General features: G+C 39.2%; 4 protein-coding genes across 11 annotated transcripts; 2 read left to right on the top strand and 2 right to left on the bottom strand.

Annotated features, from left to right (window-relative positions):
* The first annotated feature begins 12,666 nt into the window (after window positions 1-12,666).
* HEXB (hexosaminidase subunit beta) lies at window positions 12,667-29,812 on the top strand. 2 transcript variants are annotated; one of them, XM_021531805.2, is made up of 14 exons: window positions 12,667-12,990; window positions 13,083-13,240; window positions 16,524-16,589; window positions 17,330-17,376; window positions 17,582-17,692; window positions 20,222-20,323; window positions 21,823-21,952; window positions 22,614-22,794; window positions 23,805-23,891; window positions 24,445-24,517; window positions 25,187-25,361; window positions 26,127-26,217; window positions 26,434-26,538; window positions 29,628-29,812. In XM_021531805.2, exons 1-14 carry the CDS (start codon window positions 12,698-12,700, stop codon window positions 29,689-29,691), a joined length of 1,683 nt encoding a protein of 560 aa, XP_021387480.2. In that variant the 5' UTR covers window positions 12,667-12,697; the 3' UTR covers window positions 29,692-29,812. The 2 variants fall into 2 exon arrangements, with proteins under 2 accessions (XP_021387480.2, XP_021387481.1); XM_021531806.3 differs by lacking the exon at window positions 13,083-13,240 and having other exon boundaries at window positions 12,956-12,990.
* A 139-nt stretch (window positions 29,813-29,951) lies between these two features.
* Window positions 29,952-49,494, bottom strand: GFM2 (GTP dependent ribosome recycling factor mitochondrial 2). 2 transcript variants are annotated; one of them, XM_077790142.1, is made up of 22 exons: window positions 49,397-49,494; window positions 48,323-48,414; window positions 47,933-48,022; window positions 47,305-47,389; window positions 46,249-46,294; window positions 45,192-45,289; window positions 44,041-44,166; window positions 43,547-43,635; window positions 40,404-40,492; window positions 40,098-40,158; window positions 39,819-40,004; window positions 37,938-38,018; window positions 37,076-37,224; window positions 36,427-36,567; window positions 36,247-36,346; window positions 35,529-35,718; window positions 34,239-34,315; window positions 33,605-33,743; window positions 33,302-33,487; window positions 31,743-31,858; window positions 31,317-31,499; window positions 29,952-30,864 (listed from the first exon to the last, which is right to left on the bottom strand). In XM_077790142.1, exons 3-22 carry the CDS (start codon window positions 48,005-48,007, stop codon window positions 30,736-30,738), a joined length of 2,346 nt encoding a protein of 781 aa, XP_077646268.1. In that variant the 5' UTR covers window positions 48,008-48,022; window positions 48,323-48,414; window positions 49,397-49,494; the 3' UTR covers window positions 29,952-30,735. The 2 variants fall into 2 exon arrangements, with proteins under 2 accessions (XP_077646268.1, XP_021387479.2); XM_021531804.3 differs by lacking the exon at window positions 49,397-49,494 and adding an exon at window positions 48,693-48,901.
* Window positions 49,396-55,203, top strand: NSA2 (NSA2 ribosome biogenesis factor). Its single transcript, XM_021531807.3, has 6 exons — window positions 49,396-49,580; window positions 49,989-50,176; window positions 51,644-51,794; window positions 52,133-52,312; window positions 53,353-53,545; window positions 54,935-55,203. Exons 1-6 carry the CDS (start codon window positions 49,578-49,580, stop codon window positions 55,000-55,002), a joined length of 783 nt encoding a protein of 260 aa, XP_021387482.1. The 5' UTR covers window positions 49,396-49,577; the 3' UTR covers window positions 55,003-55,203.
* Window positions 55,204-61,460: 6,257 nt separating this feature from the next.
* Window positions 61,461-98,823, bottom strand: FAM169A (family with sequence similarity 169 member A). 6 transcript variants are annotated; one of them, XM_021531810.3, is made up of 13 exons: window positions 98,683-98,823; window positions 84,052-84,189; window positions 82,541-82,640; window positions 80,845-80,930; window positions 79,367-79,538; window positions 77,351-77,530; window positions 75,800-75,928; window positions 71,291-71,397; window positions 68,952-69,006; window positions 68,467-68,605; window positions 65,696-65,861; window positions 64,547-64,753; window positions 61,461-63,968 (listed from the first exon to the last, which is right to left on the bottom strand). In XM_021531810.3, exons 1-13 carry the CDS (start codon window positions 98,812-98,814, stop codon window positions 63,435-63,437), a joined length of 2,145 nt encoding a protein of 714 aa, XP_021387485.2. In that variant the 5' UTR covers window positions 98,815-98,823; the 3' UTR covers window positions 61,461-63,434. The 6 variants fall into 6 exon arrangements, with proteins under 6 accessions (XP_021387485.2, XP_021387484.2, XP_021387487.2 ...); XM_021531809.3 differs by having other exon boundaries at window positions 71,291-71,400; window positions 98,683-98,821; XM_021531812.3 differs by having other exon boundaries at window positions 71,309-71,397; window positions 98,683-98,821.
* Between the last annotated feature and the right edge of the window lie 20,049 nt (window positions 98,824-118,872).

Genomic DNA, 118,872 nt, shown 5'->3' with positions numbered 1-118,872 from the left:
ATTAGGTATGTCAGCATCTTTCATGCCCTTCAGTAGTAGATCACCTACCTGATTCACCACCAGGTCTCTGATTTCCCTGGTAGTCTTTTTGCTGCAATAAAACTGCAGAAGCCCTTCTTGTTGCACTTCACATGCCTTGTATGTTTCAATACCAGCGAAACTTCGGTATTGCTAATTTCATCTTTGCATGCCCACATGGTGTTTCTAGTCTTGGTAGCATATCCCATCTTCTGCTTTTCATAAATTCCTTTCTTGTGTTTGAGCTCAGCCACATGGTCTCTGTTTGACCACACTGGTTTCTTGTGGTGCCCACTGTATGTCTTAAATATTGGGGTGATATCAGTGGCCAATTGCAAAGACTGAGTCAAAGTAAGTTGTGTCTACAGGAATGGACAAATTTCAAAAAAAAATTGCTCCAATTTGGACTGTGGAGCATTCTAATATTTTCACTTAGAATTATTTTTTCCTGGTGAAACCACTTCATTTCCCTTATATTTGAACTATACATTAGGCCGAGACATGCTAACCCTCTCTGTCAGGGCTTTAGACTATGAATAAATCCATATGTGACAGTTTATTTGTTACTGTAATGACATGAATACTGGATCTGAATGTCAGACCTTTTTCTCTACAACACAGTTTTCTTTTGCCTTCATCCATCTTGTTACTGAATAAAGCATGTATAGCCATTCTGTTCATCACAGACTCAAAAGTGGAAAATGAGATACAAATCCAGTGAGAATTCTAAAAAGCAGGAGCTTAATGTTGAACCTGAATTCAAAGATGCCTGACTGGAGGGACAGATGGAGAATATACACCAAAAAGTAATCAAAGGGAATCCTGTGTCTCCTGAAGCCTAAAATTATAGGGATTTAGAAGAACTATAAAAAAAGAAGAGCTGAAGAAGTTGAGAAAGGAAATGGTTCAAGAATGAATAAGAATTTCAGCAGAGCCAGGGCTGAGTCAAGGAAGAATCCTGGCAGTGCTGTAGGGATTGGGAAAGGTCAGTGACACACAAGCAAATTGTAAGGAGGATAGAAGGTTTAGAAATCATGTCAGACTCAGGGATGGTTTTGAGATCTCTTGTCTTCACTACAGCAGAAGATAATTAAGCAAATTATTGCAATAGTTGCAGTCCTCTCACAAAGTTTAAAAAAAAACAAAACATATTTCACAGCTGCCAAACCAGCACTCCTACAGACTTTTGCTCCCTTTCAATAAAAGTTAATGGAAGTAGGGATGCACTAGTGGTGTTCTGGTACTGACACCTGTCAATGCTGACCTTAATGCTCTTGCTTTTAAACAACCTGTAACATATTTGGAAATACACATGTAGGGGATTTATTTGAGGAGATTTTGTGAAGTAAAAAGAAGGAAAAAATAAACCAAAACTAGGGAAACTGTAAGAGATTAACATTGACAGCTCTTGTACAGATAAAAAACATGTTAAAAAGGCATGGAACAGAGGATTATAGGAAATGCAGAATATCATGTAAACAAAGCTCCATGTACTCAACAGAAATGGCAATGGTAAATGAAACAAAGTTTGAAGTACCATTTTGGAAAAGAAGTAATATTTCAGAGTGAAAATAGTAAAACCTTAGACAAGGAAAAGGTGTAGAGGAGAGAAGAGCTCAGTGACCTGCTTTTCAGAGTTGTTTGGAAATTAACAATGGCAAAAGCAAGGTGGGCATGATTCAGTGGAATCCCTTTTCCACTTGATAGGAGTTCAGTTCACCTTACTTGAAAATGTCAAGCAAGACTGTAAAAATGGAGACTTTCCAGGTGGCTTTTATGCAAAGCTGTTGTCCTAATGAGAAAATGTGAAAGGCTGAAGAACAATAATTTCATAGACCAGCAACTCTAACAGAACACAGTCCTAGAGAAGAAATAAACAACTCTTAGATCAAAGGTTTCATAGATCACCTTCACTGGAGGAATAAGTAGATATTTATTAGTTGTTTTTTCTTTTCCTTTTTTTTTTTTGAAGCCAGCTCACAATAAGTATACAGTTTAATGTCAACTTAAATTACATCTGCAGTTTTCTGACAGATTCATTTGCTTTTTGAGGTTTATGTCTAACACACTGACAGTTTCTAATCAATAGGAGACAATTCCCTTTGAGAGTTATTAAAATATACCTTGCATTTAAATGCAATAAAAAGCATGACTGAACATGCCTCTGTTCCTCATAACACATGAATACCACATCTGGCCCATAAAAAACATGCATTATACAAAGGTTGTACAAATGCCAGATACATATTATTACATGGAACTGTTTTATCCATCTAGCCTAATTTCCAGATGTTTTATTACTTGTAGACAAGAGTATTGTCAAAACTGTTGTTGGAAGTCCATTTATTTCAAGAGGGCAAGGGACAGGGATAGCAAGTTAAGCTACAGGAAATGTTTGTGATACAGTTAATGGCAAATCATGTGACTGAATCATCAGTGCTATCATGTTTTAAGGAAATGCACTTAAAAATTCAATTTCAGACTAAGATTTCATTTGACTGCATTTTAAATATGCACTTACTTATTCTTCCAGCAGTAAATGGCACATAATTGTAGGTAATATTTACAAAAAACAGAGCAAGCAACTAATGAAAATTAAATGGAAACTATTAGTACAAAAATTATTGCTGGTAACTGTAACCATATCCAACAACATATCAAGCAGTTAGCTAAAAATTCTAAAGACACTGAAAACTAATGTCCTTTAATTCCTCCAATTTGGAATTGGGCTTGTTTGAGTCCCTCACAAAAGCCAGATTTCTAGTGCAATAATTAAAGTATGGGGTAGAGAAGGGGATGAAAAGGCATGAAGGTGAGCACATAAAGGAAAAGTGCAGACACTATGTCATTAAAATGGTGCTTCACCAAGATGTCTGAAGAGACAGGACACAGAGGACTTTAAGCACAGCAAAGCTGAAATGCAGAATTGTAAGAATGCCACTAAAAAAGAGGCACTAAACAGAGGGGTTGGGCAGTAACCACTAGTTTCCTTGTAATGAAAGTACATTTTATTAAATGCAGGGTTTTGTTTAATGAAATACAAGATATACAGAGATGTGAATGTTACCAAGTGAAAACACACATTTTTAGAATAATTGATGTATAAGCGTGACACTTCTGATTTTATCCTTGAAAACAAACAAAAAAGCAACAATCTTGGCATGACTACAGCAAATATACTTCACAATCCTATTCAAAATAGTATCATAACATGATCTTCTAACTTCTGTTTCTAAAAAAGTAACATTAATCCCAGGGTCTTTTCTGTCCTGTAATATTTCCTATACTGGCACTGAAAACCTGAAAGTTCCTCTGCTCAATTAGTTGTGAGTCCTGTTTCAAATTACATATTACTACTCACATCATGCCTTCTTTTTTTGTAAGTCCTAAGCAGGAGCACAGCCATTTAAAAAAAACACCCAGACATTTCAGGTGAAGGGAGGCAGACCTAATAGGGTCTCAGAGAAACCTGGAGGCTACAGTCTAGGGTTGGCTTCATAATTAATGATTAATTTCTTTACCTCTCTTCAAATTTACTAAACATCAATATTTAAAAGAGGGTTATACTATATCCACTAAAAACATAAAAAACCCAAGTTTTTGAAATACATAATGGCGGGGAGGGTATAATTAATTTCAGTCCTATGAATACCCTGACCCTGTAACTTGTATTTTCCTGAAATCCAACAAAGACTACAAAAATGTCCCAAGGTTTTAGACAGTACTCAAAAGATGGGAAAACATTCATCATTCCACCCATGAAAAATATGATGCTTGATCCACCATCACTGATAATTCCTCAGAAGTTGAGCTAAGATGATGTTCAATAATTTACCCTACTTCTCAAGTTAAGACCTGTCCTGCTGCAGCCATCAGTATTCTTCTCTAAAGACAGATCCAATGACTTTATGATTGGTTAGCATTTCAGCAGGTCCCCTAAACCAGTCAGAAAACTCAGGGCTTAGTGTACTGCCAACTACAAGACAAGGACATTTAGAATTACAGATCGAGTATCACAGCACATCAGATTATCCTTGGCAAACACAAAGCTGGCTATTCACTTGCCTTGCTGTGAATAGCCAGCTGAATGGGTTTTCAGTGTGGTTTCACACCAAAGCCAGAAGACTCCTTACATCCTATGTCTAAAGGTTTGTGTATAATAATTCAGATAGCTGTGACAAGACTAATGAGGTAATTAATATTTCTTATTGTATGCATAAGTCTAATTGCCATTGCATTTCTCTTAAAAACTCTTTGTTCTTTTATTGTAAACAGAAACAATCTGGACCAAGAGAATACCTGATATTTCCTGTACAATGGAATTGTACAAGAAATTTCTTGTACAATTCTTGTAGTCTGTCAAGGAAGACAGAGTACACAGAAATATTCTGTGTATGAACACCAGCAAGAAGAGAGAAACAATGCACTTGTGCAATACTGGAAGGCAAATAACTGATACATTCCCTGCAATGTTTCTGAGTTGGAAACATAAATTAATTATTCCGTTTTGGATCCCACAAAGAAGACCTGGTTAAATCAATCTTGAGACTCTGTATGACTCCTGCTATTGAAAATAAAAACTACTCAGACTATCTGCACTGCTAAATATTCTGACACCTCTAGGGATCAAACCTGTTACTTAGAATATGTCTATAATGTATCCAACAGAATGAAATTAAAATGGACTAATTACAGCAGTATAAATAAATAACAAAAAAATTTCAAAACAAGCAGCTTGTTACACATATCACAAGACTTACACATTTATGCTCAGTTGTTTTTTTTTTCACCAAAGCTAAGAACATAAAGATAATAAATACTACTAGTACTGTTTATGTTAGGAGGTCTCCAAACAGTTTGCAAAGGAGACAATGCTCCTAAATGTAACATGGTTGCCAAAACCACACTAACTAAGTCAGAGACAGAACAATCACAAGCTAAATTAGAACAGATGCAACTTATATGGCAGGTAGAACTGGCCTCATCCTCACCCTTTAGAGTAATGCATTCACCTGTGTTCTACTATCAGTTTTTATTGAAAGCATCTGCAAGCTCTCACTGCAACACTATTGGCCAGGAGAAAAACAAGTGTTGTTAAAAAACAAACCAGTATTCTCAAAGTGTTCCTCTCTGGAGATTATTTAATATAGTGTTACCTATATTACTGTCTAAAACATAGGGTATTCCTTTCACAGTTCTCATGAAATCCAAGGAAAAAGGGATATACATATATCTTTGATTTTCTGGTTTAGAAAATGCATCTGCCTTGTATGTACTCTGGGTCCTGTTTACATACATGCTGTAATCCTAACACATGTTCTTGTTTCATTTTATAAGGACCAGTGGAAGAGTTTGTGTGCACTGTCTTCTTTACTGTTCCATAAAGCATGACTCTTCTGTAATCAAAGTTTATGTTAAAAATTAAATGAGCCTAAGGAGGATAATTTCTATCTCCTTCCTCCATATTCTCCCATCCATGACATCTGCATCAAGAATAGTGTACTTGACACTCCAAAAAAAAAAAAAAGGGTTGGATTATTTTCTTCTTAACAGATTGCATGCAGCTTTCTGCTCTTGGGGATCATAATACTGTATGAAAATAATAATAAAAAAATCAGTAACAAGTTGCCAGCAGTGAATAATACACCAGATCTAGTTTAGCTATATACTAGTTCACACTAATGGTCAGCAACACTATCTGACCTTTTGGACGTAAAAATCCCAAATCAGAGGATGATAGAATAGTTTGGGCTGGAAGGGGCCTCAAAGATCATCTAATTCCACCCTCTGTGTCACAGGCAGGGACGCCTACAACTAGACCAGGTTGTCCAGAGCTTCATCCAACCTGGTCTTGAACACTTCCAGGGATGCAGCATCCACAACTTGTCCAGACAACCTGTTCTAGTGTCTCAGCATCCTTATAGCGAAGGATTTATTCCTAATCTAAATTTAGCCTCTGTCATCTTATAGCTATTCCCTCTTGTCCAATCACTACATGCCCTTGTAAAAAGTTCCTCTCTATATCTCTTGTTGGCCCCCTTTATGTACTGGATGGTGTTCTAAGGTCTCCCAAGAGCTTTCTCTTTTTCCAGGCTAAACAACTCCAGCTGTCTCAGTTTGTCTTCATAGGAGAGGTGTTCCTGCCTTGTCCATCATCTCCATGGCCCTCATCTGGACTAACTCCAACAAGGCCATGCCTTTTTTATGCTAGAGGTCCCAGTGCTTCAGGTGGGGTCTCAGCAGAGAAGAGGGGCAGATCCCCTCCCTGGCCCTGCTGCCCACCCTGCTCTCAACACCAAGCTCAAACACCCTCTGGATGAAACGCCACAGCCTCTCCAGTGAGTTTATTTCAGTGCTGCACTGAAGAAGTTACCAACCAGCCTGTGCTGATGCATAAGGCACTGAAATTAATGAGATTTCTGTTTGTCCAATCCTTAAGTTTCTTGAAGTCACTCTGAAGTTGTACCTGCAGGCATGTCGCCCTTTCAGACTAAATTGTACTGTCCATAAGCTGGATATTTCATCACAGCAGACCAATGGGTTTCCATTTGAAAACACTGTGTTTGTTTAGTGGGGACTTAGTTTTCAGAGTAAAGTTAGGAGAAAAAGATTAAAACTTTTCCAAGGTCACAACAGTTTAATTAATACTAAATTTAACATTTTCAGTGACAGCAAGGAAGGAAGCAGAAACAAAACAAGATCTGCTCAGATCCTGAGAAATAATAATTCTATTTCTTGCCTCTCTAAACATAGCTGATTTAGCTCTTTTTTTGCCACTGAAAAGTTCTTCAAGTGTCCCTAAAGATGGGACAGACTTCTACCCCTGTACACTGGGGTTCCTATTTTCCTGTAATCTATAATCACTATATTTGAATGTTAAATACACAGAATACTAATAGTCATTAAGTAGGCATCTGATTTTCATGGATTTCTTCAGTGACAAAATGCAGTAATGTTTATTTTGCCATATAAGCACAGCATGGAGAAACTCAGCAAAAAAAATATGCACATGGAATCCTGGGGTGGTTTGTAATCAGCTAAGATGTACAGACGAGACTAACTGTTCTCGCCATCAGGCCTGCAGTCACACTTCCAGGGTGAATTCCCAGGAATGAGACCCCGGCGCAGTGAGAGCATAGCTCCACCTGCTGGTGAACACGTGGCTTCAGAAGGGAGGAAAGATTTTCTCATCTTTCCCTATAATAGTTAGATATCAATCAACCAATCAATCAATCAATAAAACCTCTCTGTTCTCTTTGATTATTAAAGAAAGCTCCAAAAAGCGTTCTGCACCTCAGATATTGTGTCGACACTCCTAATGTTCCGTTTTAAAAGAAAAAAAAAACAAAACACCCAAAAAACCTGAGTGTATATTGGAGAGAGGCAGAGTGGTTTTCAGGTAGTCTGTACCTTCCAAGTACCTCAGCAAATGGGGAAAGAAAGAGCATGATGAGGCCAGGAACTTGGGATAAAAAGGGGGCTGTGTCCCCCAACAATTTGAGAGATCCCAGGGGAATGCCCCATGGCTTCTCCCTTTATATAAAATTCTATAAAGTGAATAAAGTTACTGGACTCCTTTGTTTCCTTTCTGTTTCATAAATCTCTGTTGTTGTGAAGTTTTCCACACACTTCTAATTCAGAACAGCTCTACTATGTCCTACTTGATAAACTGTGTCTGCAGTGATGACCAAAGCACCTTGAGATATCAGCAATTAATGAACAGGCACAAATCATTACTCAAAGCAGGTTGTACAAAAGGTTTACTCAACCTTCTTCTCCCTCTGATATCTCATAGCAATTGTTAGAGACCAAAGAATCAATGCTGACGAAACCAAAGACCCCAGAGCAATCTATTTGTGAGCAGCATATCTCTGTCAGAATAGGAGGCTCTGCAAGTCTGAAATCCCCAACCCCAGAGGCAGCACTGCTCTAGACCTCACTTCCACAGAATTCCCAGACAGCTGTGAAACAAAAAAGACAAATCAACAAAATACCATGTGGAGTTTTATAGCCACCCAGTAGCCTAGAACCTTTCTGCATCTGGCATACATTAGCACTTTCTCCCAGCATGTTTTTCACACTTTCTAGGTGCTTAGGCATTGAAGCCACAGATCAAACCCAATACCAGAATCATTCAGATTTCTTTCTATCCAAACAATATAACAAATACTAAAAGTAATCAGAGAGTAGCACACAATGAGGCTGGCAGCCTAAACCTCAGTTCCCTTTAAAAAAAAGATAATTGTGTGTATTATATATATTAAAAATGTGTGTGTATTATATATACTGTGTCCACAGTTTGCTGATTCACCTACTTACACTAATCATGCATCTGGCATGTGCATCCATTCACAAACTGTCCTTGCTATTGTTTGAAATATTTATAGCCTGTGAGTTTCCTTGAAGTTACATCATTGAAACATCCTGTTTTCATTAGTTCTTATCCCTAATTATGTATGTCAACATCAATACCAACATTCCCAGCGTGTAGGTCACAGACAGCTCATGTATTATCTTCCATTTGGAAATTCTCTTCAGTCAACAAACATACTTAAAGTCAGACAATTCTAAACCCATCATTTAAGCACTCATTGGTCACACAAAGGATCTTCATGCTGTCAGGGTTTCCAGCCTTCTAGATGTAATTAGAACATATATTTGGAAAAATGTGGACATACCATAACTATACAGAAAACTGTTTGCAAGCTATGTTAGGAACTTACAGTGCAGCAAGTGACTCCCTGCTAGAAGTTTATTACATTTCCAAATGCAGCCCCCAATAGTTTATTTCATTTCCAAACTGCAGAATCTTCACAATCTTTCCCTATAAAAAATTGTCAGCAGCTATATGTAATATGAAATTATCCTACTTTTTCAGTCACAACACCCCTTTGTAGGCAAGACCTTCATCTGAGGTACCTATGTTATGTACCTAGCAAGTAATCAACTGCATGGAAAGATTCCGTCTCATCTGCAAAAGATATGTACTAGTCATATGTTCCACTATTCATATAGTGGAACAACAGAACTTACTACAACCATGGTACAAAACAATTACTTGTGATCTGTCAGTTTCAGGTAACTTAAGAATTTAGCTTAGCTTGGCCATGAAGCTAATAAAATATCACCTAGTTTCCAAATAATGGGGAAGTCATACTTTTCACTATCAGTGGCTAATGTCTTTTAAAATTGAATGGATGAACTTTTAACATAGTCCAAAAATTTCTTTGTGAGAACACTGATGTGCAATTCTTAGTCAGGTCTCAATTCACACCCTAGTCTACTGGGTAGTAACATTCCCATATGTTGCACAGACTACAGTGGCCATAAAATAGTGCTCAGTGGTAGTAAGTCACTATTTCCTCTATGCTGCCCTGTTATTTCTCAAATAAGAAATCAACAGCAAAGACTACATTTCTTTAGTGCAGTCAACAACAGAAACTATATGGGACACTTCTTGGCACACCAGGAAACACTGCTGAGAGATCTCCTAGCTCTTTGTAGGAGCAGAATTCTGCTGTAGCCACAGAATAACTGCAAGAACTGAGCTACACAAATGGAAGACTTTCCTCCCGTAAAAGTTATTGGTGTGCAGCCTAATTCCACCATTTCATTTAGCAAGGTGAACTTTTAAGATTCCTAATGTCCAAAACTGCCTGCCTTTTTTTTTTTTTTTTTTAATTCCTATTTAACACAGGAATGTGTTTGACAGAATCTATACAATGCTGTTGAAGGAGTCAAGCTCAGCTACATTTACCATTATTTTTTTACTGTAGCAATTTTCTTCCCCTTTTCAGAAAGGATCAGTCTGCAACTAAATGGCACATAGTTTTTACCTTGGGAAATGGAAAACACATCTCTGGTAGAACCAGGGAATTAAAGTTCATTATCGGAATAACTCACATTTGCACTTTCCAGTTTTTCCACAAAAATACAAAATAGTACTTTCTTTAGTAGTCATTCAACGGGTATGCATAACCTATAAAACCATGTGAGTCTTTACAAGCCTAGATAAGAGCATACATTTCCATTCTAACATAGTTTACAATATAGGCAAAACATCAACAATAAAGAAAGATCAAAATCCATTCCTCTCAGAAGCACAACTTCAAACTTACAGAACAGGCTAAGAATAAAGTAGGGTAGATTTTCACATTCAAGATTTTGAGTTGATACTGGAGCACTTTTTTCTTTTTTTCTTTTTTAAGAGCATGAAGCACACTGATGTCTTCACTGATTGTGCACAATGCTGGAAACAACTACAGTCCTAGCTCTGCAGTTTCATAGTTGTGCTGTGTTTGGTGGAAATCCCACTGAAATCACCTGGCACCTGAAGAGAACAACTACAGCCTGCAGTCCAATACTCTTCAACTCTATGCATCCTGTTTATCCTCTACTGTGAGCTTAGAAACAGTCCTGAGATGCAACATAAAGCTGGGTTATGTCATAGCACTTCAAACCTAAATGTCTGAAAATGCCAATGCAGACTTAGATTGTGGTAACCGCTACAGCAAGGTTTCCTCAGAAAATGAGGATAGCATGTTTATGTCTGAGTACTCCACCCAGTAATTGTTAAATCCCAGAGGCCAAGATACCAAGTTCTTAGAATTTTGTCCAGTATACCAGTGGGTATAAGAAACTATATTCACGGACTTACACAAGGAAAGACTACCTGATCTTTTTATTTGTCATCAGAAAACCTACCCAGAGAAGATAAAAAAGCAAAATTCATTTAATTATTATTTTGTGCACAGAATAAGTACTTTAAAGTGTGACTATAATAAATTATTACATGAATATTTATTAGATGACTAATGAATAGGTGCACTTTATTGGTATAAAACAGCCTTGCTCTGCAGAAGATATAGCCACTGAAAACAACTGAAAGAAAAAATTCTCAGTGTGTCTGAGAATTCCCTTAGCAGTGGCCAGGCTGGTAAACCCTTTACAGTAAACAAAAGATTTAGTTCAATATGTTACACACGGTGTCCCCTGCAACTGCAGCTAAATATCCTTACCTTCTCCTTCCCTTTACTGACCAAAATATGTCAAAGAAAACTATGAAATAACCCATAATTCTGAAGTATGTCTAAAAAGATGAACAGAGGTAGGCAGCAGGAACAGTTGAATCTACACAGTTGAGGACACAATCACACCAGGCAAAGGAAAGATATATAAGGCATATTTAACAGGCAACTGGAAACCTCTGCCACAGCTTGAAGAGTCGAGTGTTACAACTGGTGTCTTTGAGAGTACCAGAAAAGACAGCACTGTCATTTCCATGTGTCTCCTGGCATACAGGGGCAGGAGGGTAGGCTTGTAGGTGTCATGTCCTGTTGTGCCTCTTTGAAATCACCTAATAAAGAATTCCTTTTTCTTATAGCTTTACAAGATAGATTCTGCTATGGATAGCCTGCATCAAACACTTTCCATTAAGCCTTTGCACTCCACTTGCATGGTTGGGGACAGCAAATGGCAAAACTAGCATGTTTGTGATCCATCCCCTGAGGATGGCTGACCAGCTCCTCAGTTACTCTGCAGTAGCAGACTGCAGGTGTCAGCTCCCCCATCATTGCTGTGAGTTTAACTGGTGCATCAGCTAAAGCAACAATGATGACACTTCAGTGTTTGCATTAAGCATTCAATTAGAAGTGGCACGAAGCCTGAATTCCTCCCCACTGTCTTGAAATGCTTGATTAGCCTCCTTCACAAACAGAACAACTTCCCCAAGTTTGCATTGAGATTGGCCAAAACACTGGGCTTCTTTGGTTAAAGGCTAAAACACTTCACTGCAACTCAGACTCCTGCTTATTCACCATATAGCTTGTAACACATGCTGTAGAAAGCCTGTGAAAAAGTAGTTTCTGCTGAGACTGAAATTGTTTTGTAGCAGTATAAGAAATGCAGAACCTGTGTGTCATAAAAGTGTGACCTGCATCACACCCTTTCCATACAGAAATTAAGCTGGCCCTGCCACACTCTTATTCTGTGGAGCAGTGCCATGTGCAGGACCTCATGGTGCTGGCTGAGGCTGATGGAAAGTCATGGAATATGCTGAGCTGGAAGGGACCCATCAGGGTCATTGAAGTCCAACTCGCAGCTGTGAACAGGAAAGTCCCATGAATCACACCATGTGCCTGACAGCATTGTTCAAATGCCTCTTGAAATCTGTCAGGCTGGTGCTATGACCACCTCCCTGGGGAGCCTGTTCCACTGCTCAGCCACCCTCTGTGTGAAAAACCTTTTCCTGATAATAACGCGAACATCCCGTAACTCTGCTGCATACTGTTACCTCACATCCTGTCACTAGTTACCCGAGTGAAAAGATACGGACCTGCTCCTCTTCCCCCTCACGAGGATGTTGAAAACCACAATGAAGTCTCCCCTCAGCCTCCTCGAGGCTGAACCGACCAAGTGACCTCAGCCGGTCTTAATACATCTTCTCATCCAGACCCTTCACCATCCTCGTGGCTCTCCTCTGGACGCTAATAATGTTTTTTTACGCGATCGAACCCCTCAGGGGGGCTCGAAGGTCGCAACCACAGTCCCCGTAGCGGCGCAGCGCCCCGGGGCGGGGCCGTGGGCGGCCCGCGGCTCCCGGCCCGCCTCCCTGACCCGGCCGGAGGCGGGCCCGGGCTGCCCCGCGGGTGAGCGGGCGGGCTGCGGCAGCTGCCGCGCTATGGGCAGAGCCATGGGGCTGGCTGGGCTGCTCCTGGGGCTCGTCGCGGTCCCTGCCGTGCTGGTGAGCACCAGCCTCCGCCGCGGCGCGCCCCGGGCCGAGGCCGAGCCGGAGCCGTCCGGCTGGGAGCTGGCGGCGGACGCCCTCCCCGAGGACTCGCTGTGGCCGCTGCCGCAGCGGGTCCGCACGTCCCCTCGCCGGCTGCAGCTGGCGCCCAGCCGCTTCCAGCTGGTGCACGGCGCCGGCTCCTCGGCGGGGCCGGGCTGCGGGCTGCTGCAGGACGCCTTCCGCAGGTGAGCGGCGGCGGGCCCGGGGCGCTGCAGCGGCCGCCCGGAGACGGGCGCAGCCGCCTCAGGGCCCCGCCGGCGCCTCTGCTTCCCCGCAGGTACTACGAGTACATGTTCGGGCACTCCCGCTGGCGGGCGTGGGGCCGCGGACCGCTGGCTGCCCGAGCGGAGCCCGAGCTGCTGCAGCTGCAGGTGGTGATCGAGGCGGGGGACCCCGGCTGTGACGGGCACCCGCGGCTCGCCTCCAGCGAGGCCTGTGAGTACCGCCCGGCCGCCTCCTCCGGGCGCCGCTGCGCGCTCGCTTTCCCATCACGCGCACAAGTCTGCGGGGGTGCGCGTGGCTTTCTTAAGGAACTGGGAAGCAAGGGCTCTCGGAGGCCCACGAAAACATTTCACAGCAGTGGCGACCAGGAGATAATTCTTGCTCTGGATACTCTGGGAAATCTCAGCCACAGTGAATCATGAAGCTCGTCATGTGTTGCTTGTGATTTTTGCAGTTCAGCTGTCATACAGATCGCTCACCTGCTACTGTGTTTTCTAGACGATAGCATTAGGAATCGGAGAGACCATAGTGTGCAGTAGCCAGTTACCTTGGTGAGATCTGTGCCTAGTCAGGAGATTATCCCTTTCAGTACAGGGTATTGAGTGAAGGCTGTCACTGCTTACCATTTCCTAAGAAATTACTGCATTTACATTGAAGCTACTTACACTGAGATATGTACATGGTATTTCCTGCTTTTCCAGGAAAACCAGAAAGTGTTGGTTGAACTATAAATCCTGTAGTCCTATAAATCTACTTCCTTTCTGTCTGTAAATACAAGAAAGGATTTTAAAACATGATGTTTATATTGGACTTATTTTTCTATGTGTCTTTAGTTCTGTGCCTAAAGTCCAGAGTGGAGAAATACTCTAAAGTACTAATCACCAGAAAATTTCCTTAACAGAAATAAGATTGAGCAATAATATTGCTTTTCGTCTGGGCAGGCTAACACAAAAATCAACATATTAAGTTATTAAGTTAATCTAGACATGTTTTGAGATAATCTTCTGTTATTTTGTATCTAGGATACAGATCCTTAGGAGAAAGCTCCTTTTAATCTCAAGACATACATCTGCAGCAGGATTAATTCCACTTGACTTGTGACAGAATGTACTGATATTAAATTTACTCAATCCTTTTTGGGGTGTACAGCCAAAGAGTTTGATTTTTATATGCAAGGTTATAATACATTTCAGTGCAAATGAAATACAGCAGCAAAAATGCTAATGTTCTTGACATTGTCAAGTTATAGTTGCCAGTCAGGTTATAGTGCTGCTTTATTATTATTTGAACTTTTGAGCTTGTGTGTGAACTTAAGATTTTAATCAAAGCTGGTTCTTGTCTTATGTCATGGAGTCTGTCAGACCATGTGATTTTTAGGTTGCATTCTTTAGAGCAGGCAGTTTTTTCCTTCTGCATTAAGAAATAAGTTTTCTGTTACAAATAGCATGTTTTCTTCATGTAATAAGTTGTGCATTCCAGGCTTCAGCAAGTTTTAATTTTTCTGCTTTTTAATGGGCTATCTTATTAAGGGCTGTTACTGGTGACCTGCTGGTTTGGGTGGTCTGGCTCATTAATAAAGATAGTATGGACCAGTCAGTGACTATCCTGTGGCAAGAGTATTGGATATGTAATCAAAGTACAGGTTATCTGCCCTCCTGCTTGCTGAGTTCTTAACTGTTTGTGTAAAATATTTCAAGTAGCTTATTATAAAATTTTCAAGGTTCATTTAAAGGGTTCAGAAAAAAAAAAAAAACCAAATAAACCTGCTGTTTAAATAAATCCTTGACAATTTATCACATTTTCCCTTCAGTTTACCTGTGGAGATTGCAGTAGTCTTTTAAATTTTCTTTCTTACTCCAAACACCAAACACCCAATATGTGTAATCGGTTCTTAGGTTAACATGAACTCTTGAGGTACTTTCTGCACGTCACTAAATAGCTTTTCTCTGGTAGTTTAGATAAATGTTTGAACTGTGTAAATTGTAGCCAACCATTCTTTCATGCTGACACAGATCACGTAAGTCTTTGTACAGTAATTCAACCTTTTGATTTTCTTCTCTGCTGTTTCAGATGTGCGTTATTGCTTTGATGTTTGAATAATATAAATCTATAACTATAGTATATTTTTATGCATATATATGTATGTGATTTAAAAATACTTAAAATATATTTGTTTCTTCTCTAAAAATTACTGAATCACCTTAAATTCAAAACCAAAATTATTTTAGCTTTTTTTTTCACTAGTACTTTGTACTGTACTCCAGTACTCAACTTAGGGGAGGATTGATACGGATTCCTTCAGGTACCATTCTTCATTTTACTTATTTCATCTTACTGCCTCCATGCTGGTGCTCAGGTCAAGAGCGTGACCTGGCATCCTGTAGGTGCATAAGGAACAGCATCACCATCTGGGCAAGGGAAGGGATTGTCCTGCTCTGCTCTGCACTGGGGTGACCTCACCTTGAGTGCTGGGGGCAGTTCTGGGTGCCACAGTGTGAGTGAGATACAAAACTATTGGAGAGTGTCCGAAGTAGGGCCACGAGGATGGTGAGGGACCTTGAGAGGAATCCTTAGGAGGAGCAGCTGAGGTCACTTACTCTGTTCAGCCCGGAGGAGACTGAGGGGAGCCCTCACTGTGGTCTTCAGCGTCCTCACAAGGGAGGCGAAGGGGCAGGTCCTGATCTCTTCACCCTCATGACCAGTGACAGGACTTGAGGTAACAGCACCAAGCTGAGTCAGGGGAGGTTTAGGTTGGTATGAGGGAAAAGGTTCTTCAGCTAGGCTGTGGCTGGGCACTGGAACAGGTTCCCCAGGGAAGTGATCACAGCAGCAGCCTGACAGAGCTCAAGAGGCATTTGAACAATGCTTTGAGGCACATGGTGTGATTCTTGTGGGTGTCCTGTGCAGGGCCAGAAGTTGGACTTGATGATCCTGATGCATCCCTTCCAACTCAGCATATCTGTGATTCTGTATTTTGATTAGTATTTTTTTTTTTTTTTTGTAGTAAGACCTTAATAGTAAGCACCTGACCATATTAGATGACAACTTATATCTCTAAAATATATGTAACCATAAACTATATAAAAAGAAGGTAAAAGAAGAAGTAAACTTTTCCTAATCATGAAAAGTTTGGCTTAGCCACCCAACCTTTATCACATATGTCTTAAATGCAAAAAATATAGTGTGTTATGTTTTAAGTCAGTTGGGTTAAACCTTGCTGGCATCTTGGCTCATGTACAATATTTTAGCATTACACTTATGAAGTACCTTACTTTTATCTTCTTTTTGATGAGCTGTTGACTCTGAACAGTAGTTTGCTTTATATAGGAAAACACACATGAAAAATAATTGCATGCTATTACCATTAAAAGCAGGATTGGTTGGAATTTAATACACAAAGGGAGATGGGACACTTGAAGAATCTTTTTAATCTTTTTAGCATTGTCCTTGCAATTCATCCTTTTTTGATGAGTAAGCATTTTTTTCTTTTCTTTAGATCATTTAACTGTAACTGAGCCTGTGGCTATACTAAAAGCTTCTGAGGTATGGGGTGCTTTAAGAGGTAAGCTGATGCTTTTCACATTAATCTATTTGTTTAGGGCTTCATGGCAAGCCAAGAGCAAGCTGATCACTTAGACTTGCCCTCTCTCAATACTTTGTTGGAAGTAAACTTAGGCAAGAAGGATACTCAGATGTGTAGCAGTTAGACCCTTGGTCCAGATGCTCAGCATCTCAGATCCAGTGGCACAATGTGTGTACATGCTTGCTGTGCCTAAAATAAGCCAGTCCAAGCAAAAAGCTTTCTAACCTACAGTGTGAACAGATTATTTTCTGACTGCACCTGTGAAGTGTACGTACTGAACACATCACAAGGAGTAATAATCCTGACATTTCAGTCTGCTGTTCTTTCTGGAATGTTAAGTCTATACAGATTTTTCTGTTTATGCTGAATTAGAAACTTCACCAGTTCCAGAAATTACAGAAATAGATGTACAACAAGACCAGAGATTCCCACCTTACTCTCAGTAGCATTCTTACTATTTGGGGATTAATCTGGTGCAACTGGATGTTAGTACAAGTATCTGTGCATAATAGAGAATTTGAATGGCTCTCTCCAGAATTTTTTAAATGGTGGTGCTTGAGCAATTAAGGGAACTGTGCTAAAGAGAAAGAAATGGAGCTACAAAGCATTCTTTCTAGCTACATGAATGCCTGTAAATAGTTGTGGTGCTGTTTATAACTAAAATTTTAAGGTCAAGCACCAGGGTGTAGTTGAGATCCCTTTCTTGGATATTTTTCCAGGTTTGGAAACCTTCAGCCAGTTGGTTCATGAAGATGACTATGGAAGTGTAAGTATGGCTATTAACTAAATCCACTGTCCTGGTAACTGGGTGTTTTTCTAACAGAGCAGATCTACCAGTTTCATTCAACAATATTTCAGTCTGTTACTTAATTTCCAAGAATCATTTTCTGAAAAAGAAAAAGTATTTCCTGTTTGAAATTATGAATATGAAATGAAAATAAAATTCTAATTTTTAAATTTTGTTCTCATAGTTTCTTGTCAATGAATCTGAAATCAATGACTTCCCAAGATTTGCTCATAGAGGAGTCTTACTAGATACTTCAAGGCATTATTTACCTTTGAAATCTATTCTTACAAACCTGGTAAGTAGGCAGTTTTATATCAATAATAATGAAGTCTTTTTGTTGTGTTTTGGCCCCTGAAGTAGGTAGCAACTGGAGATGGTACAAAAGAGGAACCCATCTCCTCATTAAAAGGACAGAGTGAACATTGCAAAACAAAGGTCTGAACACAGACTGAAGAGGAATCAAGTGGGCGGACACAATGATTATTGAGTCTCTGAAGGGAACTGGTATTTGTGGTACCTCATATTCTCTGTATTTTCTAAACCAACTTATGCATTACTTCTCGGAAGTATGTTTTGAGACATCTGACTGTCATTAAGCAATACAAAGGATACCTTGCAAATTCTAGCTTCAGTGCCAGTGATTTCAGGAGAACACCAGTCTTTTGGAGCAGAATTTGGTAGTCCAGCAGCAGGCTTAGGTAGTCCTTCCTTGGGCTGCTAAGTGCAAACCAGTAATTAAGTATTACAGAGCAAGGGAGAAAATTCAAAATGTTCATGGGAAGCTACTGAATAATAAGCCCAGACTAGCCAATAAAATCAAACAAAATTTCCTCCAAAAAGCTTAAGTAAGCACGTTAAGAATTAATGTGCTCCAGCTGTGGTGGAAAGGTGATGTATTTGGATAAGCTTAGCAGCCAAAGCTGGGGTTTTTACTGTTTTGCACTTCCCAGTTTTGTTGTTTTTTTTTTTTTTTTTGTTGAAGTTCATGTAGTAGGGATTATTTTGTTGGTTGAAGTGGAGGAACAGGCAGTTTCCCATCTTGTCTCTGTCTTGCTTCTCCAAGATGAAATAATACTTGAAAATTCCCCTTCATGTTGCAGAACTTTGAAAAACAGGCATAGGACAGGCAGAAAGAGTGCAGATAAAAACAGTTTTTAATTTCTGAGGTCATCCTTGAACTATGCTCAGAACTTGTCCTTTAGGTATTTACCACTTGATTTCACATTCAAGGTCAATGCCTGTTCAGCAAGTAATGCTTGTGTAGTGTTACATTTGTTACAGAGAGTGCTTCAAAATCTCAAATATTTGTGTCAATATTTTTTGTCTTGTCTGCAAGAGATGTCCAAAGAGACTTGCGCTTCTAACTATGTGTTTCTGTAGCTACTGCTATTTTGGTTTCTTTCCTTAAATTTCATGTCTGTCTCTAATACATTATCAGAGCTGCATTTCATGATGTTTGCTGGTTTAAGAACAAGTATGCTTTTCTTCTTACTTCTGTGCCTGCTTGAATCCAGACTAATAAAGAGCATCAGTAATCTCTTCTCCAGTGTTTGGTGATTAGATACTTAGAGCAGCAGTTCAAGTACATTTCTTGTTTGTGTTCAACTACTGCCATGTATTTCCAGGAAGAGAATTGTTCTTGAGGAAGGAATAGGTGAATTGAATGCAGAAGGATAGTATTGGTTAGAAATACAAGAAAACATGGCAATTACAACTTCTGCCGTGTAATGAAATAGATTAAGTAAGTCTGGGGAATGGACAAGATATAAACCTTCCTTTGTATTTGGTGGGAGTTCCTGAAGAGATTTTATCACCTCTTTAAATGCACCTAGGCAAAAAAATAATGGGAGGAATGGGTGGGGAAAACACTGGTCTTGTGGCAGGGGATTGGGAGCAGCTGTGTTGCAGTCAGTTGTGAATGATGTAAACACTTACTTGGTCTGCTCACAGCACACCTTCTAGTGACTAACAAGCCAGCATAACTCAAGGTGTGTGTGTAACTGTCCAACTGGAGTCAAAATTCTAAAATAAGTGTGTTAACCTTGATCTTGATCATCTTCAAGATGATCTTTCAGAAAAAGGGAAGTACTTACACTGTTATGAATGAAAACATAAAAGAAACACGCTTTCACAGGAAAACGCTTAATTTATTTTGCATGCATTTGAAATTGATTCTGCAGAAGTCACTATTTAGAAGGGATATATTATGTAGTAGGAAACTCTCATGCTGCTCTGTTTTCAAGTTCAGGGTATTTAGTTATAAAAATATAAACTTTTCTGTAAGCTGAAATAGTTGATGGTGCATAGAGAATTACCCACAGAACCATCTACCATGTGTTGGAAGGGACCCAGAAGGATCATCAAGTCCAACTTTTAAATTAATGGTCCATATGAGGGTCAAACCTCTGGCCTCGGTGTTAGTAGCACTGTGCTGTAAGCACCTGAACTAATCTCAGGGTACATGTTCTGAAGTGGAAGAAATTCATAAGTGTTCATAGCAGTTCATACTACACAGGCTAGTAGAATGGGGGTCAAATGAAGAATTTGTTGACAGCAGTGATGAACATAAATCGCAGAGGGGTGGAGCAGTAGAGGTATGTGCTTCTAGGATTTAGCGAAACAGAGAATGTCTTTTTGGTTTGTTGGTGGAGGGATTGGTGGATTTTGGTTGATTTTTTTGAGTGGTTTGGTTTGCTTGAGGTTCTTTTCTTTATTAGTTGTTGCTGTAGGTGTCTGGGATATGCTGGGACAAGGCCACTTTTTTGCATAGATTTTCTATGAGATTGAAATGTTTAACTAGACTCTGTTGCATTATTTGTTACAGGATGCCATGGCTTTTAATAAGTTCAATGTTCTCCACTGGCATATAGTAGATGATCAGTCCTTCCCTTACCAGAGCATTTATTTCCCTGAATTAAGTGATAAGGTGAGTGGACATCATTGGAGCAGGGTAGATGGGGCAGAATTCTGGCACATATTTCATGAAAATAACATGCAGAGTTAACCAATGCTCAAGTACATCTGCTTTGGCTGATTGTGAAACAGTACGATGAGACCAATAACCAGCAAGTCCATATTTAGGATCCTGCCTGAGTATCTGTGTGGACCATTTTTAAGTCTTCTTTTGTATACTCAGTAAATGACCACCTTTACTTTTTCATGCAAATTTTCTGGATTATCCTCAGTGTTTGCAGGCCTTCGAACACTAATGGTATGCAAATAAGTAGTGAACGCTGCTTGGATTTCTGTTGATGGATTTCTTTAACTGGTTGACTTCTGCCACTCAAGCAAATTTGAGAGAGTTTTCTGCCAGCTTGTAGCACCACTGCAATAGTAATGTTATCCTTACAAAACACACCATCTCTGTAAGAGATCCAAAAGTGCAAGGTTGTTTCCTGAAGCAAATACAGTGTAATGTGTTTATTTCTAGATGCAATAGTAGGCTTTGTTACATTAGTGAGAGCCACAATGAGGTTCTTGCTCAGTCACAGTAAAGTAGGAGCCAAATCAAATGTAGTAAAGAATAGTTAAGTAGACTAAGCCTAAGTACAAGATTTGTGATTCTGTTTTAAAATGCTTGCTAGAATCTGACCCTCATGAAAATTATGTTTGCAGTGCTAGAGCAGATGCTATGAAGAATTTTATAATTCAAAAACTGTAGATGTTGCATAGTGCAGTCAGATTATTTTTTGTGGTAAAAGAAAACTCTACTAGAGTTATGTCATATATCCCACTGACAGCTTGTTGTTTGTCTCAACAAGCTTCTCTTTGAAAGGCTTCTTGTCTACTGTTTCCTTTTTAGAATAACTCAGCTGTGGCAACCATTTTCAGATAAGCAGAAGCTTAAGGTGCTTTTTATCATGAATAGCATCTTTGGCAAGCATCTGTTTCACCAAACTGTAGTAAACTGGGTCATTGTCATATTTGTTGGCTGTATGGGAGTGGAATTACACTCAAATTTAGTGTCACAAAAGAAACACATCCTGATGCTAAATTAGTCACACACAAAACCAAGAGGCAGAGATGCTGGAAGTTCTGACTTGGCAGAATTTTTCCATTAGTCTTGTATGTTATGTAGTGAGTGCACTATGTTTCAGAGCTAATGGGCAAAAATAACTTGCCTCTGTACAGAAGAATTGAAAACCATCTCTTTCAAAATTCTGCAGGAAGAGAAACTAGCTTTTCTGTGTTTTTCGGTAACTGCAAGCTAAGGAAAAAAGAAAGGTTTCCTTAAGGTGATCTGTCTCAGTGTTGCAAGTTTATTGTTTTGGTGGGTTTTTTTCCTCTCCACAAATCAAAAGTTATGTCTGTGCAATTGATAAACCACAGCCAACTTGTAAAACTGGTCTCCAGTCTAAGTTAAAATACTTCTGTCCAGATTTTGTGATCTGCTGTGTGTTGTCTCTAAATGTGAATATTTTACAGGGGGCATACTCCTCTAATCTCATCTACACTCCTACTGATGTCCGTCTGGTGATTGAGTATGCCCGGTTAAGAGGCATCAGAGTTATCCCAGAGTTTGATACGCCAGGACACACGCAGTCTTGGGGAAAAGGTATGCCCAAAGAAGTATTAATTGTTAAGAAATTGTGGTAAGTAGTAGCAAACAAATTAATTTTTTAAGAAGTGACCAATCTTTGTCAGTGCTTTGTAAGGCCCTTGATAAGAGGTAAGGAAGAGGCATTAAGTGATGGAATGACCTTTACAAGTTACAGGAAATAAAATTAATGTTCATTTGACATGTTCTATACTAGATGTGTGTGCAAGGTTACAGATACATTCTGCTTTAGACATCATTCTACCTTGAGCTATGTACTTCACACTGACTTAGGTGTTAAAAACCCAGAGTAATCAGAAGAGAAAAACCTCTGAAGCATACTCATTAGGTTTGGCTTTCTTCTAATTGGCTTCCTTCTGATATTCATTAAAGCTTTTTCTTTTGTTCAAGTAGTTATCCAAATGCTGTTTTCCAGGTATTGTGACATGTTACCTATATTAGTGTGTGTTAAATAGATCTGAAAGTCAGAGTCCTGATTGCCAGTTAGAGGGTTCTTCAACCTTTTACAAGTTGTCTTATTTCATCCTGCCTCTATTTGATTATATTTAAAATAGGTCATGAATACTTTCCTTTTTAACATGGCTAACTGCTTCTTCCTGCTAGCAAAGTTAGCATAGCAACATGAAACTGAGTATCATCTATTAATTGTTTTTATTAGGTCAAAAAGATCTTCTCACTCCTTGTTACAATAGAGGACAGCCAACTGGGTCCTTTGGACCTGTAAATCCTGTTTGGAATACAACTTACAACTTCATGACTAAGTTCTTTAAGGAGATCAGCAGTGTATTTCCAGATGAATTCATTCATTTGGGAGGAGATGAAGTGGACTTCAGTTGTTGGTATGGTGACAATTCAAGGAAGAATAAATACCTAGTGTCTCCTAAACCTGTCCATCTGCATCAATTATGGAACTCAGTTGCATAAGACCGTTTTCACTGCATAACTAAAACTCCACTCTTATCTCTGTAACAATTTACAGGCAGATCATTTGTGATCCTCAAAAACCAAATGCTGTGCAGAATTTTGCTTTGACTTGTACTTTCATAAATATTCAGGTATTCTAAAGGATTTCTTTATAAAAATTACCCTGGCAGGACAGAGGACTAGTATGTTAGAAAAGTACTAGATAAGAAAATTTACATTTAAGTGGTTGTGTTAAAGTAGATGTTTACATTGAGTTCTGCCCATGAGAAAATCTGGTAACAGTAGGAGTTACCAAACATATTCATGTGTGTTTGTATTAGAAGTACAGCATGTATTAATAGTGTTCTTAATTCAGTTGTGGATGTTAAATATTTTCGAGTCTTTCTTCTGGAGAGACTAACTGATAATAAAGGATTTGGAGCATTTTGATGAGTATTCAAATTGATCTAGTTAGTATTTCTACATTCTCTTTAAAGATCAAACACTCAGGACATGATTTATTTTTTATAGAGAAGGAAAACTTCTGGCAAATGCTGTATTGCAGAAATGTTGATTTGCTTTTTGTGGTAGAAATACAAAATTGTTGAGTTCTCAGACTGCTGATAACCTTGGCACAAAGTGGCTGAGATGCTAGGAACCCCAAAGCTCTTAGAAGGCAGAGACATCTTCAGAACAGGGGCTCCATCAAATTTACCAGAGAATTAGGTCTGTTGGCTTTATTTCAAATCAATGAAATCAAATGAGACTCTTTCAAAATATCTAAGTCATGTTAACCTGCTGCTTTTATTCTGCAATGTGTTCCACACTGTGGCATGCTAAGGTATCAGTTAGTGTGGTGTGCATAGGTAGAAATTACTGGGAATTCTGGTTTAAAGCACAACAAAAATAATCTTTTTTAAAACTTGTTTTCTTGTTATTATTTAAGGAAATCTAACCCTGAGGTGAAAGAGTTCATGAAGAAGCAAGGTTTTGGCATTGACTATGCTAAACTGGAATCCTACTATGTTCAGAAGTATGTTGATTTTTTAATTCTTGCTCAGTTTTTCACAGCCATTATTTGAGGGTGGCATTGACATGCAGATACGGAAGCTGACTTAGTAGCTACATTATGTTGAAAAATTGCCACATATTTGGAACTATCTACTTTATTTTAAAATATCAGGTCTGAAGTTAATGGTTTTAAAATGTTGACACAACATGGATATATAAGCTAGTTTTATACATACTGTGAATGTATTGGGTATCTTAAACTAGGGATCTTCAGTAGTGTCAGCACAAGGGTGGGGAGGAAGTTTTTGCAGACATTTCTTTCTCTCCTTAAATAACACGGACTTAGTCACCCTGTGTGAATTGCTGGTTTGTGTTAATGCACGTGCCCATTGTTCTGCATGGTAGAACATGCTCTGCAAGCATGGTTCTGAAACCAGAACAACCTGCTTTTTCTTGGTCCCCTGTGCAGTGGTGGGAAAGGTCTGATATGCCTTGGGGTAGAAAATGTTGCTACTTTGAATGTTTGTACTTATCTCGTTGAAGTTCACAAACTTGATCTTATTTCTAAATTCTAGCATTTTGGAAATTGTTTCTTCCTACAACAAAGGCCAAATGGTCTGGCAAGAAGTGTTTGATCACAAAGCACAAGTAAGATGGGAAAATCAGTAAAGTACTCTTGCATAACACCACAATATTGTGTGAAGCTTCCAGAGCAGACTATTAAGTAGATGTGGCTTTGTCTCTTAAAGAGTTAAAGTCTGCTGACATGAGCAAGTCTCTCCAGCTGTGGGTAATTTCAATCCCTTGAAATTACCATTTGTTGAATATGTAATAGGTGAAACAGGAACACCAGCATTGAAGTGCTTTTTAGAAGTTAGCACTTTTAATAAAAGTTAATATTATAGTTTTAAAACATCAGAGTAAAGGGTGGAGAAGTTTCTATGCAGGTTTTTGTTGGGTTTTTTTTTGTCTCATGTAACTATGTGTCTAGTCTAGTAATACCAAATGCTCAGCATTTAAGAGCTAATCAGATACATGATGCAATGTAGGAATCCTCTTAAAGCATTAACTGTCCATAGTATAACCTAGGCTTCACTCTTGAGTGTTTAAAACCAGAAAAAAGCTGATCAGCTTTAGACTGGGGTTGGGGGCAAGGATGACAAAAGGTAGTTTCCACGATGTTCCTCTTCAAAACAAAATAGAGAGTTTGGAAATTTATGATATTTTTCCTTGATAACAGCAATTAGGATTGCCATTAGTAGTTTTGGGTTAAGTTGGTTATTTTGTTTATTTTATCTTTTGTCTTTTCCTCTTTAGCTGAAACCAGACACTGTAGTTCAAGTGTGGATGGCAAATAACTACGCTTCTGAACTGAGCAGGGTCACAAGAGCTGGGTTCACTGCTGTCCTGTCAGCACCATGGTACTTAGACTACATTAGTTATGGGCAAGACTGGAAGAAATACTACAGTGTTGAACCACTTAACTTCCCTGGTTTGTTGCCTTTTTTATATGCATGTTCTGTGCATGAAACTCCTTGGTTTATAGTACAGTGTAAATGGAAAGAATAGTGCTGTTTAGAGTGGCCATTCCATCACTGTGATTATAGGAATTATGGTCAGCTAGAACTTCTGAAAAAAAAAGAACTTTGCACTTCTCACAGGGAAAGGTATTACACTTCCTCAAGTATCTGATACTGGTGTTTGCTAAGATAGAATGCTGGACTAGGTGGGCAGATGCTTTAGGAGTAGAATTGTGCAAAATGGCTGTTCATAGCAGATACTGAATTTATGTTACCAAGCTTCTTGACTGTTAAACTAGTCTAGAAAAAGACGTGTTCTCTCCCTGTATCTAAAGCTGATACAAACATCTCATGCTTTTCATTGTGTGCGAGGGAGCTCTGATTCTCAGAGCTCATTAAGAATACCTGACCGAGTAATTTTTTCAAGGAATGTTCTGTATGTGATAGAATGAACAGTTTCCATCAGGTTTTAAATCTCTGAGGAATGTCAAAAAGCTGAGGAATCTCTTCAGAGCATAAAAGGTAAAATCCTTTCTGACAGAGCAGAGAAGTAGCTTCTCTGGGCAAATGGCTTGGTGGTTCTCCCATTCTGTAACAAGGCTACCAAAATGTAAGTTAATGCTCTGGATAGCTCAGGTATTTTATATGAAAATAACTGAACATCACTGCTGTCTAATTGTTGATATATGCCCATCTTCTGGACAGAGAAGAATGCTGATTTTCTGGTTTGAATTCAGGATCTGAAGAACAGAAGAAACTTTTAATAGGTGGAGAAGCTTGCCTGTGGGGGGAATTTGTGGATGCAACTAACCTGACACCAAGATTATGGTATGGATTGCTTTATCATTAGAGTTTAAAAAGACAGCTATAAGAAGCATTAATTAATCCCACAGGACTGTATGCTAGTGCTAACAGTGCTTTGTGAACTTCTTTGAACCTAAGCAGCTATTAAAAGTAATGCTTCTGGGTATTCAAGTATTATACTAGACCTGGTATTAAAAAAAAAGATCCATTCTTGGTTATAGACCAAATATACCTTTACAGGCCTCGAGCAAGTGCTGTTGGGGAAAGACTCTGGAGCAGCAGCAATGTGACCAACTTGCAGGATGCCTACAAAAGGCTAACTAGTCATCGATGCCGCATGCTCCGGTAAGATTTAGTCCTACAATGTATCTTGGTTCTCAGGTTTTATAACCAATGGAATAAAGGTACAGGCATAAACTGCTGACGTGGAGATGAAGGGAAGAGAGCTAGCAGTTTAACCTGACTGTAAATGCAATGCCATTTGGTTTTGTATCCACAGAAGAGGAAGACAGGTACATTAAGACAGAAGCTCTGGACAGTTTTGCAACTAAAATTTTCAGAACTCACTTTTTTCAGTGAAATAACTAGGACTCTTCTGTGTTTCTCTTTCCTGTAAAGGAAAATTGAGCACCATGATTGACTTATTTCAGACAAAAATTATATTAAAGGGTATGTGAGAGGAGTACACTAACAGAATGAAGAGCAGACTTCTAAAAGAAAAAAGGTGGTATTATTTATTTATTGTGAATAATAAAGACCTACAGAAGGTAGTCAGCTGGAGCTGTTTGCATGAGAGTTGAGCTTGGACAAGCTATTCTTTCAGGTATTTGCCTTACTTTAGGGGCTGAAAGCGGTGGATAAGCATTCCATGACAAATTTTAATTCATTTATGTACTGACTTTGTTTACAGTAGTCAGAACACATTCTTCTCCCAGTTATTTCCTAAAAAGTACCTGGACAAGTTACTGGTTTTTTATTGCTAATGTTGTTTTTGTACATCACAGTTGCAGATAAGAGTGATTTCTAGGTTTTAAGTCCAAGTTTGACTCCACTTTTGAAGTATACAGTCAGAGAGCTTGAATAGTTGAATTGCAGCAATCATGAAACATACCATTTTATTTCTCTGCAGAACTTTATGACAACTCATTGAAAATCTCCACTCTGTGTGGTAGTAGTTCAAGGTAGATACAAATCATTTACTTAAAAGAAAAGGATACAACAGCAGTTACAGTCAGCACTTGAAACTCAAGCTCTCTGCTCATGTTCATGAAGATGTCTTAGCATAATTATCTGTTGGAACCACAGAATCACAGAATGACTAGGTTGGAAGAGACCTTAAAGATCATCAAGTCCAACCCAGCCCTAACAACTCAACTAAACCATGGCACCGAGTGCCATACCCATTCTTTCCTTAAATACATCCAGGGATAGTGATTCCACCACCTCCATGGGCAGGCCATTCCAGTACTTTATCATTCTTTCTGTAAAATACTTCTTCCTAATATCCAACCTTTATTTCCATTGACGCAGCTTGAAACTGTGCCCTCAGGCTCTCTCAGTTGTTGCCTAGAGAAAGAGACCAACCCCCACCTGCCTACAGCCACCTTTCAGGGAGTTGTAGAGTGACAAGGTCACATTTGAGTCTCCTTTCCTCCAGGCTAAACACCCCCAGCTCCCTCAGCCATTCTTCACAGGGCTTGTGTTCCAAGCCCCCCACCAGCCTTGTTGCCCTTCTCTGGATGTGCTTAAGCATTTCAACATCCTTCCCAAACTGAGGGGCCCAGAACTGCTGGACACAGTACTTTAGAGTATATAATATCTGTTTACCTTGCTGTCACTCTTTAATCAAGAATGACTGAAGGACTTGAAAGTTTTGACTTGGCTGGGTTATTTCAAACTGGCTTAAAATAATCATGTTAGCACAACTTACATATGGCTATTTTCCTATCTCCCTCAGTCATGAGAAAAATAGATATGTTAAGAGAGAGTTGACAAATACATGTTAAAAACAATATTAAAGGGATTTCAAAATGTATGTCATATTACTTAGCAGGTTGGTGCATCTCTTAGTGGGGCTTAGGAGAACACTGCTACAACTGAGCAGTTACGAGTACAATGGCTGTACCACTGTACCAGGATTAGGGTTTTACAGTGAACTAAGCTATGCTGTTCCTGGACCTGGTTGACTTTTAGAAAGTAACTACCTTAATAAAAAGATATGTTGTCCTGAAAATCACTCTTTTTATACAAGTGTTGACACTAGAGAAACCATTCCCTTTCCATCGATGAAAAGCAAATTCCATGGAGCTGCAGTTGTTGTGTTTCCTGTATATGGGACTTCCTCAGAGAGCTGACTTAGTATCAGGCTACTGTAGTCTTAGCTTGTACGCAAGGACTATGTTCCTCCTAATGCTTTTATTCATGACGTGTGCACAGACTGTGGCAGTTGTAGGAGGGACTTTTCCAAGAGAACAAAGAGCTCTGACATGCTCTGCAGCTGGTTACCAGGGAGCAAGGGGATTGGGTCTGTAGCATATTGTAACAGCTAGATCCTGGAAGAACAGTAACTCTGCCTATTGACGATTGAGGCCACTGCTCTTGAAAGAGTACTGTGAATGCAGTAGGTACTATGCAGATCCAAACTCAGCTGCTTCTAGGATACAGCAACCCAGATTGCAGAAAAGTGGTGATGAGAGGAAGGAAACAATAAAATGGGCATATATTCCAAAGACCTAGACACCAAGCCTTGTCTTTACTAAGAGTATGTCTTGCTTAGGGTCAGCAGTCATTAAACTGAGCTATTATTCGTTTTTTTTCCACTGCACCACTAAACATTAGTAGCATTAGTAGCTATATCTTAAACATTTGAGAAATAGAATATTGTTTGCAACTATTTTAATTCTGAAACGTGTTTTTTATACTATCTCACTGCACCATCATAACCCACAGAGGTTGGTTTGTTTTTAATGCCACATGAGAACAGAATAATTTATGATAGTGTAAGCTGAAAGAAACTGACTCCTCCCCCCAAAATAACTGAAATTATGGAATTAGAGCTGCATAGGACGGAAACATTGAGGTTGGGAGAGGGAAGAATGTGTGAATATTAGTTGATTCATATTTGCCTTTCTTAGGACGTTTTTTCAATAAAAGCAATAGATTTTGTAACATCAAAAGAACTAGCCCCTGAATTTAAACCTTTCAACATGTCTGCTAATAGCTTGGTGCCTCTGATTATAACAGAGGTTCAAACCAAAAGTACAATCAAAAGTAGAATAAGGCCCTTTTTCACTCTCTAATAGGCCATACATTGTTTCTTGGGAGTAGTTTTGTTTATATAGTTATTAAAATAGATTGCCAGTATCTCTCTTCCTGCCTACAGAAGCAGCCCATTATTTGATTACAGTCATACCCATTCCGCTTTATTTTAACAGCCGTGGCATAGCGGCCGAACCAGTGTTTGTTGGATACTGCGCCCATGAAGCAAGGGGGCCATAACTGCTGAGAAGATTTCTTGTCAAAGCCTGAAGTGCCTCGGGGATATGAATATGTATGTGTGGTTTCGTATCTGAATCAAGACTTAAAATTTTCACTTTTAAAATAAAATTATTTGACAGCCTTGTTGGAGTAAAAATTATCATTTTCAACCTTTCAAAAGTAGGGACTTTTCACTGTGAAATCATGAAACTTGATACCATAGAGTTACTAATTCCGTACACTCTAAGGCTGAAGAAAATAAAGCTAAGACATTATTTAAATTCAGAGTAAACTATCTTTTTTATTTCAAAGTATCACTTACCCTTTTTGTAGGTAACCAGATCATTGCAACCCATAGCAAATCAGAACCATCACAGCTTAATTCACTAATTTCAAAAGGTAAACAAGCAAACAAATCCATACTCAACATACTGCAGGGTGGTAGGTAGAAATTAGTCCTGGGAAAACTGCCTTTCTTGTATATTTTTTTGCACTAATCTTACCTGATTTGCAGAAGTATCCATTTAACTTACTTGGTAAGCTCAGGTAGAAATTACACCCAGTCCTGAACTCTAGTTCATAAACGGTTTCTACCAGTAGAAGTAATACTTGTAAGTTGTACAATGTAAAGTGCTTATTAACCATATTTTTTGTACACCTGAAAACAAATCAAGACACAAAGTGCCAAAACTGTAAAGTTATTTCAGTGATAAACAAAACTTCCACAAACTTTATTTACTAGATTAGGAAAACAGTCCCAGTGGCACATTAAGGTGGACTTAGTGCTCATTCCTGTGAAGACGATTTGCATCACTTCTCATTACACATGTCTGCAAGATAAGAATTTGCAAAGCAACAACCTGAGGTTGCATCCCTGCTTTGCAATCACGAGGTTATGCCAGCAGAGCAGAGTCTCTTGAACCTTCCTCCCTGGACAGTTAAAAGCAGTCTGCATACAGCTGCTAACTCAGTATTTGCCATCACCAGTTGGTCCCAGACAAACACACTGGCGCACATACGAAAATATTTAACAGGATAGAAAACCTTGTTCCTAGAGAGTAAAGATCACACCAACCCCATCCTCTTCTGAAGAAGTGCACTTTGCTCTTGACTGCTCAGGGCTTGATAACTGGCAAGCTCCAATGTGAAGGTTGCTGAGCCCGATGTTAGAGAACGCAAAACTGTTGAGTAGCCCTGGACAAAATGGAGAACACACATCACTCAAGTTAGGATAAGGGAAAGATAAGTTAGCATAAGAAGCTGCTTAGACCACAGAGAGAGAAAAAAAGAGTGTCAGAAGTATACTGCAGTGTACTAGTAAGTTAACTTTCCAATATTACTGACTTAGAATTGCAACACATGCAAGAATCAATAATCTTTTTTAATAACTGTTCTCCATAAAACCTATTTTACTAGTATTTACTAGTTCTCTAGCTTACAGCTGAAAACATGCTGGCTTAGCAGTCTGAATTTGGCATAAAAACGCTACTCAATTTGTGGACACTTCCTTCTGACCTTCAGTAATTACAATTTTAAAAATCCATTCTAAATTTACTTATCCATAACTAAGGAAAAGTAAACTGAAGCCAAATATCTTAAAGCCTATGAAAAATATCAGTTTTATCATTGGTAAGGTAATCACATACCATCATTTCTGCTAGTGGAACAGCAGCAACCACAACTCTGTTATCTTGACGAGACTGGATTTCCTGAATATTACCTCTCCGCTGTGCAAGATCAGCAAGTGCTGCACTGAGATGATCTTCACTTACTGTGATTTCTAAATTCATCAGGGGCTCCAGTATTTGTATACCAGCTTTTTTCAAAGCCTACATAGAATAGAAGGAAGTTAGCTGATGTACTCCTATGAGCTTTTTAAAATAAAACCGACTTTTTTGAAAAGTACTTGTGTCACTGAAGCTGACTCAAACTCTACTTGCAAAAGGTGTAAATTCCTCAGCAAGGACATTACGAGGGCATGCAAAGAGGAACAATGACCAGATACTGACATACATACATTTTCCCAGCAGTAGATCATGCTACTGTGTTTCCAGCTTACAGTTTCACTGTACCTTTTGCACACAGCGAGAAACACAGGCTGATACCATTGTATGCGAAGTGTCTGGGTGCACTGTCAGTGATTGCACTGTCACATCTATATCTTGAACTGGGAATCCAAGCAGAGGTCCTGGGTAGGGCCATGCAGAAGAGATAAAAGGGAAAAAAAAAAAAAAAACCCAAGCTCATTTGTTTTCAGACTATTAAGACACATGCAAAAATTTCTCAGAATTAACTTAAGTTTCTCACTTTCCTCTGCTCTTTCCTTTCCTGTCCTCTTCCCCAAGGGTGTGGCTACTGGTCATGTTCCTCATTTAGAGGTTTTGTCATTACCTAACTTTACCAAATGAGACAAAGGAATGCAGACTCATACTTTCTTACTGTCTTCATCATAAGCACAGATAATTCTCAAAACTAGAAACTCCCAAATTTACTCACCCAGACAACCATTACCAACAAGTTATTTTTAAATACATTATATTATCTAAAACTAGTCTCTTGAACAAAACATCATTTGAAAAAGTAGGGAAAACTTCTTTTTAACCAGAAGCCAGAATATTTTTTATATTTTCCTTTTGAATACAATATAATCACAGCAGTGTCTGATACTAACACATAACCAAAACTCCAGGGGCAATTCAATTCCATAAAGGATAAACTAGTGTCCTAGGCAGATTACCTCCAACCCAGGACTCTCAACCAGACCCAACGGTATTAAACTAGACATGATGCCTAAACCACATCTGAGAAAAGAAACATCACATTTTTTTTTTAACAGAGAACATGGCCAGGTATTTTTATTTTAAAGCACTTAATGGCATCAGTTTTAGGATGGAGACAGTACAGTTCTGAAGTTTCTTCAAGAAGCATAAAGAAAGCACATAGTTAAGACATTCCACAGCCAAAGATGAGAGATGTTTTCAAATTCCTTTAAACAAATTTGAAAAATCACTTCATGCTCGTTGTTAAATTTTCCTTTGTTAATCCACAACCTATTGATTTTACTATAAGGCAATTTTTTGCCCACAAGTTACTTAAGACTTCCTATTTTTAATTAAAAGTCAAAGACGCTTAATTTATTAAAGGGCACTTTAATCCTTTAGAAAACAGACTTTCCAATAACTTAAAGCTTTTTACTGAAAACTGATGGATTTAACATATTTGAAAATCATAAATATGCATTAGTAACAGTAACAGAAGTGTAATACATGCTGGCCTATAAAGCCATTTCTTTTAGATCACTATGGTTTACATGATGTCATGAAGTAAATGCCTTATCTCTTATACCACATTAAAAATAAACCAAAAGAGCTCCAAGCTCACTGTTGAGTGACTGAGAAGACAGCAACCTTAAAAGCAAACCAAAGGCATGCTGACTTCCATTTCAGGCGTAGAGAAAAAGATGTTTGGCAATTCTTGTAGTTTTTGTAATTTTCCTTTGTACCTTACATATACATTAGTTGTACGTATATATACTATATATTATCTTTTATTCAAGCTACCAAGCACTTTTTCCTTCCAAAAAATTGCTTCTTACAAAATTGTTAGACCAGTATAGCTGACATAACATTACCTTGAATGCATGAATTTGTGATTCCATTTTCTATAGCTCCTTGGAGCTCTTTGGGCAGTACTTCACTGACATTCTCAGCATAGCTGATGATGGGTTTTGTTGTTGCTCCTTCTCCTGATGTGGGTCTTACCTCTATCTCTGCAGTTACACAGTGTCGTTTATCACCTACTGTTTTGTCCAATATATCTGCAGGGGAGGAAAAAAAAAACCATAAAATTCATCTGAAAGCTACTCATGTATTGTTTAAAGTAAATGAAGCTGCAGAAACAGAAACAAGATGTTCCTTGCATTCACTCATTTTACCTGTAGCTTGGGCAGCATTTAAGATGGTTTCTCGGTATGCTATTTGAAGAGGTCCCAAATAAGTCTCAATTCCATATTCACGTTTGATTCGGTCATGAATAATTTCTATGTGTAATTCTCCCATGCCACAAAGGATAGTCTGGTGAGATCATTAAGAGAGAAGTGGAAAAACATGCAAAACTCAGGTTTTATTACAAATTCTTTAAGGAATGATTTGCATTCTTCAAACTGTCTCTTAAAGATGCTTCTAATTCTAACAGCTGTAATACTTAAAAATCTAAGGACCGCAGACATTGCTGTAAGCCATCTAACATAAACATCATTTAAGTGAGAGTGTTGTTACCAGTACTTTGCTCATCATAAAAAAGATAGTTTTACCTCACCTTAAAGACTATGTAATTCAAACCTTTTTAAATACAGAATTGTCAAAAACATGCAGAGTATGGGATTACTTCCTCTGTTCTGTAAAGCACAAGTGCCCAAGACTCCATTATAGTTTCATACATGTATCATAGGAACATTCAGAAAGTCCTTCTTATTAAAGAAAATTTCAATATGCAAATGAGCTAATGAAAGTGTGGCCTTGATGTTATAAAATAATGTTATAAGATGAGCAATAGAAGATTCATCTTACTTGTCCCGTGTCAGGATCTGGCTTTACTTTTAAACTTGGATCTTCACGCTGAAGGCAGCTCAATGCATTATCCAAGTCTGTACAGAAATACCAAACATTTTTTCTGAAGCAAATTCAGTAATTTGAAGTTAAGAATAAGTGCCTAAATATCACTTTCCTCAAAACAAGCAAAAGAATCCTAGAGGAGCATAGATTTTGGCAAAAAAAAAAGTCAGGTCAAATAGCAAGTAACCAGCAACTTCTGATTTTATCCCACAAATTAACTGTGATACAGAGTGCTTGAATTTAATTATTATACATACTATTTTCAGAGTGATATTTTGTGTTTCTATGAAGACAGACTGGAACCTACAAATTATTAATGAAGCCAGTGATTAAATGGTAAGAAAAATGTCAACTGTTACACATGATTTACTTAAGTACTTAAAGATGAGTTTGACATGAAATGGTCCAAATGAAAATGTACATAGTCTTTTATACTGGGTTTTGGGTTTTTTCTGATTCCCCATTATCTTAACTGCTGCAGAAAGCAGCAGAATGATGAACCAAGAGCCAAGACTGCATTCATCATACTTGACAGTCTTTGAGGAAAAAAACAACAAAAGCAAATTAAACATCCAAACACCACAAAATCAGTAACACCTTATAACCCAGTGGCTCAGCCTGCAGACATGCAGACATGTTGCTACAAATCTGTTTTCTACCTTATTGCATTCTGTCACAGTACACTGGTACTTATACTCCTCCTCTTCACCACCAAGCAAGCTCAGCTTTGTAAGAACAAAGATACAGAATTTAAAGGGTATTTCCAAAAAGAATCATATTACCAAGCCATCTGGTACATGCACTGTTGGAAAAGACAGTAATATTTACAGGACTGTAAGGATGCAAGGATGAACTAGACACAGAGCATTCTTGGTATATAAAGACTTCATAGAGTAAAACTGAGAGTGCCAGCTGAAAAAAAACCCTCACGTTTTAAGGTTATTTTTACTTGGGACACTATGTACACCCTACCACTGTAACTGCAGCAAAACTCAGAATAAGTACCTCCATCCTTCTATTTCTAAATGAAGAACTACTACTTTTCTAGACACAAAATCTAGCAAAGTAGTAGAACCACTATTGCTTGACACAGTAATAGCAAAGGATATGGACAATCGTGATCTGAAGTATACCCTCAGTATAAACACCAGAAAGAACTATACTAAATCATAATATATTAATAATACACTAAATGGCTGTTAAGTTTGTAATACTCGCTCATCCAATTAGGTGGCTGCATTGTACCTTGTTGTCTGGCCATTGAAGGTGGTTCAATGGTACAGAAGAAGACAGGCTCAGGGATCTCAACACCTGCCAGCAGAAGACTGTCTACATCATTCACAGACCTCTTCTTTTCCCCAGCATCCCTTCCAGCTCGGCGTGCTGCAGCAACAGCTGAAGCCTTTGATGACACTATGGTATCTCCAGTGGCACTCTACAGACCAACACAAGAAATTATGTGAAATAAAAACCAACCTCAAACTCAAAATGTATGCCAAAGCTGGTAACATTTTAGAAAATCTGTGTAAATTACATTAATGCAGCCTATTCAGACAGTAAGAAATTATTAAACTAATAGAAGCAAGCACAAAACAAATTTATGTGAATTTGAAACTGTTGTTTTTGAGTAACTGATTCAGACCATCATTCCCCTTCCCCACAGGAGATCTCTTTGTGACATTACACTGTATTTTAAGAGTTACAGTATTAATACGAGCCTAACCCTAACCAAATGCACCTTTAACTTTTAGTCCTTTCCAATCAGCACTGCAGTTTCCAGGTCAGTTACTGATATTTGTAGACTGGTATTTAATTTTAGGAGGAAGTACACCTACACGTCCTCCAAATAAAGCAAGTTTACATATGTCACCATAATCAAGAACACATCAGAGATACAGTATCATAGAAGTAGAAAGCACACTAGTGAAACAAGCTCCTTTACAGTATCCGTATTTTTCATTACCTGTTTTAACCCCACGGTCAGAGCAATGTTGCCGGGCATTAGTGATGGTATTTCAATTTGCTGATCAGCAAAAGGCAGCAGCAGACGGCTCATTCTCTCCCTGAAAATTAAATTCTCTGTTACTCAGGACTTTAACAGGCATTCCAATATTGCATTGAACCACACCTCTATGTTACTCACGTGCAACTTTTGTTAATATTATATACAGCTGACTGAGGTTTCAATGAACCTGAGTAAACACGAACAAAAACTAGTGGTCCACGACATTTATCATGAAGAACTTTGAATGCCAGGGCAACCAGGTCATCCTTGTACCACTGTCTGCAAAATAAAAAGCACAACAAAAAGCACACTTGTAGGATTAATCCACTCATACTCACATTTACCTAAATTTTCACTCATTTAAAAGGTGATATGCTTCTTACTGCAATGCAGGCAGATTTTCAAAAAACATAATTTGTACCAAAAAATAATAATCTAAGCAGTTCCACCTCCAATAGGACATATAAGATGTTATGTGATTCAGACAATACTAAAGAGGATTTCTAGATCACATTTTGGTAAAATGACGATGTCCTCAGATTAAAAAAAGACTTAAGAACTCCAAAGTGCGAGTTTGGCAGTAGGAGATAAATGCATCCAATTCCAGTAGAACTGACCAAAGCAGGTTCAGTACTAAAGTGTATTTTTCTGTCCACACATCTCTACTATTAATTTAATACCTAAAGAGGGTAAATATATTTAAAAAATATGAATACTTTAATTTTCTCCTTTTGTGTGTTCCTACTTATTTTTCATTCTTTTTTTCTGAATCTTCTTTTCTACTTACAGAAACTCATATGAACGCTCATTAGGTGCAGGCAAGTACAGAGTAATAGCATCCAGTAATGGCTGCACCCCTTTGTTCTTCAGTGCACTGCCACAGAGGACAGGGACAGCCTTCTGAGCTAGTGTGATTCTGCGGATAGCGGACTGCAACTGCAAAAAAATAATTATTTTATGTTAATATACAATCTACAATTTAGTTACACTCCACCTATTAGACAATGCTAACCAATCTCCAAAAAGCTGAAAAGTATGTTTGTAAATACAACATCACTCAACCAAAATCCTTTCACTGCTTTCAGCAAGCTCCAAACCATAAACCCAAACATTTAGATGCTAAAACAGAAGACACAGGTTTTAAGATTGCTAAACATTTCACACAAATCTGCTGCTGTTCTTGTTATAACAGTCCTTGGAATTCAGTATGTTGCAACTCACTGCTTTCAACATGCAGTATCTAAAGAGTCAACCATTTCAAAGTAGCTGAGAGGCTATTTTTGTTAGTGAGAATCTGCAGCTCAGTCACAAACTGCACTGAGTCTACCTGAAAGTTCCATTCACCTATCCCTAAACTCTTTTGTAGCAATCTAACTTTCAAAAAAAGAAAACCCCACCTTCCTGAATAAATGTACCCAACTTCTAAAATTTTGCCTAAATGCCTAAGAATCATAGCATATCTTCATAAAATTCCTACTAACTGGAGAATATATTGTTCTAAATCCACAGTACTGTTAATTTACTGCATAAGATGGTGTGATCTCATTTTAGTGAAAAATCTGCAAAATCAAAATTTGCATGTGTCAAAGGAAGAATAACCCAAACCCTTGGAATAAGAGCTAGTAAACACTTGTAAATCCAAAAAATACCTTGTCAGCTGGTATCAAGTCAAAATTTTCACTATTTTCTCCAAGAACCAGTTCAGCAAATTCATCATCCAGATCTGCAACCTTCAACAGAATAGTTCCTTATCATTTGGCATACAGTAGTTTCACAAAAAAGTTATATATCCTGCTTACTTAGAATATATAGCTAAACAAAGCAGAAACAAAGACTTTAAAGACATAAGCAATTATAAACTCAGATCATATAAAATTATGGAAATTAAGGATTCAAGAAAGGATGGGGGGTTTTTTTATAAAACTACTGTCAAGCGAAACATAAATGGGAGAGAGAATGCTTGTGCTTCTCCATGAAATGGAAAAAAACCTTCAGCCATACTGTGACAGCCATGAAGGGTTTAACTCATGTATTTCAGTCCTGTGGACACAGGGAAGCCTGAAGTAAGCAGCAAGCAAACTTTACAAGCCAACAGATACTGAGCTGGAGAAAACAGACAAGCATCATGGCATTTTGGCCTTCTTCATGTCAAGGGTTTGTAGGTCCAAGAGCATGTCTCTGTTTTCAAATTGTACCAGTTAGCTTGGCATGTAACTAACTCCTTAAACGTGTAACATACGTCCCTGCACTGTCACAGACTCAGAACACCCAAGCACAGGAAAGGACTTTGCCCCCTCTATTGGCTACAACACCAATTGGCCAAATTCTGAAATAAACCCTTAATAAACAATTAGAAGTCTTATCAAATTAATAGTTAAAACATGAAAGATAAAGGAAGTATTTCATTTAATTAAGTGAACGTAAAGTGTGCAAAAGGGCCCATACTCAAAATGCTATATTTTACAGGGTTTCTGATAAGGAATATTAACGGCATAGAAAGCATTTTTTGAAACATATTTTACAAACACAAGGATATCTCAATTATCACACTACTAGTCCACCCCTTCCTCCTTCAGGAAGGGCCCAGAAAACAAAGGGGAGAAAAACCAACACTGTTCTTACAAACCTTTCTATCTGACAACATTTCTTAAGATAAAAGGTTGGGTATTACCACTGCCATTTAAAACCTACTAAGTTTTGAAAACAGATTGTGTATATGTTTACTGAATTCAGAGCAATATAAAACAGATCTCTCCAATTTCAAATGAAACTGAAAGCTACCATCATCTGTTCACACACTTGCACAATGTTATTCAAAGCTGAATGGAAGGCAGCCCTTCCAACAAAAAGGATTGATTTATGTGCTTCTAACACAGCATTTAGTGCCATTTTGACCAGGTTGCAACATACCATCCAGCTTCTAGCTGTCACTTAAGAAGAGTATGGATACCCTGCAGGTTTCAAGTCACACCTGTCATCTTTCATGTGAATGTACCAAATATATTTTGGCTTCTAAGACAGTACAAACACCATCTGCTTTTAGCTTCCCCAGCACAAAAGCGACTGATAAATCATAGGAATTGGAAAACCACTAATGGGGCTGGAGCGCAGCTGAAGGCCCAGAGAGATGGGTTTGTCTGGCTTGGAGAAGCTAAAGCAGGATGCAAATACTGTCTCTTACTATTTGAAATAGTGGTAGTGGCTTTGCTTCAGGGAAAACAGACCCAGATTCTCCTCAGAGGTACAGACGGAAAGCACCAGCATGGCTGTCCCACCTTGCACCACAGTAAAATCCCACTGGATATAAGAAATTATGGTCAAGCGCTGGGACAAGCTGCCTACAGAGAATCATCATCCTTTGACTTGAAAACTCAACTGAACAAGCCTGAACAAGTCAACCTAATGCTGAAGTCAGCCCTGCTTTAAGCAAATCACTTAACCAGATATCTCCAGAGGTCCCTTTCAGCCTATTTTCCTACTGCTCTGAGTAATGGCTTTAAATATATTATGTATTTACTTTAAAACTTTACTTGTTCTATTAAGGTATTTCTTGCATCCTGGACTTCTTGGAATAGGTTTGGATCATCAGCCTCCAGCAGCAGCTTTCGCTCAAAATTTTTTCCATCATCTGCATCAGAAGTAGGTTTCCAAATTATTTGCTCCTTAGTCACAATATCAACCAGTCCTCTGAAGGTCTTTGCTTCCCCAATAGGCAGCTGCAAATCAAACAGAGACTTTAGAGAGATGCAAAAAAAAAAATGAAAGGAGTTCTACTCAAAAGGAAACAAGCATTTAATTTCTAAGCTTACCTGTAACAGTAAAGGTTCTGTCTTCAACTTTTGTTTGATGCTCTCAACAGCATATGTAAAACTACAGAAAAAGAACAGATACTAAGTTAAACAAAACTATGTGATATTAGTATGATAGGCTCACCATTCCCTATTTACTGCAAAAAGTACTCCTAGAATTATACAAAAATATGTATTTGCATAACCAAGTAAGTATATAGTATTAACACAAGTATTATCAAAATTAGGTTGCTCTATGCTTAACAGAAAATGCTAGACATTTGCTTATAAGCTTTTTAGCAATGATTAAGATAACTGCCTAAATACCTTGCATTGGTTTTGTCCATCTTGTTTAAAAAGCAAATCCGTGGTATCTGGTGTTTGTCCGCTTGTCTCCAGACTGTCAGAGTTTGTGCCTACAGCAAAAGACAAAATGGAAACATTAGTGTCAACAGCTGAACTATACGCTCCCAACCACCACTGACGGTCTGAGTTCAGAGTCGAGAAGGGAACTGTGCTGTGTATTGTGACAATCCCATAGCTGCCATCACAGATCAATTCCACAAGCAGCTTTGTCTTATCTTGTCTCTCAGCTGTTGTCATTTCCTTTTCTGCACTAAGGGCACGCAGCCATAGCAGCAAGGGAATGTGAAGAGAAACTAAGCACTATGGGGGCATATATGGGGAAAACACTGTAATATAGTGAATGTAGTGACTTTATGCTTTATTGCCAAATTACTTAGGCACACACAGGCAAGCATTTCTGTGGCTACACATACAACAAAAAAACTACCGTGGTTTTGTCATGGTTTGACACTGGCACAATGCCAGCACCCCCATGAAAATGCAACCTCTCAATTGAATGCTGTGAAATGCAATTGGGAACAGAGCAAAGCAGGCCCAAGCTTAATAACAAGGGAAAAAAAAAAACTTTATTGAGCTACTACAACTATACTACTATAAAGGAAAAAAAAGAAAGGAAGACACACACACATAAATCCAAAATGAAAACCTGAACTGTTGTTTTTTCCCCACTTGGCAGAGCATCCTTGAAAGGAAAAAATCCTAAGAGCAGTCTGTCCATCCATGCATTGGTGGTGAGAGCACTGTGCATGGAAAGGAGAAGGGTCACCGTGGCAAACTTTTTCTCCGGGCGGTGCCATGTGTGACATGGAAGCACTGGATGTGGCAGCTGTGCTTCCTGGGGGTCTATGGTGCAAGGGAGACTCCTCTCTCCCCTGACGGACCAAGTATTGATTATACTGAAGGGTGAATACTTGATTAAGGGTCCAAATGTGTCCCACTGTGGTTTGTTGGAGCTGGGTGGTGGGAGGAGGAATGTTTTGAAAGGTTTTCATTTTGGATTTATGTCTGTGTTTTCCTTGCTTTTTTTTCCTTTATAGTAGTATAGTAGTAGTAGCTTAATAAAGTTTTTTCTCCATTGTTATTAAGCTTGGCCTGCTTTGCTCTGTTCTCGATCGCATTTCACAGCATTCAATTGAGAGTCTGTATTTTTATGGGGGCACTGGCATTGTGCCAGTGTTAAACCATGACAGGTTTTAACAGTAATTTGTGCACTGCTGAGCCATTTATCATATGTATTTTTATTTGAAAATTAAAGCAGGTATTTGGAAAAAAAGTCAGTTTAGATTCATTAATAGTCTCTAACCACTACATGGAATAATGCAAGATTTTGCTACAGAGTTTTAGAAAAAAACAAGCAGATCTAATTGTTTTGTTTTTGAGGGTGGAAGCTATTACTCAGTTCAGGCTCATATTTAATGGCACCTAAATGCTTTCCAGTAGCAAGTTAAGTAATATGACTTACAGTGACTAAGAGTTCTCTCATCCCTCATCTAGGAAAAACGTATGTCCCATGCAAGAGGGATTTCACATGTAACTTTTCTACAGGATTGAACTACTGAAACATCTCATGCTATAAAAAGTCCAGTTCTAGCTTGCCTCCACCTTTTCTGCACTCCGTAAAGAAGGCCACTGGGGAGGGAGAAAACCTCCCTGAAAATTACCTATTTTCCACATGAAATGTGAAAATGAGAAACTGGCCTATATTAATTTAATTCAATTTGTGAAGCTAGTCAGAAGCATTCATCTCAATCAACATTTGCAAAAGACAGCAACAAAACAACAAAACCATCCCAAACTTATAATGGTAATCACACTTACTTGCTGCTTATTACCATGGAAATTCCTCTGCACTACAGGATTTGAAATTAAATGCTCAGCTTCCTGAAGCTGAATTTTTATAAAAGCATTGAAAGAGATAATACAGAGAAAAATCTCTGTACATTATTTCAGTCTGATTAAAGTCATTAAATGCTGAGGGAAAATAACTGAGTGACTGGAGATAAAAATCGGAGAAAACTGGGAAGGCACATTGACCCTCTAACAGAATTTTTTACTGTGGAAACTACAGGATGAGATGCAGCTGCTATTCCCCAGATAGGATGTGGTCAGCATGCCCCACTTCCCACACACAATACATGCTGAGCAGAGTGAAGACACTGTGTCCAGGTTCTGTTTAAATCCTTTTAAGAGGGAGAACTTTGTGATACCTTATAGCTGGTAAGCCACATAATAGCTGTCAACCAAGAGAGAAAAAAATACGATTTCTTGCTGTTGAACCAGGAACCATGGCGAGATCATAGACATACACCTCTATCTTAAAGGTGACCCTGGGTAACATGACATTACCCAGCTAGAAGGCACAACCACCCCCACTGAATATGATGCATGACTACAGTCACTGAAGCTCCACCTAAGCACAAAAATAGTATTAAGGTAAATTAAAAATGGGGAGAAGTTAGAGACCCCTGGGAACATCAGGGATCAGACAACAGGCTGAACTTGTCTTCATTCCCACAGTGACATCTATTGGGTAAGAACTGTACTCTATCCATGCTGAATGACTACCTCAAGCTAGCTCTGGTTAGGGATTAGAGCTGGTTAGCATATTGCTTTGAAGACACTTTCTCAGCCAAATGCTATCACCAGAAGTCTTCAAACCTTAACCTGCCAGATTTTTCAATTACATTAATGAGGAGTGCTATTCCATAAATCTGAGTCCGTTAAGGGTGCTAACGGTTACTAGCAGCAGGTAACATACTGTGCTGTGGGAGCCCAGGGTCTCTCTTACCCTGTTGGCATGTCTCTCTGGATCTTTCCTGAGGCACCAACAGATCAATTAAGGACCCTTTAGGAGGTGTCTTTCTGTTTGCATAAGACTCTGAACAAGGTAGCTGAACCACGCTCTAATCCAGTGGACTGTTCAGTGAAGAGTCCCTGGGTCACCATAATGGAACAGTGAGAGATTGAATTGGGCACAAGGATTAAATCTTTCCTGGGGAACTAAAAGATTAATCAAACACAAAGAGTTTGAGAAAATCTCTCCCCTTTACCACAAAAGACTGCACACACACACACACAAAAAAAAATCTAATAGTTGATTTTACCTCAACACCAGCTGAAGCATCAAATACTGCTACTGCTCCATCCAGGACTCTTAAACACCGCTCAACTTCTACTGTAAAGTCCACATGGCCTAAAAAACAATCTTCCTTTTATACCACCATAATTCAAGCAGGCACCATCAGTAGGTCACTATGCATTTAAACAATTTTTTTTTCTTTAAAATAAAGTCAAAACAACTTTTTCTTTACTTGCAGGGAAATACACCTATCAATCTTTGAAATAAACACGATTATTATAATTCAAGTCTAGAACTGAGAACAATTTAATGTGGAAACATCTGAGCTCACTTTATATAAGCTAGACTTGGAATCAGAAAGCAGTAATTATCCAAAGCTGAACAGAGTTTAGTACAGGCATTTTTATTGATGCAATTAAGCCAGTTAAATTTTGCACTATATTTAAGACAAAGACACTCTGTGACATTCCACCTCACCCTCTCTCCCTTAATAATATGAGTGCAACTAAAGAACAGTACCTGGGGTGTCAATCAGATTGATTCTGTAGTTCTTCCAGTCAAACGTAACAGCAGCAGACTGAATGGTAATACCACGTTCTCGCTCTTGTGCCATAAAATCTGTCACCGTGTCTCCATCATCAACATCTGCAAACAGAAAGCAGGAGTGTGTAGGTTAACAATTCAAAATCTGAAATTGTCTTTGAATACAGATATCAAGAGAGAGTTAAAACTAGTCCTTTTACATATATATATGTGTAAGCTATGAAAATTAACCTTCTTGAAAACATTACAAGGCCAGGTTATCTACCCAGGCTCCCCTTCCTAGGAATAAATGCCCTGCAAGTGATTCCAAGTAATCCAAAACACGTAATTTCAACAACCTTTTTGTTTTTCTTAATCCCTCATGAGCATCTTAAAAATTAAACGAAGCCCAAAATCATGAACAAACTACAACTCTAAACCTAGTGCAACCTAGCTGCACTCACTGTATGAAATGTGACTGACATTTTGAAATTTGGTAATCAAAAGGTAATTAAATCAAAAGTAAAGTACAAACAAACAAACCACCAAGTAATAGGTTGGGCTTTGCTTACATTTTAATAACAAGAAAAGCAGTTGACATTTTTAAATTAGCAGGATCCCAAGATCAACTGCTTCACAAGCTGAACATCTTCTATCAGTCATATACAGTTGAAAACAGGGTATAAAGTCTAAAATGTCAAAATTAAACACCAACAGAAGCTGCTGTGACCATTTCAATCTTGACGAATTCTATTAAACGTGCTGTAGCAAAGAAGCCTTTCTGTGTCATAGCTTTCAAAAGAAGTGGATACTTTTTCTTACTCTGCTCTCCTCACAGGTCAAAAAAGAACTCAACAAACTGCTTTACCACAATGGCCAATTAGCAACCAGTAAAATAAGAAGATCCTTTAATTAAATGTTAAACAAAACAAAACATGCTGAAAGTAAAAGAAAAATATCAACCTGTGATATCTGAAAGTAAAACTGCCTTAGTGCAAAAAGGAACATGCATTAAAATTCAATTAAACTGCAGCACAACTTTGGAACAACTGCCTCCTACATGAGGTATTCCACCAGCAACTGTACTGCATGTAATTTTACACTATTACATTTCTTAAACCTACTGAAATACAAAAAGCATTTCTAACCTCCAAGTGTTCTTATATATCCAGAATAATACAGCATTCTCTCTGTTGTAGTAGTTTTTCCTGCATCAATGTGGGCCATAATGCCAATGTTTCGGATTCTGCATGAAGTGAAAACATTGCAGTTAGTGCAGTAATTTTTTAAGCCTGTGATCATTCTTATTTGTATAGTTAATATTCCCTGAGAACAGCACACAAAATTAATAGCATTGTTTCTCTGCTGCATATCTGATATAGTGTACATTCTAATACTGAAGAATACCAGTATTGAGACTGTGGATTTTCTTTAAATCAGTAGTACTGGACAGTGTTGCAACAGGTTTCCAAGCTCCACTTCATGGAAAGTCCCTTCTTGGGATCATGCTTACCCATCTGCCCTCCCGACAAACAGAAACAGTCCCTCCCCTCTCTTGTCCATCCCAATCCCTGATACCTAGTGCTCTCAACAACTTATTGCATATATACCCTTTACACCCCAAATACAGCACACCCAAGTTCTCATGAAGCTGACCTTGATCCGATTCAGCCTACTCTTCCTTTCTCACCAGTAGCTTCTAGAACTCTTCACTTGCTTTGCGCAGCACAGGCTTGTGATCAGCCCCCATGTTCACCATTAATGCTGGCTTGACCTCATCCCCAGCTACAACCTAGCCTCAGCACCCTTCCAAGGGAACTTCAGCCCTAAGGCACTTCTTTAGCAGCTTAGCCCCTAATTTTAGCCTTGTCCTCATCAAATGTGCCATGAAAGCAAAGCACACAGCCCTGCCCACTGTAGCAGTCTAGTTACCAAGACATCCTTCCCCCTTCTTCACCTCCTGGCAATACCATGGATTTGGAGCTTCCCTAACAGCCTGGTTTTGGTTATGACAGTGCAAGCAAGGGACAACACAGGACCTCTGTGCCACCAGCAAGCACTCTCTATCGAAATGTCACAAGTAAGCAAGTACTAACTTTATATTAAACATGCACATCAGACAGGCATGGCAACAACCTACAATTCTTTATCACATCAACTCTTCTGACTGAAGTTATATCCCAATAATAAACTAACTTGATGTACCTGGATATATGAGGATTAATGACAGAATGCAGAGACTTAACATCTCCTGGAAACAAACAAAAAAATGAAACAACTTTTCAGACAGAACCCAATGCAGAAATATACTTAAGAAAACTCCTAAAAATCTTATTTAAAAAAAAAAAAGATTCAGAGCCACAAGTCATGACAATCTGTAATCTCAACCACCTCAAATGTTTAAAGATACATACATAATTTTAAATAAATCTCTTTCCAACTCAAAAAAAGACAAATGGTTGAGAAAACCGCTGTAACTTAGAAACAACAGAAAAAAGACAACACAGGAAAGTTCATAATCTTACTCTGCAGAAGCATACCTCAGTTCCAGACAACTGTAATGATGACATTCACCTGAACTGGCAATTAGATAATAAATTTGAAAAGTTATTTCTCCTTTAAGCATTAAAGCTATACAGAATAATTCTCAGGTTTAGAAGGCAAGCTGACCTATGTTGAGAAAATATGGGACTGGGAAGTTTTAAAAGATATTTTCTTGCAAGATACATTCTTTCTCACACAGTTTTGCTGGAAAATAAGTTGTCAAGGTTAATTTTTTTATGAAACTAAATGAAATTCAGTTATTCAAGCTATTGAAGGTGTGTTTCAGGAAAAAAATAGTATAGTTAATCTTTGATAGGTCACATAGAATTCAAAAATATTTTAGCTAACATTCCTTCACCACCTACAGATCACCTGTCTCATCAGAAACACATGAAAGTACCATCTTACAGGAACCCTTAATGAGAAGTTCCAGCACGTTTCACAACTGACCTGACTTCTTATAATATGTACATTTCCTTATTATTGTTTTCTAAAGGCTTTATACTGTGAATCTACTGAGAAAACAGCAGCAACACCAAACTCTTCAGTCCTTGAGTCATTTAAGTGCTCTATTTATGTTTCATGCATTAAATTCTATAAAGAATGACCAAAAGAATACACAGTAAGACAGAAAGTGTGGAGAAATAGAAAGAATTTTTTATTTTTATTCACTTTTAAATTAATCCTTACTATAAAGAAAATGACATAAACTTATACCTGGTGGAGAACTGTAGTTTCTCAGACTGCAGTTTTGCTGTGTCACACCTGTCACTCTCATTTTTGTATTTCTGAAATACATGTACTTGAAAGAAAAAAGAATAATATAGAATGCTTATTGTTACAACTAGCTACTTTGTAGCCACATTTTTGGCAGCTGTAGAAAAATAAGGTAAAAAAAAAAATCTACAGGAACAGATATAGTTGCCAGGTATTTTTACAAGATCAAAACACCAAATATTAAAAGCAGATGCTCGAAGTTGATGTCCACATTAAGGTTTAAACCAAAGTTGATCCAAACAATATTTAGGACATTCAGTAAAAATTTATGGCAGCATCAAAATATTTTTCAATAGCCAAAAATTTTTAAATACGTCTAGCTACTTGTGTAAATAATTTAACAATGATAAGAGTTAAGCAGTCAAAAAATTTACACAAAGTCTACAAATTCAATTCCCAATTCTGAAGTCCCATTCCAACATGAAAGTATGCATTGTCCAGAGGCCAACGGTTAAAGACAAAAAATCCCAAACAAAAACCTACACCCCAGTTAAAGAAAGTTTACTCAGAATAACACAAGTGTTTCCCATGCTCACAGAGGAAGTATCAAAACAGGGGGAAAGCTTACCTTATTGCACAAACTTGATGACTTCAATGCATTCACTGAAAACTTCCCCATAATTCTCAACATTCTGCCTCCCATCTCTAAAGCTGTTCCCTGGCAAGGTAAGTAAACATTGTACAAAATGACAGGAAATAGGTTAACCATGTTTCTTTGACATAACTCAATCACAAAACATCATTCTTTTTCATGGGAAATCAGGTTAATATTTTTCAGGTTAGTTGCTCTGCAAGTTGAATCAGTGTCAGATCAGTAATAATAATATTATTAAGCCTTAACATTATGTAATGCAGCATAAATGCATACCCACAAACACTAAATATATTTTTCATGGAAATAATATATTTCTCCAGGAAACATTAAAGTAAAATCAAGAAAATTACAGTTTACACTCACTCTCAAATAAGCTCCAGAGCATCGATTCCTGATGAGCAAAGCGCAAATAGCTTTTCTAATCCTGAAGAAATAAGGAAGGCAGGGCAAAGTACCTATTTAGGTCAGAAACAATAGAAAATATTAAGTATTGTGATCTTTTAAGCACAGCCAAAAAAAACCAAAAAAAAACCAAAACAAAACAAAAAAAAAAACAACAACCAAACAAAACCAGTGCAACAAATAGCCCAAGCATCAAAAGCAGCAGCGTCAAAAGCATTCCTAGATGCTGCTGGTTATTTGAGTAGACATCACTGCCCAGCTCCCGTGACTTTCTGCTTCGTAGTAGCTTCACAGCGAAAAGCAAGAGGCTCTGTGCACCCCGCTCCCTCACCCTGCGAGCCGCGCTCGCCTCCCGGCGGTGCCGGCGCAGTCGCTGACCGGGATAGCGGGAAGGGCGCGATTCCCAAGCCGAGCCCAGCCGGGTGCCGCCAGACGCCGACCCGCGGTGGCTGTGCACAAGGACACGGCCCCGCGGCCGCGCTCCGTACCCCGGGGCGATTCGTGCCGGCCCCGGCCCTCCTGCCCGGCCCTCCAGCCCCCGGCCCTCCTGCCCGGCCCTCCTGCCCCCGGCCCTCCTGCCCCGGCCCTCCTGCCCGGTCCTTCCCCCGGCCGTCCTTCCCCCGGCCCTCCTGCCCCGGCCCTCCTGCCCGGGCCTTCCCCCGGGCCCTCCTGCCCGGGCCTTCCCCCGGTCCTTCCCCCGGCCCTCCTGCCCCGGCCCTCCTGCCCGGGCCTTCCCCCGGTCCTTCCCCCGGCCCTCCTGCCCCGGCCCTCCTGCCCGGGCCTTCCCCCGGTCCTTCCCCCGGCCCTCCTGCCCCGGCCCTCCTGCCCGGGCCTTCCCCCGGCCCTCCTGCCCGGTCCTGACCCCGGTCCTTCCCCCGGCCCTCCTGCCCGGGCCTTCCCCCGCCGGGCCGCGCTGGCCCCGCCCTGTCGGCACCGCCACCGGAACGCAGCGCGCCTCTCCTTCCCCCGCCGCCTCACCGCCCGCCCGCGTTCCGCGCTCTCCCACAGCCTCACAGACCCGGCAGCAAAAAGCACCTCTTGGATCTCTTCCGCTCCATTCCTCCCTCTCTCCCTGACCTCGCCGAGCCCGGCGCGAAGCCCTCGTGGGGCGCGGACCGCCGCCTCTCCGCCGGGAGGAACCAAAGAGGAGCAAGGAAGAGTTTCCGGCGGGGGCCGCTTCCCAAGGGCGCGCCCTTTCCGCCGCGGGGCTGCCGACATGGTGGGCGCCGGGGCTGAGCGGGCCGGGACCGGGGCTGAGCGGGCCGGGGATGAGCGGGCCGGGGCCGGGGCTGAGCGGGCCGGGGCCGGGGCTGAGCGGGCCGGGGCCGGGGCTGAGCGGGCCGGGGATGAGCGGGCCGGGGCCGGGGCTGAGCGGGCCGGGGCCGGGGCTGAGCGGGCCGGCGCCGGGGATGAGCGGGCCGGCGCCGGGGATGAGCGGGCCGGGGCCGGGGCTGAGCGGGCCGGGGCCGGGGCGGCGGGATGCAAGCGGCGGTGCAGGGCAGGGACGGGGAGGCGGCGGGAGGGCCCCGCAGTGAGGGTGCCGCTGTCGGGCCGCCGCCTCCCCGCGTGTGGCGGAGGAGCCGTGCCCGCCCTGTGCCCGCTGACCGCGCCGCCTCTGTGCCCACAGCCGCAGAACGAGCACATCGAGCTCCACCGCAAGCGCTATGGCTACCGGCTGGACTACCACGAGAAGCGGAGGAAGAAGGAGGGCCGAGAGGCGCACGAGCGGTCCCGCAAGGCCAAGAAGATGATCGGGCTGAAGGCGAAGCTCTACCATAAGCAGCGGCATGCCGAGAAGATACAGATGAAAAAGACGTGAGTGCCTCCTGAGACGTTATATTGTTACAAAAGTTCATTATTGCTTGAGTCACATGTTACTTAAATAGCAAACAGGCTGTAGAAGGAAGGGGACTTTGCCGCAGCAAACACATTTCAGAGTCCTGATTTAAATGAATGTTAACAATTTCACTGCCAGAAGTACTTCCTAAGACAAGTGTTGATGAGCAGTAACTGTGAGTAATGTAATCATGACAAAAATTGTGAATGCAATTCCTTGGAGCTTTTGTATCAGCTGCTGTGTTAGTGTAGCAAGAGGCAGTATTTTTTAATGGTTAATAGAAAATATACAGTAGCGTACAAAGTATTTAAACAGAAGGTGAGGCCTATCTTCAAGGATAAACAGCAGTGTAGAACATCAACAATAAAAGCATTCTTTTGTAAATTTTATTTGTTATCCAGAACTTGAAATCAAAGCTGTTAATGATGCCTGAAGACTAGGCAGGAAAACAGTACTCCATACTATAAGGCCTATAGAGCAGGGATTTGTTTATTAGACACTGGGAGTGAGAGGGATAGCTGTACCACAAACTCACTTGTCCACTCTTTGCACAGCACTAGCTTTTTTACTTTTCTTACTTGATGTGCAGCCTTCATGCTGGAGCATATTTTCCAATTACACGATTATGTAAGCCCCTGTAGCACATGCATGGTTTCTGCATGAGGTGGTCGCCAGCCTCCTGGGGTTGGGCTTCAACTTTTCACCCCTGGTTCCTGTACACGCTCTGTAAGATTGTCTGCTCAGACAGTGGTTAGCTTTTGCAGTAAGCTTGTTCTGCTAAATGTGCATAAAATGTGCTTCATTCGCATACTCTGTTACTGCTTCTTTATTCATAGCTCCAGCTCTTTGCATAGCTCAAGAATTACCTTGTTGCCTAGGCATCATTAAAAATTTCATTGGTTGCTAATGAACTTCATACCTATTCAGCATGTAGTTTTTGCTGGTTTCAAAGTGTGGATGGCTGTCTTCTTCTGCTACTTTTAAAGATAATGGGTTTATTAACCCATTATTAGTTTGTGGGTTTTTCCCTCAGTAAACAACCTCAAAATTAATAAAACTTGGCCCCTCTTACAAACGCACATTCCTCACATATGTAAGCATTGTTATCAAATCTCAGAAGAGGATCAGAATGTTATTTTTTGTCAGCAGAGAGGAAGGCTACCATCCCTTAAAGTGCTTGGCTGTTTGCTTTAGGTCACACAGAAATTCCTTAAAAAGGTGCATATCTTTCCTGTGTTCCTGTTCTGGTAGGAAGTGACAAGATTAAGTGAAGTTTATAATTTACCTTCAGAATTATTTAGTATTATTCCTTAAATATAAGCATCTAGTCCTTCACAAATACCTCTTAAAGAAAAACTTGAGCAGGCACAGGTTAAGTTAAAATGGTGTATATAAAAACAAGTATTTTTTCTTGTGCTGTTAATATTTGCTTTCTTTCTTTGCAGCATTAAAATGCATGAGAAGAGAAATACAAAGCAGAAGAGTGATGAAAAGACACCCAAAGGAGCTGTACCAGCATATCTGCTGGACAGAGAGGGCCAGTCCCGGGCCAAGGTCCTCTCTAACATGATCAAACAAAAAAGAAAAGAAAAAGCTGTAAGTAAATACATCGAAGTTCAGATACCTAAAATTACGTGTAACAATGACCATTTTATATTGTTGATGCTGAGGTTACCTGGTAGTCTTCAAGCAAAAACTAAGTAAAACATGAAACCTTGAGTAACTGGACAGTTTAAGACAATGTGACCATATGCAGTAACTTCATTTTAGGAATTTTTAAGTGCTAATTAAAATAAGTGGCTATGAGTTGTATAACAACTATGGTCTACCCCTTTGCTTTCCAGAAATTTGATTTTATGCTTTGTTTTTTTCTCCTTTCATTTAAATATGTGACAAGTAAGAATGTTGACCCTTTTTTGTTTGTTTGTTCCCAGGGGAAGTGGGAGGTTCCTGTGCCAAAGGTTCGTGCACAAGGAGAAACAGAAGTTTTAAAGGTGATTCGTACAGGAAAGAGAAAGAAGAAGGCATGGAAGAGGATGGTTACAAAAGTTTGCTTTGTTGGAGATGGCTTCACTAGGAAGCCTCCTAAGTACGAGCGATTCATTCGACCAATGGTAATGTTTTAGAACCTTAAAGAACATTTAAGTTATAATTCTTTTTATTTACTGCTTTGATTTTCTGTGTTAAAGTTTCTTGTATGATAATGCACTTGATCATTACTCATGTAGAACACTCCAGTTAGTTTTCTTGCAAAAATACAAACCTCTAATAGCATGGGAGGTGGGGAGATGCCTCTACAGTCCCAGTCTGTGTTGAAATACTTGCTTTTATTCCTGTAACTCAGAAGATGCCAGTAAGTTAAAGCTATGAGCTCTTGAATTAGCATGGGGAGGTCTTTATCAAAAGTACTTTGCATATATTTTAAAGATGCAGGTGTCTTTTTCAAGCTGCTCTGATTCTCTGAACTGCAGAAGCTCACTCTGTTCTTGGGATTTAATAAGCTTGAAGCACAGTTGTGACTGTGAAGGGAAAAGTTGTGCTTCTAGTCCAACCTTTACTTACACAGCTGCAGAAGCAGTGCCTGGGCTCTATCAGTCTGGCAGCACACAGGCAGAAAAGCTGGATTCATTGAGATAGTGTTTTATATAAATAGCCATTCCTGTTCCCTTACAGGAATCAACAGTCACTGTGCAGGCTGCCCACTGAATTGTACTTTACTGCTAGTTTGATGGTCTTACACAGCAGCCTTTGAAAGATTTTTTTGATACAGAAAAATTTACAGTACATAATGTAACCTCTGTGAAATGCCGGTCACTAGGTAAGAAGTGCCATAGGAGATGGGTATTTCATATTTTGCCATACTTCTTCATGGAACAGAAATTGTCGAAGGTAACAAGTATTATTGTTGGGCTACTACTAAAACGTGACTTCCTGAAAACGTACATGGAATGCTTTATCCTTTCATTAATCAGATTTTAAAATAAGTCTGGCAATCTACAATAGGCAGATGGCATTCTGTATTCTAAGTTGTTTCATTTTTCCTAGCCTCTCTAAACATATGAAGATGAGGACATAATTCCTCAAGTGCTTAACTAGATCAGTTGTGAGAGTTTAAAGCAAATATTAACTCGTTCTATCACTCTTTATGCTACAGGGCTTGCGTTTCAAGAAGGCACATGTGACACACCCTGAACTTAAAGCCACTTTTTGCCTACCTATCCTTGGTGTAAAAAAGAATCCATCATCTCCTTTGTATACACAGCTGGGAGTAATTACTAAGGGTACCGTCATTGAGGTGAACGTGAGTGAGCTTGGCCTTGTGACACAAGGGGGCAAAGTTATCTGGGGTAAGTAAGTTTAAGTAGTTATACTACAGAACTGCTTTTTAAAGTTTTTAATTTTCATTGCATTGTGTATTTTCAAGACCTCATCCTCTGTCATAATTGATCCATTGTTAGAAGTTAGATTTGGGCTGTAGCTAATAGCAACTCTGAAAATACAAGCTTTTAGTGTTAATCTTAGGCTTTTCATTCACACTTGAAAATCAGATGAAGTTCAGAGCAAGGACTCAGCTTGCTTGCTTGTATGTCATATTGAGCAGTGCCAGAGGTCTGTAACCATGTGAACAATTGAATTGTTCCAGTGAACCATGAACAACTGAATTATATTTGCAGTGAAAGTTTTCTGTAGGAGCCTCATCAACAGATTCTGCATATGGGATGGGGCAGCCATGGTTGTATGTATAGAATGGGGAACAGTAGGCTGGAAAGCAATGCCATAGAAAGGAACCTGGAGGTCCTGGTTGATGGCAAGTTGAACATGGTCAGCAGTGCCCTGGCAGCCAGGAGGGCCACCCATATCCTGGGGGAGCATCAGGAGCAGCATCAGCCAGGCAAGGGAAGGGATTCTCATGCTCTGCCCTGCCCTGGGACGGCCTCGCCTCGAGTGCTGGGTGCCACAGTATAAGAGAGATACAAAACTATTGGAGAGTGTCCAAAGGAGGGCCATAAAGATGATGCAGGGTCTGGAGGGGAAGCTGTCTGAGGAGAAGCTGAGGTAATTTGGTTTGTTCAGCCTGGGGCAGAGGAGACTGAGGGGAGCCCTCACTGTGGTCTTCAGCGTTCTCACAAGGGAGGTGAAGGGGCAGGTCCTGATCTCTTCACCCTCATGACCAGTGACAGGACTTGAGGTAACAGCACCAAGCTGAGTCAGGGGAGGTTTAGGTTGGTATGAGGGAAAAGGTTCTTCATCTAGGCTGTGGCTGGGCACTGGAACAGGTTCCCCAGGGAAGTGATCACAGCAGCAGCCTGACAGAGCTCAAGAGGCATTTGAACAATGCTTTCAGGCACATGGTGTGATTCTTGGGGGTGTCCTGTGCAGGGCTAGAAGTTGGACTCAATGATCTTGATGCATCCCTTCCAACTCAGCATATTCTGTGATCTTCATAAGATCGGACTGACTTCATTTAACAGAGGGGTTCACTTGGACAGTAGGAAATGTAAGATTTTTTTTTAATATTCTCAGAACTCTAAATGATCCATTTATAAAAAAAGAGTTTGCATTTAATGTTTTGAGAACAGAAGTTTATGGCTCAGTAGAAGGTAGATTCAGATTTCAAAATGCATTTGAGTCCCTGTACTTAGAGACGTGTTGATCGAGTTTGCAAACAAAGAAATATCTAATCTATATGAACTGCTTTCAGCTTTTGTATACATTTAATTCCCTTTTCTCTCTAGGCAAATATGCCCAAGTAACTAACAATCCAGAAAATGATGGCTGTATTAATGCAATTCTGCTTGTTTAAATTGGATACTAAGTGTTGGATGTGAGCACCTACAAAACAAGTGGACTTTACCCAAATTTACAAAATCTTTGGAACCTTCAGCCATTCCAGAAGAGTGATCCCACAAGCTGATGAGGAACTTCAGCCAGAAACAACTGCTCACATTTTTATATTTATGTTTGCTCAGCTGAACATTGCCCAAATAAAGAGATTTAATTTTTATTTTCTCATGTGTTATGAATTTGATCTAAATCTTCTTGGTTTTTTTACAATAGCAGTTTCCTTGCTTAGGTATGTTGTACCTAATTCAGGTCATCTTTCCATAGGGGAAATTTCCCATATTGGAAATACAGCCACTATGTCACAAAATGTCCTGCTGTAACACCTAAAGGTACAGAAGAGCATGCTAATTTGTGTTTGACTTCTGGGACAGGAGAAGACCTGGAGGCTGCAGCTGGAATCTTACTGCAGACTGACATTAGAAACTAAGCACCAACTTTGATACTTGTCCTTGCAGAATCATGGGCTTGGGAACATGTGAGCACCAGTGGGGGTGTGTTTTACGAACAAGTGTTTGAGATGGCTTAAAAAAATCACTGGCAAGGGCACTAGAAATAAACAGATTTAATATTAAGCAACAGCACAACAAAGTTCATTGGGCAAGATTCACTCTACTTCTATGAGACAGTTAAGGCACACTAAGGAAAAAGTGATGCAACAAACCAAAAAACAAAATCCAGTAAATCAAAACAGAAATGGACTAAGAACTAAGGGTGGGCTGTGTGTGACAAAAGGATCGAAAGGGCACGGATAAAAAAGAAAACGGCCTAAAAGCCCAACAGCACTCAAACTTAGCCATGCTTAACTTACACCTTAAAACTTCACTCAAAACTTAACTTACACCTTAGCCTTAACAATTTAACAAAGGAATAACGCTTAACAGGACTTAGCCTAACTTGTAACTTAACAACTTAGCAAAAGCGTAACACTTGATAACATTTAACTTAGCTTATGTATTTAACTTACAGGCCTAACGTAGATACCTAAGATACTTAAATGTCTAAGAAAGCAGAATTTCTCCTAAATTTTCTGTAGCACATGCACACATGCATGCACACAAAGTGCAAGGTACCTGTGAAACCTTCCCCTCAAAGGTAGTGAAATGCTCACTCTGAATGCTTTTGGTCTCCTCAGCAGCTGAAGGGTTGGGCTGTGGGGAGTGAGGATATCCTTGGTATCCTCATTCAGCAGTCCTGTGTATACAACAAACAGGGTTAGCTGGCTCTGAGAGGCCCCACTCAGAAGTTGCTAGTTGCAGCCTGCTGCAGCTCAGGCAGTCTTATTTTTGACCTCTGTTTAGGGGCCCTGAGAGAGTGGGCTTTAGTCATAACAATCTTTCATCCTAGCCACAGTTTGGATCAAGCCCTTTCTTTGAAAGTGTTAGATGAAGGATGTTAGGGCAGTCAGGCAAGAGAAACGTTTTCCAAGGTTTTTCATTATGAACAGGAGCTTGTTAGCTGTTCCTGGGAGCGGGCAGTGTTTCTGATGAGCCCAAGAGGAGCTGAGCCCAGGTGCTGTTCAGTCAAGCAGAGCAAGCATTTGTCAGATCACAGCATTGCCTGGAAAAGGAGCAAGGGACACGCCACCACAGAGCAGGGTGAAAGATAACCACAAGGGCAGCTGCTCTCCACCTGCCCCCTTACCTCATGCCTTTCTCCCCTTTGTTTCCATGACTGCATTAATGGAATTAATGAATCTAGGAGAGTGTCACACCTTAGTTTCAAGCAAGAGAACAGTTTCAGAAGTTAAAGTGTATGAATTTAAAAGGGCATAAAGAGGTGAACTTTGAAAATGGTCTGACAGTCTTGATACTACAACTATTTGTAGCAATTTTGGTGACTTTGAGAAATACTGAATCACAAGCTTTAGCTGATCAATATATAGTTAGCTTGCATTCTTGAAATAAAAAGAATCAAATGCTGCTTCTAAACTGGACGCTTTCAGTAATGTTGCAATTGAATTGGTCATCTTCCAGTCATGGATTTAGTGGTAAATGTAAATATTTTATCACTATAAATATCCGCACTCACCACTTTATATTCTTACTCTGAAATAGTACTTCACTTCTAGCCAGAGTTTTTAGCACAAGTTGCAAGTCAAACCCTAATAAATTTCCTCCAGTTTATACAGGCAGTAGTCACCTATAGCAGGATTGGTATATCCAGGTGGGGAGATTCCACCACCTCTCTGAGCAACCTACCTGATCTAGCATTTGACCTCTTCTTGTTTAAACTGGTTTTTGTTTAAATAGAATTTCCAATATTCCAGTTTTTCCCCAACTGGGGGCCACTGAGTCTTAATCCATCTTTATATCCTGCAGTGATACATGGCCTCTGCGTCCTCCACAGTTCTCATTAGGTTTTTGCCTTGATTAGTGATTCCTGCGCAGTTAAACTCCCCTTGAGCTAACCAGAAACACTCCATAAACAGGAACTTCTGATGCCTAACCAAGGGGGGACACAGGAGATGATCACCCATCCCCAATAGTGTTTGAACATTACTTAGCTGAACCATAGCCAGTGGAATGGTATTATTATTACCAGACTTTTGAAAAAATCTGATAATTACAGCCAGGATGATGATTAACTGATGTCTTCAGTCAATCAACTTTCAATCCTATAAACAATGTTCTTTCACTTTTAACCCTCCTGGGCCACAGCGGGCTCCTCTGAGGGGAACACTTGCCACAGCTCACCAACTTAAGTTTGCAATACACAGAGGACCCATGCCAAAAGCTGATGATGGGACCTGAACAGATAGCTCCCCACACTGCTTAAGGCTCAGCCCTCACTCCTTCAGAAATGCAAAGGCAGTCATTAGGAGCATTTCTTATATACTGAACTTAAGGGGAACTTTAGTAGGTACCTTTATCTTTGTGCATATACACGTATCTGTGAGTTGATTTAAACACGCTGTAGCAAGTACAGCGTACATGTTGCCATCTCAGATCTATAATTAAATTTTTGAGTAAATCCTATTGAATTTTCATAAATGTTAAACTAATCAATGATTGAGTGTTGCCAAGTCTTTTACAGATAAACCACTTACAAAGTCCAGAACTAAGACTGGACTCAATCATATCAGGAGTTTGAGAAGCTGTGGCATCCCATTTGTAGGGAGAAGGAAGCATCCAAAATTTGTATGTGCTTGTGGTTGAACAGAATGAAAAAAGCCAGAGGATCCTCAAAATTCCATACTTAGCATGGAAATAGGTATGTTAGTCCCTGATCTCCTAGACACACCAGTGGAGTTTGGATAAAGGGTAGGGTGAAAAGGAAGAGAGATGAGGGAGAGTGAAAAGGAAAAAAGGAAGGAAAGATCCAGCTGATGGGGTTTCTGGGTCCCGGGGCACATATGTACCTAAGCTTCATGGAGTCATGGGGATACCTCAACCCCATTCCTGTGTCTGCTCTGCACTATGTTGTTCTTTATTTCCTGGAAATTTATTTCCTGTTTTTTTATTTTCCTGGAAAAGTGCTGCCCTACCTTTGCATGTCCCCATCTCAGTCCGTGTCCTGCTCTTGTTCAATGTGTAATTACCAACAAACCTAATCTTCTATGCTTCTACAAAAGTAAGGCGGTCCTCTTTGAGCATTATGACTCAGCAGGAAGTATCCCTAACCTTTCTGCATTCTCTATCTCTGTGAATAAATTCAGACTTATTCTAATTCAATTTCCTTCGTATGCTTCATCTCTGTAGTAATAGGGTGAATCTTGCCATTAATTTTTTTAAAGTAATGATTTGCAAATTTATATTAAACCTGCTTTTTTTTGCTAATACCTTTGACAGCAATTCATTAAGCAAACTAAACCACTTGTGACATACAGTTCCCTTCCACCAGGTGTGTATACACAAGGTTAAGACCCTTCTGAGCTTTCTCTTCTCCAGGAAGACCAATTGCAGCTCCAGCTCTTCTGTCACAGATGCTTCTTCAGTCATGTTTCAGATCTGGAACTCTGGTTCCAGGAAGTCAAGCTAGCTGCTTTTGTACAATCCTTATAACTTCTCTTACAGGTTTGTACAGACATAGTAACTGTAACCATAACCTGTTACAACTATTTTATTAGTTTAACACATTGCCCCAGTCTAGACTTAGTAACTTACAAGTCTTACCAGGTATTAGTGATGAGTCATTTGAAAGTAAGACAGGGTAACAAACCAGTACTTGCTTGGAGAGAGGGCATTTTGTCAGAATACATAAACCTCCATTTATTCTTGTAAAGCAAAGTTCTTGTTGCTTTAGTCTTTGCTGGACATTAACAACATGAAGAGAATACTTTGATTTCCTACAGCTGTCTTGAAAAGCTTTACTATATATAGTGCTATAAATACATAACTTGTTGGCTGAATATCACAACTGCACTTAAGACATTTTAATGTACCACTCTCTAGGAGAGTGTGTTACAGCATTTCTAGTTGGCTTGTCTATAGCAAACTACTATATATGTTAACTACTAGTTAATAACTCCTAAGTTACATCATGTTGCAGAACTGATATAAAACAGCAGAAAGCATGCCATAATGCTCAGAAGAGCCTATTCTGCTGCTTTTTAAAATAAAATTTGATGCATAAGCTAAAGAGAATTATTTTAATTGATAAAAGGGTTTTTAATTAATAATTTTTGATTTCTTAAAAACTCCTTTGTAGATGACAGGTTGTAAAATGACTGTTTCAGTGCATTGAAACACTTTAAAATGTGCTTCCTTTGTAGCAGAAAATGACTCAAATATTAAAAGCCAAGCAAAAAATAATCACAAAATAAAAGTTTATTACTACTTCAAAACATTTCAAAAGCAGCCAAGACAGTACTAAAAAAAAAAAAAATAACACAGTAACAAGACTAAGGTACAATACTATGCAATAGCAATACATCTTTCATAAGATTTATAAACAGAGTATCACTAGTTTAGAAAACATCTAACACCACATTTGTGGAAATAAATTTAAAGTGTATCCCCATAGTAATATTTCAGAACAGTCACTTAGAAGCAAGGAAGCTGAAACTTAGGCCAATTTGTTGCTAATAGTGTCAATGATATTGTAAATTATAAATTTGATTACTGACATTTACAAAAGAAATGGTACAAAAAAGCAGCAAGTTCAGACATAGTTTGAAATAAGTTAAAGTGGTTTTGAAACAAGATGTATATACTTTCATGCGAAGGACTGTGAAACAGGAGAACAGCAAACAAGAATTCTGCATTAAATTAAAATAGACCAAGAGACAATATGGGAGAAGCAGTACAAGACGGACACTTGAACAAATATTGGATTCAAGTACAAAACCATTTACCATTTAAGTGCAAGGCTGAAGTCACAAATTAATGTTCTTTAAACTCTAATTCTAGACTAAATAAAGCTCAAAAATAATACTGCCTGCTTTCACTGTACACACATAGTTCCACAGCAAGTTGTAATAACATTTGGTACAAACTTGTATGAAGTTGATCTTTTAATCTTTCGTTGCTGGTGCAATAGGATCTTTAAAATTGTTTAAGAGTTTGATGTTAATAAGACAGTTAAAAGTCTCCAAGGTAAAGCACTCCAGTCAATATAGTTGTCAAACACATTTCCTTACATAAGTGTAACAGAATTAATAAGGTATTGAATTACTGTTCCTGTGGGACAATCAGTGCAGCAATAAATACTATTACTTAAAGTCAGAATTTTGATTTTGCTACGCTTCATTTACTGGAGAAAGATTGATGCCAAAGAAGTTGTTGTAGAAACAAAATGTGTCCTTTGGTTCAAAGTACTGCTGTGATCACTGTTAGAACAGTGTCTCATTTTTCATGACTGTACTAGTTATTGGAATTGCTAATTGTATCACAACTGCCCACATTCTGTTTGTAAAAGTCTGCTCATCAGCTATTATCCCAGGCATCCCAGATTTATAAATATATCTACTCAAGGGTATACTTGTAACATGTGAATTTAAATTCAGTATTTAAAACTGACTCGCTCAGATTACATCAGAGATTTTATTGTTCTCAGTAGAAACCAAAACTATCCTAATGTCATAATCTCATAATATGTATGTATTTATGCTGCAAACGTCTCAAAAGAAAGACACTAATTGAAATCATTCCAACTCAGCCATGAAAAGTAAAAGCCAGGTGAGTGAAATTACCTTCTCATGACCAGTTTTCCAGCCTCATTGGGAATATAAGTGAACATACATATCAAAAATCCACCTAGAAGTATTGAAATTACTGGAGTTCATAAATTAAGGAATCCTTAACTTTTTCAAAGTGGATACATTTGTATCAATTGAAGGACTTGGAAGAGGAATCTTCAGTAAAGCTTGCCCTAAAATGGAAGATGAGTTGCAGTATACTGTATACAACCACTCTATTTTAGGCCACCAATATCCTCAAAAATACCCAGTTCTTAGCAATGCAAGTGTTTTCTAGTCACTTCTTTTTTTTTTTAAACCATTAATCTCAGCAATAAAAGAGAAACCATACAGAAAATAACAAAAGTTTTCTCTTCTATGCTTTATATAAAAAGCTTTATGAGTTTGAGAAATGTTTAAGGTTCACTTGAATATGTTTACACACAATCAGGAAAGATCTTGAATATTTACCAATCATGGGGTTCATCAGGAGTATCTGTATGTACACTGATAAGATACTATAGCTACATGCAATAGTTCAAGAACCCAAATTTAACTCAGTAATCTCACACACCCTGAATCTAAAGGTAACACACACTTCTTTAAAATTGCCCTTTTTTTTCTCTAAGTTGCTCTTAAGAGATTAAAAAGGAGCATGGTACTTTATCACCTGAAAAAGAATAATATGAATGTATCTTATATAGTTAAAATATCTTATACATAAACTTTATAAGCATAAAAATCCAAAACCAGATTCTTACATTAACTTCATAAAGGGATAAGACAGCATTTCAACTATTCAAGTGAACCCTGTATTCTGTTTTTGAGACACTGCAAAAGACTAGTTCACGTATCTTGGAAAAGGCATATGCAGGATCAAGGGTGGTGTAATTTTCTGTTCTCAGAATGAGTGTTCTTTTATTTCTGAGTTTTTAGCCAACTACAAAAGTACTTGCATTTATTGTAAAGAAACACACAGCCAACTACAGCTAACTTAGGTATGTTCGACAAGTTAAATACACAGTTTGCCAAGAGAACCTCAGAGGGGAAATGAGCATGAAAGTCTGGATTTATTCCAGACTGTATCCTGTTGGCATATGGTGAATTTTGGTTGCTGCTTTTAAGAAAAGTCATCAGCTGGAAAGCTATCATCCCAGAAATTACACTCAAGTTAGAAAACAAAAGTGAGAATCAAAAGTATTTGCAAGGTATCACCCACTAACTCCTAAAGGCATAGAAGTTTGGCAAACAAGCATTTGCTGAAGTACCTAATACACTAATGAATATCACAACCACCTGGAATGTCAGTTTTCACAGGAGTCACACACCTGGGAAGACATAACATTTTAGTAGTTCCCCCACAGCACCAGCCAAGTATTTAGAAAACACAAATAATTGCTTCCATTCAGACCAAAACAAGATCAAGAGTTGTCATATCCTTTTCCTGTAATGCAACAAGGAAGCAGCTATCCACTCAACACATGCAAGTAGTTAGGAAGGCAGTTCAAATGATCCATACAGAGACTCCGTTCCATATACTTTGGAAAAACTTGGGCTTACCAAAATGCTTGCTTCGGAAGCTACAAATAGTTCCCTGTGTAGGCAACTCTTAATCTTTACTCAAGAAATCCATTAGCAGGAAGTGCTGTGGCAGACACTGCACTGCATTCTGCTGATTCAGCTGTTTCAAGTGATTCTCATGAAAGACAAGTGCTGCTCATGTTGCATTGATCTACTGAGCTACACCTTCTTGTATATTTTGCAACCTAGAGTGAAAAATCTTACATTCTTTTATCTCTTAGTCTGTGGGAAGAGAACAAGAAACAATGAAGTTTTTTTTCTTGTTCTGCTTTTCTCCACAGTAGAGAACACAAAGTTCTTAAAAAAAAAATATCTTGAGTGTTGTCCAGTGACAAAGAAGTCTATAGCAATTTAAGGGACCTTGACAGGGTCAGGATTTCACACTGCACTTTTCTTCCATGACTACCACCTCAAAGATAGAAACTATTCCCTTTAATAGCACAACTGTATTTATTCATGATGCATCCTTTATGAAGGGAGGAGACTGGCTATTTGCTTTCATACTATGACGAAGTTCAAATTCTAGTGGTTAAATTTAAAAACAAATCAAAACTTGAGGAAAGGTGATGAACCTAAGAGGAAATCCAACCCAGAATTTTAAGCATGTGTGTCCTGTGCCAGATATGGCAGTAACACCTTAATGTTTTACACAAAATAGCCTTGTTATAAATAGATAAATTACCACTATTTGATTTTTAAGCTGGCTTCCCTTTTTTCTTGGGTGGACCTTTGTAGCCTTTAGCCTTTCTTCTCAAGTTTCTCCGATCTACAATGGGTACCTCAATTTCTGCTTCCTCAGAGCTGCTGTCAGCAGCCCGCTCTGCCACTGTCTGCGTGTAATGATCTGTCTGCTCTGTAGACTCTTCTGAGGGCTCTTCCAGCTGGTTCTTCTGTGCTTCCTGCCCAGAAGGCTGCTGAAAAGAAACACCTTCAAGTTCAACCATTACCAAGGAGCTCTGACTCAAGGCAGCAGGGGCCTCCTGTGAGTTATGCCCTGCTTCCTCATTTTGATCTTCTAATGAGGAAGGGAGGTTTTCAGAAACAGATTCTTCTGCTGCTTCAGTTACTACAGAGTTGGCCAGGCCATTGTCAGAAGGCTCTTCCTTTGATGCAGAAGAAGCTGCATTTTCAGTGCTGGCCTTTTCAGATTCTTGCTGTTCTTCAGTGCCCTCCTTCTCTACTGATGTAACTTCTTCAGTCAGCATTTCTGAATCGTTTTCATTTAAAATCTATGGGTGGATGAAAACAATCAAAAGGGAAATTAGTTGAAGGTAAAATACACTGAACATCTACTGCCCCTAGCTATTAACCTCAGAGGATAGTTTGGCATTCAGCAGGTTTTTAATTCTACACACATAACTTGACAAAACAGTCCTTCTTCTAGCACAAGACTATTTTGTAACCTGCATTTCATATCCAGGGTTATTCCCTGATTTTCAAATTGTTCAAAAGAGTTGAATAATTTGAGGTACAGTAAAAGCACTCTGATATTAATCGCAAGGAAAAAAAAAATTAGACAAATACAATTATTGTTTTGCTAGCATATAATAATCTGCTTTTGCTCTATAAATAAGAAAACAGTAAAACCTGTGTTCTGAAAGCAAAGGCGTTTTAGCAGTAGTTAATTAGTTAAATGTTAGTGTATTCTCCTTATGGATTTACATCATCTGGCCTAATAATCGCTTCTCCCAATAATTTCATACAAAGTTAGGGGCTACTTTCTGTTAGTTAACAAAAGAAAAAATCCCTGCAATATAAATACACTTTGAAGGAAAAATGACTTCACATTTTGTTTCAGTTCCCTCACCTTCTCTGATTCAGTGTCTTCTGGGGGTTTTGCTGGAGCATCAAGGGTCAATGAAATGAATGGCATTACAGGTTCTTTTCCTTGATTCTCAGACAGCAATTTTGATTCACCACTTGGAACTTCATTTACTGTCTCCCCTTCAGCCATGAGTGAGGACTTACCAGTTTCTTCTGCTACCTCACCATTAAGAGGTTCTGAGGGCATTTCCTAAAAAAACAAAACAAAACAAAACAAAAACAAAAAAAAAAAAAAAAAAAAAAAAAACAAACAACAAAAAAAAAAAAAAACAAAACCACAATTTGTAAGTCAAAATTATGCCCAGCCATTGTTCCCCAGCATTACTAGATGTACATGGGATCTAAACTTGCAGCTTAATGTGACAAGCAGATAGCTCAGATATCTAGAACTGTGTGCTAAGAAGGCAGAACTTAATGCACATTAGCTAACTTAGTCAGAGTATTAGTTTGTTGTTGTCACCTGCACTAAAGCTTATCAGGAACCAAGACAAGAGGTTTTTAATGCATCTCTCATGCCTCCTGCAGCCATTCCTTGAACCCAACATGTGTAACACCCACTTTCTCATCCATCACTAAGAACATAAAACCCTTTATGTTCCTAAATTTCTGAATATTCTTTGTGCCTTGCAATGCTAGGCACAAATAATATTCAGAAATTTAAATTCAAGTTGCTAACAAGGTGAAGCTACAAGCTGTATTTAAAATTGATGAGGTAAGTTTTAAGTAGAGAAGTAAAAAGAGCCAACAGAAGTCACTGGAGCATACCAGGTACTGATGTCTTCAAAAAAATTCTTTTTTTAAATCAGAGATACTGGGTCAGATCTTGACCTTATCCCAGTTGTCTGACATTTCTTATTAGGAGAAATCAGTGAAGAAAATCAGGATGGTAGACAAGTTAGGAAGTCATCTTACTGAAGATCCTATAAACTCTATTGTTCAAAATATGTACAAAATATTCCCTGAAACTAATTCTGTACCAGCCTTAACTTCTCAGACACACTTCTTAATGAAGTATTGGTGCAAAAAATCAAAGAGCTGAGAATCACATGGAGCAAGGTAGCAAGGACTATATTTAACAGAAACTGTAGCTGTATTCCAAACTTATCTGCTATTGCTATCCCCTCCAGCTCACCTCCGTCTCACTTTGTTTCTCAGAGGGTGACACATGCATTTCCGCTTCTAATACAGACTGGTCCTCATTTTCATCAATTACTTCCTCATCCTCCTCAACAGTATCCACCTTAGGCACTTCTACTAAGTCTTCAGAGCTTTCAGATTTGTGGGCAAGAAGTTCCGGCCTGTAGCAGGTATTAAGATATATCTTTTAGATTAGTACATAATTTTGGTGATCTCAGCAGGGAAATTCTTTCATGACCAATTATGTAGTGTATGCTGGTCATAGGAAATACAAATCAAAAAACCTAAATGCATCTAAAAATGGCTAACTCCTCATTAGGAAAAAAATAGTAACAACTAGGAAAACTACTACAATTATAAAATTATATCTGTCTCACTTCCATCTTATGGGAAAGAAAGATGAAATTTCTCTAAGTTTGTTACTTTAAATTTAGAAATTTAAAATGGTGATGCATTACATATTTGAAAGCTTCAAAGGGTTAAGAAAAGCAGCAACTTCTTTTTCCCCCCATCCCCACTGTAGAAACAGTTTCAAATAATGGAATTATGAAAACAACTGTATTCATATAATCACTGAAAATATAGATATTACAAACACCATAACTGGAAAGGCAATAAAACTCAAGGCAATAAACACATCATGGGTGAATAAGTTGCCATCAGCTAGAGGTTACATTAGCAAATATCTAAAGATGAAGTGCTGATGCACTGCCCCACTACTGCAAGGTAGTAACAGTACCTCAAATTTTCAGTTCTCATTTTTGAGATTATAAAGTTTAGATGAAATGGAACTGTTACATACATACAAGCAAAGAAAAAAGTGCATGCAATAGATTCACAGGAGTCTACTTGTGGGAGGGGACTTGGGAAACTGTCCCCCCGAATTACCCTGGGAGGTGACAGGTGTGTAGTTCCCCGCCTCCCCTGTTATCAATCAGTATGTCTGTCATCCCTTGGTGCTAGAAAATTCTTTGTTCTTCATACCCCCATTGGTTCCTTCCCTGAAGCCGCTCTTTCCCCTTACCCTCATTGGTTATAACCCTGCCACTCGACCCTGACTCTGCCCCCGAAGCCTTCCTTCACTGAACGCTTCATGCCTGGACCCTCCCTCTCTTGTCCCAGTTATAATCCCGATTCCGCCCCCTGTTCGGGGCTCTCAGAGCGAGCTCCCTCCCGGAGAGGTTGTTTTCCCTTCGCTCCCTGAATTGCTGTTCCTCAATAAACCCTCCTGGAATTAAAGCCGCCTGTGAGTCGTCCCGCCTTCATAGAGGAAGATTTCATTACGCTATCCGGCTTCCGAGGACTCGGCTCTCTGACAAGCAGAGTGGTCAGAGACCAAGAAGCCCTCATCTACTTTGTGATCTCACAGTAAAGGCAGTACTGGAGGGTTTTATCCTACATGCCAGTCTTGAGATAAAAGTAGGACTCCATAGGAAAGTGCACAACAGAAGACCTGTTTCATTTGTTGGTGTGCATGGAAAGAAAATACCAAGCTCATATGGTGTTCTGATCCCTAAATTTTAGCATTCCTCTTAGCTCTGCTTAAAAACACCATGTAACAGATCTTGTGTAACAGCAATATCTCATTGCCTTAATTTTGCAAGGCCCAAAATTTGACATTCGGTAGCAGGTTAGTCCTCTCACACACAAACTAGCCGATTATTAGAAGTAACAGTGTTTCTTAAAGCTGTGGTAGCATCAAGTGTGCCACTTGACCTGTTTGAACCAGCAGTGCACTGACAGTGCAGCACAGCAACACAATATTTGTAATTCCACAGAGCAATTTAAACACAAAAATTAAGCACCACCTAGTGGAAAGCCTCAACTGCACAAAGAAAATCCTCACAACTAATTCTGTTTAAAGAAGGCCTATGTCACAAGCTTGAGTGCTTTCCTAGAAAATAATCAAGTTATCTTCAGTTTGTCAGAAGAGGCTTTAGGGGTTGAAGTGAGTTTCTTTGGAAGAGAATGAGAGGGAGACATACACATGGAGCAGGCTGGGGTGGGAAGTGTGTCTATGAGGGAGGAAGGGGCTTTTTATTTACTTAAAATAGATATTCTGAATGGGAAGCCAGTACAAATTATTACTCCAAGTCCTGTCCTGTAAGCACTGATATGGCACAGAAGTCATACTACTCTTCACATCCACAGCTGATGGTTGTTGTTACACAGGTTAACATCATGCAAACTGGAAATGGTTTTGGGTTCTTTTCAGGACATTAAATCAGATATTATGGTTTAAAATACTATCTGAGCAAAGGGCTTTCCTTTGAAGACATGGCTCCCTATAACACTTATTAGCTGACAAGCAGTAACCAGCTCCCCAGCTGAACAGTCAGACTGTATTTTACTGCAATATATCAACTGTAACAAGAAATGGGGAAGGGATATCTCCTCAAAGACCACACAGATTATTATGGATATAAGTCCAGATATATTATCTCAAGAAACTGTGCTGTGAATACAAATATTTTTACACTTGTACAGATTCAGTTAAAATTCTCATCCTTTATTCTTTTACTATTATTTCTAGTTTCTACTGAGCTTTCACAGCTACTACATTTTGGTGCAACCACTCTTCAAATGATGTCTCACTTTTCTTTCTTCCCAGCTTGCATTAGACTTTACTTTTAGTAATTTTAAAACCAAGCAAGTAGAGTAGGGAGAAAGGAGAAGAAATACCAGTTGCACACCCTAAGACACTAATGTAGTTCATGGCTGTCCAAGCAACAAAATAAGAAATCAGTAAAAATGGGCTCCTGGTACCTGCTTTTGGACATTTGAAGAGCATTTTCCTCATCTCGTTGGGGAGTTTCAAGTCCAGGTTCCTGTCTATTTTTATTTAGCCTCTGACGTTTCAAATGACTGCTTCGTGTCCAGATGGAAACATGAGTTGCATTAGGGTCTTAGGAGAACAACACAAAAAAAATCAAGTGAACAAATTCAGTCTAAGATCTACATATGACCTCCCCACCCAAAATAGCTCATGAAAGAAATTGAGTGCCACTAAAACAGCATTTCGTTGTGGTACTTTTTTTCTGAATAGTATCTTTACCAAGACTCATAACAATTTTATCTGAATTCCTCTAAAAGGTATATGAGTTGAATCTCAGCACCTTAGAGGAAAGCATGGTTTTATATCAATTTTACAGATGAATATGGAAATAATAAATGAATGGAAAGCTGCAAAATAGCCTGCAAAACTATCCACCTAGAGTAATTGTAACACTGATAATCAAGGTTATTTTTACCTTCAGATGTGCTTGCATGGACATCTGTTGATTCTTTACCTTTTTGAGAGTCAGCCTGTGGAAAAAAAGCAAAGCTAATGTTATTCTAAAATTTTCTGAATTTACTAAACTACCTTCATCATCCCACCTATGGTTGCACCTTTCTAAAGCACTATTTCATACCAATGATCCTACCAAAAAATGGCTAAAATAATTCTTAATTTATAGCTAGGTCTTCTGTCTGTTAAAAAATTTAACATTTTTTAAAAGTTATCTTTATGTCATGGATGACTGGCTTTTCTGTGTTTTACTTCTGGCCTCAATGTAGAAGACAAGATTTGAAAGTGACCTGTCATTATAGACAATACTACCAAGATGTTTTCCTAACAGTTCTGCTTATAACAAGTGTCGACACAATTCAATTATAGGAGCCTCTTTCTGTTTGCTTCCCATTTCTGTATAAACCCAAGGGACTACACTGCAATGGCTGGCAAAATTTAATTGCAAAGTCTTATTTTAATACTTGTATCCTGTTCTATAGTTTTATTTTTATCATAACATCCAACAAAATATGGCAACCCATGTAAAACATAAAAAAAGCCAGAACTCAGTTATTTGTCAATAATGCAGTTTACATGCACAGTCAGCACAAGAGGCTGCTTAGCTCCCTCTCCCTAGAGCTTTTTTGGTCTCCTGGTTCTCCACACCATCCCAATACCTTAATTATTTTCTGCAAGTTAGACGAGGATTCAGCACTTAATACAATAAAGTGAGTACAAGCTGTACACATTAAAATAAAATTATGCACATTGTTTTTTCTTAGCTGCTAGTAATAATCTGGAACAGCAATTACCAGCATCCTGGTCCACTCTTCCAGTCTCACTTCCAATACTGTGGAAGAAGGCTTGCAAAAAGTGGCCATGTCTACATTTGGCTATTTCAAGTAGTTTCAAGTGAGTACTAAATAAATAAGAATTTGTAAACTAACAATAAATTATTCTAGAATAAAAATGCACAAAATGCACTAAGTGAAAGGTAAAAATTAAAGTGTGGAGATGTTTTTTCATGGTTTGGGGGAAGGTGAGGATTTTTATTTCCTTAGATGGTCAAACAATTTTCAAACCATTGCAGAACTGCTTATAGATAGTGCAGATGACAATTTAGAGCTGCCAGCTGTTTTGCCAAGCTATGAGGAGTTGGGGCACTTTGGTATCTACTGTCTTATCTGCTGGAAATGGGCAAGAAGCAGGGCTTGATTTCTTAATTCATAGCAACAAAAACCAAAAGAATGACTATCAGTCTTCTTTTTTCTCCAGGTATATCCATATTGATCTATAACCAAAATGTGTAAGTTTTTTGATAATTTTACTGATATGATCATTATTGGAATCTATCTAAAACTCTGAGATGAGGGTAGGGACACTGTTAAAAATGAAAGACAACTAAGAGTTACTGCTTCCAGTCATTGAGAGATTAAAAACATCACTACTTTTTTGTCAATTTTGCTTTGGGAAATACTCATTTTCTCAACTGGGAAAACTTGACTTAAATTCCAAATCTAAAGTTTAAATATTAATATCTGAGAGTATTGATTTAGCCAGTATTTCCTATTTTTAATTAAAGCACTGACCGCTATGAAAGCATGGTTGTGCCAATAACACAGACGGACCTTAAAGCATGCAAATTCATGCTTGATAGTATTTGGAGCTATGAATGATTGACAAGCACATTCTATGTGGCTTCAGAACAGAAATGAAATAAAGGAAGAGCTTCATAATATTTAATGACCCAAACATGTTCATGACCACATGTCCATGAGCAGCTGTAATCTGGCTACTGTACCAAATTTTGCATGTATCAAATACATGCAAAGAAAGCTGCGGTCTTTTTGTATGTCTAACTCTCCATGCAAACTTAACATCAGCCATCGTATTGAACTGTGACATGGATATGTACTTCTAAAAACACTCTAAACAGCTTAATCTCAGAGGCAGTTGAAATACTCTCCTTTAATCTGCTGGTAAATGGCTCAAACTGCAGACCCTGACAGCTGTGGCACAGACTCTCTATATGCATGGGGAAAATCTACCTGCCCAGAAAAAAACCAACAAAAAAGCCAAAACCAAAAATCAAACTAAAAACAAACCAAAAAACAAATAAACCAAAACAAAAAACCTACCAACCCATCTTAGACGTTAGCATTACATTACTGGGAAGCATTACATCCACACAAAGTAACAAAGCTATTTATCTTTTATATACATTATGACAAATTCATGTGTAATGATATGGGCAAAAATGATTTCTCTGTTTTTCCAGTAACAATACACTCAAAAAAAAAGAGGCAACAGACTACCCACACTTAGTTGTGTTTCTACCTCAGTCCTTGGTCCACCTGCTTCAGATACTGCAGACTGACAAAAATTGTCCTCCGCTTGCAAACTCTTATTTTCCTTCTTTGAGGTTTCTGCTGTGAAGATTTAAAAGAGTAAACAGAGAAAGATAATTTAGTACCTTTATATAACAACAGTTTGTCCTGCTTTCAGGGATTTCAGAGTTACTTTTCTTTCTAATAGCTCATACGGTGCTCTGTCTGGAATTTAGTATGAGATAACACATTGATGTTTTAATTGTGCTGAATGGGGGCTTTTCACTCTAATTCAAGGACTTTTCACTTCCTTATGCTGAATGAGCAGGGTGCAGGTGCACAAGAAGCTGGGGACAAGATACAGCCAGGAGAACTGACCAAAGAAATATTCCATACCACATTGTTAAGTCCAGTGCATAAATTGGGAGGGGCTAATCACTGCAACTGCATTGTGTATCAGTTCTCTCTCTTGGGTTTCATTTTTCTGGTTTTGTTGTCTCCCTTCCCATTATGATTATTGTTATATTATGCTTCTGTTTAATTTGATTTCAATTATTAAACTGTTCCTGTCTCAATCCAGAGGTTTTACACTTTTTTCAGATTATCCTCCCCACTCCACTAAGGTGGGGGACAAGTAGATGTGTGGCACTTAGTTGCTTGTCAAGTGTGAAGGAAAGGCCTTCAACGAAGACATTCCATGTCACCCAGGCAAGTGGACCACCATGGACAGAGAGGACAGAGAGGTGTCTAGTACCTGAAGGAGCTACCTGTGTTAGAGATGATTTGTTGTGAGCCAAAGAATGTGCAGTCACATACAGATCCCAATGCACTTAATCCACATGGTAGATACTTGTATATGTAGCACACCATCATCGGGTGTGCATGGGCACTAATGACCTAGAGAGATGAAGAAGTATCCACGGTGGATGATGTGGTTTGCTAATTCTGGGAATACAAAGAAAATATCTCTTCCCACCTATGGAAGTTGCCTCTCAGTTGTGAAAAAATCTATTCAAAAAGTATGAAAAACAGCTCCAGGAGTTACAGAAATAAAAAGCAGACAGCTTCTACTCCCCACTTGTACAGACAAGTATCACAGCTATTAAGAGAGCATTCTTTTGCTCAAAAAAGAGGATAAAGGGTAAACACCATGGTTTTTAAAATTCTGTTGCCACAGAAAGGATATGAAAAAATGAGATGGAAAATCCATCTCCACCCTAGAGGCATGAACTGCAAGGAGAAACAATCACAAATGTGGATTCTTCCAGGAAAATTGCTGCTCCAGTCTCCAGTAGGCAATTCCCCAGACAGAACAGAATGGCTAATCTTACCCCTGATTTTGTGGTAAAGAATTCTAATCCTTTTTCACAAGAAGTGGGTGGAAAATTCTATATCCAGTACTAAAGGGCCCTCCGTTCTGTCAATGGCAGAAGACAGTCAGTTAAGTTCACTGGAATGTGAGGATCCAGTAGCCTAGAATGTTAAACCCACAAGAGTATAAGGCTCTAATAGACATTAGTGCACAGTGCCATAATGCCATCATGCTATAGAGGGCAATAATCCATTTGTAGTTCTGGAGTGGCAGGGAGGTCCCAACATCTGATAATGGAGGCTGAGACTAGCCTGACTGGGAATGAGTGGCAAAAGCATGTCACTGACTGGCCCAGAGACTCTGCATCTTTAACACCGGCCATTTCAGAAAAGGATATTTCAGGGACCCAAAAGGGTAGCATTCGGCTTTCTCTACAGCTACCTTGGAGATACGGGAAATTAGGCATCTGTCTGCCTGGCATTTTTTCTCAGAGGACCCTTCTGCTGCGCAGCTGTTGAAGAATAACAGGTGCCAGTCACTACCACAATGGTGCACCAGCAGAAATGCTGCACCATGTAGATTGTCCAGGAATCTTGAAAGTGTCAGGGACTGGAAATATTTTGGAATATCACTAGATGAGGTGACCCATACTGAAGAGGACACATTGTGTAATAAATTACCAGAAAATGAGAAGAAATATGCCTTATATACTGATTGTTCTGTCACATTGATTGTTCTGTCACATCCTGTCAGAAAGCGTCAGAGATCAAGTCTCCTACAAGTTGCTGAAGGTGAATCAAGTGAGTTTGCAGAAGTGAAGGCCATCCAGCTGGCTTTAGACATTGCTGAATGAGGAAAATGACCAATATTTTAGCTCTATACCAACTTCTGTAGTTGCAAATGCCCTGTGGGGTGGTAGCAGTGATGGAAGCAGAGTAACTGGCAGCAAAAAGGTAAGGCCATCTAAGCTGTCACATTGTGACAAGATCCTGCTGTCTAGGTGGAGGACTTGGTTGTGAAAGTACCTTTCATGGAGACTGATCAACCAAGAAATGGGCCATAGAGGAACATCAGAACAACCAGAAAGTGCATCAGGCTGCTAAGATTGAAGCAGCTCAGGTGGATCAGAATTGTCAATATAAGGGAAAATTATTTCTACCTTGGTCCACCCATGACATCTCAGACAATCAAGGATGACTAATTATATGTGGACACATGATCCAGGGGTGGACTCAACCATGGACACAATTGCACAGATTATCCATGAATGTGAAACATGCACTGCAATTAAACAGGTCAAGTTAAAGCCTCTCTACTATGGAGAATGACAACTGATATAGAAATATGGGGAGACTGGGCAGACAGACTATATCACACTCCCCCAAAGCTCCAGGGAAAAATGTCATGTGCTTATAATGGTGGAAGCAGCACCTACAGAGGAGAGAACATAGCCTGAACTCCATGCCACCATCAGGAAGAGTGGGCCTTAAGAAGAAAACCTTAAGAAGATGAGAGTATCCCAGAAATTCCAAAATGAGGGAGTGAGATTAATTTCTTAAACAGCATCATAGACAACTGGGGCAAAGACCATGGCATTGAGTGGGACTATCACATTCTCTGACATGCACCAGCCTCCAGAAAAATAAAATGATACAACAGGCTGTTACCCATTTATCCTGGAGCATTGGGTGGCAGGACCTTCAAACATTGGGACACACATTTAACAGAAGTCACCTGTTAAGTAAACACTAGGAAATCTGACAGTCAGACTGACACAGCAGAATCCAAACTTCCACACATTGAAAAGGACAAATTTCCTGTAATGTGCATAAACATGCAGAGGGAAATAGTCTGGGTTATTCCTGCTTCATGAAAAGGCAAAATAATTTGTGGAATAGAGTTTGCTCAAGCACTTTCTACTTAGCAGGTAATACAGGAATATGGGAAAGTCCATTGCATTCCTTACGGGGATTAGACTTTGGGTGCAAGTAGCCAATAAATTAAATTGCATGATCTTAATTGCCATATAACACTTTATACTGTCTCTTTCATGGTTATATTCCTATCACTGAACTGGGTACCTCACAGCACTTGTTTTCACCATTCTGAATTTGAGGATCAGAACCCAAGTCCCATTCAATTGCCATATCAAAGGTATTACAGTAAAAATCACCCAGGACCAATAAAGAATAATTAATTTTGTGAAATCAAACAAGTGCAGTGGTGACAGAAGCACAACTGGCTCCAGCATGCCAAAATCCAACTTGATACAACATCTTTTCTGCCCTGAAAGACTGTTACAACAGATGGAGCTCAAAGTCATGGACTAAAGGAACTCAACAGACGTTTTAGAGGGATGGCCCATAGACTAATGCAATGATACATGTATGTGATGCGTGTGTATGTATCAGAAGACAGGAAAGGTAATGGGGTACTGCGAAGAACAGAACCTGGATATGACATAAAAGATACAAAAAATAAAGCATGAATATCATTCCACTTTCAGGAGGGATAGAATTAATTTTTTTTCATAGTAGCTGTCACAGTGCTGCATTTTGAATTCAGAGGGAGAATAATGTTGATAACACACTATTTTCATTGCTGCTGAGTAGTGTTTACTCTTTGTGAAGGACTTTTCAGTTTCCCATGTTTTGCAGTGACCAGGTGCACAGGAAGATGGGAGGGACCATAGCTAGAGCAGCTGACCTGAACTGGCCACAGGGATATTCCGCCACAGAACATCATGTTCAGTATATGAACTGGGGACAGCTGGCTAGAATGGGCTGCTTGGCAATTGCCTCAGCATCTTATCAGCAGGTAGTGAGCAACTACACTGTGCACCACTTCTCTCTCTTGGGTTTTATCTGCTTTTGTCTCCCTTTTCATTATCATATTTTATCTTATTTTTAATTATTTAACTGTTCTAATCTCAACCAGAGATTTTACATTTTTTTTCACACTCTTCCTCCCACCTCACTGGGGGAGAAGAGGGTGAACAAGCAGCAGAATTGCACTTAGCTGCCAACTGGGGTTAAAATATGACACCATTCCAAATGTGATCTCAAAAGTCTTAGGACAAATAGAAATTTTTCTGCTAGTTTCTACACAGTGTTCACAGAAGTCACTCTTGTACAGTATTTGTTCAACATTTACAAACTGTCAGAAAACAACAAAACAAAGCGTACTTACCTGCCATTTTGAGATTTTCCATTTGCATTATAGACATAATAGACTTTCTCTGGAACCAATCTCCTCCTCCCTCCACTTGCCACAAAAGGTTTTTATCCCCAGGATACTTCTCAAGGTACTGCTTACAAGCTGAGAAAACACGAGAAAAAACACTATATTATAGGTACTAAATACTCAGCTATACCTCAGTTTTTAAAGTTTATCTGCAATCAAATTATTTTGCAATCTACCATCATACATAAATAACAACAGAAATAACTGTTTAACAAAATAGTATAGTCTGAAATAAACTTTGCTTTACCCTACACATCTTTCTTAATTAACCCTTTCTCAATATAGGTTTAAATACTTTCCATTATTATCTCAAATTGTACACAAAATGAATGGGATTTTCTATTCCTAGACCCACTTGACATTTTTGCAATTTCACTAGTTACTGTTCCTGCCAACTATAAAACCCAACTCAGGACAGAAGGGTTCTTAAGCAGAGGATGTGATTGAGTGCTTTTTGTCACTGCACACTCTAGTAGGCACCTGTGACAAGCACTCTCTGGGAGTGTTAACATGTTACCATTGAATGGTTAATCACTGTTCACTTCCAGAATATTTTCTGTGCTACTGTCCTTCCATCTCTTTTCTCTCTATACCTGTATCAAACATACAGATGAAGAGGAATGCATACTTTGACATTATTCATTGGTCTTTGCTTGAAAAAGCTACCATTTTTCACCTGGTTCACTACAGATACACAATTTTAGAGCACAAGATCCCCACTGTGTCCTTTCTTGACTACAAAAATGAATTAGTCATTAAATTCTGCTCAATTAATTTTCTTCATTGTAGAGTAACAAATCAGGTCTTATCAGACCCAGTGACAGACTGTGGTGCTTGGAAAAACAGCACATTTCTACTGGTTTAGAAGGCCAGATAAAAACATTCATAGAAGGAGCCCTGCAAATGGCCTAAGAAGGAACATGCCTTGAGAAATAGGGCAAAAGAAATGTGCTTCTTGTCTGAACACAGTCCCAAGAACATAGTTTCCAGAATCCATGTAATTTCCTGCATAACATAGTCCTCTTAGGCTGCTAATGGATCAACCATATATGTTTTCCTTGTATTTTAGAACTATGCCTTCTGATAGGCAAGTTAAAGCAGAGCCTATTATGTCCTCTCCATCACAAGTTCAGAGAAAGCATGAATTCAACAACTTCGTGGGGTTTAGGTGTGAGCAAGGAAAAGGTGCTACAAGGCAAATAGACATTAGATCCCGCACAGAAAAACCTTAGCCCATGCTACAGGTGGGGAAACAGGACAGTAGTAAACTTCACAGCAGCAGAAAGCCAACAGAGTTCAAATAATCTACTTTTACATAGAGAATTAAAAATTGAAGCAGGAACTCCTTCATCTTACACAAATCACCAAAGTGGAGGCTAAAAATTTAATGTAGAACATGAGGATGAGGCCACAAATATGGAGGTTGAATGACAGTACTCATTTGGACATGAAAAGAAACCACCAAGACAATTAGAAGAAAAGAATTAAAGAGCTTGCCTGTATACATGACAGATGACAGTGGATATTGTAGGCCAAGAGGCTCTTCAGCAAAGGAATCCACAAAGTCTTCCAACATTATTAACCCAGAGTCTTTCCCACGATGTTTCTTTCTAACAAACATTGTGTCTAGCACTGGCAACTTATACTTCTGATCAAGAAGAGAGCTACAAGCACTTCCTGAAATAATCAGAGGGAAAAAATATCCATCAGTATGGATGGCATAACTGCATGCTGACTGACATGCTTCTGCATGGATTTCACCATATGTAAATAAAGACTTTTATAAGTTATAAAAATTCCAAACTATATAATAGCAAGTAAAAGTAACTAAAGTTATAAAAATAATTTATAACTTTATTAAAAATAAATAATTTATATTAGTAATCTATTAAATTTTTTGAGCAAGCTTCATAAGGTTTCCAAGATACATTAATAGAATAATGTAACGGAAAGTCTGCATTACCAGAAAAGAATAGACAAGACAGAGAGGAAAGACTCACTTTGAAATCTCATTATACAGTTTTATATGAAAACTAGTAAAAATGGAGCTGAAAGATGGAGGAGGGGACAGCAGAAAACAAAATTATTTAATTATTTTATGCTGATTACATGACTTCTCAGGACAAACTTGAAAAGCAATTCAGTTCTTGTTTAAAGACTGAAACAATTATTCCAATTTTTAAAATGAAGACACAATAAAATGCTAGGACATTTCACACTGAAATTCTCCCATAAACAATATATTATCCTAAATTAAACAAATATGGAACAGATGGTGACAACACACAAATACTTCAGCATCAGAGGATTCCAAGGATAGCTATGGACTCAGCAGTGAGAAAAGGATGGCATTATAATGGCATTAAGACAGTCCATTAATAGCCAATTCATTTTCAGGTCATTCAGTGAATCTGTGAACCATGGCAAAGAGTTGCCCTCTTCTCTAACAAGGCCAATGAGAAACAAAATTGTCTATACAATCCAGCTAGTCTTTGCAACCTTGTATTGTTTCCAACCTATGAACATACTTATCTTTGGACCAGGAAATTAATCAGAGGGCTGGAGCACTGCTCACATGAGGAAAGCTGGGGTTGTTCAGCCTGAAGAAGAGAAGGCTCTGGGGTGACCTAACTGTGGCCTTTCAGCATTTGAAAGGAGTCTACAAGAAAACTGAAGAGGGACTTTTTAAAAGGTCATAGGATAATGGACACTAGCCTTAAGCCATGGGAGGATTGGATGTTAGGAAGAAATATTTTACTGTGAGGGTGGTGAGGCTCTGGGACAGGTTGCTCAAAGAAGGTGTGAATGCTCCATCCCTGAAAGGGGATGTTCAAACTATGAAGCTGTGAGTATCCCCATCCCATGTTCATGCCAGGCTGGATGGGGTCCTGGTCTAGTGGAAGGTGTCTCTGCCCATGGCAGGGGGTTTGAAACTAGATGGTCTTTAATGGTCCATTCCCACCAAAATCATTCTGTGATTCTATTATTATTTTAATTTTTCAAGCAAGGAAACTTGAGCAGAGAAGTTACATTACTTGGGTACCCTTTAGGATGCCTGAGGAGCTCCACCACTCCTCAAAACATCTGTTTACAGAGTGGTCTTTTGCACATAGGCTACTTATTTGGAGAGTACAACAAATTACAACACACACTCAAACATGGGTGAAATTTTGAAAATTTTTTGAAGGAAAAGCCTTCTGTTTTTGCTAACTCAAGAGAAGCACAGTCCAATCCAAGTCCAACAATTGTTCTAGAGAAGAAAAAATGCTGTCAGGTATATCAAATTTCTTACAGTTTTAAATACATTTTGTATTTATGAAGTAATCTAAGAGCTTATATTGCTAAAGCATGTATTTATTTCAGCTAGAGATTTTCACAGCCATCTGATCTCTTATGACTGCAGGGAAACACTCAATTAGGCCTGCAAGCCTTATAAAGCCTAATACAATATTTTTCAAACAAGCTATCCCCTCCCCTTTACTTCCCAAATCCCCCAATCCTCAAATGTTCTACCTGTAGGTTTAACAGAATAGAATCCAATAGCCTCTCCTTTTTTCCACATGATCTTAGCATAATGGCTGCTACCATGACAGAGAAATGGGATCTCATTTCTTTCCATTTCTTGTGTTCGATAGATAATTCGATTTAGAACATAGAGAACAACTCTCTCTCCAACAGACTTCACCTAAGGGAACACAGAAAAAAACATTTCAGAAGATTGGTCAGATGAGTTAATATCCATACATGAGAGACCTTATTTAACACAGCTGCAGAGAGATTTCAAGGGAAGGCTGTAAGTGCTAAAGCAGGATGACTCTCTGAGGTTTGTTATAAGGCAAGAAGATGCTCAGAAGCTATTGCAATAGGTTAGGGATGAACCACAACCACAGAGGGTATTTCGTGTCTTCAATGTCACTCCCAACGCCTTTGTAAAATTTGGGAGAAGGGCAGTGGAATGAGAATATTATAATCTAACTCAAACCTATACTTGTACCTGAACATTCACCAAGCACAACAGCAGTACATCAGCCTCAGAATTCCCAGGCTAGCAGGTAACTGAAGTCTTACAAAGGAGAAATGATGAGCCTCAGGGTGGCAGGACATAGCACACTCAATCACTCCTGATAGAGTGGCAGGCAACAGGACATGATGCAGTGAGAAAACTTGTTACAACAGTTTCTGTGGCATGTAATATCCTACAGGGTTCCTTTCATATATGAAATTTGAGCTCACCACTATTCTACTAACTGAGAAGGAAGGAGGAACCATGATCTATTCCAATCCTTAGTCTCAGCTACCTCCCTTGTAAAAGATTTGGCTTTCCTGACTTTCCTACCATTAAGAATTATTTAGAAAGCCAGGCTACATGCCAAACTCTCAAGAGAAAATTTGAAAATTTGCAAAAATCAAAGACAAATGCTCAGATTCCATGAGCAGATATAAATTACAACCCTGGAGAAACACAGATTTCCAGTTTTGAAAATTTCCTTGCTACACAGGGTTAAATAACAACAAAGTAACAAAGGTCAATGATGGGCAATAAAGCAGATACCAGGCAACTTACTTTTCCAAAACTCACATATTGCCACTGCAAGCCACCGACTCCAACTTGCTTCTGTCAACATATTCCTGACAGTATTTTTGGTTTACTAGTTTCCTGATAAGATCAATAGGTACTGCTATGGTAAAATGCACTATTCTACCACGAAGTTTCAACACAACCAGATCATAATATTCTAAAGAATAAAGAAAAAAAATAGTAACATGGCTAACATCTAAGTTGTCTACATATGAAGCTGCTGCACAAAGGTCATTCTTAAGACTATCTTCATGCTGATGCTCCTTTCCCCCTTGTACTTATTCCTCTAGTCCCTTGCAATAGCCCTCTCATTTCCAAATTAAATTAAAATATGTAATCTCTTGTACACTATCTATTTGCCATTATCTTGGAGTATAGGATTAATTGCTAGGCAAATGTTGGAGTGCTTTACCTGACGAAGCCCCTGTCTAGCAGGGACAGATGTTCTCACAATGTCATCAATTGACCACCACTGGTCAGCAAGATACAGGGCTACAGCTTGAAAGAAACAAGGGAAATAAAAAGTTAGTGATTCTTACCATTCCAAAATAAGCATATTCATTAAAGTTGCTAAAAACTCAGGAATAACAATGTGGTAATCACATTAGACATCTTCTAGATGGCACTATATTAATGTAGCTCCTACTACCCTAGCACAATCAATGGGGCATTGTATACATTACCCAGATAAATGCTCCCTAGTCCAAAACCTTTTTTGATAACTGAGACTAATAAACACTAGGGGGGGTTTTGTTAGTTTGTTTGGGTTTTTTTGTGGTATGGCACACAGGAACTATTTTTCAGACATAAGCACTGTCCTTTAACACTGTGCTCTAACACCTCCCTCCACTAAAAACTGCCTGCCAAGGTTAAGTCTCACTAATACATGTATGCTGTGGTGTATTTTTGTTTGAATCGATGTTTGCCCCCTGCTCTCCTCCCTAATCCCCTCCTTCCCCCAGTCGCCAATCTTCCCAAGCCCTTCCCTAACCTCCTCCCTCTCAAGTTGTCAATACTCCCTATCCCCATCCCTTTTTCTGGAGAGTTCTGTGTCTGTCTTGTTGCCCTCAAAACCCCACTTATTACTTTGTATTATTCCTTTCCCCTGTTCTCCCTGATAGGTTTACAAAATGTCAGTCCCACCTTTGACCCCTTCCCCAGCCTTTCCCTCACTGGTTAATGTTCCTACACCCCTCCTCCTGAGCTGCTGTATAAAAACTTCTGTTCACCCCCCCTGCAGCTTTATCTGAGAGCTCAGGAATAAATCCACCTTGTTCCACCCCAAGACCTGTGTCTTCACTGTCTGTCCCTGTGCTGGACCTGCCGATAACTGGGAATTGCAGAGCTTGCAGGGGGACAGTCTCATCCCTGCCACAGCTGCCCAGCACGGCATGCGCTGCAACACATGTATTTTACTATTGGGTGGCTAATAGATATTAATATTGAAACTGTGCAAGTTTTAGAGAGTTAGATGGATGTAAAAAGGCTGATAGCCAGTTGAGCAGCAGTTAGGAAGAGTATGATATACAGGCATTTGTGGCATCATATACATATTTATGGCAATCATATACATGGCATTAAATGGAAGAAGGAAATGTGGAGAACTGGAAGGGGAGGAAGAATGGGAGGAGAAAACCCACAAAAACTGTCATCTCAGCCAGAGCTATGCTAGGACTTCAAGCTAAAGACAAATTTACACATGATGCTGATCAATCACTATTAATAAAGAGCAATTAAATTCATGTGTAAATTAATGGATTCTAAGACTGTTCAGTAAGTACCTTTTGGAGAGGTGAAGCATACATAAAGAGATCAAGAGATACATGTTGTACTATGGTCCAGACAAGCATCGCATTATTTTGCTACTTATCTTTTGAATTCAATGGGTCCAGTTCTGATCTTATTAAAGTGAGAAGTTCTAGCACTTGTGTATATAAATACACAACAAAAAATAACACTATGTGAACAAAAATATGAGGAACAACAAATGCACAATGGAGAAGTTATGGGCCACAGTAGCATGAAATGGACAATGGTCTGGTTACATGCATTTTCCACAATAAAAGACAAACAAAGGCAATACAAAGTTAAAAAACTTAAAATTAAACCTGTGAGTGAATCCCATGGTGCAAATAGTGCAAGAACTTTGTGTGTCTGCTCTTCACCATAAAGAGGAGCAAAGCCCACAGATGTCAAGGTAATAGGAACCTGGAAGAAGAATGTACAATAATTCAGTAGACTCTTGCTAAAACAACAATAGTAAAATACAGAGAAAGTTTATCAAGGTAAACAAGAAGAATATAAAAAATCAAGTCCTTAACAGCTAGCTATAAAAGACAAGCCTTTCTTTCGACACATCTTCCTAGAGACAAACTACATCTAAAGAGCTCTGACTCTTGAGCTCTGGCAGATTTAGCTACAGTAATTTGTACAACTCTCTTCTGCTGAGAGTTTGCATTTGTGTGCACAAGTGAAGTAAGGTGTGCAAGAAGCCAGCATTATGTTCAGTCCCAACTGCACAAGCTGTCAAAGCCAACAGGAGAATGAGGCAGTCGGTCAAGTGCTGAAACAAGCTGTCACAGCAAAACTGTGTTTGTTAACAAGTTCTAATGTGCTGCAATGGGAAGGCAAAAAGGGTTTTTTTTCCCTGAAGTTACACACGTTAGAAATTCTGAAGTTGTCATCTTGATATTCCTCCTCAGAAAAATATTTTAAGGAATCTAGTAACTTTGTGTAAATGAATTTTGATAAATAAATTCACATGCTTCCATTATCAAATTAATTAATAAAAAACTTGACAGACATGAATAGTGTGGTAGACAGACTTGCTAAACAAATTTCAGAAGATTATGACATGCTATTGTCACAAACAAGCATATTGATACAAGCAATCATTTAGGTATACAGATCTTGCATAAATGCAGGAAAGTAGTCAAGACTCTGATTCTGCCAAGGAGTCCATTGCACTGACCTTTAGATCTCACAGAAAATCTTCTCAGCTCACCTACTTTTAATTAAAGCTATACACTGCTGGATTTATTGGTACTATTCCTAATACAAGCATTCATCTGGACAGAAACAACACTGACCAACTCATCACACAAGGGGTGTTTAAAACAAAAGTGTCACAACTATTCTCCACTAGAGATCAATAACAGCAGAGAATATTTCAGATTAAGAAAAAAGAACCTCTTTTGAAATTAGTGAAGCTTATTAATCAAAACTTGAACCCAAACATGAAGAACACTGAGGGACTGAGATTTAAAAAAAAGCCAGTTAGCTTAAATCATAAACCCCTTAGTGATGACAGGTTTTTGAGAATGCATGGTGTTTGAGTCATCAGTTGAAAATTTAAGGTTATAGTCAGGATGGGTTTCTTTAGGTTTTTAAATTGCTTAATATACACAGATCCATTGCCTAGAAGCAGCGCACAGTAACTGAAACCCACATTTAAAACCCGTTACAGAGTAAAAAAGTAGAGTTTGACAGAAATTCTGAATTTGGAAAATATGAAAGCTTTAATAAAATAGTTCTGAAATTCAATAGGACTGGATATCTTAAATCTTAGATCTATAAGGATATAAAGAACACCAGTACTACAGTATATGCTGGTTTTTACCTTACGGCGGTCTGGCAGAGAAAAGAATTCAGGAGAGTTTGGATTCCCCCACCGGAGGTCAAAGAGGTAGTCCTCTGCTGAGTTCTCCAAGTCCTCATGACTGCAATTGTTCAATATATCCACAGGGAATGACATGCTCTTGAGAAATAAAGAAACATTGTTAATGTAGGTACTTTGAGACATACAATGCAGATGTAAATAAGACTGTTGAACATCCATACTCTGCTGTTGATTCTAAATCCATGACAGAAAAGATAAATGCTCCAGCATTTACAATTAATTAGAATGGTGACCAATAATACCCACAAAATTTGTACTCATAAGCAGAAAAGAATGAGATTAGATCCCCCTAGAACTCAGCTGTGGCAGATTTCCAACATACCAGGCCCGTGTTTGCTGCACAAGTACATGCTGCTTTGAGGTGGCAGACTTAGTTCTATCTCTCTCCAAGATGATGTTTTTGATGTCACCAGTCACTGTATAACTAGATGATAAAAAAAAGTAAACCACCCAGATGGTAACAAGATAGAGTTAATTTGAGACTTTGCATTTAAATCCATCTCTGAAGAAACCAAAACACTGCTCAGTGTTTTTCTCATCAACTGGCCAGTTAGTGCTCTTAACAGATGGTTGTTTCCAAAAGCATTTCAGCTGTGAACAGAAACTTACACAAGCTCATGAAAAACAAGAGCCCACAACAGACTAAAGACACTTTAAGAAGGTGAGGAAACAAGACTAACACTGAAGCCAAACCATAGTGGCAATAACTCCTTAAAAGCTCTTAGATTCAAATTTTCCTTGTCAAAGCAGTGTGAAATTAAAATGAGCAAGAGCTCCTGGAATCCAGGAGTCAGTAGTCTTCAGGTAATGTTCTTCCAGCTCCATAAAACTATACACAGAAATATACCCCTCAGCTGCTTTAAAGCTATGACTCAATCTTTCAGAAGCATGAATAAACACAAGTTCATGAGAACCTACTCCCATGTTCTGGAGGAACATAAGGATCTTGCTCTGTCTTTCTCAGCTCCCATAAGTCCATCACACAAGTTTCTGAACACAAAAGTTTTCATACAAGTTTTATGATTCCTAGTCTTCACTATGGAGGCTTATTTTTCAGTTTTATTTTAAATCTTAGTGTGCAATGATTTTTTTTTTTCTCTCTTTACCTTCAGTCCCCTCTATTTAAGCCACCATTCATTACTCTACTGACACAGGGACACAGGGAAATCTAGGGCAAAACAACATCTTATTCTGACTCAATCAGTAGAAATTAAAAGTCTACATTTTGAAGGCTTTTGAACAGCAATAATATGCTACTACTAAGTTGATCAGGGAGAAGAGACTGCTCCTTCTACAGAAGAGATGTTTCTCTGTTTAAAATGGAATTTGGACATGACTTCATTGGCATCTACAATTGGTGCCTTTAACACTGTTGCAGATGAAAACACTAATGTTCTTCAGGAATGCCATTGTTCAGATATACACATGCATTTCGTTTGTCAGAGCCATTTCCATTCAAATTCAGGTAATTCCTTCTCCTCAACTGTTATTTGCATTTTCTCCTGCCTTCCTCTCCAGTCTCTCACATTCCTTCTACTATTTCTCAATGACACTATCAGATACTTAGCTGCATCTCTTAATTCTCCACCTGTTTCTTCCCACTTTCAGGGCTGCCCTTGCCGTTGCTAGCAATCAACTCCTTTGGCTCCTCCTGTTAGCAAGCAAACTGATTTCCAGAGCCAAAGGTGAGGTGTGCATGCTTTTGAATGCAGCAGCAATGCACAGCAGACAGAGGTGCTGCTGTCAGGGGTGAAATTCATCCACCAACAGACTCCTTATCACTAGCAGATACAGTTTGCCTGCACATATTACAGTTCTCAAATACACTGCACAGACTATGCTGATAAGCATGTTGCAAGACAAAGCGAGAAGTATAAGATCACATGATGCTACTTCTACAAGAAGATGAGACTTTGCCACCATGTTAACTGCAACAGGCAAGGTAAATTCAGCTGTAAAGGAATACAGCTTTTGTGAAAAACACAAAATTTAATTTACTGTATGCTGGCAGAAAGCATAACCCCCCTCTATTATTAAACAAATACCTAAATGCTTAGATAACTCTGCTATTAACAAAGAAATTGAGCTAAGGCTTCATTATTGCATGACAAACAGACAAACAAGCCACAAGCTATGACTTCAAGCCTCTAGGTAATAATTCCTGACATTTTTTTTAATCAAATAATGAAAGACCAAAGCAGAAAATATGCAATAAGAAATCCCATAGATTATCTGAGTTCCAACCACTACACTATGAAAATAAAACCAGCAACCATATCTTTGCTTAAAAGCAAAAAAGGCTAATTATTGCTTTCATTAAATTACCCTCAGAATCACTCACAGACCTCTTTTCTGTTTGCTATTTGGGCTACCTAATTTTTCATGGCACACTTAGATTTTATTTGCTCTCAACTCCCACTAATCACTTTTAACTTTTCCTTTTGCAGCATTTACAGAGAATATGTTATGCAAAAGAAAGCAATACAGAGAAATTTTCAAGACTAAACTAAGAAAAACCTATTCAGCACCCCTTCTAAATGAACATTAATCTTTTTTACCAAGCAGCAGATTAGACATGCAAAGTCACAAGTTCTCATATATTTGTGTGATGTATTTTGTCTCTGTGCTGAAGAGGTCAGAAATAGTTAAGTTCACTATATCCCTGAAGAAATCAGTAACTGTTCACAAAGTTAACAAGTTATAGCAAAAGCATTAAACAAGTGATGAAAGAAGAATGTTCCATGCCAATCTACAGCAGAGAATAAGGAAGTAGATCACACTACAAAATGCAAGCATCTCAAATTTGAAATGCAAAATAACCTACCAAAGACAAATTAAATGCCTTCTCACAGAAGTGAATTAATATTAGTCCCTCATTAAAACACAGGTGGTTTGACAGTATTTTAAACAAAGTAAAAATACAGACGGATCCATATCTAGGCAGTCTCATGTAAAACAGGAGCGAGAAAAAGGCCAGAGAAAACTGCTTTACAGGTTTTTTGACTAGAGCATTAACACATTTTTGCTGCAGAGGCAGCAGGAACAGGACAAGTCTCTACCAGGCAGTTCCTCATGCCCCTTTTTGTTGCTCTAAACCTCTATGCACAACTGTAAAACTGTCAGGTCAAATCTTTGTCACACATTGCACAACCATGCTCTGCCCATGGGGTACCATTCCAATTGGTTAGCACACAGTCAGGCTGACCGAGCACATGCAGTGTAGCCCTAAGCTACCAAACTCATCATGAGTACATAATATGCTTTTATGTACATTTGTACATACAAGCATATTAGAAGGGTGTGTTTGGAGGGGAGGGAAGAAAATTAATTTCATTTTTTAAATGGGGCAACTTAAGCATTTCATTTTCCAAGGTGAAAGAAAATAAATCTTACACTCTTCAAAAACATCATTTCACAAAATAGTATTAACGGTTTTGTGTCATAAACCCACATGAATAATATTTGCTTTAATGTGGAATCATATGACTTTCAACCTTGTCAGCATTATGCCAGCTATTACACAAGAAATGGCACATCTTTTTTTAGGAACAGCTGCAGCACCAGAGGGTAACAGATCAATTCATGGAATGCCAACAGAAACCACATTTAACAGGATGGGTAAACACATTCCTGTGCAACACAGGCACTTCTTTATTCACAGAATCTTTATTACTATTAGCACTAAGGTTAAGAAAAGCCATAGAGCAACACTGGAAATTGGTTTAATTATAAATTATATCTACAACTCCTATTTCATATCAGAGTGTATGAAAGAGAGATGTATAGTACACACAGCTTCCAGCTTACATGTGGATTTGAACAGGAACCAAGAGATCTATACATCACCCTGCAGCTCCTCAATAATGAATGACACAAAATTGCAGAAGGATAATAATCCAAAAGCTTTGTTATTTCTTAGAGTATGTCAGAGGGCTTAAATACAGCTTAAAACTGGGTTTGGGTGCCTTTATCTCAGGGGAAGTGGTGTCTAACTGGTTAGGGTAACAGATAAGGATTTAGATAAATTTCTAGCTGTAGCACAGACTTCATGTGAACACAGATCTGTTACGTGATCTGCCTGAACTCCTCTACAAAACACAAATAATCATTACCTCAGAGGGACCAGCGTGAGAAATACTTAACTAAGATGATGAGACACTCGAACATTGTATCAAAACTTGACAAGTATTGGAAATACACAGTTACTTACACTGCACAGCTTACCTGAACAACTCATTCTCCTTAAAATAAAATAGTAAAAAAAATGAAATCACAAAAAACTATCCAAGGCCTTTTCAAGATAAGATAATAACTGGGACAAATAATCATGCAGGTGAACAATCTTCAGATTTAAAACTGTTTTTAATAATAAAGAATTATAATTTAAGTAATAGTTTGGGGTTTTTTTAAATAGTGATTTTCAGTTTAGAGAACAGGTGCCAGAGTGCTCAAGCCATGACCCGCAAAACATTACTGCTAAACCAAGAAAATCAACCTAGACCCAGGCTGCAGGATACAAATACAAGTCCAGTCCTGTGATGAAGCACCAGCCTACTCAAACAAAAGTAAACTGAGTAATATCTGACCCAAGTTTTGATCTATTTCAATGAGTGCAAAAGTATTGGATGACCAAATCCCTCAAGGATTGCCATGCATTTCCTATGAATCATCGCACACCTTAAACCAAGTTCTGTTTTAAAAATAAAATCCATCATGCTACCATGATCTCGCTGACTAGCTGTGAGCTACACCTGGGCTCACATCATGAGAAGAGACACAAAAAACAAACTAAACATATATGTCCACACATACACCAGTTCCAGAGAAAGCCAAGCCAGGACTGCAGAAGTCCCAGGCAAGGCTCCAGGCCCAGACTGACAATGCACCACAGCAGCAACGACCTTGATCAGAGTAGCAGGAGCATCATTTCAGTTTTGCCGTGCTTGTTTCCTACCTTGCAGCATCCAGCTGCTGGTCTGGTGAAAGCTGTGAAACTATATAAAGGTTGTAAGAAAACATTTTTAAGAAGTAGTCTTTTCAGGCTTCTGGTTTCAACTATAAAACAAAATCATCCTATCTGCTACTAGAACTGTTAAGCTCTCTTACCAATTATTCTATTAACAGAAAAATTACATAAATGTTTATTTGCTTTTACTACCAGCTGTTACATACACACTGCATTTTTATTTTGTTTCTTCCTTATTCAGCAACAAATACTTTAAACTGACATAAGTTGTTTTCAAAGTAATTTTTTTATTTCTATAAATATAGTCTGAAATATTTAAGTTTAAAAGTTCAAAATATTCTTTTATAAAAATAAGTAAATTTAAACCTGCACACAGATAATTAGTCATTTAAATATGTTTAAGAGAGTACATACTTGGTTTATCATGAGTCAACATAATAGAAATACAGGGAGAAAACCTGTCCCATAATTACCTATTTAAACCACTATTGTTACAAAGCTTTTGAGTTTTATAAATATCCTCATCTCTTAAAACTCCATTAATTTTAATCTGTAATGTTACATATATTGGCTGTAGGAAGAGGAACACATTTTAGGAAAGAGGTGTTAAAATTTTAAACAATAGAGTGTTTATTAGCATTTCTTGAAAACTGCACCATTTTGAAGCAGCAACAATAATGGACTGATCTGCCACATTGAATAGACAAGTCTTTCTGACTCAAATATCTACTTATTTAGAGTTAGATTTTCTTGGGGTTTATATCACAAATTTGGAGGTTGGACAACAAGTCTTCAAACTATGATTCACACATTAGCACTAAGGCATATTTCCCTGCAGTATAGCTTTTGTTCACATTTTTTGAGAATATAGTTCTTGACAGCTCAGACAGATTTGTACTATTTTGTTGGGTTTTTTTTCTTAAAAGGCAAAAAAGATTTTTTTTGTTTGCTTGGTTTCATTTTGTTTATAGTAACAAACCCCAAACCATATTCATACCCTACAAAATCACAAATTTTAAGTTCTTAAGGAAACACATGGCTAGAAATTGCTGTCAACATCAACCAAGATCTCTGGATTAATATGCCAGCCACATTACCCATAATCTCCTTGAAGTGGCTTATGCAACTCTGGTTTTCTATCAGACACACAAATCTAAGCTGTTGATTTGAATGCAAATAAACAAAACCAGCAAATCCTTTCCATTCATCAATTAGCCACACAGTGTAATATGCATGTATAGCACAGAATTATGAAATCTACACACAGGATTCAATTCCCTAGCAAGAATTATGCTCAGAAGTTCTAAATGCTGGGCTTGAGCACTCTTATCAGACGAAACATGAACAAGGACAGAAAGAGTCCTCCACTTAAAAAAAAAAAAAAAACAACAAAAAACATAAAACAAACAAAAAATCTTGCATCTGATTTCTTTAATTAAAGGTGACAGAGTAGTATTATAAGAAGACATGCAACTTCTCTCTCAAACCCACCTTAGGCAGGTAAGATTCTTACTCATATGCCTAATTAGCCACCTGTGTAACCCCAGTGTCATTTTACTCAAGTGATTTAAACTAGATATTATATTAGATAGCTTATTTAATCAACAACTAAGTTCTTGTGTATACAAACTACTAACCTGTTATTTACATTTTTCTACAGTCTCATATTTTAATGAAATTATCGTCTGGTTTTTTTGAAGAACACTTCCTTCAGCAGGGAGTTTTGGAAGCTAATGTGCACAAGTGTTTCCTACAATGAAAATGTGTGAGACATATGCTAAATTAAAATTCTGTGTTTGAGACTGATCAAAATAAAGACAATTAATAAATTTGGAAAACTAGTTTTTCTTAAAGAAACCTTTAATGCCTCCCCTTTCAACTACTCCAATTCAAGGTGATCTTATCCCTACATAAAATGAAAACTATTCTAGCTGTGTTTGAAAATAATTAACATGTATAAGGCATTATTACTTCATGAATCTACCTCTCTCTGACATATATCTGATCTTTCCACTGCTCAGCACTCACTCTTCTTTCTGATTTCTCACTTTCCTCTAACCTCCCTTCACTACATGACAAACCTGTTTAAGGGCTAAGAAAATAACACCAAACTCCACGCAGATACCCTCAATGACCCACTTTTCATCTGTGGTCACTACTCTTTCTCCCTTCCATGCTTTAGCAGTTTGAAGCTGTTGCTGCACGGCTCTCCAGCTCCATCCTCAATACCCTCCAATTTTGTTTCTGCAGTTTAGACCTTACACCATCTGCTCCTAAAGACCTTAATGATCTTCTTATAACACTCAGCACTTAGAGCCCCCACAGCCTCTCTTCACAGGTGGCTGATGAGCCACCTGTAACATACACAGCCGCACTACCCTTATCCCTGCTGGTCTTCTATAACTTCCATAGGTTTATACTTCCTGCTACTCCAGCATCTAACAAGGCAATATTCTGAAGATTAATTTGCTGCTTAATATCAGAAGATCATCTCTTACTCCCCCTCAGCACCCACATTTCTTGGCAACTTCTTACATTTTCAAACCTTCATATCATCCTCTAACATTATCCCATTGGTTTGCAAGGACCATCTCACAAACACATCTAGTGATTTCAGATAAGGATACGGACAAAAAAGAAAGCTCTTTTTTTACCACACTTAGAAAATAAATGAAAAGGGACAGTGAAACACACCAAATCTGGATAGACAGCTGGTGGACTAGCAAGCCTAACGTAACTAATCTAACACCACAGTGGGACTGCAGTCGCAGTAACCCTATGTACGCATTTGCATCTATTTTTAAAATACTTGGCTGCACTGGCCTATCCCCTATCCCCACAACTGGGGCAGACGTCAAAGCTGCACAGATTGGATTAGTAATCACAGATACATGCTAGCGAAGTCTAACGAGTTACTTCTCATCAGCCAAAGAACACCAACTCTCTCTGGCTGTTCTGAGAATATTCCACATGGAAATTCAAGTGATGGTGTCTACAGCTACTAACAATGAGGAACAGGTGACTAATCTTTGCAATCACAGTCTCCATACCCAAGGAGTTACTAAAACAATTGTCTGAAATCATGCCACATGAAGTCTGGTTTTCAGCAGACATGCAGTAGGAAAATTCAACAGTTAAGCAGTATGCAATCTTTTTCTTGTTTAAATTATCTGTGGGTGGTTTTGCTGGTTTTGCCTGCTTTTTAATGTCATTTGCAGCAGGAGACCTACAATTAAGAAAACAGCATACAACTAAGAAAGCAGCAACTGCCTTGGTTTTGTGGGTGATTCAAATGAAAATGCAGAAAGGGGAATAGGAATTAACATGAGATGTTCCTGGACACAGGACTACAAATAAACAAGGCTGCAACAAGAGATCCCTGTCAGTCAACCATAAAACTTCCTTGCAAACCAACAAGCACACAGAACTGAGAAGTTTCAGACTCTCACTGTACAGTGCCCTATGGCACTGTATGGCCATTTACAACTGCCTGAGGATCAAAATTCTGAAAGCAATAAGACAGTAAATATAACACATTTGCAACAGTGAGAATTTAAATCTCATCGTAGATTAAAAATTGCTCTTTTTCCCAGAAAGGAATAGGCAGATATCTCCAAATTCTTGATCCAACTCCAATATCTTGAAGATACTACACTTATCTTCAGAAGAAGTCAGATGGCTAAAAAAACAGTGTTTAATATGACCAAATTCTGAATTTTACCTTCTACTCATGCTCAGTGTCTGACTGTACCAAGTTCTTTCAGCTTCTTTGCAAATAAGTGATGAACTACAACAAGATTATTAACTTCACAGGCACACGCACAAAATAGTTTGTGGACTTACCAAAATAGTGAGGGAACACTCCAAAAGAATTTGAGATACAGATAATCAGAAAGAATTTTACCTTGCCTTTCTCAAAGGAATGGTAAGGTTAAAGTCGTATGTCAAGATTATTACACACATAAAAAACATTACTCACAGGCTTCTAGATAACACACTTGGGCCATAAACCGTGTACAGAGTCATTACTGATTCCCAGTCTGTGCCCAGTCATGTTAGGAAGAGATATTACAAGCTACCATCCCAGGTGACAGAGACCATTCTCACAAAAACAGTAATAGCTGTAAGCAGCCCCATATGTCCACACAAAACAGTGCCATTACTTCCCCAGCTTTATAAAGGCCACAAAAACTGACTACCTCTGTCTGTCTCTAGCTCTGTCAGTTGTAGTCAGCAGCAACTCTGTTTATCTTCCTCATCCCATCTTCCGAAGAATGGATACAAGGTACATATGGACTAAATCTAGAAAATTAGAAGTAAACCCTATCCTCTGAAAAATAAGCAAGTAACAAAATATATAAGCCTCATATCAATACAATTAAAAAGTTACGAAAGAGACAGGCATCTTGTAAGCTGTTCTAACTAGTAGGAAAAAAGATTAGGAAGATCTGGTATTTGTTTGTGTAGAAATCCTGCTTCCATAACAAAGGAAGAATAAAACATCAAAAATAATATTTCATTGCCCAGAATCAGAATCAAGAATCTGTTCTGAATGACAGAATCAACTGACTTATGTCTTTCTTTCCCAAAATGAACCTCTTCTCCCCAGTGATCATACTTCCTTGTCATCCAAACAAATACTTAACAAAATCCTTAGCAGATTGATTCCTGAGCACCTCTGTGTTTGCCTTTTATTTCAGCAGTCTTATACTTGTGGATGGTTAATTTTTGTTTCCCACAATTGTCTGGGTATAGCCACTGCTAGTTTTGCTCAACCCATGACAGCCACATTATAAAACCCCATCCATTAATGTGAAATCACAAGGTATCACTAAACATGTTACTACAGGACTCAAGATCTAGGTCTGGAAATTTTAGCAAGAATGTCTCTAATAGCAGAAAGGAATTAATATACAACCTCCTCCCTGGTGTCATCTGTTGTTGTCTCCATCAGCAATCATCCTCACATTCCAAGAACTCACAAGCTTCTGTCAGCACACTGCACTTCCCCTGCATCCCACTGTAATACATGTTTGTAAGATTTGAACTTTTAAGCTACATCTTCTAGTACCTACGCTATTCTGTTACAGGTGTACTTGAATTTTTGAAAAAACAAACTAATGTATGAACTGCTTTGAAAGCTTCAATTACTTGTCTTCTTTGGAAATGCAGACATCACTTGATTGTTAGTCATGGGTTTGGACAACATAAGCTACTCATACTTCTGAACATACCACTTTACTGTACTTTGTTAAAAAACAAACAAAAACCCCAAACCAACAAGCAAAAAAAGCCCAACAACAAGAAGTGCTAGTATTAGTAGAAAAAAAGTATTAGCACTGCTGACTCATTATACATACTAACCTTAAATCATGTCTCAGCTTAACACTGAGTTGCCAGGAATCAGCTTATTACCTCCTGCTCTTCAAAAAACTCTTTCTGCAGCTTCAGACTAAATGTTGACAACATAAACTCCCAGTGTTCAGGTATCAAAAGAAATAAATTATTCCAACATTTTAAAATCCTATTAAGTGTCTGTTCTGCACTGCAGTTACATTTACATTGTTATTGTTAAAATCCCCCACAATTTTATCATTATCAACTCACAGTTTATTCCAATTTCCCAGTTATGGTTATTGCTGGCTAACTCTACAACAGCTGTGAGAAGTATTATTCAACCTAGAAAACATTTGTATTTGTAGAATTTGCCGGCTGCAAAAGACTGGTCTTCCAGCAATGCACTTGCTAACTTAAGCATAGTTTACATTTTTACACCAGGTATTTTAAAAGCATGAAGCCAGTTAGGGTGAAGACAGCATTTCATACCGTTCGAAGCTCACCAATTCTCCGTGCTGTGGCTGATGCAGCTGCAGGCTCACAGCCACTGCCACACCAGAACTTCTGAACTGGGTGTATTCTTCTAGCACTGCCTCAGGGGCTACTGATTCGACAGAGACCACACCTTTTCTGATTATTCTTTCTCTTCAATAATCCACAGATTTAAAGAAACCTATTGAACCACCTTTATTTTACATGTTTTGATGAAGCCTAGAAGAAAAGGTAACAGTGAATTCAATTCATTCTGGTCCTTAAACAATTTCTAATCATAAGCAGCAGCAAGAGATGCTGGCCCTGTGAATATGGAGGTGCCTTGTTCTACAGCCTTCTGACATAAAATGTTAATATACACCAAAAAAAAGTACAAGTAAGTGAGAACTCAGATTTGAAAACAAATTGAAACTATTACTTTGAATAGCTCTACAACACATAGTTCAGTATACAATTCAGAGAAATGGATTTTCCTAGATTTTCAATTCAAACAATCATGTAGAACTTATAGACATATAATTTAAAACAGTAGTAGGTTTTCCAGTTTACTTTGAAAGAAAAGCAACAAATATGTTAGTCCTGACAATTCTCACTAATTTTATTGAGATTTTAGTAAAGATTTGAAAGTTCATGACTCTTTTGGGTCATGAATCACAGGATTCTTTTACATATTTTAGCAAGCTATTTCAAAGCTTCTCTGAAATCTCAGACTCACTAGAGAACACCAACTAAATTTACAATGATTAAATAAATATATGCTGTCACATCCCATTGTTCAGGAATAAAAAATTCAGCAATAGCAGACAAAATTGCAAGAGTATGAGAGAATAGATTCACAGACACTGCATATGCCATTTTGGTTATGTTTAAAACAATGCAGTAGAGGAAACACATTAAAGCAGGCTTTTCCACTCAAACTTGTTTAATCCATGCTGCAACACCTGTAAGTGTAAGTTTGAGAGGAGGGTTGAAGTCTGACTGAATTATTTATTTTTTAAATCAATTTCTATTGTGAGAAAAAGTTGTTTTTGCTTTTCAACAGGTTACAAAATGATTACCCGAGAGACATTCAGTGACAAAAAGCAGTTCAAAGGGAAGTGCACACCTCTACCACTGCTGTCCCAAACATTCACAGACAAAAGGATGACTGCGGCCTTCTGGAATGTATAGTTGATGCAATGTGATGAATAAGTTACAACTTTGAGAGTCGGGAGTAAAGTATTTATCTATGAGGAAACAAGAAGCTACTATCTTGCATGGAAAAATATTTAAGGAATGCCAATGTGAAAATAAGACAAAGCAGACATTGCTTCAGCTCTAATGCTACATTTGTACTTGCAATTTAGCAAGATAATCGGTAACAGCTTCAAATGATCATCACTACTTGATATTAATTGATTGGTAGAAAATAGACATTGATATCAAGTCTTATCATATCTAAGAACATAAAGCAATTGACAGGCTCCTCTAGTCACATAAAGCAATTGACAGGCTCCTCTAGTCTGATGAATTTCTCCAGCACCATCAGATTCCGTGTTTGTCTTTTACTGATTTTGTATCAAAGATGGGGGGAAAAGAACCAACATTAGTAAGTGTTAGCCTTAGTACAGAAGTGAACTTCCTATCTCTCGCACTAGCAAAAACTCTGCACTGGACTAGATATGCAAGTGCAACTATTTAAAACAAATTGTGCTTATATGATGCATATAAGAAGAGCTTTAAGATAATTTTGAATGGTATTATCTTTATAACACTAACAGACATTAAAAAAGAAGAAAAACCTGCATACACACATAAACCTTCACCCTTCTGATTATTAAATCAAAGAGATACTATCTACCTTGATGTGCACACTGAAGAAATTAAGTATATTTTCCAATTAATTTTGCAGAGTAATGCCCCTTTATAAAGTGTCTAGTTATGTAACACTCCAAAAAGAGTTCTGGATCATGCATTGATAGAGTGATACTGTAAAAGTACAGAAGAATCCCATCTTAATTACTCATCTTGCACAACAGGAAATAAAGACACTGTAAAACATTTGATTCTGCATAAAGAAAATGGTAACGAACATCAGACTGGAGGAGAAACAAGGAAAGTACTTAAAATCCTCCCTATATTAGCAGCTAAAAAAAACAGTGTTGAAATTGAGATGCTTGCTGAGATTAGTTATACTTGAATTTGAACATTAATTTTTAAACCACTCTCTGCCCTAACATCTTTCCACTATGAAACAGGTGATAAAATGTTTTTATCACTATCCACCAAGAGAAAAAGCAAGAATTTTTTTGGTACGTAAATCAAGCAGACGTCAATTAAACAAGAAAGGTACGTACCAGTGTGGTTGAGGAAACAGAGAAGATGCTCTCAGTTGCTATAGATTTTGATGGAGGAAGAAAACCACAATCATGCTAATCTGCAGCAATCTTTTATAGGTCGTCCAGTGAGGAAGTACTCATTTTAATATAATGATTACTCTGACACAATACTTATTCCCCATACAAACTAGTGGGCTCTATACTAGGTTAAGACCAGTGGTGCAGCCCAATGCATAAAATGAGTAAATGCAGTTATGCAGAACAAGAAAAGAGTTCCCTCCTCCTGCATGCATATACACAAAAACGCAAGTATCACCTTAATGGTGTCTCCACACCAAAGGTTAAGTTTCTAAATTTCTGATTATTAATACCTGAAAACTCCACATCTCAGAACAGCTGAAAGGTAGTTCTTTAAACATTTCCTCCAAATAGAGCAGTAATACATGTATTAAATTGGTGAGTTAATATATTTTGTTTTCCATTAATGCTAGTAAAATCTTTTGCTCTAGCTCTCAGTGCAATCCACTTTCTCAGGCTGCATTTAACACTCATAAGCAGGATAGCAGTGCTATGCTAATGGATATCTTAGACAAGATGCTTCCTTGTGTTTTAAGAGGAATGAACCAATCCTACCTCAAAATAAAATTGCAAAAGACATGTCACATGTAGGAAGACAGGAGAGTGCGTGTGCATGTGCAACTGCGTGTGTCCACATGTATTTGCACACGCACACACAGCCATCTTTGTGGGAGATGGCAACTGTAGCATTGCAATTACTGTTTTTATACATACGTAGTGGTGTAGAGATGTATAAACGGCTCTTAACGTGCGTTTGGCTACAACACGCAAATTTGAACGCTACAACAGAAGACCCCACAAAAGATGGCCGGTCCTGGCCAACACGGAGTGGCCTGGGCCAGAACTCACACCGAACTCGGGGTGCCGCAAGCTCCTCCAAGGCCGGGGGAAGCTCGGGGGTCGAGCAGGCCGGGGGAGCCGGGCCGGCCCCACCGCCCGGCCGAGCCGCCCCCCCCGCCGCCCTCGGCGCGGCCCTGCCCGCTCCGCGACGGCAGCGGCGGGGTCGGGCACGGCCGCGGGGCGGGGAGCGCTGCCCGGCGGGGATGCGGCGGGGATGCGGGCGGGGATGCGGGCGGACACCCGGCGCCCGCGGCGGGCGAGGGGCGCGGGGCGGCGGCCGGCCCGGCCCAGCCCAGCCCGGCCCGGCCCAGCCCACTCGCCTCCGGCCGGGCTGCGCGCCCCGCGCCCCCGGCGGCCGCCGAGCGCTGCCCGCGCCCGGCCCGGCCGGGCCCGGCGGCGGAGATGCGGGGTACCCGCGACACCCCGCCGCACCTCACCTCAGCCGGCCGGGCAGCCTGCCGCGGCGGCGCGGGGATAAATGGAGAAAGAAGCGGAGGCGGGCGGGCTCCCTAACCGCGCTCACGGCACACCCCCTCTCACCTCGGACTTCGCCCAGTCCTGCTGCCCGGTGCCTGATATCATCTCCCCCGGCGGCCTCCCCGCCCCTCGCCGCTGACGCACTCCCGCTGATACGCCCGGAGCCGCCGCCGCTCGCCCCGCGCCGCCCGCCATGACGGCTGCGGGACCCGCATCGCCCCCCCGGCCGCGGCGGGTGCGGTGGCACGGCTGGGCTCGGCTCGGCACGGCTCGGCTCGGCACGGCTCGGCTCGGCACGGCTGGGCTCGGCACGGCTCGGCACGCAGCCCCGCCACCTGCGCCGTGGTCACCCACACGGGTACCGCGCTGTCGCTCACCGCCGCTGAGTTAGCGGCGCCTGGCATGTGGCCCCGGCATGCAGGGAGAGCCCGGAGCAGCCTGAGAGATCTGTGGGACTAGCAAGGAGGAAGGAGAAGGGCATCGTCTCCTAGTGCTGGGTAGCTCACCGCAAAGCTAGGGGTGAAATATCACCTTTGCAAGAAAGGTGACCTCACAGACCCGGGCAGTAAGGATTGCTCCCCATTTTCAACAACTGTTACCATGGACCAGCCGGAGGCCTCACCACTCCTCCTGTTACCAATTGGGGTGCTGACTGAACTCAGTTACTGGCAGAAGCCTGTTTTCCAAACAGAAACATTAATCCCTGTCCCCAGCACTAACCACCGCTGGCTACGGCACTTGAGTATCCACCCCCAAGAAGACCTGTATGTCAGGAAGCTGGAGAACACCAAAATCAAATGAAGGAGTTTGTGAGAGGACAGCACGTGTCCTTGACTCTGTAAAATGTACCCATTTTATAGCTATGATGCTTTGTTCTGAGAATGAGAAGTAGTAGGTACAATCTGTGATAATATCCATGGGACAAAGAAGGCTGGGTGCAAACTGGGGTCACTGCCCAATGGCAGCAGTAATTTCAAGGGCTTCTTCAAGTGTTATTTGCCAAAGACAGCTCTGTAATGTCAGGGACCAGAGGAACAGGTATTAAGTGTAATTGTAGTTGTTATATGCATGTCCAAATGTATTGGGTTGGTGTAGCAAGATTTTGGTCATGGGGAGGCTGCAGGAGTGAGCTGCCAGGAACTTCCCCTGTGTCTGACAGAGCCCATGCCAGATGTCTCCAGGCTGGACCTGCCACTTGCCAATGCTCAGCCCATCAGTGATTACAGTAGCAACTCTGGGGTCATATATTTCAGAAGGGAGAAAACAACCTGCACACCTCCAGCCCAAAAGAGGAGTGAAAACGTGAGAGAAGAAGACTAAAGCTATTAGACGGCATCAAAGGAGGGCAACTAAGATGGTGAGGGTCCTTTAGGGGAAACCTAAGTAACGCCTGACATCACTTGGTCTGTTCAGCCTGGAGAAGAAGAGACTGAAGTGAGACCTCATTGTAGTTACCAACTTCCTCATGAGTGGAAGAGGAGGGGCAGGCACAGCTTTCTTCTCTGTGGTGAAGAGTGGCAGGACCCAAGGGAATGGCCTGGAGTTGTGTCAGGGGAGGTTTATGTTGGATATTAGAAACAGGTTCTTTACCCAGGGTTGGCTGGTCACTGGAAGAGACTCCCCAGTGTATTGATCATAGCACGAAACTGACAGAGTTCAAGAAGTATTTGGACAATGCTCTCAAGGACATGGTGTTAACTCTTGGGGATGGTCCTGTGCAGAGCCAGGAGTTGGACTCCACGGTCCTTGTGTGCCCCTTCCAACTCAGCATATTCTGTGATTCTGTGAGAAACAGCTCTGCAGACACTGAAGACTGTGAAGAAGGAGGTGGAGGAAGTGCCACAGCACTAGAAAAGATGTTTCACTGCCACCCGTGGTGAAGACCTACAGGGGCTGTGCCCCTGCAGCCCATGGTAGAACATGAGATCCACTTGAAGCCTGTGGTGGATCTCGCTCACACTGGAGCAGGTGAATGCCCAGAGAAGGCCTGTGACCCCATGGGAAACCCATGTTGGAGCTTCTGCCACAACCTGTGGACTTCTGCCAACACCTGTGGACCTGTGGAGAGATTAGTCCATGCTGGAGCAAGTTTTCTGCCAGGACTTGTGATCCTAGGGACAACACAGCCTGGAGCAGTACGCTCCTGAAGGACTGCGCTCCATGGGAAGAGCTTATATTGGAGAATAGGGAAGAGTGTTTTCCTTAATGGGGACCCCATGCTGGAGCAGGGAAAAGTGTGAGGAGTCCTTCCCCTGAGGACACAGCAGTAGAGACAGCATATGGTGAACTGGCCACAACCCCCATTCCCTGTCACCCTGTGCTGCTTGGGTGGAGGAGGTAGAGAAAATCAGGAGTGGAGCTGAGTCTGGAAAGAAGGAATGTGTTGTAGCCAAAGTGTTTCTAAGATTCGAGGTTATTTCTCATTATCCTATTCTGACAGGATTGGTAATAAATTAAATTAATTTCCCACAACTTGAATCTGTTTGGCCCATAGCAGTAACAGGTGAGTGATCTCTCCCTGCCCTTATGTTGACTCAGAAGCCTTTCTGTTATACTTTTTCTCCCGTGTCTAGATGAGAAGGGGAGAGACAGAGCAGTTTTGGTGGGCACTTTGCATCCAGACATGGTGAACCCATCACCCTAAAATAATGTAACTTTGCTGAAACAGATTACAACAGATTACCAGGTCTGGGAAGAAGCATCAACAAAAATTTTTTTAAATGAGCGGTCATCTTAAAACTCTATTTATGACAAGCTTTGACAAAGTTCTCTTGGCTAGAATAAAAGGGTCAATGTTTATGCTCTCCTAATTTTTTCTCCTAGTTAGAGTAATACTGATTATATTTTACACTTGCATTTCAAAGGAAAACTTTTTTAGTGCAGTGTTATGTAGTGAAAATTGTTCTGCAATGTATAGTATGCAAAATAAGATATCTTAAAGGAGTAAGATTACAAACTAAACCTAGCAGGGAATTCCTAAAATAAGTACCTCTGCTTCCTGTATTTTTTGCTTTCACAACAAATGAATGAAAGGACCTAAAAATTGGTGATAATTTTCTACCTGCATTGTTGCTAACTGTTTTGTGGAAGCATCTGGAAGAATCAAGAACTTTTGGCCTTTTTTGCTGAAAACTTTTTGGCCTTGGTCATTTACTAGACATTTTAAAGGAGATAAGGAGACTTGGACATACACAATTTAATTTAATAAAAATATTTACCTTCTCATTTGTTTGGGATATGGACATGCTATTAAAACCCTTTCATAAAATCTTTTAGGAGAGGAAATAAAAGGCAAAAAATTAATTCATGCAGAAATCCTCCAATAAATTGCTGTCTTTTCAGGTCATCTCTAATATTGCTTAGAAACATATTTGCATGTCAATTTGCTTTTAAACTATTAATATTGCTATCATACCACCTCCTATAACTGTAAGAATCTCCATGAAAACCCCACTAATTTATTTTCTACTGTTGTGAGAGTTACAGAGATCTTAACAAAAGATTCTTGTTTAAGACTAGTGCTTTTTCTCATAATCATATTAATCTCACTATGGGTTTGTGTATTCTCTTCTGTCACATTTATGTTGTACATTTTTAGAAGCATGTTCAACCTTACTAGTACAAGTACCCACACCAATAACATTAAGTGCAGTGGGCGACCTTATAGATTACAGGATGTGGTGCTAGGATGATCCTCTGAATATATGTGCTGTAGATCACACACACACACACACATGCATTCCCATCTGCCACAAGGAGACTTTGGATCTCTTTCAATATTTTGGATTCCCATGGTAATTTTTACCTGGAAGACCATACACCATGACATTCATGGTAGTATATAGAAGAAGGTTATGCTCCCACAGCTAAACAGTTTGTCAAACCTTTTTATTAAAGAGAAAATGTAGACATGGAAAGTCTGACATCTTACCCTGCATTTTTACATCTTCTGTCTCCGGTATCTTAGTACAATTGATACCTTCCAAGAAATGTCAGACTGGAAGAAACTCCAGTAAATTGTATGTCACATCTCACCGTCAGATGTTTTTCTAGGCTAATTTTTCTTAAATCTCTAGTGACTAAGATACCTGCAGCTTGTCTAGGGAGACTTCCAGATTTAAGGTTTTTCCAGTAAAAGCAACTACAAGAAAAGGTAACAGGTTCTAATTTTGCCATAATCATGAATGTATGCTAAATGACAAGCACACTGTGCAGCATGCTCAATACAAGCATGCCAATATAGCTACAAGACATGCATCTGAACATGCATTTGGTAAAATTCCTGTGACTTGTATTACAAACATTCATTCAAGTGATACAGCTGCCTGGAAACACAGATTTTTTTTGGATTGGAAAAGAGCTTTAAGGATCATCTAATTCAACTGCCTCTGCTTTGAGCAGGGACATCTTCCACTAGACCAGATTGACCAGAACTGTTTGCCTTGACCTTGAGTGTTTTGAAAATGAGGCATCAATAACTGCCTGGGGAGTCTGGTCCAGTGTCTCACTACCCTCACAAAAACCAAAACTAAAACCAATCCAAATAAACAAGCAAACATTCCCCCCCCCCCCAAAAAAAAAAAAGTCCACAAACAAACAAACAAAACAAAAAACCAAACAAAAAAAGGTCATAGAATTATATTAATTAATAGACATAACAGCTAATGATAATGAGACTTCTCAATAGAGAAAATCAAGAGTTCAGCATGCAAAATACTGGGTGAGGCAAGAAATGTGGCAGATATTGCTGGGTGGCTCTGGTGTCTGTACTCCTGCCAAAGGGCACAAGCAGGGCTAGCAGGATTTGCAGCCAAGTCATTTATTGCTAATGACTCAAGAGTGCCTAACCCATGTAGGAGAAGGACAACCCTGCTCTTGGCAAGATTTACATAACAGACCTAAGCATAACAACATAAACATACCAAGCAGGTAAAATCATAGCTACTAACTACTTGTATTTCATTCCTTTCATCCTCAATAAATGGAAATCCTAGGGTTATTAAAAAAATTTCTGGAAAGAAAGATTTAAAGAAAGAAGCATGCATCTGATACTTCCTTCTACTAACAAGTTCTTTGGGAGCACATCAAGCAGCTATGTCAGGTCCAGCTACCCTCCTTTCTCTTCCTTAACCTCACCCACCACCCTCCATAGCAAGAACAAATGCAGCCTTGGTATCCTCTGCACAGATGTGTTCATTTCAGAAGGAGTGATGTTACCTCCTCATCTTTATTGGTGATATATTTACATCCATGTGATTTATTAGCAAAAGTCTGTGAGTTCCACTGTGGTGGATTGATTTTGGCTGCTGTCATATTCTCACCAAGCCACTCTACGACTCCTTCTTATCTGTTCAGGGAAAAGAGAATATAATGAAAGACTCGTGGGTTGAGATAAGGACAGGGAGGGATCACTCACCAATCACTGTTAAAGGACTAACAGGCTCAAATTGTGGTATTTAGTTGATTGCCAAGCAAATCAGAGGTGAATAACAGGAAATAAGAAGAAATCTTAAAAACACCTTTCCCCTTCCCCTCCCTTCTTCCGAAGCTCAACTTCACTCCCAATTTCTCTACCCTCTCTCCTAGAGACTCACAGAGGAGTGTGGAATGGGAGTTGTAGTCAGTCTATCTATCATGCATTGTCTCTGCTGCTCCTTCCTCCTTCCTTTGCTCCAGTGTGGAGTCCCACACTTGGGAGAACAGTCCTCTGTCACCCTTGCGCCAAGAATGACACAAGAAAAGATGAGGATGCAGTGTAAAAAGGAAGGAAAGAAGGCTTTAATGGAAGGGAAACTTTGGCTTAAATAGACCAACACAACACATTCTATTTGATTGGTTAATTAATAAAAACATCTTTCTCACACACCGTTCTTGAGAGGAACAGAAAAGCAAGGTGGAAAAACACCACCTGCAGATTTACACCAACAAGTTATCACATTCCTACAACTCCCTAAAAATTCTCACAAGCCACTGTGAGAAAAAATTACCATTTGTCTCTCCCTGACCAGGCTGGCATCCGCAGCCTTCCACAAATTTCTCGACTGTCAGTCCTTCCCATGAACTGTGGTTCTTCACAAACTGCTTCAGCATGTTCTGTTCTAGGCTCCTCTGCAGGCTGCTAGTCTACATGAGCTGTGCCTGGGACCTCCATGGGCTGCCTCACTATTGTCTTCATCACAGGGGAATGAATCTCAGCTCCAGCTCATGAAGCATCTCCTCCCCCTGCTTCTTCATCGTCCTCAGTGTCTGCAGAGCCTCTGACATTTTCTCACTCCTCTCTCATAGGTGCTGTTACTCTTTCTTAAATGCATTATCACAGAGGTACTGTGATAACAACTAAACACCACTGATGTTCAGCTCAGCTTTGGCCATTAGTGGATGCATCTTGGAGCCAACTAGAGCTGCCTCAGCTGGACGTGAGGGAAGCTTTTGTTAGCTTCTCAAAGTAGCAACATCCTGCTGCCAAATCCTTGCCACACAAACTCAATACAATCACTATCACACTGCAAAGTTTGTCTCTCTCTTCTTACATTCCTTTAGTAAAGCTAGAAACATCTCACTTTCTGGTCAGCTTATTTCATATATGAAAGGATTTTTATGTCTCTTTGGAAGTTTCATTATCCAACACATGCAATAGAAATAACTGTTCCTCAGTTAACACTTCTTTTCAATTACCAGTCTCATAGTATGAAATATCCCTTTTCTCTCTAAGTACTGTAGGAGATTTGCTTTCACAGTCTGACCTTATTTTGCCTAGCCCCTATTCTCTCAAAGACTCAATATTCTGGTATAAGAACATTTTTGAGTGATTATAACAAGTTTTACCAGGACGTGAAATTTTTGGAGCACTTTTGATTTATTTGATAAACTTTTGTCTGCATCTTGCATTTCTTGATGAAAGCTTCTTATTCCCCAAGTACAGAATGGGCATTTATAGGTCAACCAAAGGTTCTCTAAATGAACCAAATAGAAAGATTTCTCCTGTAAAAACACTGAGAATGTGAGAACAAAATCTGGACAGCTCTTCTTTACCTTGTGTTGAGGAGTCACTTCATACACTTCATACATTCGGTGGTCTTCTGACCTCACACAAGTGGGACTGCATTGTAAATCACTAACAGAGACTCCCTCTTGCACCATGTTGATGTTGCAGTCAGAGGTGTGGCTACCACACACACATTAATGTGCATACAGTGTGCAGGCCTTTAACCAGGTCAGCTCTTTTATTCATAGCAAGAAGGCATTAATAATGCAAACACCTGTGAGTGTTCTGAAAGATGCCATGTGGAATTATCAGTGTAGCAAGTCTCTAATGGAGTTCCATCACAGAGTAATTCAAGAGAAGACACTTCACAAAGCCTTTAAAACATTGTTATCATTCTAAGACTGATAAAATTTTTTTACTCAAACATGTAGGTTCAGTACTTTTTCTTCATCTTCCACATCTTCCAATTAGGACTGCCTGCAATCAGCTGCCTGACTTCTGCAGGATTTATATGTCCTACTCCCCCACTCTCCCAGTACAAAGGTCTCATTATGCACCTAATTTGAAACCAGCCTTGTGGCCCCTGCCCTCTTGCTGGCCCCATGACTTACTGTTCCTTCTGGCTGCAAGACTTAGGGCCCCTCACAGCTTTCCTAGTGTGAAATGAAATACAGCAGCAGTCCCATCTGCTCTGTACAGGAGAAAGTCAACAAATCATTCAGTAGCCACAGTCCTTGGGAGTTAGAGGGGCCCTTAACAGGGCACACATGGGAAGAATGAAGGAAGAGACACAAAATTGAAAAATTAAAGTAAGCTGAAAAACTTGGATCTAATTTGCAATGCATTATTTAAATGGTGAAGAGCAGAAAGCATTAAAGCAAGCAAGGTCAACTTATCTCAACATGTAGTGACAAATTCAGATTAGCTCAGAGGGTTAGAACAGGGTGTTAATAACAGCAAGGTTCAAACCCTGTATGGGCCATTCATTTAAGATCTGGACTCAATGATCCTTGTTGGCACCTTCCAACTCAGAATATTCTTTGACCATCACAGGACCAAGCTGGTCTGAAACAATTCTTCATGTGGGTTTAAATAATCTATAGTAACTACCTGTGAAACTACCAGTGGCAACAACTCTCTGGCCACAGAGAGCAGGCACAGACTTTCCTAGTCATTTTCCTGGGGAAGGCTGTGAGAGGATCAGAGAAAGGATGAGAAACAATTCTTATCTCTATTTGTTGCTGTTGTGGTGCAACACATTCCATGTGGAATGTGTCATGGATATTTATCGAAGAGTGATTTCTTAATTGGCCACTGGATGGTGTTTGGATTGATTGGTCAAAGCTGTATCAGACTGGCTAGAAGGGTTACTAAGTTTCTTAATAAATAGAGAATAATATAGTATAGGATGATATAATAAAGCAACTGATCAGCCTTCTGCAATCATGGAGTCAATGCCAATTATTACCCAACTGGAGGCCTGTGATGAAAACTGGATGTCTTGGTTTAGGGCAAATTTGGAAAAAACCTTTAAAGGGGCTATTCTAGAAAGTAGATTTATGTGACTCTTTCCCCAGTTGGTTTGGGAAAATATTTCTTTGGAGAAAAGTGGAGAAAGTAGGCATTGCAATGTAGAGCAGGCTAAGCACAAAGAATGAACAATATTAAACAATAAAACCTCTTGCTGCTCCAAAGAGATGACAAACTCAGAAAGACCTTTTCATGGGCTGCAGCTCAGCTCACTCAATCTGTTATCAGTCCCTCTGGTGCTGGAAATCCCACAGCCCAGACCTGGCCCAATGGGCCACAGGTGCGAGCTGCCATTCTGATGCCATTCTGATGTTCAGTCCTGAACAGTTTTAAACAGTTTTAAGAAAAGAGAGAAACCACAGTCTAGGGAACTTCTCTGCTTCAGCTAGCTAAAAACTAACTAAAAAGCAGATGAGAGCTCTGTCCCACTGTCTGTCTGTCTGCAGACAACACAGTCTGAGAAAAGGATGCAGGGTAGCAATTAGTGATTCTGGTAACAAACTCCATCCTTCTCTCCTCCTCTTTGCTCTCAGAAGCAGTCTTATAGGTGTGAAACTTATTTCTGGGCTAAACAGATGAATGGGGATGCAAGCACCATAAAATTACCCCAGGACACTACCTGTACCCGGTTTGAATAAGGTGATTGGAAGGGAGTTACCCTTTTCATTAAAAAAAAAAAAAAACACACCAGTGTGCTGTTACCCTAACTTCTGCAGAAATACACACACTTTCCTTGCACTTGCATGATTTTTTCATAAAAACCAAAGTAGTTCTCTGTGACTCCCTTCAAATCCCTTCTTAATGCATTTTTTGTTTGTGGTAGCTGCAAACACCTGATAGAAGATGGGTAGAGACAGAGGCTTGGCCACTCCTTGTCAGACTGGTCACTGTTGTGTCCCTGTTGCCTCATGCTTCTGTCATAAACCCCTATTATTTCCTTGCCTATCACGAGATTGTCAGTTCTTTAAAGAGAAACTATCTTCTGGTGATAGATAAGATTCACTTATGACAGGATTAATATTCTAGTTTTTTACTCCCTAAATTCACAGCAAAAAAAATGGCTTTTAAAATTCTCTTGCAGGTCTCCCTGTGCACCATGTTTCTATACATTGATTTCCCCGTTGCTGCAGAGGGTGTATCTGTTCATCCTGATGCACTGGACATTGGTGATACTGGCTCTCACTGCTGTGTGGCTGTGCCTACACTCACACTCCAGAGGGAATGTCCCTATGAGAAGACACAGCTTCTGCTGTGTGCTTCTGAAGGGAATATATACAAATTTCAAATCTTAGTTCTTGCAGTCACTATCAACTAGCATTTTGTGTAAGGAAGAGGGATACTTCAGCGTCAGGTATCCTGCGGAATTTCCTGAGAAGCAGTCTTCACAGATAGGTAGGAGCTATGGCCTCAGTGGTCTAGTCTTGAAGGTGACAGTTGAACTCCAGTCTCAAATGTACTTTCATGTTCCATTCTCTTCAAATTGTGCACATCCTTCAACATTTCCAAACACATTTCCTGAGATTTTCACCCTGCAAAATCAAGAGGATAAGCAAATGTAAAAGTAGAATAAAATTAAACTGTTAGCTAAGTGACTCTGACCATGTATTACCTTAAAATGCTACAATATTCGTAACCTTAATTCATGTCTTCATTTTTAAAGGATAAACACTTGAGGGTTTTTAATAGAACCTCCTCACATGGGAAAAGGCAGATCTCAACACCTGCCAAAGAAAAAATTTACGTCTCTGAGAGGAGTGATCTGTAAGAACTGTTCTTTGAAACAATTGTGATCAGGAGCCTTATAATAATAATCTTTAATTCCTTGTCTACAGACAAAGAAATTAAAGATTATTCCTTAAAATAAAGATAATCTTTAGTCATACATTTTATGTAGTCAACCTTTATAACAAAACAAAACAAAACAAAGCACCCAACTTCTTTCTTGAATTGCTAGAGGCAAGTATAGGATTACTACCTGTATTTGTAGGTAGTGTTTAGCATTCTGCTCATTCAGCATTCTGCTTGTTCAGAGTGAATATTGTTAAGAAGTTTAGTACTTGTATATGTTTCTGCAGGACCAGGAGTTATATTTGTTTTCATTTTTGTTTTTATACTCTTTACCTAAATGACAGAATGAAGCTACCTTATCCAGGTAGAAAAGTAATGATTTCTTGGTTTGCTTTTTTTGCACACACAGATCTTGCTTTTCCTACTAAATTGTCTTTACTTATATCCCTAAGCTTTCTCATGTACCATTCTGATTCTCATGCATCAGAAGGAGTGAAGGAAGAGGGTGGCATGGTGAGTGAGCAGCTGTGTCAGCCTCATCTGCCTGCTGTAGATAAACAATAAACCATGATAAAGGAAGAGCATTTGGGGATTATTTAAAATTTAGTTAGATTTGGTTAGGGGAGAAAGCAAGAGATTGAGATGTTTTGGGGAGGAACAAGTATGGGAAATAGAAGGATAAGGGGATCCAGGACCATTTCTACAGTTCTCTAGAAACTTCTCTAGAAGGTTTCAGTCGCTGGAGCAATCTGTATTTTCTTTAAGCATACAGATATGTTTCCCATCAATTGACCTTCATTCTGATGAACCAGAAAAGGCAGCAGTACAAGGCCATTGGTGCAGTTTGTGTGAGTGGTGCATTTTTGTCTCTGACTCCATCAATGTGGCCAGGTATGTGCATATGTTTATATATGTCTGTGTACTGTACACAAGTATCTGAGCATGTGAGTATCATATGTATATGAGTGTGTAGTCCTTGAAGGACCTGGCATGTGTGGAACTGCAATGGCTCTCCCTCTCTTGGACTACCTGATACACACTCTCCATTACTAGGTTTTGATGTCATATGAACATAATCACATTGCAAAGAGTTTTTATTTTGTTTATAATAAAAAAAATCTCACCCCAGACTCAATTTGGAGAGGGATATTTTGGCCTCTTGTTTCAAATTAAAAGAACAAGAATCCCAAATACAAAATATTTAATGGGGAAAAAATTCCTTAGTGCATGCATTTCTGAAATTCTAGAAAGGATAAAGAAATTATTAGAAATTTTGCATTAGTATGTAATTGTTAAGATGTATTTGAAAAAAATAAAAGAATTACCACAGGTTGAACTGAGCAAACAATTCCATGGTACAGTTACCAAGTACTGGTATCTGCATTGACAATAATTTCAAAAGGCCCAGGATGACCTGAGGAGAATACCCTCATTTTACCTCAATCAGTTATGCTGCAATTGAAATGTTGTTGTCCTAGTTCCACTGCAATTAAAACTCTGCTCATTAGTCCCAGTGAAAATATCTTCTCTTACAACACCCCTTGTGTACAATAATAAATGAGGAGCAGACTGCTCTGGCATTGTATTCCTGTTTAATGGGCACTGATACACAATGGGATGCCCAATGTCCTTCTGGTGCTTCTGGAGTTGCAAGATTAAGCCACTGAGAACACAAGCAGCTGTTTAGGACAAGAAGTGTCTCCTGTCCTATCCTGCTGAAATTGTGGGCCAGAATTTAAATAGGCAAAATAAACCATCCAGATTGGTATTAGAGTGGACTAGGAAAAAAATCCAGAAATCCCAGCTTACCATTTTTTTTTTTTTTCTTCCTTCCTAGGGAAGATCCAAAGACATCTAAAAAGCTTTTGTAAAGGTTGTCAAAAAAAGTTGAACTTTACTTCTGCTTGTAGATCTTAGAATTTTTTTGAGGACATCTTAGTTTTCTGAGGTACTGCAGAGGATTTGCTATTAACTCAGGCATAAAACAGAAAAATCACATGTGATAAACTAACAATTTTAGTTTACCATTTAATGCTGCATCTAGAGCACATCTTAAAGTCAAGATGGGCTGTCTAAAGAGACTTATTCAAGAAGATGATCACAATTTTATTAATTAATGTATATTATAAATCAGATGTCTACAAACTGATAAATGATAAATTCTGTCATAAGCTTAAATTTAGCTTGGAAAGTTCAATGTAGACCAAAATTAATCCTCAAAATCAAAAAGTGAAAGGTAAGTATTAATACAAAATACTGCCCTTGCTTAACTCTATGACCCAATATGATCTTTTTAAGCAGGTCCATATCAAGTGTATTGATTATTTATGATTCACATTTATTTATGATTGAATGTATTGTGTTCTCAACAATACAAATTGAGATCTAAACCTAGGCTTTCAAATACCTGTGAATAAATCTGACATAATACCTGTATGTAGATTTTGTTGATTTCAGTATTTTGCTGATCATTCCATCTCCTTAGCTGTTCTCCCAAGAAATTCCCAGATTTTCAGGATTCAGCAATGCCTATAGTGTGATAATGTTATATGACAGCAGGGGGAATTCCTGAGGCACGGTTCACTAGTCCATCTCATTTTAAGAAGAGCAAACATATCCAAGATTGTTCACCTTTGTGCTGGAGCTCACACTGTGCCCACTAGCCAGACTGAGTTCTGCACCTCCCAGCTGACTCCTGCAATGACCTTCACTAAAGCTGTTTGGCTGGCAGAGGGACAGAAGCACGGAATGTAAATCTGACCCATTTGAAAGCTGAAATTGTTAATGTCTTGAAAAAGCAACAGTGGTCCACTATGGTCATCAGCACCAAAACCAAAATAAAATCATAGTGAATTGTGAAAGCCCTCCAGGCTTGTATGGGCTGCTTTACGTTGTATACAGAGAATTCTGTAGGGAGGGAGAGAGAAATTAAAAGAGACAGAGAAAGGAGGAAATTGCTTTTTCGCATTTCTTCTACTCATTACTTCCTCCTATCCCCAGCAGATGCTCTGGGTGGAGGTCTGTTGAACTCACGTTTCTCACTTGTCAGCCTTGTGGCTTCAGAGTCTGCAGATCAGCTACCACACAGAATGCACTGTTCCCCATTTACTCCACCAGCTTCACCACTGTACCTGGATATGTGTTTCATAGTGCTTTCCTCTGGGCCTGCCTTTCACTACCCAAGAGACAAGCTGGGCTATTTTGCCATTTGACAGAGAGGGGATATTTTTTTGCACTGTTCTGAAAAGCAATCACCTTCCGCCTCACTCCATTGTCTCAAGGCAGGAGGGAGCTCTTGGAGAGGTCTTGTCTATGTCTTTCTCAGTTTCCTTAGATAAACTTGCTAAGTGCATTCAAGAAGGAAGTAGCTGCAACCTTCATTCTGCTTTTCCAGGAGCTTCTCCTATTTCAGAGCAAGCCAGTCATACATACCTTGTAACAGAAGCCAGACATCTTAACAGAATTGCTAATCACACTCTTCTGCTTGCTTCTCTCCTAGGAATTTCTACTGTACTCCTCTGTAATCCATGCACCACATTGAAAGACCTCTAACTGTAAAAAGACAGCCTGAGTGGTTGCTAACGGAAAATCATGGAAGAAATCACCAATAAAAGGCAACACATTATAGAGCTTGCTATCTCCCTGAATACCTTGATGTATATTGATGGGACTAGTGCCCCCATTTCAGGTCTCTCTAAGACTGACATGGACACACTGCCAAGAGGATGCTGGAGCAGGAGAATAACAAATGCATCACAGGAAGACATGCAAAACAGACACTGTCAGAGGGACAATTTTGTCATCTGGGTGCAGGGCAAAGTCACACAGGTCACTTTCTGCTGCTTAACAACAGCTCTGCTCTGCAGCCAGTGAGCCACTGCAATTACTCTCTTGCTTTTAATTAAAAAAAATATTTATTTACTTAGTAACTATACATATAACCACCTAAGAAAGGAAAGTTATTTCTAGAAAATTTTGGGGTTGTCATAGTGATTAGTTATGATTCCTTCAAAATGTTTTTGCTTCACCTACAGCAAAACTGAGCTCCAGTCTCTTATTCTGTCTGAAGTCCATGTTCAATTCACTGTGTGTTTGTATTTTGTGAAATGTAAGGTTATATTCCAACACCAGTGGAACATGAAGGGTGTTGCTTTTTTAGGCAATATATTCTTAATTCTGTAAGCCATGGTTTATTAGCTAAAGCAAGCATAACACACATGACTGACAGCAGTAAAAGCATTAGTTGAAATCAGATTGACCCTGGGTTTAGTTTTAACCAGATTTAACAAAGACAGATAGTTTAGACTGGAAATGGGGAGGGAAAAAAAATAAAAGAGTGACACTGATTGGAGTGTTAAATCAAACTGCTTCTTCTGTCCCTGAATGAAAATGAAAGCAAGTTTTGTTGCAAGTCCCTTGTTTGTCTTCAGTAATGTAACATTTTGTGGAAGAGATGCAAGGGAATGGAATGCACATAAAAGTCTTCTGTGAAAGGTCAGGCTGAGAGTTGTAACTGAAGAAAAACAGAAAGGAAGATGCAGCATCAAAGAACAGAATCAAAAGCTAGGTATGAGTATCAGCTGAGATTCTGAATGAGTTGATACACACTTAAATCACTATGGTTTCCCATAATGGCTTTTGGGAGAAGAAGTTACACTGGGAATTACACAATCTCACTTGTAAAAGAAGTAAAGAGCTGACAGTATTTAGTGATAGACCTTAAGATACAGAAGGATTATCTGTTTTTTTCAAGGTACTATTTCAAGGCAAAGCAAAGCCCACATGGAGATCTGTGTGACTTAATTCTTGAAACACAGCTTGGTTGATGAGTTAAAGCTAAGAAAGCAGAGTGTCTTGTCCTATCATTCTAGTCAGATGTTTCATCTTCAGGCTAGGTTTCAACTGGAGAGAAAAGAAATTAGTCATGTTCCAAGAATTAAAAAATCTAGCAGGTAGTATAAGGACAGGTCTTCCAATTAGAGCATGGGAAAAATTGTTAAATTAAAATATTAATGTAACTGCAAAATAATACTGCAAAATAATTTTGCTACTAGGAAAATCCTTCTAGCAGTGACCAAAATGTGCTTTTAGTTAGCCCTCAGTTAATGTGGTATAAAAATACAAAAGACAAAATGCAACATTTGACAAGAACCATATAGGCAAATCTAGATATTTACATTTAAATTCTACATAATGCCAAATATAATATTTCCAATTTCATTATTCAGATTATCCTCTCTGGCTTAATAACTGGGTTTCAGCTAATTTTCAAGAGGTTTGTGTGTGTTGAATTGATAATTTATATGTGATAACTCACTGGTGTGGCAAATTTTGTCAAAGGCTTAATCTAAATCATGTGACTATCAAGTTGCTATCTACTTGCATGTGTTCAAGTGAGATAAGCATTCAAGTGCTGCTCTTAAGAAAAAACTTACTGTGATAGAAGGTGGGCATGTTTGTGGAGCATATTCTCACTCCTCTCTTTGACTGCAGTTGCTGCTGCCCAGTTTTCCCCCTTGTCAAATATGTTACACCAGAGGTGCTACAACCATTGCTGGTGGGCTCGACCTTGGACAGTGGCAGATTTACCTTGGAGCTGTCTGGAACTGGCTCTGCCAGATACAGGGGAAGCTTCTGGCAGCATCTCACTTAAGCCATCCTCACCCCCTACTATAAGGTCTTGCCTTGCAAAAATAATGCATTTTTGTTTTTCTTTTATTTTCTTTGTTACCTCTAAGAAAAATCAGGTTTCAGATGAAGGCTTCAGAGAAAATGTATAATTAGTTTAGTTTGGGTTGCCCGTTACTATCCCAGTTGGCCTTCAGAGGCATGGTGACATATCCCTGTGGTGAACTTGGTGTACCCACAACTTCTACACTGAAAAAACATCCCTGTGCTTGTGTTGTATTTGGTTCACAGTTAACATGGGATACATGAAAAAATCGTGCATGTGTGATGTTCATTTGTTGCTGAAGCAACACTTTGGTAGTGGTAGGGAATACTTTAACTACAGTACTAATTAAATTATAGTAGTTTCAGGGAAAAAGTGCATTCAGACATTTAGAAAAGCCAAGCCATATGAGGTATTTCCAGGAGATGGTGCTATTCTCAAGCCTTTTGCTTGAGTCTCTGCCTCTCAGGGAAAAGACTCAGAGGATCACCATCCTTCCCCTGTTAAGATCTGGGTTTGTATCTTTTATAATTAAAATAACAAATTTGTCAATTAATATATCAATTATTAAATGTATACGATCCCTGAATTGCATTTGAAGTGTCTGAAACCCCCTCAAGAAATGAGGGGAAGAAATACCCTCAAGAAACGCCCTGTGCCGTCAGCTAGGGGATGGAGGAGGCTTCCTGCTCCCATATGGAAAGAATCAGTCTCCACTAGAAAGGGACACTTAAGGGAAAGGCCCTCCAGGGTATTTTTAGCTTTTCTTTTCCAGAAACAAACCCTTGGGTCTTATTCTAAACAAGAAATTTAAGATCTGTAATGTGAGTCGGCCACTCAGTCTCACAGCATCACCTCTGCAGAGAGCTGCCTCCTCAGGTCCCCGTTAGTGCACAAACAAATGCCAGTGGGAATAAATGGCTTGGAACTAGAAACCATAGACAGCAAAGAAAAAGGAGTTGCTGAAAATAGCCTGAAAAGGTGATGCCAGTGCAAAAGAATGTCTCTTAAAACATTGCTTGCATTAAGCCTCCACCACACACTGTGCTATAGGTCTTTTTTGTGCCTCCAGCATAGCTCCTGGGGTCAGGATGCACCCCTCTTTCAATGCCAAATGACTACTGCTCAAATGAGTTACAGGCTAAGAAGAGACAGCTCCTATTCTCCATTTTGCCTGACAATGCTAAACCTCACATATCTCCAGAAAGTATTCTAGACACCTAGTAGTCTGTTTTTCAGGAGAAAAGCTGTTTTGTATGTCAAGCAAGAGTTGTGAGAGAAACTAAAACTAAAGTTTAGGGAAATCAACTGGAAATTAGAGACGCAGTTACCAAAATTGCACAGGTAGGATTTAGAGCCTGGATGCCCATTCCCAAAGATCCCAAAACATCTGGCTGTAGTCCTACATCACTCTACATCTTATTTATTTTTTGCTAGCACCATGGCTTCATGTGGAGACTTAGGTAATTTTCCCCAGCTTGTCCTTCAAACCAATGGAACCTGTGTTCTGATGGTTAGAGCAAATCTGCCAGGCTCAGGGGGAAAGTGAGGTCAAGCTCCCTGATTCAAGCTGTGAAGAACACATAGGTCTTGCCTCATCCATTGCTCTGGACAGAAGAACTTCCATTTTACATGAAGGCCAATGCAGCAGGTCTCTGGACACATGTGACAAATGGTCCTTTAAAAAAGCTAAGTGAACGATCAGAATGAGGTTTGTGAATCTTGACAGGCTTAGACTTCAGCTGCAAAATTATCCATGCAGCAGCAGGAACCAAGAACATCCAATGTGCTTGGGAGAACTCCTTCAGGCATCAAAGGAATTTCAATTTCAAAATTCCAGACACTGGGAGGCTCAGACAGCAGAGAAGGGGACAGGGAAACTTTGGATAGTACTTCCTAAATCTTCTGATCTCTAAGAGACTTGTTCTTTTGGCTGTAAAAAGGAAAGTAACGTTTGTCTTAGGGTTGCAAAATGTGCTTGAATAATGTTCCAATTCTACCAAAGTCACTGAAATGCTCAAGTGAATGAGGTGGCAGAACTGGGTTCAAATTCTGGGTCTGGGGAGAAACAGAGCTCCAAGAGTTTCACTTGCCAGCAGCATTCAAGTTCTGAAGGTGAACAGTATGTAGTTTCACCTAGAGATGAAAAGTCACAAGCATTAATTTTGCTAAAAGAAACTATAAATTTTAAATCCACAACTATCAAACACCAACAATTTTTTTAAATAATAAAAGTCTGGAAGTTTAATTCAGGATTGTATTTAAAACAGGCTAAATTGTAATTTTTTGGTTGAGATTTAGCAAGGCCCAAGCATTACAGCAAAATTCTGAAATATGCACATATAGTTCATTGGCACTTATAACTGAGCATTTCTGGAGGAAATAAACAAGCAGAAAGTCTGGTGTTCTCATGGTCACTTTTTTCTTATAGTCACTTCATTTTTTTGTTACTGCTTCTTATAAATGTGTAAGACAAATTCTTGTCTTCTGTTCACCTAATTATAAAACCATACCAAAGACTTAAATACATTTTAGTTAAGGTGTGTAATCATAATTTGTCTTCTTTTGGTTTCTAGACAAAATCTTCTGGTTTTGGTACAAGGTTAGAAAAGCCCCTTTGCTCTGGGATGATATATAAGTATACATTCCAGTTTTAAAATATATTTGAGGCTTACTGGAGTTGTGATCAAACACTTCCCTAATGATTTCAGTGAAACAGTTGGAATATTCAGTTGGTTTGTGTTTTACTTACCAGGAAAGTCTGCAACAAGAAGCTATAAAATGAACTAGTGAAACAATATTTTAGACCAGGAAGCTCCTCTGAATTACATTTTTCAGCTTTTAGAGTAAGCTCTAAAAATGGGGAAAAAAGTGGATTGTAATAATCCATTATGAATATATTAGCCACATTACATTTTAGCCTTGTAAAAGAATAGTTTCCCCACTCTGCTGAAGTACTTAATTAAAAAAATGATACAGAAGCATAAGTTATGTTACTCCATGACTCCTTATACCATTTGTGCATGTGCAAACAAACTAAAATATTGTTTTGTGCAATTTGTTCAACATGCATAAATTGATCCATGTAGTTGCCTCATTGACTTAAAAATAAGGACTGCATTTGGCTGTGTATCAACAATAGAGAAGTGGGTAAATGAGCAGAGTTTTGGGTTTTTTTCCCATGTTTGTAAGGAGTTTGTTGTTTATTATTGATGTAGTTAGCAGATGGAAAACATGATAGCCACAGCATGAAATCTATTTATGGTACGAAGAAGTAGTAAAAGAAAATTAATTACTGTCTCTGTCAGTACCTCTGCAAAAATGAGAATTGTATAAAAAAATAAGATTTGCAGCAGACATCTGTTAAATCTTATATATAACATTCACATCCAAGAATTACCACTCCATCCAGTGCTGTAAACCACAAGACTAAAGGGAACAACTGCACCTGAACAAACTTCTCAGATCATTCTGCACCTGGACAGTGTGGAGGTACAGGAAAGGCCTGCCTAGGTTATGACCTCTATATCTTCCCTTCTGACCAGGAATTTTCAGCCAGTTTATGCCAATTTATATATTGGTTTAATAACTAAATAGGACTTTTATAAAAATACGGATATACACTGATTGGTAGACATGAAGATATCTCCCTTTTATGCCAGGTACTATCCTTTATGCTGGAATATCTTAGCAAAACTGGCTGTTTTCACTGAGGATTCATAGAGATTCAGGTTCATCATGCATTGAACTCCAATGTAATTAAGTTCCTTGGAAATTTTTTCAGATTTTTCCACTGATAGCAGAAGTAGTTTGAAAAAATGCAGATTTGCAGACCAGGAAATAGATACAAAGAAAAGATCCATTCAAGAAATCCACTACTCCTCTAAGCCAAGGGTAAGCTAAATACTTGTGCACCTGAATTAAATCAGAGCCAGCCAAGCTGTTAAAAAAAAAGTCTGTATTTTTAATTATTAATCTTTATTGAGTCCTGACAGGATCCTGTTTATTAGCTCCTTGAGCCAGGTTTGCACGTAGAGACACAAAACTGAGCACAGACATTCTGACTAGTGCTGCATCTGTGCTAACAGTTTTTTCATGGCCTAGAAGGAAGTGCTCTTCCAAGGCACTCCAAGTCCTGTCAGTCTGCCTTGCCTTGTCAAGGTGGAGCCACCCCTGCCCCCAAACCCTTTGCTCCATAGGCATGGATGCTGGCACTCTCCTGTGATGGTCAGCATTTGAATGTAACATTATGCAAGGAGACAAGGGCTTTGAAAAGCAC

This window comes from Lonchura striata, chromosome Z (assembly GCF_046129695.1).
Source record: "Lonchura striata isolate bLonStr1 chromosome Z, bLonStr1.mat, whole genome shotgun sequence".
NCBI lineage: Eukaryota > Metazoa > Chordata > Aves > Passeriformes > Estrildidae > Lonchura > Lonchura striata.
This window is presented reverse-complemented; position numbering and strand designations above follow the sequence as displayed.

Excerpts from the sequence above, each read along its gene's own strand:
- HEXB (XM_021531805.2), top strand. The coding sequence starts at position 12,698 with ATGGGCAGAGCCATGGGGCTGGCTGGGCTGCTCCTGGGGCTCGTCGCG. Across the intron at positions 17,377-17,581 it reads ATGAAGATGACTATGGAAGT|TTTCTTGTCAATGAATCTGA; the intron begins GTAAGTATGGCT and ends TTGTTCTCATAG. Across the intron at positions 20,324-21,822 it reads TCCCTGAATTAAGTGATAAG|GGGGCATACTCCTCTAATCT; the intron begins GTGAGTGGACAT and ends AATATTTTACAG.
- GFM2 (XM_077790142.1), bottom strand. The coding sequence starts at position 48,007 with ATGGGAGGCAGAATGTTGAGAATTATGGGGAAGTTTTCAGTGAATGCA. Across the intron at positions 35,719-36,246 it reads TGACCGTGGGGTTAAAACAG|AGTGCCACTGGAGATACCAT; the intron begins GTAATGAAAAAT and ends GTTGGTCTGTAG. Across the intron at positions 31,500-31,742 it reads TTTCTCGCTGTGTGCAAAAG|GCTTTGAAAAAAGCTGGTAT; the intron begins GTACAGTGAAAC and ends TATTCTATGTAG.
- NSA2 (XM_021531807.3), top strand. Across the intron at positions 50,177-51,643 it reads AAGATACAGATGAAAAAGAC|CATTAAAATGCATGAGAAGA; the intron begins GTGAGTGCCTCC and ends CTTTCTTTGCAG. Across the intron at positions 52,313-53,352 it reads AGCGATTCATTCGACCAATG|GGCTTGCGTTTCAAGAAGGC; the intron begins GTAATGTTTTAG and ends TTTATGCTACAG.
- FAM169A (XM_021531809.3), bottom strand. The coding sequence starts at position 98,814 with ATGGCGGGCGGCGCGGGGCGAGCGGCGGCGGCTCCGGGCGTATCAGCG. Across the intron at positions 82,641-84,051 it reads CTCTGCCAGACCGCCGTAAG|GTTCCTATTACCTTGACATC; the intron begins GTAAAAACCAGC and ends TTCTTCTTCCAG. Across the intron at positions 69,007-71,290 it reads AGGTAGAAACACAACTAAGT|GCTGACTCTCAAAAAGGTAA; the intron begins GTGGGTAGTCTG and ends TTTTTTCCACAG.